General features: G+C 40.0%; 2 protein-coding genes across 7 annotated transcripts; one reads left to right on the top strand and one right to left on the bottom strand.

Moving 5' to 3' along the window:
- Positions 1–30,490: 30,490 nt before the first annotated feature.
- Positions 30,491–122,456, bottom strand: AKAP7 (A-kinase anchoring protein 7). Of its 6 annotated transcripts, none has more exons than XR_012659653.1 (9): positions 121,730–122,456; positions 118,686–118,835; positions 117,538–117,683; positions 112,657–112,793; positions 107,215–107,375; positions 93,121–93,233; positions 81,143–81,287; positions 32,108–32,733; positions 30,491–31,773 (listed from the first exon to the last, which is right to left on the bottom strand). XR_012659653.1 is itself a non-coding variant. In XM_075087637.1 (9 exons), the coding sequence occupies exons 1-9, from the start codon at positions 121,917–121,919 to the stop codon at positions 31,761–31,763; spliced, it is 1,251 nt and encodes a 416-aa protein (XP_074943738.1). In that variant the 5' UTR covers positions 121,920–122,456; the 3' UTR covers positions 30,491–31,760. The 6 variants fall into 6 exon arrangements, 5 of the variants coding, with proteins under 5 accessions (XP_074943738.1, XP_074943740.1, XP_074943739.1 ...); XM_075087637.1 differs by having other exon boundaries at positions 32,538–32,733; XM_075087639.1 differs by lacking the exon at positions 32,108–32,733.
- MSH5 (mutS homolog 5) lies at positions 85,249–93,952 on the top strand. The gene is made up of 2 exons (XM_075087636.1): positions 85,249–85,631; positions 86,228–93,952. Exon 2 carries the CDS (start codon positions 86,229–86,231, stop codon positions 88,662–88,664), a length of 2,436 nt encoding a protein of 811 aa, XP_074943737.1. The 5' UTR covers positions 85,249–85,631; position 86,228; the 3' UTR covers positions 88,665–93,952.
- Positions 122,457–144,179: the final 21,723 nt, after the last annotated feature.

Raw genomic sequence — 144,179 nt, 5'->3', positions numbered from 1 at the left:
CTAACAAGGACTGTTGGTGTTGTAATTGCCACTTCATTAGACATGTAATGTTTTCATGCCTGGAGAATTTGAAGGAACAGCGTAGCAAATACACATGCAAGCACACACTTTCTTTGCTCTCTTCTGCTAAAACTGTATGTTCTGACAGCATTTTGAACAGCTGGAGGATTAATAATCGTTGCTCTAGTTTATTGAAAGAAATTTAACACTTCTGCCACTGAATCTTTTCTCCGCAGCAAACCGCACTTGAAGCTGTGTGGATGAACATGCTCCAGCATTATAACTCCACTGCGATAATTTATAAAAAAGCCTTCTATGTCCACCTGAAAAAAGAAGAGGGCAGGAAATGGAGACCAAAAAAAGATACATATTCTAACTTGCTCAATTCTAATCCTGTTAAAAGAAAAAGCTCTTGAAAGACCTCTTACCACTATTGGAAAATACAGAACTGACTAAAACAGCAAAGGTTTATTTTATTGCCTCCTACAGTGGGAAAAGAAACATCAAACATCTAAGCTGATCATACCTAAAGCTTCAGCACCTGCAAATATCTAAGCTTTTGAGACCACTGATTTTCAGTACTTCTCTTTCCCTTTGGCTGCTCTCAGCCCACCAAGGGCCACCAGCTGGTGACAGTCTTTGTCACCTCTAGCTCCCAGCCCGTGTTCCTCCTCCACCATCCTGTCACAGCCAGTTGCTTCCCCTGAAGTCTGGGCTGGCCAAGCAAGAGGGAAGGGAGCCACACCTGGCCAGTGTGAGCAGAAGAGCTCACTCTGCAAAGCCCAAACAGTATTTTTGCTATATGAATAGGCAGCAAGGCACACATTCAGCAGCCAGCTCTGCACGTCAGCTCACATCTACTTGGAGCAGCAGGACTTGCAATGCAGGGGGGCAAAGGGCGTTCAAGAGATTGAAGGGAATACAGTGTACCGTACAGGGCGCAGCAGCACTTTGATGGCCTTGGATAAAAGCATAAAATACTTTCTGACACATACTGCATAGGTCAAGGTGGGGTTAGTCTCGTTTCTCAAAAAGACAACTTGTTACATTTTGATCTTGTGAAAACAGATTTTTCTGAACACAGTCTGTATCACTGAGTTTTCCTTACTCATTAGTGTTTTCCAGACTGAAACAGGGTCTTATTTTTTGTCTCTGAATGAAACTCAGAATAACCTGCTATGAATGTACTCCTAATAGCTAGGAAAAAAACCAACCACAAAACAATAAAAACAAAACCCAAACAACCAAACCCAACCCAAAGCAGGCTCAGTGACCCCCTGATTGACTTTCTGGGGAAGCTAGCAGGAAAAGGGCGGGGGCAGGAGAGTGGGTACAGGGATGCCTTCCCTGCTCCGGGAGTTAAGAAGCAAGGTTCAATTAGGAAATGCTGAAAGCCTCACAGGCAGCATCTCTGCTGAGGCTGGTGTCAGCACACAGTAAGTCCCTGAGGCTGGAGCAGAGTAAGGGAGATGTGAGCCGGACTGGCTCTTTCTGTCTCCCTGCAACCTAATTGCACGGAAATGTTTTGGGAACACACAGCTGCCATTACACATGGCCCATATTTGAAACAAAGATGCCTGTTTAACGAACCCCAGGATTTCTGTGTGGCTGCAGGAAGATGTGCTTTTTCTAACCCCGACCGACAAACCTTTGGCAATATTTCCATCCGCAGCAGCCATCTTTTCAATAAGGATCATCAGCACCCACGGACAGGTGGGACACTAAATCTGCATGGCAAAGCTAATGTTTCCACTCTGCCTCTTAAGACAGAGCTGCCAAGTGATATGTCTGCCATCATCAGCCTTCTAATGAGGAGCAGTGGTTGCTGGAGGTGCTTTGGGAGCCCAGTTACCATCTGGGCTTTTCTGCCCCCAAAGCTGAACTGTTGTTCATCAGCAAAGCTCTGCTCTCCTGTGTCCTCCACTTGTCCATGTTGCTCCCACCCCAGAAACACCCTCCCTCCATCAGCACTGTGCTGCCTGAAGTGCCAGGCGCCCACCAGCCCTGTGGCCACGCTGGCAGCCCATCCACCCTTGTGTCCAGGACTGGGAGTGAGACCAGGGGCTCCGGGCTATGCCTGAGCCTTGGCATCTCTGGCTCAGCAGTTCGCCTCTTCAGGGAGAGGTTATTTAGCTCACAGTGCTGTTGGGGGGGGTCTGTTTGTACTTAGCTTTGAATTTTCCCCATCAACTTCCCATCAAGGCACTTCAGCTGCAGTCCCCTTTTCCTACAGCCCATCTGGAAAAGACTGAGATTAAGGTGGTGAAAATGTATGTGGCCCTGATTTTCTCCAGAATGCTGTCGGGAGAGACAGAGCAGTCTCTGGCTGCATGGAAATTTAATTGTGAGGCTTTTTAATAGATTTAAATGGGTTTAGCTATTCCAAAGCAGCTTTCATACGTGTCTCTCAGCTGCAGAGTATTTAGATCTCCATGGAGAATTTGACTTCTCACAAACTAGCTTTGTGGGTTTATTTATGCAAGGATCTAGGCATTTTAGGTGTTAAAGAAGCATTAAAACATTATTGGCTGCAAAGCAAAAGGACCTGGTTGTCAGTGCAGGGCAGAGGCAATAGCTGATCTGTCTGATAAGAATGGTTTATTCAAAATTAAACCTGTCACGCTTCAGGCTTACCACAAAAAATGCTCTCCCTGATCATCTCATAAATCCAAAGGAAGGCCTGTGCTCCCAGATAAAAACTCTGCACAGAAATTAAGTACCTGTTACATGGAGGCAGAGAACGATTAGATCACAGCCTGCCTCAACATCTTAAACCAGTGCAGTCCCCTAAAGTTTTCAGCAATGGCACGAGCTGCAAGGAAAATGCCCTTTTTGAATTATGGCCACCGCCTAAGACGTGCCCATGCTGCTTAGCCCCTATAAATTGCTGTTTCACACTGGCTGCTCCATTTTATTCCCCATGAAAGCATCTCACCGGATTTGCCCGAGAGGATCGTGTTATCAGTGTAGAACTCCAATAGTTTTTTTCATACCGGGCTTATCGCTCACGGCCACAGGGAGTCTGGCAGCTGACCTTTGATATGTTTATTATTGCTCACCACTGAGGTAGCCCTATAAATCGGCATAATGTTTTACAAACATACATACATTGTTCCTGTTCCAAGGAAGGACCCTATCAGTTTAAAAAGTGCTGTGCCAGGAGAATAGTTGGATCAAGGTTAATAAGTTATTCAGGTATGGTCAGAGAGAAGCCAAATGTGTAAGAATGACTTTATTGGTCTCAGCCCAGCAGAACTCAAACTAATGCCGCTCTCACCTGGTATCACCAGAAACAAAAGCCAATTCAACACTTGAAATGGCAATGTTGAAACATTAAAGCAGCAGAGTATTGAACACCAGGCAATTTCCACCTCCTTTATCCTTCCTGCAATAAAACCTTGCTTTGCATAAAGGAGGCTGCATGAGAAGTGAAAGCAGCGTGATGCAGAGAAGCACCTTCTACAGCACTTGTAGCTGAGCAAATTGGTCAAAATTCTTGTGTTCTTGTTCATCAGGACACCTGAACACCCGCCCGTTGCTACTACCCGCTCTTCTCACACCACACCCGCTCTCACAGCAGAATAGGTTTCTCCATCACCCACCCGGAGGCTGAGACAGGGGTGGCTGGGGAAGAGGAAGGGTCTCAATAGAAAACCTCTCCAATGTCTCCTGGCTGTATGTGGGAGATGCTGAAACCATGCAACTTAGGCTGAGACAGCCCACAGGTGTGGAAGAGCTGAATCTATTTTGAACTTTGCTGTCTTTGGAATAATCTTGAAGTAAAAAGCTGCTGAGAGCTGCTGGTGCCCATTTGTTCTTCCTCTGCACCTTTTTCTGGAGCAGAACAATGAGTGTCCTGGTCTGAGACCTTTTCATCTTCTATCCAGGATTCTAGAATTTGCAGGGTTCTACCTCAGGTTTCAGAAACATGCATTTTTTCTGTGAATGTTGAACAAACTGTAGTGCACAATTACCTACAAATTGCCATTGGAGGAATGTTGATTACAGTAAATAAGAACTGAAGAAATTGTACAGAAGGAACTTGAAAGCAACAAAAATGAAGCTCATTTATGTTTTCTCAGCCTGCCTTCCGTAGCTTTGTTGCATATACACTACATTTTTTACCCTGATTGAAATTCAAATTACTTTCTATGTGGGAAGGTCTACTGAGAACTAAGGATACCCTTCATCTGCAGATTTGGGAATCTTGTATTTAAAATGTGGTATTTAGCCAAAAGGCAGGTTGTCAAGCCAAGCAGACTGGCCTGAGCAAACAAAGGGGAAGTACTTCACTGAAGGGAAACCTTCACCACAGGGTTTGGGCAGAGTGAGGTCCTTGCCCCCACCCCACCTGTTCCTTCGCAGAAATCTCTGTGTTAGCGCTGCTGGGATGGACTAGACAGGCACTGCAGCAAGGAAGAGTGAGGGAAAAGCACAAGAAGTGAGTCTCATGTTCAGCCTGTATAACTTAGCAGGCCTCCTATCTGCAATTGGCTCTTTTATAGGATTGCTGCTCCAGCATGGCAGAGCCTGCCTATGAACTGAGAGCTGCGAATGTGTTTTTTTCTCAGTTGCTTGCTGTGAAATTGCAGTGACATGGTTTGAGGGAAGGAAAGGGCTGGTGTCACCAACGAAAGCACTGAGATGCATCTTTGAAAGAGGATGAAGTTTTATACTTACAATGGAGAGAAGGCAAGAGATAAATAAGGCAACAGCTCCCACCACCTGCTCCCACTTCGGCAGTAAGGGATGTCTGGAGTAAGTGGATGCTCTTTAATATTTACAGTGCTGTACATGAGAGAAGAGAAAACCCACTAGTGCTTTGCTCTGTGTCACGCTCCCTGTTAGCACCAGGGGAAACATGAAGCTCCCACTGCCTTCTGGAGTGCCGGGATTGTGTTTGAAAAGCCACTCACCCCTGAAGAGTCCTCACACAACACAAGCTGAAGTCACTCCTTCAGAAAGTACTCCCTGTTGTCTGACATCGGGATGGTCTCTGCATGCAGCGACCAACTTTGTGGTTCCGTCTCGAATGTTCATTTGAGAGCAGCTCACTTGACTCTCTCAGCGAAGTATTAGGACTTGCAGTCCATATTTGTGTTTTCAGAACATGGTGGCTGTGTTCTCATTCCAATACAGCACAACTAAAAGCTGTAACGCCTGGCACTGTGGACAAGGATCAAAAAATAATAAAATTTGTCACTGGTACTTGTCCTGTTGTCTTCCTGCCTCTACAAAACACTTCCAGCTAAACCTACACAGCTGATGCAGAAGAGGCAGCACAATTAGATGGTAATGTTGAGAGACTGGGTCTGTTTAATTCAATACTTTCCCACTTGCAGAAAAAAAGTTGTATTTTTTCCCCCTTTTGCCCTTTGATTTTAAATGATTGATGCAATGAATTAGCAGTAATTAGACTCTGTAGGTTTGCATTCCCCAACAGCCTGTAATTAGCAGTGTAGCACACTGCACAACCAGCCCAGCCCCCGAATGTTGTGTGAGATGGCTCTTCTGTGGCGCGCCGCATCCTCACCACGCAGGTTGTGGCAGCCGTGCCTTTCCCGTCAGGAAGAGGGCACACCCCATAGGCTGCCTCTCCAGCACCTGAATGGTTTTTGGGTTGTTCTTTTTTTTCTTGTCAGAGTTTAGTGTTGTGTCTTTTGTTCCTGGCCAGGGGACGGAGCTTTCTGTCTCCCTCGGGCCCTGCTCTCTCCCTCCCTCCTCCTCCTCGTTCACAGCTGTCTACAGCCACCTTGGTGGTGAGAGGAAAAACTGAAAACATGAGGAAATGTAAGACTGTAGCAGGCATCCTTGAGCAAAAAAGCCGCTGAAAGCTGCACATGTGTCTTGACAAATGTTAGTTCTCTTCACTGGTAGTTCCAATTTAAAGTGACAGTTTTTAAAACGGCTTTTGGATCTGATTTTCAAGGTGGCCTGAGTCATATTTTTCCCCCTTTGGGGCATGATGAAGGCTGGAGCAATCTGGTGAACATGAACTTCAATCCTGCCTCAGACTCCAGGGCATGGTCACGGTAGAAATTAACCTATTAACAAAGCTGGAGATGTGTGAGATGCCTGCTTATAGATGTTCCTGCCCCTCTTCTGAAGGTGAACAGAAGATCTTCGTCAATATGAATGAGGGATGTCTTTGTTTATCATCACCTTCCTGGGCCATAAGTGTCCTGGGAACCTGCAGCTTGTGAAGAAAAAACTTTTATGAAGTGCCTTTCAGTAGGATCACTCCTCCCTCTTAGGTTTAGGGGAGAAGACAGCGGAAGTCAAATCACCCTATAGGGGTGGCTCTACACAATATACTTTTGGATTTTATATTTGCCAGCTTGGTATTTATTATTCTTCTATCTTCACACCTGGATTTTATCCTGTGATTATGACCTTTGTCCCACAGGTATGAAGATAATTTTGTCTATCTTGGTTGCAGTTGTGGTTTCTCCCTTGCTACTCCTCCTGTCAGTATACTCCAACACCTCGATGTTCCCAACTTTTGTTCCAAACCCCTGCTCAGACCGTGCCCTTCTGCTCCAGGTGCTTCTGCTGTTTATGAGCGACAAAGATTATACTATCCAGCATCAATAACACTGCAAGTGTTAGGCAGCTGCTGGTGGTCTCTATCACACCTAATACTAGCAAAATAGCAAGTACTGCAGCAAGGGCTTCCCTCATGCCACTGCAGGAGGATGAAGTGGCGCAGTGGCACGAGGGGCTTGCGCAGCCCGCTGAAAGCCCCAGGACCACAGTGTGCAGAGGAACAGGGATAACACAACCAGACAGGTCTCTTCTGGAAAACATAACCTGGGGTTCATCCTCCAGCATTGCAATGGCATGGTGCACTGAAAAAGGTAGAAGAAATATCTAATATAAAAGCAGACTGATTCTGAGCCCGAGGAGGATGAGCAAAGAGAGAGGAAGCTTTGCAAGGAAGGGCAATATGATAGGCAGAATTAGTCTTGAGGTCATAAACATGACCCACATAGCCAACATGTATGAGCAGTGACAATTTCAAGCTGGATGGACAGAGATGTGCAGCAGTGCTTTCTTGTGCTGCATCAGTGAACTGACAAGGCATCAGCTGGAGTCAGAGAGGGGTAGCAAGCCCAGACCTCTCCTGCTACAGCAGCCATCCTTAAGAGGTCTTTTTTCACAATTTTTGTTTAGGGGGTCAGCCATGTAATGCTGCTAATGACTTCATCTGGGTATTGCTTTGTGAATTTCAGTTTTCAGGCATTACAAAAAAAGATCCACCCACTCTGCAGGCTCCATGTGAAAACTCCTAGCATGCTTTAAGAGAGGTATGTATTTGATGCAAATAAATGGTGTATTCAGAACTTAAGAGTTCCACCCAGCATTTGGTTTTGCAAATTATCATGAGCACAGTTAACCCACAGAAAATATTCCTAAGGTGTTGTGACTGATGAGGAAGCTTTAATGTCTTATAATCCCAAGGTCAGAGTACAGATCTGGAGCTTAACTACAAGTATTTGGAAAGCAGTATTTGGAAATGCTCTCCTGACTTGAAAAGCTTAATAGGTGATCAGTAAGCTGTTTACTCATCCACAATTATTTAGGTAAGGATTTCAGAGTACATAATGTTTTCATGCTAGCATCGCTGTCCCACAGCACTGATCTTGTTATTGCTTTCAGAAAATCCAGATGAGGCTTTTTCAGTCTAAAGGCATCATTTCTTTCCCCTGAAAAATATAAGCTTTGAAGACCAAATGGTCTTCACGGTTAAATCCCAAAACCCCAGTGAACACCATGATTATTGTATGTCTGTGTCTTTGCAACATGCAGCATAGAGCTGGAGTGTCCAGGAAAAAGAGCTGGTCAGCAAATCCCAGCCTGGGAGGGGGCCATGGCAGCAGACTTCAGTGTGGTCAAAGGGACTGACCTAACTGGGGTGGGGGAAGACAAACCCAGGGTGCTGAGCAATGCCTCTGTACTCCTCAGGAGTCTGCAGGGTCCCAAAAGCAAGCTCAGCTGAAATTTTTTACTTGGGTAAACAAGCACTTTGCCACCCAAACGTGAGGCCTTGGCCCTGTAGCACCTCTTCCTCTACATCACACCCAGCCACATGCGCTATGCCCAGGACAAAGAGAGATACTCCTTCACTCCTGAGCCGGGGCACCCCACCACACACAACTGCCACAGCCTCCTCAGGGCTACCACCAAGGTGGTTTTGTTTACAGTAGGAGCCATTGAATTAATAACAGCAGGAATCTTGTCAGAGTAAACTCTTAATTAGTATGTTGATATTGTTTATGGCACTGTAGTGATGGCAGTAATGTAGAAATAATCTGGCCGATTCTTGGCCAATTCAATCATCTGGAGCACTTTAGAAAGCTGGCCCAACCCATCTAGTCATGCTGTGGGAGTAGGCTAATGAATCCTTAGAGGTCAACTGGAAAAACAGCAACTGCATCTCTTTCCCAGACTCTCACTGTCTAACAGAGATGCTGTTCCTGGCATCCCCTCTCTGCTTGCCAAGAGATTAGGCATCTCTGCTCGCCTGATGGATATATGGGACTCTGGTGTGTCTCTTCTCCAGCCTTTGAACCTTACACATCTTTCAGAGGGGTAAAAACTGTATCTAGGAGAATGGACAGCATGGGAGGAGGTTTCTAATAATAGCACTGCTCTTAGGAAGTTCTGAGCATTTTCTGTGCCTGTGGCATCACCTGCTCCCAGAGAGCTGGGAGCACTCCCGGCAAAATGTGTTTTCTTTCCACGTTCAGGGTAGAAACCATGTTAGTGAAAGATTACAAAAATCTGGCTGCTGTGTATTTAGACTACATGATACCTGTAACAACTAAACAAGCCTTCCCTTCCTGAATATAGTCTTTATATTACTTGCATGTGCTATTCAACTATACAGTTGTGTAAACATTGGGCAAGCTTTGCACAGCTTTTCCAATGTGTAAAACAGAGTGGGATGGCGGGGGGGTGGGGCAGGGAGGAATCCAAAGGAGGCCATTTGCACAGTGTCCCTGAAACTTACTGTGCTTGTAATATTTTCCTTATGATGCACGAAGCAATGGTTTGGTCTAACAGAGATAGGTGTGTTCAAAGGTCTGCCTCTCCTTTGATGTTGTTACACATGATCTTAAAATACATCAATGAAATTGTTAAAAGCCTGATGAGCTTTCACTGCCACTACGATCTTTTCATTTTATCAGTCCTCACATTGGGTCCAGATTCCTATTATCATCAGAGAAATAGGCTGAATTAACGAATGATGAAATAACACATTCTGGTTTAGAACTTTGACATTAAAGCAAAAAAAAAAAAAGTGCTTCAGTCCAGGTAAGTGACTGAAGCGAAACTGAGACAGCACACTGAAGGTTGGTGTTAATGGACAAATCTATGTGCTTGCTTTATATTCATTTTCTAGACTGGTAGGATACAACCCACCTCCAGGCCTGACGCTGCTGAGCTGTGACTGAAAATGAGGCACAAGACCAAATTTGTTTACATGGTGTCCAGACTGGACCTGCCTCACGATCAGCCAAGCTGGAGTGCTCAGAGTGGGCTGTGTCTATAAGCATACACCTCTCTGCATGCCCTTGTGGATGGGATCCATTAGTTATAAAATAATCTTACTATTTTAAAAGTATTTTTGTTTTAAAAGAAAATTTATTACAAATGGATTCATGGATTCATTTACTAAATTAAAAAAAGTATTACAAACACTATACAGTTATTTATTAAAGTTGGTTTTAGAAACTAGCTCTGCTTGTTGATTCTTGTTAATATCCTTTCTTTCCTCATTTCTTCCATTCTTTCTCTCTTCCTTCCTTTCTTTCAGACTTTCTTCTTTCCCTCCTTCCTGCCTGCTTTCTTTCCTCCCTGTGTCTCTCTGGTTTTTTAATTCTTTTTCTTTTTCAAACATTTTATTCAGACAAGATGGCTCATTTTTTATCCATTCCCCTGCCATGCACTGTAATCGGCTGGCTGGGGCTGTCCAGGGAGGCTGTCTCCTGCAGGGGCACAGCTCCATTGCCAAGCCACAGAAGCCATAGGTGCCTCCTACGGAGCAGCACCCCCTGCTTTGCCGTTGACACACCTGGTAGGGCCAGTGATATGCCCTGAAGTGCATCCCTCAAGGGAGAGTAACTCACACATTCAGGTTTAGTTTCATAAGACCCCAGTTTTGTCCTCAGGGACTTTTTCTTGAGCCATCTGATTGCCACCAACTGCAGTCAGGCTGCACTGCGCCCTCTGGTTTGGTGACCTTGCCTTCCTCTGCTAATGAGATCTCCCCCTCCCCCCACCCCTTTTATGCTGTTCTCAAAACATACTTCCCATAGCAACCACCACATCAATAGCCATGGATATCATCTCACACAGCACTGCTGGCTATGAGATCTCCCAGAGTGTTTTTTCTGCAGCTAAAAACCAGCAGACAGTTCTCACTAACAAATGTTTCTCTTGCCATTCGTAGCTGGCCTCTCCCCATGGATCACCCCTCTGACATCTGATGCATTCATTGCCGCTGTGCCATACTTCATTGTTGCAAACCAGCCGTACGACTGCGATCCACAAGTACCAGTATTTGCTCAGCAGTTACAGCAGGACTCCTTCACTGGCAAGGGATGCTGTCCACAGGTCAGCAACACAAACTCTCCCAGAGGAATGTGACTGTAAATTAGTTTTTTCTCTCTTCTGAGCACATTTTGCTGACAGCCCTTAGGCTCTCCCAGCTGCAGTAGCATCAGTTCTGCTTGGTCTCCCATATACTGGCTCTGTGCTCAAAGTGACACAAACCTATTGATCGTGGTTAATAAAATTAGTGATTTAAACTCTCTGGCTGCTTTTGAAATTTCCACCTAATACCAAAAACTGAGGGACTTAATAGCAAAAGGGGTTGCACATAGTGTGGATCCCATTGATAATCAACCCTTTAATTTCTGTGAATAATTAAAAAATCCTGCATGTTCGGTACAGCTTTTGTTCTGTATTTTGAAAAAGGTTATGCTATCTATAGCCTATTAGGATGTCACTACTAACTCCTAAGGAGGTTAAGCAAATTCAGGGAATAAATTCAAATCAATAGATGTAACCGATCTATTCCCAACTCCTAAAAGGCTTTTTGCCATTAATGGAACAGAAGTTCCAGATGACATAGAAGAGTGATAATGTAGTGCCACTAGTTTTTAAAAGACTATCAGTGTGAACAATGCAATATATATGTATATTTATATATATCTTAGCCTGCCACAAATCCTAGGAAAAATAATGATGGAAAATAAAAAAGGACAATCACTGCTGATAGAATTTGTTCAGTCCATTTCAGTTATCAGGTGAGGAACAGTGGCCTGATTGCAGCCTGTATGTCTCTTTCTAGGTGTAAAATAAGATAAAACGAGCATTCCTTCCTGGAATATAAATGCGGAGAAATTCAATTAGCAATTGGGATCACATTCTTACCATCAAGAGCACTTAGTGGGACAGGTTGCTTACAGAAATGAAGGATTTGCCATGTCTTGATGTTTTCCAGAGAAAGCTGGATACATTTGTAGGGAACAGGGGGTGGGACCCATGGTGGGTGTTGATGATGTGAAATGAGCAGGGTGCCCAGGGCAGGGAGGCAGAATCGATGCAGGCAGCCCTGTCACACCACACAGTTGGGCACAGATAACCCTCCCCTCTGCTCTTCAGAGAGAGTCCTAAAATCTGATCTGTTGCCTTTCAGCTCAGATGCTTTAGTCCAAGCAGTGGCTGAAATGTAAATGCTCTGAGATATCTGCAGGTGGGTATTTTGGTAAGCTGCAGCTTACTTCAGATAAACGATTTCCCCTTTCTCAGGGGCTACGCATCCATGGACATCCTGGCACCCCCTGCAGTAACAAATGCCCATGCAGAATTGCACCAGTTTTGTCTGGGGGACCCTTCCTGTGTGTCAGTGTGCCATGACTCAATGCACTGACTGTTCTGGCTTGGTTCTCATCTTTCTTTTGGGCATGGTCCATTTTCTATGATTTTCTAAGAGTTTCATTTAATGTATTCCCTGCAGCAGTGAACCTAAAACATGAGTAATGCCTACAATCCACTGCTCTCCTCTCCAGCACATTTTTCTTGCTGGTTTTGTCCTTTTGCAGCAGGTTTTAAATTTGCTACAAGGTATTGGGAAAGGCTTCAGTAAATGCTCATTCTAGCCATCCATTACCTGTGCACAAGCTGGTCCCTTTCAGTTCAGCACTCCTACAAAGCCAGTGCTCATGCACAGTAACTGCAGCATCGTGTTTTCACAGTTGTTTCAGTCTGTTAGAAAACAATCAGTTTCCAGGCTGCCTTTTAGCACTGCCTCCCAAAAGGCAATGATTTGGGTTCTTTGTTTGGTTTAGTTCTCGTTTTGTCATCCCACTTCCACAAAATGGTCATGTGGATTGAACAGAAGTGGGAAAACAAAACTCACACCATCTGCGGCCCCTGAGGGTCTAATGACACTTTACCTCAGAGCTCAGGTGTTCATCCCGTGCCAAATGAGCCCTGGCAATTTCTTCTGCTCAGTTAGCTGCTTCCCAAACCAACTGTGTTACACTAAACACTCACTGTGCTTAGCACCAGGTATCTGGCAGGCCAGGAGCCACACTGCTGTGGCTAGCCTTCTTCCACAGGGGCTCTGAGCCCTTTTTTTGTGGAGTTAAATGAGGATGAAAGAAACTAGAGGAGCCCTGAGCAGCCCTGCGACATGGTGCACATAGCCCAGCTCTGGGCCAGGGGGATGAAGGAAAGGGTTTGCACTGCAAAAACCTGAGCATTCACAGAGGTAAAGAGCATGCCATTTTCCCTCTGGGTGCCATTCAAACTTCCTCATTTGTGCAAGCTACAGTAGAGAGAATTGTATTTGTTTTAAGGACTGGCAATCCTCAGGACTGTGTGGCTGTAACCCATCCTGCTTGCAGCCATCACCTGAAAACGTGCATATAAGTATGCCCAAGTGTATCCCCCCGGGGCCCCAGAGACCACCAACCACTTGGTTTCTTGGGGACTACTGGCATGTCATTTTGAATGCAGGGGATGGTGCTAAGGGGCTCCGCAGGGAGGTTTAGGGATGGAAGTGGTAAGTCTGCAACGCAGAGCAGGGCTGGAAGGCCCTCAGCCAGCCTGGGAATGGCCATGGCTCACATGGGATGTGTGACTTCCCTGACGGAAGATGAAGAACTTGTCCCAGGACAAGCTCAGTGACCTTGTTTCCATGGGAAAGGGCTTTGCACAGAATGAAGTAATTTCTGGCAAAGCCCAGAGCTGAAATGAGACGTCCTGGCCAGATTGGAGGTCTGGTGCCCTTGGTCCAGCAGCCACTGCCCTCCCAGCATGGTGGCTGAGAGGCACCGTGTGCTGGCAGGAAGACGAGATGGCCAGCAGCACCAGGTTGAGGGCAAGAAGGTGCCCAGAGCATGTCGGGCTGCTCCCTTGTGTCACTGCAGGCAAAGGTGAGCCAAAAGGTCCAGGTTCTGGGGGCCCTTCCCTGAGCCTCCCACTGTTTCTAACTTTTGTATTTCCTCTTGTATTTTCTCTTTGCCCCCTCTAAGTGCTCAGGCCTCATTACTGTCAGCAATGACCATTAAAATACCGAGATGGAGCAGGACTCTCTCCAGTTGTCTGCCACATGACTTGCACCACAGCTATCGTAGCACAATGTGGACCTTGTTTGCAAAAGTGTTTTGCACAACAGTGGGCACCAGGCAATGGTTTTGTCAATGACAGCAGTGGGAAGAGTTGTTTCTGTCCCGACGGACACTGGCAGACGGGGTGTTCGGTGCCCCAGCACGTGCTCATGGGTTGGCAAAGCACAGCCCTGCCTGCCTGCCTGCCTCACCCTGAACCACAGGTTCAGGAAACTCAGCTGCAGTTTTCCCACTAGCATCAGGAAAGGCCTCTGTAATGGAGAACTTCACTGCCAGAGATTTTTCATGACTGCCTTATTACTTCTCTGATAAAAACTTTGTAATAACATTTTCAATTTCAGCATCTGATCTTTCATATCATAAATCGATGCCAATGCTTATTCATATTTTTTCTTAACATCTGGCTGATGTTGAGTCATCCTGGAGAAGGATTCAGCACTGATGAAGTGTCATGTTGCCACTTCCAATGACTTCCAGTCCTGTTCTGTGCAGGCTGGGGGACATGAGAAAACACAGGCATGGCAGTTTAGCAGAGTTTTCCCTTACCGGCAAGCTCAACTGTCCTCTGTCCCTAAATCTTAGTACACCTTTCAAAGTATATGTTGTAAGTCCCAGTGTTGCTTCTTGCCCAAGAGACATTTAAGGTCACTATGAGAATTATGGGTCTCAGTAATGTATTAAAACCAGTAAATTATTAAACCTGTAAAACAGCCTGAATACCATGATGCTGTCAAACAAATACATCCCTTTTATTTGCTGGCAGTTACCATGCAGTGATATACTACAGCTGCCTGCTGTCTTGTGATCCATCTGTCATATCAGACTGAGGCAACCACCAGTAACCACTGGCTCCACAATGGTGTCCCTGTAAATGTGTGGCCGTCTCACAGTGGAGCATGGCTGTGTCTGGCAGCAGCAGCAGCAGTTGCAGAACACGTTGGCAACATCCCATAAGTCCCAGTTCATCCCCATCTGCAGTACTTGGGGGTAAGCTACCGAACGGGGCACACTGTGTGTACCAAAATATATGTATGTATCTCTAGTCCTTTTAAGGTGGCTTGGTAAAATATATTGCTCTCTTTCCCCACTGTTCTTGTTCTTTCAACACCAGGTCAAGCCTCTCTGGTACTGGTGAGGCCCTTCCTGGGTCCCTCAGCCAGAAGGTGGGGTGGGCACAGGCACTGCCTCCTCCCCTGGGGGAAAGCAGCTCCCCAGGGATACCTGACAGAGGCCTCTGAGGCCACACCACCCCCAGAGACCTCTGTCCTTTGCCACTAACACTGGAGAGAGCATGAGCTGGGAAGGGGATGTGTGTCTGAAAAGTCCAGGCTTTGGGGGATCAGCTGCTCTAAGTTGGTTCCTCAGAAGCTACATGGACTTTGGGACCATGTTCAGCACCTGCCTTACAGCTGGCCACTGCTCCAGTAACTCACCTAAAGATTCTTAAATCGGAGTATGAACAATTTAAAAATAAAGTGCTTAAAAGACATACCATGAACTGGTTGGGGTTTACTGTAAAAAAAAGGTGAAAGATGTTTTTAATTTCTCCCGTGCTAGCAAGCACCTAAACAACATGTTCTTCTAGACCTTTAGTTGTCTAAGCTGTTTCAAAAGCTTAAAACTCAACTAAAATAAAAACCCCAAACCAATCAGAAAAATTGTTGAAGTGAATGAGATTTTTAAGTTGACAACTGAAAACAGAAAGTCCTTCTCTCCAAAGACCACAGAATTGGAGCAAAACACAAAACACATGGTGGAGGCATCCCACCATGGCCATGGGGAGCCAGGGAGCCTGGCGCGGCCCCAGCTGCTGTGAGCACACGGTCTCCAAAGGTGTGGACTTTCTTCACCAAGCTGGATGAGCCCTTTTCCTGGGGGTCAGCAGATGTCCTAGAAGTAGAGAGGAGGCACCAGCTGGAGAAATGGACATAGCTGGATGGGATTGCTTTGTGGCTTTATGCAATGAAAGAAAGCTTAGGTCTGTATAGAAGACTGTATTTTAAATTAATGTCTCATAGTGATTTCATGTAACACCCTCTGGCTGGAACAAGGCAGGTCAGGGTTTTCCTGTGGCTGCTCTCTCACCTGGCTCCAACGAGGTCGCATGGCAATTGCGGATGCTTCTCTGAGATCTCAGAGGCCCCGATGTCCCAGCTAACGACACCCGCCAGTGTGTTAGGGTGCTGTACTTCCCAGCATACCCTACAGAGTAGCCTTAGAGGGCACACTACAATATTAGTTCCTGATTGCCTTCAGCTAGGTGGGGAAAGCTTCCCACTTCCCAGGCCAGTATTTGGTGCTGGGAGGGAGAAGAGATTTACCACAGGTTCAGAGTAAAAGAACCTGCAGGGCCAGGTAAAATTGCTTAAAAGGTTGCTTTAAATAAAATATTAAATAAAGAAGTTGCTTTAAGTACCAAGAGGCAAGATTAGCATAAAATATCACCAAAATGCCAAAGAAAAATAAGATGGTTTTATTAAATAGCAAACAACAAATGGAAATGCACCTTTCTCCGCACAGTAGGGAGGAAAAGGAATTGATCAACAGGGTACTCATGAAAGTATTGAACAACTGAATTACTTCTGGCACTGCAAATGAGAGTTGTAGACAAGTGTACATATAAAACTCGATTTACAAGGTCAGAAGAGGACTCATGCAGCACGCAAAGAAGTGGCATCCAGCCATGCTTAATTGATTAAGAATATTTTAACTGAACAGAGACCCCCAGCTGGAAAAACCTATGGAGAACCTATGTTTGTTTCTTGGCATTTTCAGCATTTCTCCAAGTGAAGAGACATCATTCCAAGAAAAGAAAGATGTAAGCATGTTTTCCTCAAAGGAAGGTTTCTGCTTCAGCTTTTCATTTAAAAATAATATCTATGTCAAGCAAAATTTATGGGCTTTTTAAGACTTTTGCTAATTTTTGGTTTTTAAGGTTTTGTTCTCTGTTTCACAGATGGTTCTAGGACTGGAACTTCTGCATAGTTGTGCTAAACTGTTCCCAAATACTTTCAGCCTGAACTGAAACAGAAAACCCCAGTAATTATAAGGGAAACTTGGTTCTAAACCAGCCACAAAGTTTAGGTGCTTTTTTAGCTGCTTATCTAAACACCTGCTGTTATCTCTAAGGAGATAACTTATCTGGATAAGTTTCTGGATAAGTAATCCTTGATAAGTAATCCAGGATTACTTATCAACGGCAGTTGTGGTATCTGGAGGCGTGAGACTGTTGCATTTGTTTTAAATTTATTTTAAATATTAAGATGACATATCCTGTGAACTGAAGCTCAAATGTTTGTACTTCTGCAAATGAGGAGACTTACAGTCTGGACTAAATATTCATGAAAATTTTTGGCTGGATATATCTGTTTCTCTGTCTCTGTGGAAGATGTAATCCTATAGGTACATTTTCAGGTAGGTTTGTCCTGACATAGAATAAACTCAAGTCAATAAAGCTATACTGACATATGCCAAGGATCTTTTCCAGTGATGAGTTTTGCATTTGAATATGAAGACTTAAACTGGATACTTGCATCTGTTACTCTTGCCACAGCCCTCAGAAGGCTGATGGGAACTTGAGACTTTCAAGTTTGCTTTCCATAGTGCTAAAATAGCAGGCAGCATTGCCACTACTTAGCAGGTTCAGGATCAAGCCATGTGGTAAACCTTGGTTCTGTTTCTAGCACTAGCAGAAGAGAAAGTGCTGTAAGCAGCTCCTTTGCAAGGATGTAACAACTTGCACATCAAAGAAATTGAATCTCTGAAGAGAAAATCACAGAATGGTGGGGGTTGGAAGGGACCTCTGGAGATCACCTTGTCCAACCCCCCTGCTTGAGCAGGCACACCCAGAGCAGGGGGCACAGCACCACGTCCAGGCGGGTTTTGAATGTCTCCAAGGGACTCCACAGCCTCCCTGGGCAGCCTGTGCCACTGCTCTGGCACCCTCACAGGAAAGAGGTTTTTCCTCATAGTCAGGTGGCACTTCCTGTGTTCCAGCTTGTGCCCATTGCCCCTTGTCCTGTCATTGGGCGCTACTGAAAAGAGCCTGGTCCCATTATCCTGACACTCACCCTTTAGATATTTATAGGTAATGATAAGATCCCCCCTCAGTCTTCTCTTCTCCAGGCTGAACAAACCCAAGTCTCTCAGCTTTTCCTCATAAGGCAGATGCTCCAGCCCCCTGATCATCTTCGTAGCTCTCTGCTGGACTTGCTCGAGCAGTTCCCTCTCCTTCTTAAACTGGAGGGCCCAAAACTGGATACAGTACTCCAAATGTGGTCTCACCAGGGAAAATGGTGAGCATCAATTTAGTATTTGATGCTCAATATTTAGTCTAACATGCCATATTATTATTGTAACTGAATTTTAGAGATCACGGCAACTAAGATATGAAGCTTACACAGGATTGAAAATATTCCGTGCCTGAAAACAGGAACAGAAGTCCAGATGGTGCAAAATAGCTTTAGCATGACAGAAAATTGAAAGCAGCTTTCTTTTTGAAGGCCAAAAATAATTTTTCTTGTATGAAACATTATTAACTTCAACATGCAGGTTTTTCTTTTTGTTAAATCACCTCTCTCTCTCTCTCGCTCATCCTTATTTCCTACCCCTCAAATTGCCTAAATCTAAATACAGTCAAGGGGAAATGAGTCTAGACCAAAGCTATTGTAAATGCTTGGAAGATCTCTCATCTTCTCCTTCCTACAATGAACTGCAGTCTGGTTTTGTGTCCTAGTTTCACCTGCATGAGCCTTGGCAGAAGGATGAAAGGAGAGGCCCATGCAATTTGACCTCCACCTGTATCTGTTTTCTCCCCTCAGGTGAGCATGGGCTTACCTTGCTTGGGAGCTTTCATTAGCCAAAACATTCATCTGAAAGGGAAGAAATACAGTTTTTCTGTTTGTTTGCAAGGCCATGTATGGTTATTCTGGTTATTTTTGAATTGAGATGGAGGTAGTGGCACAGGTGCTCAACTATTTGAGCTTCTCATACAGCAAAATTAACTAATCGATGCCAGTTTTGTTAAACTTGTTATTATAAAGGATCTAACCCAGTTTTCACAGCACATTTTCACACAAGGGCCACTGAAACCTTTCTGTTGGAAGTGCACTGTACGCTCAGTTAAGGCCACTGGCAACAGGTGCCTGTTCTTATTACTTTCTGTCAAGTCTTTATAAGTAGTCTAACAAATCCAAAAAATCCTGGAGTTGAAAGGAACTGATACAAATGAAAAGTGTGCTCATCTGCAGGTGGATGAGGTGCTAAGCGTGTAGTGCAGCACTGCTTTTCCTCTGAAATCTCCCATAGCAATGCAGCAAAAGAGACATGGTGAAGTCTGGCTACCAGACCACAAGTAATTTCTGCTTGACTCAGTCCTAGGATGGTTTGAAATGACCAAACTGTTACACTGTTGCTCAAAATTACCTCAGATCCCAAGGTCTGGAAAATGGTACGTGTGGCATCAATATTTAATAAGACCCCTGGGGAAATGTGGAGAATTACAGGGAGATAAATCTGCCATACTAAGCAGATTAGAGGGAAAAAATATTTTGAAATAGATAAATATGTTATACCGGGAATGAATCAACACGGCTTTTAGAGTAAAATCTGTTGGAGTTATTTGAAGATATCAACAAACATACAATTAAGGATGAGCTAATCACCACACCATTTTAACAATGTCCCTCCTCAAAGTGCATTAAAGAAACTAAGCTATTATGAGTATAAAATTAGTAGAGTAATAGGAAATGGAATGGCTGTAGAACTCTCTAAATGTTTGTAAGTGATCATGAAAAGAATGTGAAGAATTAGGAGACACTTTTTGCTGATGATATTGAATTATTCACAGTAGTCAATGCTAAGTCCATCAAGAGCTGTAAAAAGATTTTGTGAGAATATTAAATACTGATAAATACAAAGTAATGCAAAACCTACCCGAATTACACTTTCACAGTAACGGTCTCTATATTAGCTATTACTACCCAGGAAAAAGATCTTGCAATAACTGCTAATATTTCTCTGAAAATTTCAGCTTAGTTCAGGGCAGTGATCAAAAAGCTAAACCAAATGTTAGGAATTACTAGGGAAGAAGCAAGGAATATAAAAGAAAACATATCATGCCAGACTGTATATGCCTCTGGAATGACAACAGCATCTTCAGTTCTAGCCACATTAGCCCAGGGGGCCTGTCCTAGAGCCAGAGAGGTATAGCAATGGCCAGCAACGATAAAAATACAGAAATACAGAATGGTTCCCATATGAGAAGAACACACTCCCAAATAAAAGAGAAATAGCAAGTAGATTATTTGTGTTAGTGAGGAGCTCTACATTGAACTGAGGGGCAAGGGATGAAGTAGGATAATTCTCTGTGCCAGTGGGAAAGACACTGCTGAAGCGTGAAAATCCCCTCGGGCTATAAAAGAGCGATATGCACACCTTGTCACCTCCAGTAGCCTGTCCTGAATTTACCAAGTCTATGACTATATTTTTATTGGTAATCTGATCGCAGCTTGGTAACAATGTTTTTCTTGTATATGATGAAATGTATAGTACAGCAGCTTTCCAAAGCCCAGGGAGTAAGGATAACAAAGCTCACAGCTTTTACAGACTATCTGAATTAAAAACTTACATAATTTTGTATTTTTAAAAATAGTTCTACAGCTGGGGCTTTCCTGAAGTGGATGAGGTTTCCATATCAATCCACAGTGGATTTCCCCTCCAAATACTCATCCAGTCATCCCCCTGAGCCATGTAAAGATTTTCCACTAACAAGATCCTTCTGCAATAGGTTCCACAGGTCAGTTACCTGCTGCATGACAAATCCTTTCTTCTGTATGTTTTGTGTCCTGGCAGCTTTCTCTGATGCCCCTTCCTGCAGCACAGTGTATTAAAAGGATCCTGTCAAAGCACCAAATAATAATACGCACCCAGCCTGTTGCCATGTATTTGAGAAAGACCATAATTTGAAAGAACATAAATAGGAAACGAGCACAGCAGATAGCAGAATAATACTTTCTCTCCAGTTAGCAGGTTTAGTGCATTAAGAACAGACTCTTCTGCTAGATGTGGAAATGCTATTTCACCCTCAAAACAAGTGGAAAAGCAGAAGTGTAATTTCAATTGTAGTTATTATTCTGACAACATTTCTCCTGACCTAGTAGCACAGTAAGAACATTTTCTTTCAAAATATGTCTTTATTTTCTGCAGCCACAAATCTATCATACATTAGCTATTTTGCCTAATGTATTGCATTTGACCCTCCAGTCTAGATGAAATCCATTGGCCCTGGGAGCGTGTAAATTACCCAAATTGCTTACCTGTGAGAAAGAGATCTTGCTAATGGCACTGTGTCCACACCAGGCAGAACCGCATGACTGCTCCCCAGCTGGCGGCCATGGCCTCTGGGCCTCCCAGGTGCGAGGATTTGCAGTGTCTCGTTTGAAAAATAGATATGTCCACCAACTTGCTGGGAACATCCTCCTTACCACAACAGCCAAATGTTTCTGATTCTGCGTGGCAATAAAAGGAGAGCTGTCAGTCCCAGTATTAAAGTGCTTTGGGCAACACTTGCCCCAGGATGCTAAGAACTGTGGTGTAGTATGTGCTTTGCCATCCCACATGTACGCTGTGGGTACAGATTCATAGCTGATAGCAGTAGGGCATACGAGCAACCCATGCAGCTCAGCATTTTGCAGCCCACTTCTATTCCTGTGAGGGCTGGAACTATACCAAATAATACCCAATTCATATTGCTAAATAGAACTGAGTTTCTCTCTAGCTCATTAATCCACTTATGACTTCAGCTGTCTTTTATTGTCGTCTTCTTATGTCTCTTCTCTGCTCTTTGGAAATAATTTTCATTTTTGGTAATCAGCCTAGTAATCAAAGCCTCCAGTTCCAGACACAAGCTCCCACTCACAAAATCCCTGAAGGGTTGATTGCTGGGAACTGGGAGGATCTGCCAGGGAGAGAAACACTCAGCTGCCCCTGTTTAAGCAGCCACTTCTGGTTGCTCTTACAAGCCGGCAATATGGATCTTCGCTCTAACTCAGTTCTTATGTTCACGAGTAAAACGGGGAAAATTTCTGGTCTGAAATAATATGTTTATTCATGTAAACTACAGTTCAATATGTGTAATACCTGTTAAGACAGGGATAGATTTCCTATTCTCATTTGGCTCTGAAACATTATAGGAAGGGAAACAGTCAAAAACAGACAAAAAATGTTGAGTTTCTCTAATTTTTTTTTTGTCATAAAATTGGGCTGATTTTTCTTGCATAATCTTATTCATAATTATTTTTGAGCCCATAAAAAGCAACAATGTGACCTGTTGAATGAACAGATTTACTTTGCCATTATTCAACTGTTTTTATCCCAAAGGGTCAGAACAAGAGTTTTAAAAGTATTCATTGTTGGCCTAAGTCTACTTTCATTTCTGTTAACGTAAATGTCCCATCCTGGGCATGTTTCTCCTGTAGACTGTTAGGTGAATTTATCTCAGCTGGGTAGCAATGGCGTTTCAGGTTTTAAACACACTCTAAAGTAGTTTCATTAAAAATAGGGCTATTTTACACAACATGCCAGCAGCCCAGTCTATAAACAACTGCCTAATAAATATTTACTGGTTCAGGTTTGGCATTCTACTTCTACATCTGTCCTCCCAATACAGAAATCTGGGTGATGAAAGACCCTTCTGAAGGTTACTTTGGTTTGAAATCAGTTTCTCTAACTTTGGTGTCTCCTAGCCCAGGTTTGCTCAGCTTCTGGGTGTGCTGCCCCTCTGAGCTTCTTTTTCTCCCCAGTAAAGCACCTTACGGTGCTCACATGTATGGGCATAACCCTTCTTGTCATACAGGCAACTTATGTGACATGCTGCAGCTGCAGTAGAAAGTGGAGGGAATGCAAGTGAATCTGTGAACCTGTGACCACACAGGAGCTTTGGCTCTGGCCACCAGGCAAGACTCTGGCCTGTGCTTTGTGCATAACTTCGCATGCCCACTTGTATAATTAATAAAATGTTGGGACAGCAGCTAACCCATTGGTAATCTGTTCTCTCTCTGGTTTAAGAAAAGGCTTCCTTTGAAAGCTTCTTAATTTATATATATGATTTCCAGGGTAAGTGGTGGTAGGGTACGAAGTTTCTTTACTATCGGGGGAGTGTCAGCTGCTGCAACATGTTCACACCGGACTGTGCTAGGTCTCTGCTGGGCTCGTGTTTATTTTTAAACTGGTCTTATACAAAACTACAGATATAAATAGCATGGACAGTGAAAGATGAATTACCCAAAACAGGAGAAGATGAGCATTTATTTCCACATGGCGTAGCCCCCACCAGCAGGTGACAGCAAGATGACTCCCAGGCAAAGCAGAGAAAGGAATACTACATGCAATATGGAGATTTTATCTGTGTGTTCAGTGTCCATCTCCCTAGGTTTCCATTTGATTATGGCCATATGCCTCCTGTGCCTCTGTGACTAACCCTCTGGGGTCAGCCATGGCTAAAGCAATCGTCTCTTTGAATTTTTCTACAGTAAGAAAAGGAGACGGGGTAAGAAAATGCCAAACATTTTGGTGGAGCCAAGTGCTGTGGGATTTCTTTCAAGAATAATGATTAACAAATGTTAGCTAACACCTTTCTGAAACTTCATTTTTCTAATTCTTGCAAGGACCAGCTTGAGCCTAGAATATTAATAGTAACATTAATCCACTCATGCATAAGTAAATGTAGTATTTGGATGGAAATGTCTGCTGGTATGGGAACAACTCACATAACAACTGTGGACCCAGCCAGGTGGCCAGTTGTATTGCGGCTGTGGGGGTGATGTGGTGCAGGAAGGGCCAGATGAGGCCATGTGTAGCGTGCTGCGACCCACACATCGGCGCTGCCCCTGCCTGCCTGGGGTTCTGGCCGAACACGCACTGAGGCATGGCTGGCCTTCCTCAGCACCAGTGCTTGCCCCTGCTCCTCCAGGGCAGAACAATGCAGGTGTCCAGCCAGGACTTGACTCTCCTGCCTGGTACAGGTCACCTACAACCATGTCTTAGCTCCTCCTAACTTTCGGAGGCTTCGCCTTTGGCTCACTGCAAAGCTAGGCCAGCCCTTGGAATGAGTCTCCCTCCATCGGCGGTGTTAGCTGCTCACCTACCCCGGGGCCAAGGTCCTGCTCTGACACGGCCCTGCTACGCAACTCTGATTCAGGCTGCTGAGCAAGAGCTGTGAGCCACCGTGGCAAGAGGTCAGCAATGCAAAATTACCGTGCCAGGAATTGTTGGGTCACACGGTCGGTGGACTGGCATTGGTGGGGGGGTGGCAGGCAGCAGCTCAGCACTGGGGAGGCTCTGGTCCAGGGGACAGCAGAGGCTGACCCCTCTCCTCCTGTCCGATGATCGCCTGGCCAGCAGAGAGACTTTGGGGTGGGGAGCATGCTAATGCTTATCTTCATAGTTTGTCAAATCCCACTTTGTAATGTGTGTTACGTAATAAATTATCACTTTATGCGTTGAGTTGTACATGTCCTGTTTGCAGTCTCTTTGCATCTGGTTAGATACCCAAGCAAACTGACCTGAAAGAGAGGCCATAACACATTTTGAGCTGGGACCTGCTTGCGTTCACCTTCCCAGCTCAACTCTTCCTGTGCTGGTGGGGAAGACTGTTCACGCAGCTTGGTATTGCTCTTCTCCACAAAGACAGGAGGCCCCCATACGTGGTCTTTTAGTCTCTCTTCATGGCCCTGGTGACTCCATTGACTACAGAGAAGATCATTCTTCCCTTTGATCCCATGGCCTCCAGCCTCTGTTACCCCATCAGACTCCCTAGTGTAAATTATTAATGTAGATAAATTATTAATTCACACTGATGGTCCAGAAATGCTACACTAGTAAAAAACCCAGAAGCTTAATAAATAATTATGAAGGAGCACGTCCGCAGTCACCACAGATGAACATGGTCTTCCAATAGTCTGAAGTTACAGGATAGCAACAAGCCAAAATGATGCAAATTGATATGTGGACTCTCTGTGCATATCTTTTGTGTGAATCACTAAGTCCTGTGATATCTCTAACATGTGTTTGATCTGTGATATTCTGAAAGTAAAAAACCCTCATACACTGAAAATGCAAAAAGTGCCCGGTACCTAACTGATTAAGCTGATTTCTAGACTCTCAAAAAAGTGCATAACTTCATTTCCTTTTTTATAATCTTCTTTTAAGGTACAAATTAAGTGGATGTCCTCTTTATTTCAGTGCTTTTCCTGTATTTCTAGAAAAATTATTACTGTGTCTGCACAGAAAATTATATAATACATATGTAACAAAAATGCCAGGTAATTTAAAATAAATGTTAGCTTGATAAGCAATGAAAGCTATTTCTGTATGTCTGCTACATCTAATACTGAAAGCAGTTTCAGTTATGTGTTTCCTTGATTGACACATTAGAGATTTTTTTATGGTTTAAGTGTAATGAAGCTATACATTTGAGAGACCTGTCCTGCACTTGAGGTTTTGCCAGGAAGGGTGAAGTTGTGAATATCTGGATTTACTACAAAATTAATCTGCTTTTTCCTTTTTGCACCTTCACTTTTGAAATGTTTTGCTTACTGTTGCAATATTATTCATGTAGGATGTTGGTTTAGCAGTTCTTTACATATTCTCCTTGTTAGCAATTATTCCACCACCAAGAGTATCCACCCCAGTGCTGTCATACATCTTATTTTAGAGCATAATGGTAAAGCAGCTTTTAATTTATCTAATTATCATATTTGCTTGATGATTCTGCCTGGATTTGCAGTGGATCCTTTTTGGTAATTAACCTAAATAAGTTTACTGAGATTACCTCTACAAAGAACAGACATTTCACTTCCTCTTACGCATGATTTGTATTCCGATTTCCTGTGCTTCACAAGCATAAAAGTAACACAGCCAGCAGCTTGGTGCTGCAGCCATCGCATTCAGCCATTTACAAGCATCAGTCATCCATTTGTTTCTGGAGGAGGGAGGTTTATTTCCCACTCTGCTCTGCTGGCTGGCAGCATGCATACCCCAGAATTTAAGATTATTTGCGATTAATTTCTGTTGCTCTCTGTGCACATTTAAGGATTTGACCACTTAGTCCACCTTGAACTCTAGACACAGAAGATCAGTGGACCTACACAATGATAAAATGCGTTAGTAAAAGGAGCTTCAAATGCACGCTCTGTTCCTTTGCTTCTTCCTGCTCCTCTAGAGATGGTCTCCCTGAGCTTTGCCTTGACTTAGCCTCTATCCTGCCTCTATTTCTTGAAACCCTTCAATTCAGCGCTCTGCCGGAGCGGTATTTCACAGCCACAAGCTCGTTCAGCCTTCCCTCTCAGATGTATTTGATTGGAAAATGTGACTGGGAAAGGGGACATTTGCCTGTACAGTGCAGCTGAGTGACAAACACAGGTGGGCACCATTTGACTGACCAGATGCAAAGAACGCTGCCGTTTTGCTTCATTTCAGTCCTTATTATTCTAAACATTTTGACTTATTACATCTTTCTTATACTGGCAGCTACATTCAAATTTTATCAGTAGCTGCTGGCGCTTTTTCTTGGCTTTGTTTTTCTGTTACATCTTGGTTGTCTGAGTTATGACTGAAGTTAAATCATATCAGCATGTTTTCTTCTTCTTCCCTTCTGACTGTTTCAGTGCCTAAAGTTCTCTGTATGGCTGGGGAACAAAAAGAATTAACAAGGATTCTGAAAGCGTAATGCTTTCTGTGACTTTTAATTTAAATTGTAATTTTGCTAAAAAAACCCACATCAGAATCTCCAGAGTCAATCCTGACCTCAAACCATCTCTGCCTTTCTTATCTGAAAGGAAAACTCCTTTTATTTCAAATAAGCTTCTGCTGAAGTCCTCATGTGTTGTTTCTTAATCAACTCCTTTTAACCACCCTAATTCTGCATTTTTTGATTGGTTTAGTCCTTAATCACCAAGAGCAAAAGGGAGCTATATTTTCCAGCAAAGAGAAGAGTCCCTTGCAAGAAACAGTCCCACGTCCCTGTCTCTGCTAGTGCATTTTCCATCCAAGAGTCACTAAACAAAGCACGTAAACAACAGTGGGAGCGGAGACCGGCACCCAGGAGTCAAACTGTAGCCTCTTGCTGCAGGAGTATTTGCTTATCAATGCCAGAGTGCCCTTTTTGCTATGCCAGGAATGGCAGGCATATCACTTTTTGTTTTCCTATGTACTGTTCTAATTATTGCTCCACTGTGAGTGTGTTTTATTTCTCAGCCCAGCCGTCTCTCAGGACTGATTTTCATTCAGTACAAATGTTCTCATTAGAAAGACTTAACATGAGGAGAATATAAATGAGAAGATGAGTGCACACTAAGAACTTGCTTATACAGAAACTGTATTTATCAAAGGAACAGCAGAATAAAACACGTTAGCATTAGCATGCTCCTATTCCCACGGTTCAAACAGTTTCCTCTCCTGTAAGAACGGTGTGACTCCTTGCCTCTGAAACCAGGCCAACGTAATGATTTTGTTTAACTGAAATAAAAAGTGCAAAGCATTTATGTAGAACATTATGGCACAGCACTCATGAGCTCTCTGAAAGCAAATGCACCTTCACCAGTTTCAGAGATTACTCCTTATCACTATGTGAAAACTTATTGAAGAATCAAAATTCCTAAAGGTTTTAATGAATTAAGTTACTACATGACTATGACTTAGAACAATTTTCATAAAGCTAAAACAACGCTTATTTTATCCGACTGCCCACTAACCACGGAGCTGACCCAGTCACCATCTCGGTTCTGGGAGGGTGCACCCCACGGGGGCTGCTTTTGTCTGGTGGTTTTGGGCCATTTGTGCTGCCTCAGGATCAGACAGCAGTCATCTCTAGGTGAAGACTTCAGCAAACAGCCATGCAGGCCCTCCTCTGACCTCTGGCAGCGCGAGCGAGACGAGGTGTCTCTGCAAAGACATCAACCCCTTTGGGATTTCAGTGACAACTTCTCCCCTCCTCCAAAGGGATGGAAACAGCTGAAAGCTACGGTACCCTCATTTTCTAAGGGTATGCCATTAACAGTTGAACAGAGGCAGAGGGCATTCACAGATAAAAGACTGCTTTGAAAAGATTGTGCAAGACAAAGTGCCAGGCTAGAAGCAGAGTGAAGCAACCCTCAGGTGCCCAGCTACCAGGCTCTACCTGAGGCAGCCAGATTCCCTCCTGCCTCCCATGGGGCTGCAGCTGGCTCCACAGGTAGCGTTTCATCTGCAGTGAAAAAGTTTCAGTTTACCCTTCATTTTACGAGCATATTTTTGGACATAACTGAATTTTAAAAGTAAATGTGCTTTTACTGAACTCCAACTTACGAGCTCTACTTGGCGTAGTGGCTTTGCTCTTCTATTTTTCCTGGTTGCTCATGACATAAATGTGTAGGATATCTCTCAAGACTTTTATAAAATCAGAATTCTAACAAGAATACATGAGTCTAGACTGACATAAAAATGAAACAGTATCATTCTTGTTGCCAGGATGAAGCATGGATGACACTTCTTGATCCATGACACATTCACATGGCCTTTAGCCTCAAATAGCACACACGAAAGTGTGCAGTTGTAATCAGAAACTTCTATAAACATAGGACATGAAGCCTCTTGAATCCTAACTTCCAGACTGTATAACCTTGCCATAAAGTAGTATTTTACCACTCAAAGCATCATACTTATTTCAGTGGGACCATTAGTGGACCCAGGGCATTATCCAGTGTGGGTCCCAATATCTGTATATCTGGATACAGTGTCTGACCTTAAGCTCCAACAGAGCTTAACAGAGACACACTGTTTAGTTTCCTTTTCACAAAGATCTTGATGCACATTCATCTGCCCCATTACGATTTAGCATCCTGATGCCATGTTCATCTGTGCCTGGAGCCATCAGTGTCTACAACAGTCTCTCTTCCCACATTAGGGAATTGGTGTCTGTTGGTCAGGACTTACATGGATTTACTGATCTCTCTAGTTACTCTGTCAACTCTTAAACACCTCTGATGCACAGCTCAACAGTGCAGACAATTTATGGCAAGGCCTGCTCAGGTAATCAAATGTACGGCTTCTGCAACTTCTGTGCTCTACGCCTAGACCAAACATAGATGTCAGAAACAGTTTCTCAGTGGGTCACTGCAGTCCAAAGACTTCCAGCTAGACCAGTTCTGGAAGCTGAGCTACCGCTTTTAAACCTGTCACAGACATCTCTACAATCAGCAGTGTAGAAATACTCGAGTATGGCAAGCTAGAAGGTGGAACTGAAAACAAAACATGGACAAACTTGCAGCATCTGTTTTGAAATGCCAACTCCTTCCTGCAATCCCCTGTGCATCACTACCTCAAGACATTCCCCAGAAGAAGCACTTAATTAAAAAACAGACTGTTGTATGAAAATGATTTATGAGTATGAGGAAGGCAACATATCTGTTCTGGTGTGCACGGCTCAGAGCTTCACACCTGGAAGTATTAGGTTCAGTCTTGATGCATCTGCCTTCTTCAGTGCTCATCCTCCAACAGCTACCTACAAGAGATTTATGCTTTAATTTGGCAGCTAGGCTTCACTACCAGTGGGGAAAGAAAAACAGAGAAAGCAAGAAAGGTTGTTGTAAGAGAATGAATCCAGATCAAAGATTTTTTTTCTACCTTATTTTGTTTTCAATTTTGTATAAATTAATAGTGGTGTCTTGTCAAAAGCTGAAACAAAGGCTATGGTTAGCATCTTAAAAGAATATGAATGGTTTAGAGACAAAAGCCCTGTTGACCTTCATGGGCCAAAACATCTGAAAATCAAATATGGGTTTTAATTGCTTAAACATAGTTATCTTGTATCTTTTTAGAGGCTCTGGGGTATCCTCTGGCCCACAGTTCCTGATCTGGAAGAACACATGTCTCCTGTAGGGCCTGTGTCATATTTGCCAGACCATGCCAGGCCCACTCTAGGGCATCTCAAATGATACTAGCCACCTATGCTCAGGCCACTAAAAGCCCCCTATACCTTATTTTTTCAGAGCTGCTATTCTTGATGCCATCTGTAAGAACTGTGAATGAGCCTCTAATAACAGGGTCATCTATCAAAGTGTCTGGACGTAATTTCAGTCATTGTTTTCTAAAGTTTTACTTGAAACTTGAGAACAATGACTGTTACAAGCTGAATGATACAAAAAGGCACTTAATCATGGTAATGACCTGTATGGAGGAGGAATGGGAGATGATAACCCGAGATTTAGAGAGAATAACAATAAACTGTCTTCCTGTTTTCCTAGCCGATAGTCTGGTTTTGTGTTGTCAGCTGCAGGTTGGATTTATACCATATTAAATAACTATTTCTGAATGAACTAGTACTCAGTAACGTTTCATATGACAAAGAAACTTCTCAGAAGCTTCTCTCCTCAGCCTGTGGAATAAGGGAACAAGCTGGGCTCAAGAGTCACTGTGCAGGGACGTACAGATCCACTTGTGAAAGTCTGGGGTTTTTTTTTGCAGATTTTTTTTTTTACTCTAGAGCAAATTTGAGACTACTTACTAAACTCAAACTCAACTTTTCCTATTGAAGAGTGGATATGGACCTCTACAAAGCTGTATCAGTACTTCATTCTAAACCCTGCCATTCTAACACTGCCCAGAATATAAATTAATCCCTAGAGATTCAAAGTTTTGCAATTTAAAACAATCATGACTTGGGACTAGCTTATCTGCATTAATTTCTAGATCAGTATCTTGGCACAACACCTGTAGTCAGCTTAATGGTGTTATTCATACCAGCACCGTTTCTGTCAATCCCATTACTTGCCAGTACTTCATTTTATTAAAGTCCATCTGGAGACGGGTAAAAACATACATACTTTATTGTGAACATGGCATGTATGAGATGTATTTCAGAATATACTGTTATATATCAAATGAGAAAAAAAGCTCTGACGCATGAGAAATGACCAGTGCTTGAGACCAATGAATATGCACACAGCTGTTCTAACAGCGTGATTCTGATACCAGTTACAACATATATTATACAGCTTTTATGAGCAGAGGCAGTTTTAAACAATGTTTATAAAAAATGCAAATATTGGACCTACTCTTGCATTGTTGTACATCCAAAGCTTCAGTGAATCTTGTAGGTGTGTGGAGGGAACAATGACAGCAAACTGACACCCCACCTCACTCAGCAGAAGGTAGAGATGGAGGAATCATCAAAAAGAACAGACAAAAACCACTGTTCTACAAAAGTAAAAAGGTAACTATTATCCCAAGGAATATTGTTTTCACAAGAAATCTTAATTGCAGCATCCTGACTCCATTAAAGCCAATGAAAGTCTCCCATTGAGATCAGTGGAGCCTGAATCTCATTCTGAAATTTAAAACATTCTTGCATTAGTGTAAACATCAGCAGAAACAACATGTCAGCATCTATACAAGTATTCAAGTGCTGTTAAAAAAAAAAAAAAATAAAAACAAGACAGTGCTAACCCAAAATGCCAGTACATATCCAAAAGGCAGGTAATTAAAAGAGTTTTTTTCAAATATACATTTTACAGTATTTAAAAGCATCCATTTTTTAATATTTGTATATCATTGTGAGGGAAACGATGTACGAGAAAAAACAGTATTATTTGCAGTAATAAAGGAAGGGCACAGTGTTTGCTCAGACTTATTTGAAACCAGTATTTTTCCACTTTGGAGTCATGACATATATCTGCACATTCAAGCATGTTTCAAAGCAGTGCTGAGGAGTGGCTGTACTTCATCATTATGAAATATACTCCTCCTGTGCAAGTATTTCAGCATGATTCCTCATGAGCCATTTATACCCATTCATATTTTCAAGAAATTTTCCTTTCTGGTTATTTTTTACTGAAGAAACATTTTTTTGTCTTTAAAAACAACCCGATGACATTTTACATCATGGCAATTTACAGTCATGCATTTGGAGACCCAGAGTCAATACTTTTCCATTTACTGTGAGAGTTGTGACTGTCTTCAAACAGTTCTTTCCTAATTTTCACGCGGATATCAGAACTGGATAACAGCTCCTTTATCTGAGTCAGTCTAGATAACAGGGCGTGTGTTTCTCTGTGCAAAGCTTCCTTTACTAAGTCTGCTTCATGGCTCTTTCCTAGAGGAAAAGAACAATATAACATTTTATAAAAACCACTGTCATTTAAAGTTATTAATGTACGGAGATAAAGAGATCGTATCTGGTTTGGACAGTATTAATTGCTCAGCCTTTTGCCCATATTGATTTTTTTATAAAAAGGTACTTCGTCAAAAAAAAAACCAATTTGCATCAACAAATGCTACCAAAAAGTAAAGAACAGTACAGCGTCACAGTTAAGAGAAACTCCTGCCGTATTACATACTGTGTAACAGTATCTGCGATGAATATCTGCAGTGGTAATTTTTAGCTTGGGGTTGACCGCTGTTGACTAGGAAACAGCATGTGCTCTCACATGGAGTAAGCAGGCCTGCGGCAGTGCCAAATCCTCGGGCGGAGGGCATTGCTTCCACTTATGGCAAGGCCTCTTCCACGGCCATTCGTGACAATCCGAAAGGCAAACGCAAAGGGTTCAGTTTCTCTTCAAAAGCAAGGAAGGGACTCTTGGTATCAAGAGCCAGTGAAGACTGGAGCCACCTGCTTCACCATTCTTGTCTTTTCTCCACCGTCCATCCCTCCCAGCATTCAACAGATTTTCAGCAGTGCTAGCACTTAAACGGGTAGACAGTGTCCTTCGATTCAGAACAAACTTTTGATAAGAGACTCACAAAGCAGAGTGCCTGTCACCCAGAACCACTTAGCAAATTTCAGCAGGGAGCTGGGACATGTTTTTGTGGTTATTCTTGGTGGGATATTTGCTCCCGGGCTTTTTGCACGGTGCTCACTTGCTGTTATTGTCGCTCTCATTCTTACTGCTGCTTGCTGCTTCTTCAGTTTTCACGGGGCTTCCATCAGTCTGTCTCGTTTTGTTTTGTGTTTCTTCTAAATATTGCTGTACAGCCTTCAGCACCGCGTTCTCCACCAGCCTTTTGCTGAGGCTCACCAGCTCTGCATCATCTGGCTCTGCTGCATGTTTTTCACCTATGTGTCACAACAGACAAGAGAAGGAATTCATTGCCACGGAAAGATAGTAGCCGTAATTTTAGCAGGAGCCTCCGGCTGAGCTGGATTTTAAGTTACAAGCTGCCTCTTCCTGATTGTAAAATGTGATTTCCCCCTCCTCAAGCTCTGAATCAGAAGTGTTTCATGAAGATGTATACAGTATATCGGATCAAAAATATCTCACTGCTCATCTTTATTGTAACACTCCAGCAAAAGCCACTGGCTAACACTATGAGCACCCACTCAGCTTAGAAGGGCAAGCGTGCAAATTTAATTTCTCCTGGACAACCATCACCTGTGCCATCTGAGCAAAGATGAAGAATATGGCACATGAGGAATCTACATTTTAGCAGCGTTCTTAAATTTAGCTGCCCCTGTTTTGTGATTTTGCTTAATAAAGCTGAAGTCTTCTACCTATTTATTCATTGCTTGTAATTCAAGAGTTTCTCATGGAAAAAAAAAAATGACTGAAATACTCTAAGCACAGGTTAGAAAGTTTTTTCTAAACAAAGCGTAAAACTTGGAAAAAACATATACGCCCTCCCTGTCTCTCTTCTGTCTTCTAACTTAAAGCACTGACACTGAAGGAGTGCAAGTTCCAGCAGTCTATTCTTAGGTATCTGCTGATTAAAGCAAGAAGCTGGCATCAACCTACTTTGTTAAAGAGTTCACATGAATAAACACATACAATGAAGTAACTGTACACATAGTGAGGATTCTCATACATCACTACATGGATATTGAAATTTTACTTTTCCACAAATCATATTCCTAGCAAGCTAGGTAGCCTACTACAGCATCCTCCTGTTATGAATAATGCAATCCAGGAAAAGCAGATTTTATTGTCTGATTTCCACTGGCCATGTAATTTGCCACTCTGCAATTTCTTGTACTAGGTAAATAACTGTTTCCCTCCATCTCTATTTAAAGGCTGTATTTTTAACGTCCTTTTCTGGAGTTTGCATTCTGCAACCAGTAATAAGAGGCTGCTTAGTCACATACATCTGGTGAGAGAGATACTATTGTATAGTCTCAGCACAAAGCTCCGTACTGTTCAATTACCTAAATTTGCTCTTTTTCATATATGTAAATTTATTCAAGTTTCCTACCACATATAGATTATAGTTATAAAATACTTCTATTAGTCGTCTTAGTGGATTGCACAACCCAGGAGTGATTTCACTGATGAAACATAATTCATATGGGGATTTGAGGGGGAGAGGGAGAGGTAAACAAAACTCTTCATTTTCAGAGGCAGTGCCTTTATTAGCTGTTATTATAAGCATCCCACTCTGGAACAGCAACACAGACCAAACTCTTCCAGTTCTGGGCCTCCACAGCACTGTTTCTGTTGGGAAGGAAAACTGCACCCTCCAGCTGAGGAGTCATCAGACTAGACCCAGGTAAAGCATTTCATTACATTTTGGAAAAATACTCTAAAACAATGTTAAAAAAAGGCAGGTATGGGAATAGTTTTGGTCAAAACAGAATTAAAAATATAAGAGAAAACATTAAAAACAGGTTTAGCATTTCCAAGAAGAAACATTTGAGGTTAATATGTGAGTCTGAGGGAGGCACAGGCACTATTCCCAAAACCACTCAAACAGCTACATAGTCCATGTTGTCTGGCCCACTGCTTACAATGTCCCTTCGCTTCTGTAAATCCTGGGTTTAAGTCTATCCTTTAACTTACTTAGAAGGGGGACTTAATTCAGGCTTTTATCTCTCAGGAGACTCAAGATACATATGAGCAGCATCTCCTCCCAGCTTTTATGAATTGATCCCACATGCTCCTTTGAATGCAGCCCTTTGATTCCAAATTTCCCTTGCCTTTAATGAAGATGCTCAACAAAATTTATTCACTAGAAAAAAAAACCCAACACTGTGGTTTCCAGTTGGAGAGCTTCTTATTTTTCAGAATTGCTAGTGAATCACAGAAATCGTTACTCATACAGCTCTAATGATTTGTCTGTGCAACTCTGAACAAAATCAATGGGAAATATGGTGCCCAGCCACTCTGACACTTGACCCTATAGTACTTAATATGCATAATATGAGTAATCAGTCACAGAGGCCTCTAGATACCACAAACCAATAGTGGTTATATTTACTCAGAATGTAATTTTACTTGTAGTACATTAGGTACTATTCTTACAGTCTAAAAAAGGACAGCGCTCCTCTCAAATATTTTCTGCACAACAGTTCTCATTTAAATATATACGTATAAAATCCATATATCTACTATTGCATTTAAAACTTCAAACTAAGTAGATAGCTCACTGCGTAAGTAATTTCTCAAGCACAACAAAAGTTATGCTACTTAAAATGAGCCTTTTAAAAGTACAGTTTATATAGCTACAGAAAAATGTTTTGTGGGGGCTTTTTTGTTGTTTATTTGCTTGTAATATTTTGAGACATTCATGGCTCAGCAACAGCCTGGAGTCAAGCCTATAATACCTCCTAAGTAAGGTCTGCATTCCTACTGGGAAGACGTACACAGGATCTGACTGACATGTGAATGCGAATATGTGCACATCCCTGTACGAAGAGTGCCCTTGATTTATCCAGCCAGCCACCTTGGAGGATGGGCACCTGGGGCTATACGATTCACTTACGCTCTGTTTATATTCTCAGACTCCCTAATAGTAGCTCTATGACTGTCTGTGCAATGCTGAGGTTCACTGGCAAGGCAGTTGTATATTATTGTATCACTCCTATTCATGACTGTTGACAAAAAGAAATAGGTCACCTAATAATAACAAGTATTGATCATCTATATTTACTTGAATATTTAACACACATATCTGTTTATATCTCTCTCCATGCTGTATCTGCTGCTTGCCTGCTTCTTAGATGTATACAATTCCTTTGCAGTAGGCAAATGCTTCTTTGTGTAGACTGTCTTATGTTATAGGAATTATCAGAATATCAGTAAAAAGCCATTGTAGATATGACTGTTTCAGATTTAAAAGGGAGGTTTAAATATTCAGAATTGCTTTGGTTGTAAACTCTGAAAAGGGAGCAGATATACCACGCCCACTGTATTTGCATCTATGCTATGCCTCTCAGTATGGCCCGTGCCCCTACTTTATTTCTGTGCCTGTGAATAAAAAACTTCAACTGTTTTCTCCTGCATGTGGCTCGGAATAAGAATGGAAAAAAAAAAACCAAAACACCACCTTTCACTTTGTTTATTCCATAACTCTCTTCTATAATTTTCAAAAGATGAAAACAAATTCATACTCGGTGAACGTATTCCATTGCATCCATGCTAAGCAGTGCTTTTTATTACTGAAGCATAGCTATTGTCCCGAAATGACCACTATTTTTTACAAACAGGAACTATCAACTGCACAAATTATTCAAAAAGGGCTTTATGATCCTACAGCATGCTGCTAGCAGTTATGGACATGCAACCAAATCCAAGTTTGGATTCAAATTCACCGCTGAATCTCTCTACTGGACTCTGTATATACACTCTCCAACTCTACGCCCCCTTACGCTTTACAAGACTGTGATCTGGATTTTGAAATACTGCATTGGGACAAATCAGATTTCATGGTCCTGGTATAGCATTTTCATGGTCTTGACATAGCCTGTTTTAGAGCCCACATGGATATCTCAGATTTGGAGAGACAAAGGACAGTTACTTGGATCCCTCTTTTGCTTATAACAGTCGTCCATTTTTTGTGAGATATTTAATTGAAGGAACCAACAGTGGACCCCTTGTACAGAAAAAGCCAGTTTTACAACCTTTTACCAGCTACACTCCAAGACAATGTTCTGCAATCCTTGCCTCATGGCCTCAACACACTGGGTTTTGTTTTTCCTTCCAACAATCTTTCATCACAACAAGATGACGACAACATGGTGCAAATTATAAAGCAGACTCTTGGTATTTTGAATAGGTGACTGAGACCAGCTGGGAAGCCCGTACAAAGCAGAGGTTACAGTCTGCGCCCTGGGGAGGGCCATGGTAATGTACATGCCTCTGTTTACCCTTTGGTTCATCAGTTTTCTAATATTGTTTTTACAAAATCTAGAAACAAAAAAAAAAACCACAAGGGACTCAGGCAATCTTCCAAAAACTAATCATTAAGAAATTCCTTCTGAATGCTGGAAAGCTTCATTTTTCTACTTACACTGTGCCTCCGGCTGACACCAAGAGGGTGAGCCAAGTCATTGTTGCAAACACTTGAAGCTTTCACCACAAGACTCCCTTTCTATGGTGACTCCTCAGTGGCTCCAACTCATAATAATCCCTCACTATACGATAATTGATTATTTCCCCCCTCTGTACAGGGGCAAAAAGCTTTGGTGGTGTGCAGTATGGCAGGACTGGAAGGAAGGAGACAACTACCCTAAGTATTGGCGGACTAAGAAACCTTCATCAGATGACTACCAATTATTTCTGCAAATGGTAGGGTTACAGAAAGCAAAGAAAGGCCAATAAAACAAATGCCTGACAGATTTCAGCATGTGACTTCATGCAGTTTGCAATGTCAGTGGTTGTGTCTTTATCATGGTTCACTATCTCTATGTTATCAGAAAAAGACCTAAGAGTGAAGACATCATTTATACTCACAAGGCTCAGGCAGACGTAGAGTATTGCAAGGCTGCCATGCCCAGCTGCAGCCTGTGGAAACATCTAGTCTTTGCTACACTAGACCTTTGCCTCTGCAAAATCTGATTCAAAATTAAATTAAATCTCATTGACTTCCATGGGAATTGGATGAGGTTCCCACACACTGAACTACAATGTCCTATGCATCAGACCAATGTGCTGAACATTTTCTTTTACTGAGGAATTTGAGATACATTTGGGAGGCCATATATAAGCAGAACTATAGCATTAGAGAAATACCATCCCCCCTTGCCCTGCAAAGACAGTGACTCCACAGTCCGTAACAGAGTAACAAGCTATAACCAGCCACCAAACTATGCTTCCCACCCTTGCAACAGACTGTGAATGAGCCAGCACATTCAAGATCATGGCTTTGAAGTAATGAACACAAACACGAGCATGTGCCCATATCTAATCAACACAATAAGCACAGACAAGAAAGTCACGACTCTGAACATTTCCTCATTAATTAGGAAGGACTTCGACGAAATGTCTCGAGTGGTCACTTAAGGAATTGGCACAAACAAGGCACTGAGAAGAAGGGTAAACCTATAATCTTATTATGGCATGATGGTGATGAGATTTGTGTTGTTGGATGTTCCCACCTGATGTGAAATAATGTGTGCAGTTTAGCTCCACTGGAAATCTGACAAACTTCTTTAGTTTTACATATATTGCTCTGTAAGTACAGGACTGTAACAAGGCAATACCAATCTGTCCTTTGTGCCTAATACATAGATTTCTAGTTTGCTAGAAAGATTTTTTTTTAAAAATTTGCTTTGACAATTACCATGGAATAAACCAAACAAAGACAGGAATTTCTAAGTGAAGAGGAAATTAAGGGTGTTACAGCTATTCAGGGAAAACGGTGCTCTTGCCAGTTTCAGTGGTGACCGCAGGAACACCTGTACCTCCCTCGGAGCTGGAGCCTTGGCAAACATGGCAAAAGTTTGTTTTGTTTCAGACAAAACCCTTTGAAGCTCAGTGATCTAAAATTTCTGACCACCTCTGACTATAAGTGGAGAAACAGGATGTCCTCTGCTAAACATAGTCTTCCTTCTACGAGCACTGAAGGATGCAATCCCACAGACATAAGCCTTCAAAAGAAAAAAAAAAAAACAAAACAAAAACAAAAACCAACCAAACCTGAAAAGCCCTAACTAAAGTAACAGAGACTGCACTCCTGGCAGTTCTGTTAAGTATCTTGGGCTTATTTTCCTATTAAAAGAGACCGGCTGACAGAGAAGCTTCCTGACTCCCTTAATGTAGTTTAATGCTTAAACTTAATGAATTTAAGAAGCCTAGTGTAGCCAGAAACACAGATAACATAATGGCTGGAGGAAAGAAATGGGTCAAAAAGCTGTGAGTTTTACTCAATTTTTCTCACCGATACTCAGGCAGAGAGAACAGCCCAAGTCACAAAAGTGGTTTTACATAACCACAGGAACAGCTACCGTGCACACTGACCATGGGAGGACAAAAACATCCAGGCAGATAGTGATAGCAAACACCCAGGCACAATTATTCACCCCCCTTCACCACCCACAGCACTGCCTGGTGCTAGCAGCTCAAGGGAAATGGTGAAGAGGAGCTGCCTGGGCCAGGAGCGAGAGCAGGAGAGTTCCTTCTCCCCACAGGACGCGGCCGAGGGGGACCCTCCTCCTGTTTTCAGTGCCTTAGACACCAGGCTTCCCAGCTTCCCATGGAAAAGCTGAAGTCTGGAACAGGTCAGACCCAGCAGTCCCTCATCTTCAGTGGCTCTCCAGAAATCATACTAGGAATGTAACGCATGATGGGAGACAGCGTACGTTGCTCCCCCATCAACCTGGGTCGCCAGGGACCACAGACGGAGCTGGATGGTCTTGAAGGCAGAAAATGACCCCACTAGGTTGCTAAGCTGAAGGGGGCTGTAGGCCCAAGAAATGCAGCAACTAACCAAAATAGGATATACACAGATTTTAATTGCCAAAGTCCAAATATGCTGCCAAATCCTAAAAGTTCCTGCTTATGGACCAGTCAACTGTGAGAATCAAATGTTCACTCACATGTGTGATGAGTGCAGTCATTTAATATACATTCACCTCTTGTTACTGTTTCCTATCCTTCTTACATTCTCTGTGAACTTCAATTCCATTTCTTTAGGATTCATCTGTTACTATACAGCTTCCAATGGGATACTATCTTGGCAGAGACTTCTTCATGCTACTAGCAAGTAGACTAAAAAGGCAACTTTTTTAGACTAAGACAGATGTTAAACAAGCGCTAATAAGTGAATCTTAACAAGCTGATCCTGCATTGTTGCTCCTCCTGAGCTCAGAAAGACTCCATACAAACCCACACTTTCAAATAGTCTCTCACACAATATGTGCCTTTCCTCGGGGAAAGCAATTTTGAATATATTTGTAAATTATGGAAAGAAAAGCCAAATTTTAATCAACATGCATTTTCATTTAATTATTTCAGCTAAAGTAACATGAGTTGTGAAACACAGCTGCATACTGCTTGAACTGTAAGGAAGACGAAACCTTGTCCAAAAAAGATTAAGATGTAAATATAATTGCAATTAAAGAGGATGTCCAACAGTGTCCATAACATACTGAAATAAGGTGCAATTTTTATGGAAAAATGTAGCTTGCAAGGTGTTTTTAACATTTTTGTAATCGCACTTAATTAGACCCTAAATCTAATGGAAGAAGGCTACAGTCACCTCTTTTGGCAGGAGCATCTTACATAGTCTTGAACTGGTAGTGTAACTACATGCTAGCATTGTCAGAACAGATGGGTCTAAACCCTTTCCCCCAGGACCTTGCATAAAGGAACTGAATTGCCTTCATCAGCATCTTGGGCAAACCATGAAGTTATGTATTCTTGAACATGAGAGTAGTATTGTTGCTGTCTTTCATTTCATGGATCAAGCCTACAGAATCTGACCCAATTTGTTGATAGCTTTGGGAAAACTAACATAACACTCTTAAATCAACCTGAATGTCATTTTAAAAAAATATCATTAAGTACTTATGGCATTTCCTACCTTAATCCCCTTTATCTATTATATGTTTTGCCTTCAGTAATGTATTAAACATTATTCTTTCTTCCCTCCCTTCTGTTTGCCATATAACCTCCACTTTGGTTTTTTTTTAAAGCAAGTTTGACATGTTTTAACTCTGATTTTGTGAGATATAGCTATATAAGTGTTCACTGCTCTAACACATATAGGTTTATGAAAGGTTTATGAATATGAAATTTATTTTTGACTCTTGGAAAGATTAGTTCATAAAAATTTAGACCTCTCTTTAAATGCTATGGTTCTGAACTCAAAAAACTACTGCTCAGAATCATCTTCAGGCCAATGTCTTCCTCAACTTTAATCTCTCTCTAAAAGCCCAAATATACTTACTTGCAAGAACATTGAATCTTGATGTCCAAAGAAAAATATTCAGGTCAAATAAGCAACAAATTCAGACACGTGTTTGGGCATAATAAATTGCTCTGTGTCATGGGGTTTTTGGTCACCTGAGCCACATGAAATCAGAGTAGCTGTAGGTAAAAAGTTAAGAATGCTGAAGGTATGACTACAGTTCACTTCATCTAATTCACAGGAATCTAAGAATCGTTGCTAAAGCATAGCATAAAAGGGGATCACTTAACGAAATCTGCGGATGAAAAAACCTGAAACATCACCATGCCATAAAACTAAATTTAATACAATCAATCCTTCACATCAAATAAGCAGACTTTATAATCTAGGACAAGAAAAAATTGCAGAATAAGAATACTAGAGGACAACTTTTTTCCCCATCCCATTTTCTTTATGAATAGTGCATATATCTTAAGTTGAAAAACAAGCACCTAGTAATCAAAATAACATTATTCTTGAGTCTGCTTCACCATTAGAAATCAAGAATAATTGAGTCCTGATTATTTGTTTAAACCAGTAGACCTTAATTCCACACCCTTGCTATGCTAAATATCAAATAGTTGTAAAAGCATTTTCTTTGTCAAACAAAACTCCTTAAGAACATAACCAACATTTCCTTGCCTAATAGCAACACATGAGAGTAGTTCCCTACAGCTCTTACACTGCACTCTAGCAAAATAATCACTCACTCTCTCTCTTCCCCCATATTTCTACTTCCTCAAACTCAGTGAGTCAAAGCCTATTCTAGGTGCACTTCAATGAAATCAATCCACAAAAATACATCTGCTATGCCAAAAACTGAACTAATCCTCACAACTTTTAGCAACTTACACTCTGTACCGCAATGGATTGCTCATTCCCATGCCTTAAAATTGATGGTTCTCTTTTCACTCCTTTTTCCATTTGCAAATTCTGTTAACTCTACCTACACAGTATTCACATTTCCATGCCTTCCTCTTCAGCATCTTAATAATTCTAATTCTACCCCATTAACATCAATGGAGGACTGTTTATTTATGCCATCTGGTCTTCTGGTCTTTCATTTCTATCAGGCTAAACAGTTCTAATTTGGAGTTTCATCTTTGTTTCTTCATCTCCTCTTATTTTAATATTTTTCTCAGTCTTTTGCCAACTCAGAGTAAAGGAATAAAGGTTGGATATACATACTGAAACCAGTTTTTGCATTTCTTTTCACTACATTCAGAACCAACTGTGAAATCAAAAGCAGGTATTTTTTATTCACTCCAGCTAAACAACAATGCATTTTTTTTTTTTTCATAGTTGCCTTTGCCTTTATGCTTTCCACATAGTAAAGTTCTGCCACTTTTATGTTTGGCTACAGGGGCCAAGAAAAGTTCATTAAGGATGAGAAGAAGGAAGGAGACGGGTGATGGTTCCCCTTAAGAACAATTTTATTATTCATGATTTTGAGATTTCCCAAGATGGGTAAACACATGATAGTTGCATGGCATATGTAATATGGTTTTAACTCCAAGAATGCAGGTATAACTATACATCAGAGGGTTATGTGCTGTTAGCACGCGGGGCACCAGAAGCAGTAACCTAGAGCTGTTGAGAATTAGCCTGCCCTCACAGTGTGGGTACAGCAGCACGTTGATCCAGCTGTTCTGCTGCTCATGTAGGAACTTATACTTGGACACATCTTACCACATAATGTGTTTTTATCCAAAGTCTAATCCTGTAATCTCTTATTTTATGCCTTCTATAGAGATTATGGCTAAAGAAGTATCAATTGAATGAAATTAATCTTTCAAAGCAAAATTATGTGCTTCATTTGAAATGGAGTTAGTATTATTATTCACTTGTGCGGAAGTAGGCGTTACAGGCAATGCCTCCATGATCTGGGCTGTGTTATACCAAGCCTCTGTCCTTGTTACACCTGGCCCTCCTTCCAAATGTTTCATTCTAGTTACAACACAGAACACACACAATATGTGAATTGGGCACACAGGTGGGATCAACTGAAAGTAACATTGATTTCATTAAATCAGAGCATCAACAGTGTTTTGAAACAGGCAACCACTACACCAAATTTCATTTTAACAAGAGAAAAGTAATCCCAGACTTTAGGAGGGTGTTCAGTTACTACAACTCACCTTAGTCACTGGTTATATTTTGTAGAACTACAAGAATAAACATTTCATTTTGTGCTGGAAAAACCTCTCACATCCTATTAACGATGTGTATCTGAAATGTAACGGGAACTGAGAGAAGACAGGAAGAAAGGAAAACCTTTTTGAGTGCATAAGGCTATACTGGATGGTAATGGATTTTTAGGACAGCAAAAAATGTTACTCATTTGCTGGTTCTCCTCAGCCACAGTAAGTGCTGCAGAAAACATGCCCGGTACTTAATATGCTTTTGTTCAATCCTTGTGCTTTAGTACTAAAGTGGAAAATTGCATAAAATGCCATTTAAAGAGTTATTGCTGTGATGTGAAACTGAACAAGTAACACAATACTAGACCATGGCATAAGACATTTCTCCTCAGAGCAAAAGGATACAAGTTCTCTAGCAAGAGCAAATGAATTATCGATGCCTGAGGATTTTAACTCACAGGACACTCAGCAAGTGCCCAGTTGAAGTTCACCTGAGACTGGCAGATAGTCAAAAGGATTAAGTCACCAGCAGAAATAAAGTTAATTGTGGATTTTGAGATTGTGGGGAATTGGCATCCAGGGGAGATATCTATTAAGGAGTGAGTTTTCTCTATACCAATTTAGGGCACCAATTCCTAAGGTTCACGAGAGTTATAGGCAGGGTCAGAAGACTGACAGAAGTTCAGCTGTGTATTCTAACATCAGAATTACAAGTCTAAAAGCACCAACTAGCGTATGAGTTGGGCAGCGCTGAATCTATCACTGGTACAGCGCACTTCTAGCTATTTAAGGCCCAGGGGCTTAGTCTGTAGTCAAATGTTTTTCAGTGGAAGGCTCCTAAATTTTAAACAATGCTTGTGGCTTCCAGTCCATTTTCCTTTTGTTAAGGCAGGCTAACTTCCTAGCCCTTCCTCCTTGCTAAATTTCATAGCATATACAACCCTTCTCCTATACCCCAAATTCTTCTAAATCTCAGTCTCTTCTGCCAGTTTTACAGTTCAAGCTTATGGAAATGGAATCACTCAAACTAGCAAAAATGATTAGGTATGAAATATTACTAAACCAGCAATGAACAGCAGCTGAACAAGGTGCCAGTATGCCTTATTACGATACTTTTCAAGATATCTTATTTTCCACTTTGCCTGTAATATTTCTACAAATAACAACAGACCAGGGTCATCTAAAGAACAACCCCTGACTGGACCAAGGACCTTTGTTTGCCTTGTTTTCTTTGTTTGCCTGCATTCATCTGAAGATCTTGGTCACAACATTGCAAAACATACTCTCTGCAGTCCAGCGTGTCACTGACAGGAAGCTTTCCCTGAAATCTCTTGTTCTTATTTCACATGATGCAAAAGAAGTAATCCCATTCTATCTTAACAGTTGCTTGATCATGTTAACCAGTTCCTCCTCCTGCCTTCTGGCTTTGTAGCTTCTTTTCAAAACTAGCTAGTTCCTACTCTCAGAGCACATGGGCTGTGCGCAGGATGGAGCTCTGCAGTTCCCCAGGCATTATTTGGAAGCGCAGCCAGCCTGGGCTCCTACTTTGTGTTTGGAGCATTATCTTCTTTTGAAAACTTAATCCTTCCCTCAAACCTCTTCCTCTGCTCCATGCTCGTGCCTCTTGAGTTTCTAGGACAAAAGTTACACTGACCTTTCCAGTGCAGATTAGCTAGCACTGCATGCATGCCATTTCTGCCAAAACGCTGTAGATCTGGTAGCACATTATTTTGCTGGAGGGGAAAAGAAATAGGGTTAATAGGGTTTGGGTTTTTTTTTTTCCTTGCTTCCCAGAGGTGAAGGTTTTCCATAGATGAAACCCATGTTCCACCCTTTTTCAGTGAGGGCTGAGTACTGATCAGGGCTGAGCCTCCTGATCATTCCAGGTCAGTATAGAAATGTCAAATTTGAGAGTCTGGTTATTTGTCCAGATTCTGGTTTCTAGAGACCTTTAATGAAACAAAATAAAATAAATTATTTTCTCTTTCTTAATTATATGGTATCTTTAAGAGAGGCTGTGAAGACTAATTTTATAATTTTTTTTTTTATTTTAGTATTTTAATGGTTTCTGGAATAAAGGTTAAAACATGCCTGCCTGCTTCCAGACATACTACTGTCCATTAGAAAACAAAGCACTCAATTAGCTAGCGTGAAGAATCATAAATAAGACAGTATAAGAGAGAAAAAAAAGCACATTTAAAATATCAGGTTAGGAAGAAGTAGACAAGCACCACGTGTTGGTTGTATATCACTTTGCCACTCCTAAGAGTGGCTATTCTATTTCTGTAATAGATATTTCTTCCACATGTTACAATTCCTACATTGTAAGTGGCTCCACTCTAAGATCACAGGGATTAGGTTACTGTAGGACTTGTCATACAACAATACAATAGGTTGAGGTAGAAATAAGTATCTAAATTGGGGTAGCTGTTCATACATAGTAACAAAGAAAGGTAACTCATGTTTAGCATGTCACGCTGCTTATTTGGCTGTAATATGGATTTGTTCACCCATCGCTTCTGAGCGGAGAAGGAAAATTCAGCTTAGGTTCTACGTTGACATTAGACATAGTGCCTGTCCTCACAGTAACATGAAAAGCATCTCTGAAACCCAGTGTTTCATTTGGAGGTACCTGGCTATATTTACACAGGTGAGCTCCACAATGCCAGTACCTGTTCTTTGGATAGGAGGCCAATTAGCACAGAGCAGCTCAGGTCCTTCTTATCCAGCTCTGCTAGCCTCGGAAATGGCATGACTGCACCCAAACTGCCTGCTGGGACTGGTCTTGGGGTCATAGCATGGGCAAGGCAGTCCCAGCACCCAGGCACATCCTCAGACATCTCTTCATGCAGTACACAGGAGTCCAAGACATGCAGAGTGGTCTGCAGAGCCGGGGTGTGTCTGTAGCTAGCAAAGCTGAGAAATACATTGAGCCAAATTCTGCATTCACAAAAGAGCTACTTCTGTGGATTTCTACTGGCAGAGGTTTTGGCTTGTAACTCCAAAGCAGCCCAGCACAAATGAAAACAGAAATAAAAACTAAGAACAGTTTCAGAGAGTAATACAGTAGTAGCTAGAGTAATACATGTGCCAGAGTACAGGATTTGGCTCGTGACTCCAACAAAGCTGTGGAAACAACACAGCTTCCATTTCCTCTTCTACTGCAATGAAATCCTGCTGCTGTAGTGCTGATTTCATCTCCAGAAGTAAGGAAATGGAAAGGTAAAATTCATAAGTCTAAATACTTAGACTTTCCAATGCTTTCTACCTTTCAGGGCAGGTCTTACAGCACTTCAGAAAACCATGTTGCTCCTTCTACTGTCTGGCGAGTAACAAGTGGCACAAATTGTATAGTGAGTTGAGAGGCACCATGCCAGAGTACACATAAAACTGAGTAAACTGAGAAAGGAGTATATAATAACGAATATGAGAAACAGTACAAGGGGGTTTCTGTTACACACAATAAGGTACTTGGATATTGTTCACTGGGAACATAGGGCAGGTTTTAATATTATCTGCTAGCAGTGGCCTGTAATTTACCCTTTGGAAATCAATGAAAATATAATGTTGTAGCCTTTGCCTTATTCAATAATATGCTAGGGTAAAGCAAGCAGAGTTCATCTGAGAACCCAGTCTTCCTTTTGCCATGGCAATGGTGTTATTAAGAAAGAGAATCTTTAAATATCTTAACAGCTTAAAGGACAGAATACCTCCTGTCTAGGTGTATATGGGGGAATACAAAACATATTTTCCATTAATTAGCAATAATGTTGAACCTGCATACTTACAGAAGTATGAGAGCTCCGGTACAACACTTCCTCTTCTTAAGTGAAATATCTGCATACAGCACATCAATTAAGTTACTCTCTTCAGTTCACCCAAGACGTGTTTATGTATGTTTGTCTGTTGCCCTTTATTCTCCCTTTCAAACCCAAAAGGATATGGGATAGCAGCAGACACACTGCTTAAGCAAACCAGTGTAAATGCAGAAAACTTAAAAGTGACCTTATTTTCCTTCTAGGCTCACTCTCGTTTTAAGAAATCATGTTGGAAGTCTCTTGCAAGAGCCATGGGAGCAGACTATGAGCCTGATTTATAATGCCCAGGGCTGCAAGAACAGTGTTTTACCCAGGATCCTTCCCTTGCTGTGTACATACCTACAAAGAGGATTCCAGATGGAGTTGGCAATTTGTTGGCTTTCCATCTGAACCAATCTCTGATATTATTTATAGAAGGTCTGCTTTTAAATGGGCTAGCTGATGTTCTCATCCATGTCTCTGCAGCCCTTGACTCCGGGGACTGCCAGCAGACTGTCACAGCCATGGCACTTGGCAAGCCGGGTCCTCGGTTTGTATAAATCAGCACTATTCTTGCTTACTGCTGCCAAGGGTTTCATTTGACATTTTCACCACTGCTTGATTCATGCCCCAGATAATCTGTCTCACTTTCATGGCTTTACTTGCATGTTTAGCAAAAATCCTGAAACACTGTTAGCTTGCTTCTAATTGAATTTTCCAACTGAACTGTTCTTTTTGACAGCTTCCAAGCACTCCAGTACTAAATGTTATATTATTATTGAAATTATTTTTAATGAATGTAGCCATTATTAAAATTACCAGTTCAGTTACTGTATATTACAAATTTTCTCCAATATTTTCTCACTACCAGAAAAGTATAATTTTTATTACATGGAAATAAATTTATGGGCAAAAGCACCATGTATACTTATTTATGTTATACTGCAAATTGATAGACAATAGTTAACTATCAATTATTTCCCCTTTACAAAAGATGAAAAGCTATTACCCATTACAGTATATTAAAAAAGTTATTCATTTCTATTCAAGTTTTTGTTCTAACTTTATGCTGGAGATTTACAAAACAAGCTAACTGCATTTGAAAGATTTGGCCCCACGAACAATGGTATTCACCATTCTTTGGTCTGCACTGCTGTCTGGGTGTTTTTTTTGAACCAAGCAGCAGCACAATTTGGAATATTAAATGCAGTTTTCAGCTGTAATCTGGCACTGCAGCTGGCGGCCCACAGAAATGCCATGGGCTATTTGAATGCTATTGCAGCAGAACTCGCTCATATTCCAAATCATTGTAAAGCTTCCTTTTTCCTAGGCTGCCATATGGAGTGGTTTGGATATATTCCTGGGCCTTCCCCCTGCCCCCCGAACAGGGCAAGGAAATGACCTACGGTGGATGGAATTTAAACTGATATCTATATAACGTAAGAAATACAGGGCTCGATTCTGTATCTACTGAAGCTTCCTGTCTCCCGAAACATTTGCCACTCAACTTAATTGAATGAACATCAGTGTGCTTAGTAAGGAGATCAAGAAAATACTACTTTTTTTTCTGGAATCTGCTCTTTTATTCATGTGGTTCTTTGAATGCAGTACCTTCTGGAAACAATGAATAAAATGTCTGGCTAATGTCACGGTTAGAAACTTCACATAAGCAAGTTTCCAGTGCATTACTTCTCCATGTGGACTGCCCTTCCTTGCAGCAAAGTTTACTAACATGTTACTTGGCCTTAAATTTTAGAATAGAGAGCAAAAGCAAGAAAACAAATCATGGAAGTAATTCATTGCATCAACGTGCAGTAAAAGAAATATTTTAAGGAAGGTCCCTCTTCCTGACAGAGGATTATTTTTTTGATTCCTTTGCAGTGCTATACATATAATAGCAGCAATAGTGCGTGGTACTGATCATCATCTCTTACTGTGTTTTATTTCCACCCAGAAAGAACTGCATAACCATAGTATAACTAATAGTACATTTTTCACAGCCCCCTCAACCAGAACCTCTGATAGTCTGACAAGCGTGCTGACTAGTTGCAGCAGTGGTGACCTTTGTATGGGCTCACTGAGATCGCAGGCTCAGTACCCATAATCTGCAAAGAAGCCTTCAGCTGTAAACAAAACAATTTTAATGTTGTCTCTCATCTTTGCTCAATGAAAAATTGCATAACAGAGTTACCCACTGTTATGACTAAACAGTGAAGAATCTGCTCTGGTATAACTAAATAGATTATTTTGCCTAAAAATCCACAAATGGCTCATACAATGCCCTTCACAGCAGAAATGAGGTATAAACTTGCATCAGTTGTTTAATTTTCTTCCATGGCTCTTAACATTCACAGACTGGCATTAACTAACTATCACTTCTTTGTCAATAAACTGATTTCTAGAATTCAGAGACAATTATGGTTTTGCAGATTAGAAGAAGATGAGGAAGCACACAAATACAAAGATAACCTTCTCGTGAAATATAAGCATGATAAATGCTACAGGACCTTGGAAGTTAGCCAACCAATGAGAAGTACAGCACTTTATCCTGTGGGGCAGCAGCCACATGAGGCAATACAACTGGGAAGGATGGCAAAAGGGAGATACATACTTCATATACCTCTCAGAGATTCACCCAACCGTTCTTGCTGCAGTTCCTGAAAAGCCTTGGACTACAATCAGGCACGTCCTCCTTGTTCTCTCCATCTGAGTCCAGGGTAGGTACAGACACATCATTTCACTGTCCAGAGAATGGTAGACATAACAGGAAGGCTGACCCATCTGATGTCTAAACAATTTAATGTTTGATCCACAAGTATCAGTGGATCAATCAGCACAGAAACAGAGCTTACTGCTTTAGACACAGTAAAATCCCTTTCCTTGCACTGAGTAGTACAGTTTTACTTCAGCTCAATATAAATGTTAGAAACAGAGTCTGCTGAGAAATACACCATCAGCAACCTATTCTGCTCAATGTCCCCTGCACCGCTAATCCTTCCCATGTGCTAGGAAGGCTTCAGCTCCTTGCCACCCTAGCATCCTCTGCCAGCAGCAGGAAGGCAGCATCACATGTGCATATGTTCACAAGCTATCAAGGCTGCTCAGGACTTTGCAAGACTGAGGCCGTGTATTTTTGAAGCAACAGATATTCTTTACCAGATCAGTCATACAGTGGAAGCTACTGGGGCTGGGTGATGCTTACAGTCATCTGCCCCAGGGTTTTTGAGGATTCCTTAATTTGCTTCGGGCAAAATTAGCCAGGTTAGTCAGCCAACAACAGAGAAGTGTTTAACCTCACTGGGGTGATTTTCCCTTAAAGGATTACTCACATAACCTGCTCTGCTGTGGATCAGTGTACACAGCAAAGATCACCAGCACACGGTGTATATGACCGGGTGTGGTGGCAGCAATGACTACGTGGGATCAGCAACCTCTTCTGTCAGCACTTCTGAATCCAGAAAAGGATGGATTTTTAGGGCCGTAGAGCCATTATTGTCCTGTTCATCTAACAACTGCCAGCATAGTAACTTTGTTTCTATCACCATTTCAGTAACAAGTGAGGTTAATTAGTCCTGTGTAGGATCACATATTTCTTGCTAGAACTCACTACGAAAGAAGGCAGCTTGTAGCAGCCCACCACAAAGTGCAGGCAGGGTTACCAAAAGCGTGTCCAGTTTCCACCTCGATAGTCTTATCAGGGAAGCAGGTGTGCCAACGATCACACAGCTCCCACATCAGGGGTAAAGAGGACTGTGATCATAGCGAAGGTGAAAGCAGAAGACAAGAGTTATCTTATGCCCCCTCTGACAGTCATTCAAACAGATATAAAAGATATATATATTAGGTCCCAAACACATTGGGAGAGAGAGAAATACAGTTGCAGAGGTACTGACAGTAATAATACTGTGCAAATAATGGATGGTGCACTTGGCCTCAATATGGAAAATAAATGCAATTTCAACAATATAGGAAGAATCTATGCAAACATTTCTGCAAAATATTACGTGCCATCTGATAGCTGAAAAGGTCCTTATTTTTTCTACCTATGAAAACTGATGGTTTGGCAATTACGTTGACCATAAGATGGACATTAAGCTATTTACTCCTGAATACTTACGCTAATGGACAGTCTATATACCACAGACAGGAACAAACTGTCCACAAAAATATCCAGGAGGGAAGTTTTAAGAGGGTCTTAACCATCAGCGCAGACATTTTCTGCAACTGGCTCATGATGGCATCAGTGGAAGACAGAAAACCAATATATTGCAGTAACAGCAGGCTGCACTCGGGGACCTGGGCAGTTGCATCTTGCTACAGAGTCATAAATCACTGGAGAATGGCTCTCCACCAACACACTTTTTGAAAAGTGATGATTAAGTTTATTAAAATTCCAACTCCATCAACAATTTTAGCAAACTCATCTCTATTTCAGTTTCTCAGAGTCTTCTGAACTTTTTCATCGCTCTTTTTCTTTCTCGTCTTCCCTTAGTGCAATCAAGAAGTGTTGGTCACCTGACCCATGATGAAACTAGTCACCTATACCAACTAGCTAGTCCTGGCCTTCTGCTTGCTACAACTGAAATGAAATCTCTTCCTAACTGCTGATGGGTCTTCAAGTCCTTTAATACAAACAGGTTTGGTTAAGGGGTTTGCTTGAGTTCCTCAGTGTACAGTAGTTATGGACCATTGTGGTCCAAAGTACTCCCAAATAAGGCCTTCAGCACCACATACCCCTTCATTTCATACACAAGCACATGTTATGTAAAGATTAGACTTTTAACTGAATTTACAATTTTTACCAATTTAGAACAGTTACAAAATAACCTGGACATTTTTTTATTATGAACCAAAGAACTCCCTGTCTTTGTTCATGTTTCCTTTCAGGAAAAGAGCAGTTCTGCCATATCTCTAGATAAATTATATAATAAACACTGCCACTTTTCCCCCGCATCAGAAACATAACTTAATAGCAAGGCAATCACATTTGACTTGATTCATCTCCAGAATTTCTAGTTGCAGTTCATTTTACATAAAACATCCTGCCAGGAAGGTGGAAGGGAACCTTAGATCTGCAATCTAATAGATTATTGAGCAAGACAGTCTGCTATATATTTGTGAAATAGTAAAATGTAGCCTAGTTTTAAAAATGATATAATTCTGTACTTCAAAATTCCTTTTACCCAAATAAAAACTGGTACAAAAAATTAAATTCAATAAGCTAATACAACTTCTTGATACAGGCCATATATACTGATGGGATTTAAATTTGGATTTACGTATGTTTGTATTAAACAAAGGGAGAAAAAAAATTGAATTTCACTTCTCAATTAAAAGTCAAATGCCACCTGAAAGGACTATAGGTCAGACACTGGAGGAAATTTAGCAATATGTGTTCATACCGTGTTGGACTATTTTCTGAAAGCAGTTATTAATTAAAAAAACAAACAAACAAAACCACAAAAACCAAAACCCCACCCCCAACCAAACCACAAACCCAAAAATGTAGAGACATTTTAATTCCAGGGAGGATTGCCTACAGCATATGGATCCATATAACACCATTTTAAAAACTCCCTAATTTCAGGGTCACCATTATTTTTATTCTCTTTACTTCAAGACAACTATATTTCTCCATTTTTTGACATCACAAATAGGAGGAAGAAGATTTTTAAAAGCCTTCAGCAGTAGATGCCTATTTAAAAGCCTGTTCTTCTGTCATCCCCTCCTGGATATCCTGCAATGAAGCTGAACTTAACAGTTCATCTAAACCCCCTATTTTCCCTCCCAGATTTTCCTTAAATCTCTGCTTTCTCTTTGTCTTCACTGGTGTGTTCAATTCTTCTAGCAGTCTAGCTTTCATTACTGAGGGATTATTTTCGACAGCCAACATCAGTCCCAAGAATGGACATACAAGTCGAGATACTCATGATTCACAAACACTAATGACAGTCTTGGCTCTTATCAGGCCTTGGTTAGGTTTATTGCTTTGGTCATCAAACCTAACGTTGTTGGTTGCAAGAGGAAAAAGACTTGTATAACTTTCAACTTTTACGTGGTAAGTACTGAACATTTAGTTTTGGTTGGGAACATGAAACTTTTTCTTCCCGTAGGGAATGGCAGCAATGTTAGCAACCTAATCATGGGCACTCTGAAGTTCTATGAAGGAAAAAGACAAATAACACCTAGTTGTTATTCAAAGTGTCATTTCAAGGAATGTACCTTTCCATCAAACTATTTGTTTTTTTCATCCACATCACGCACCTCTTTGTCTGCGTATATCTTGTGTGTATGAGTGAACGCACAGGTAGGAGTGAAGAAACAACATTACGCCAGGAGATTGGCAAGACAGAAAAGAATATAACCTCACTAAGCTCAGCTGAAGTGTGTGTGTTTTCACATTTAGGGAAGAAGAAGGGAAAGGGATAGTGTCTTTATAATACCAGAGCAGGTATCACTTTGAGCAACCAGGAGCTAAAACCTCACAAAACAGAAGTGAAAAGGACGCACAACCTGCCGGACAGGGAGCTATCAGTATTGGAAACTAGGCAGACAGCCTGGAAAACGTACAAAGGCTGTTTAACAACAGGGACTGACTTACTATTTGTGGTAGGCAAACCTGTCCTGTCTTTCATGACAGAAAGCCAGACAACGCATCTTTTATGTGGCTATAGTACAAATGCAAAATAATTCATGATAACTTACAACAAACTACAAATTTGACCAAGTCATTGATTTGCAAATGTAACTTCCAGGATTTTCAAAATCCTTTTAAGACCTAAATAAAATAGCTCCATTTCATTCACTGAACTTTCCTTTACCCTCAAAAGCCAACCCCTAGTTTGATACCGTTGGGCAATTTTAGGTCAAGAGCAAGATCTGGACTGAATGTCACTGGCCTGGCAGTGCGTTGGAGCTTGCCTGCTTGCCTGGTTCCTGTGCACAGAATACGTGGCTCCAGGCCCTGTGTTCATTTACTTATTTCCACATTACATTCAATATGCACCATAAGTAATAGTGTATAATAGCTATCAATCAACAAATTAAGTGCCTAATCTCATTAAATCAAAACACATAAGAGTGCTCACATTGCTATGCTCCACCTGCTCAGGTTGTGAAACACATCTTCTAGAATGTAAAAAAGTTTCATTTTCTGTTTTGATGTGACCATCCTTATTTCACATCAGTAACTGTCTGACATGGGAATTTTGTATGCTTTCAGTATTTAGCAGCCTCTTTTCACAATTTCTGGCCAGTAGGAAAAAGACTCTAATGCTTGGTTTCCTATCAGGTAGCAAGTGGGCTAACACACAAACAGCTAAAATTAAACGTAACAATGTTTATTTTGTAAAATGGTTTTTTTTAATGCCACATTAAAAAGTGTCATGCTATGAAGTTAGAATAAACACACAACTTTAGACCAGAAGTAAGCTACCAATGAGATCACTTGAAAAAGCAGTTAAAGACCATTTGAGGTAAGTGCTTTTTCATTTTGGAAATTATTTAGCAGTGGCATAAGCAAATCAATACAAGGTCTAAGTCCAGGATTACCATACAGGGAATTCCTTCATGATCTCAGAAATATGAAGAATTAATTGTTACACCATACACTAATCTTTTTTTGGAATATATACTTTTTCAAAAGCCCCTCTTTAGATACAGCAAGCCAAATTTTGAAACCCCCACCAACTTCACTGGAATTTATTGTTGCTGAATGAGAGAAGAAATCAAGTTGGTGTTTTTCTGTTTTCTATTTTTTTTAAAATACAGAGATTTCCACCCTAAGACTTTTAATTTAGAAAAAAGTCTTTTTAGATCAAAAATTTCATAAATTTTATCAAAATTTATATAACATCTAAAACTATTATTTCCATTCATGAGCATAACTTCCTTCAAATGTATGGGAACCCGAGGAATCTCTTATGCAAGACCAGGATAATACCAATATGGCTTCATTTTATGTACCTAAAACCAAAGAAAAAAACTAGTTAAGTCACTGGTTATTTGAAAATAGTTGTCTGGTAAAGGACTCAGCATAGGATGCATAGATGAATATACATAAAGGCAGCATTTGGAGATGCTGAATCAGGTGTCTACATCCCTGTAGAAAGCTCCCCAGTCTTAGCGTGGTTACATCATCGTTCACTGAGACAAGGGAAAGAACAGGTTGTGAAGCTCCTAAATGCCTAACAGCTTCTACTCATGCCTTACTTGTATCTCTGTTCCACAAGCAGTGGTGAGGACAGACACTTCTTTCCTTCCTTTCTCTGTAGAATACACTAGCTCTTAATTCCCAGAATGTACTCTAGGGAACAGAGTTCTACCAGTTGGGCAGAAAAACTCTTTAGATAGTACTTAGTAAATCAAGTTGTATTTGTTGGCATACCTAATAAGGTTCTTCACAAAACACGTATTTAAACTGTAAAGCTCCCTTCTAGAAGACAGAACGGATGCTAAAAGTTTACACAGATTCAAGAAGTGACTGGAAAAATTCTTGGAAGAAAAATTTATTAGAAGACTTAATTATCAAGGATGCCACCCTGCTTCACAAAGTCCACAAGACTTGAACTGCTGCAGCATTGGAGCTGTATTTTGAGGAAACGCCTTCTTACACTTGCCCTTTTTTAATGGTTTTATTAAACAACCTGTACGTACGATGCTCGGGAGGGGGATCTTAAATCTGGTCCAGAACAACCACTCGTATGATTTTAGCACAACAATAAACCTTGGCTAAATATCTTCCAAGGTTATACTTGTATTTGTAGAGAATAGAGAGGGATGTGAAGCACATTCTGTGTGTGTATGCAAGATGTAAGCAAGTGGCTGTTCAAACTTAATAACATGACTCAGCTTTCACTGGTCAGTACTTTGGTGCGGTTCAGTCACAGGCATCTCTTAATTTCTAAGGTTAAATTCCCCCCCCTTTTTTTTTTTAATATACAATGCAGATTAGGCAATGGATTGAAGCTAAATTCAAATCAGACTTTATGTGAAATAGATTTAAACTCAAATTTTAAAATGCACATCAAAGCAGCGAGCTTTCACCTCACTCAACACAAATACGTGCTATCTAACAGTACCAGATAATATAAGCTACATCACCTTTTGAAAGTACGCTATATATGAAATGGAAATATTTCCTTACCAGTAAGTAATGAACTCTCAGCAATTCAATGACTAGCAGTAATCAACTGTGTTTAACTTGAGGTACCTCAACTGAAACAAAACTTACAGGAAGACCATAATGAAGTTCGGACTTTTTCATCTTCACTGTGACTGAAGCATGGTGAACTGCTTTTTACTGAAAATGCCTGCCTTTATTTAATGTACTTTTTGTTTCTTATATACAACAATCACATGATCACGATTTGCACCTGCATGTCTGCTAACCAGGATAATTTAGTGGAAATAAAAAGGCCAGGTTAATTTACCAACACAATTAGTTTAAAGGCCATCACAATAACACGTTAGGAAGATGAAAAGTGGATGTGAAAGTCATTCCCTTCTGCCTGTTCCATGCACCCAGCATCAAACCATCCATCTAGTTGGAGCACAGCCATGCTAGATACGTGGCCATGCATGGCAGCGCTTGCTCCCACCACCCAGAAGAACCAGGTGTGGCAGAAGAGAGGGTGGGAGGCCAAGGAGCCAGCTGAAAGGAACGCCCTTTCTCTTCTCTCTCTTTTCTCCAGACTGTGCTGGACTGAGGGAAAAGCTGATCATATCCACCATCCTTGTCACATACTTCTTCTGTCTGTCCCTTTTAAGATGTCTCAGCCTATCTTACTCACCCACAAACATTAGTAAAACAGTGCCACATCTATTTTTTCTCCTCATTTCAGACACTGTCCTCTTACCCCACCCATAGTCAGACTTCCTTGCTTCAGATTCCTGTCATCCTGTAACTATCCTTTTTGCCCCTTCCTCATTCTCAGGTGTTTGTGCTGCACCTTTTAGTTGCTACATGCCAAAAGCCCACCTTGTTCTAAAGCCTTTGAGACTTTGCATGCAATGACAGCTCCTGAATGATTTGTTCAACTACAAGCAGTCCGAGGTCGTGCTATGCTAAATACATGTTCAGCGTATGTTGCATTCACTCACAGGAGCACATACAAAGAAAGCTGGTGCACGACAGGTAATGCCAAAAGAAAAATTGAAAAGCACTGAAGTGAGGGGACCGAGAGAAGATATTGCTCTTTTGTATATTGTATTCTGTGTCAGCAGAACAATCTTAAAAACAATTTGTATTTGCTGTCTGTCTTCACCTATTCTGTATATTAAAAGTGAGATGCACTAGTTACTTGCTTTTCACATAAAGACGTTCTGTACTGGCTATATGATAAAAAAGTTTTGAAATATAAAACATTCCTAGCCATTTTCCCCATGCAACATTTACAACATTTACCCTCATACCGTGACCTGTGACTGAAGAACATTTCAAAACAGCCAAATCATCTTCTTGAGGCTGTCTTCTTGATTTCTTGCACTATTGGTAAACACATTTATTTTTTAATTGATGGCCTAAACTTTTGTTTTATTTATGCCTAGACAGCTTCTTGAGTAACAAGAATGAAATACAAACCAGATCAGAAAACTGGATTTTCTAGCCTACAACTAATGAATTATGTGAATTTAGTTAAAACCGATTTCAGACACAGCATGACAGAAATTTGGCTGCATCTTCTAGAAGAAAGGTTGAAAATATTTCAGAGTGAAAAGTCAAGAGTAAATATTTTATTGTGTAACCAAACTTAGGACAAACATCATTTTCAGCACATAATTTAACAGAAAAAACATTCCAGGCTTAGCGAGTTTGCCTCAGTTCACTAAAGGATGAGGCAATCAGAACTGCTTCCTCTAACTCAACTTACATTTACCCAGCTAAAAGCAAAACCAGAGATACATACTTGACAGTCACTCCAGACACCACCAGATGAGTATGTGGAGATAAACTGCAACTGTTCCCTCTCTGGGTCTGCTTAAAACTACATATCCAACCAGCACTCAAATGGAAGATGAACTGATGGTTTCCTTCATCATATGTCAACACTGCCTTCAACAAAATCTCCATTCTTTCTATCTGTTGGTAATGAGCATTACCATCAACGTGCATATGCCATCAGCGTCAAAGCCTTCTAATATCTTACGTGAAATCATACTTGTTAAAATCACACTTGCTTTTCATCCTTTTCGTCTCTTACTCTAAATCACACTTGCTAAAAAGGAAAATTACAATACTTACTTTGGCTACATTTGCATAGAGAAATGGACTGCCAGAAAGCTCATAAACAAAATCAGACATAATTACTTACCTCTATTACAAAGAAATCTGAACCTACTCAATGGAAATCTTGCTCGATTTGACCCCACTTATCCCCATCCTTTCTCTAAAGCAATCAGCTGATTTTCCAAAAGGGAAAAAAAACCCAAGCCCCAAGGAACCCCAGGGAAAGCCTGCTCCCCGCAGCCCCCCCCACCCCCCCGAGGCGGCGGCAGCCCAGCCCGCAGCACCGCTGCCACTTACTGATTTTTTCCTCCCCTCGGGAGAAAGGAAAGCAGCAGAGCTGGCCCATGGCATCTGCCGCTTTATCTTCCCCCTCGTCCTCTCTGCGTGCACCTCAAGCGAAAGCTCTAAATTATGCTGTACTCCGTGCAGAAATTGGGTGTTCTGCTCGGGTAGCAAGCGGGAGACCGGGGGTGAGCGGCAGCCCCGCCCCGCTCCGCCCCGCCCCGCCCCGCCTCTCGGCCCGCCCCGCCTCTCGGCCCGGCCCGGCTCGGCTCGGCTCGGCTCGGCTCGGCTCGGCTCGGCTCCGGCCCGGCCCGGCTCGGCTCCGGCCCAGCTCGGCTCCGGCCCGGCCCGGCTAGGCTCCGGCCCAGCTCGGCTCCGGCCCGGCCCGGCTAGGCTCCGGCGGACGCTCCTGCGCTTTCCTTCCAGCGCTGCAATTTGTCTCAAAGAAAACTACTCGATCTCCCCTTTCTTGTCCTTCTGTTAAAGGAGGGATGGGGACTTAAGAAAATAAGCACAATTTGGCCACCTTAAATAAGGCACCCGTCCTTTAATAAGTGAAAGCGTGGTTGTGTGCCCTCCGGCCCCACAGCTCCCCTCCGCTTCACAAAAGTGCGCTGAGAAAGGGGAGAAAATGTGGTTAAGTATATATTAAGTATATACATACTTAATAAATGGGCTGCCCTTCTTTCCTTCAGAAGCAAAAATGAGGTTATAAGACTAAGCAAGGGGAAAAACTGGTCGAGCTGCTGGAGGAGCGGCAGCCGTAGCAAGAGGTGTTGAGACACAAACTGGGATTATTGCGCTCGGTTCGGCGGGGATTCGCTACCAACATGAGCAGGAACAGAGCTGGTCGCCTGGCTCTACTCCAGGCCGCCAGCCTTGCTCCCCAACAGGGTGCGAACTGCACGTGCGGCTGGTGAAGGTCACCTGGTGGACGCAATGAACGGGCTTTTCTAAGGTAATAAAAAAGTACTGAGATGCAACATCAGTAAAGAGTGAGTTGGTGATTAAAGATGAAAAATGATCAAAGGCAGTCCTACAGAGAGAGATTAGTACTGGTCCCAACACTACTCAACACAGTCATTAATTATTTGAAAGTAAATAACTAATAACACACCCAAGAGTGGAAGTTCAGCATACAGAGTGAGGCACGATAGCAGATGAGCACAGCCTGCATAGCTTTGACAAACTGAGAGCATTCATCCAAATGTAAAGACGTACATTTTGTTTAAGTATTCTTGTGTTCACCAGAATCAAAACCGCCCTGCTACCTACCCGCTTTGTCTTGTGGTTCCTTGAATTTTTAAAGGAATTACACAAACGCTATCGGGGTGCTCACACGCTGTTAGCTATCAAAGCATCCTGGCAGCGGAAGTGTACTGTGAATATCCCAGCTTTCACTGCAAATAGCTGTCATCACAAACCGTTCCGTTAGACAATAAAGAATGTACATCAGCTACGTGGCTGAGAAGCAGCTCTTTGGTGTCCAATGAATTAATGTTGAAGACTGACCCACGGTAAGCCATTCACAAGGACAACAGTCCCTGGATGCCACGTGTCTCTTAGAAGTTGAGGTCATGCTACATTTTTCCTTCATTGTGGGACTTAAAATATCTCTCGTCTATCTGCATGTGTGTTTCTGCTAGCATGTAGATATTTGATATTTTGAGACTTCTACAGCTGTTTAATTTACCAGAAATTTGCCAACAGCTTCTAAAGTTATTGTAACTGACAGGTAACACACACACATACACATACACAAAGCATCATCCCACAAGACTTCTATCATTAGGCTAATAATGAAGGAACACAGGCATACATAGAAATTGTGGGATTACAGTCTAGAAAGTCTGCACAAAATGTCCTCTCCAGGAGATCCAGGGAAACCATGGTGCTTCACTGAAAGATCATCTTTGCTTTTGAAAGGAATTTTTTTACATTCAGAACATAACAAGAAAATCAGAAGAAACCAAATTCACAAATACTTTCTGCTACAAGATCTAATCTTGCAGACCTTTTCTAGTAATACCTGCAGTCACTAACATATTTCCAACACCCATGGAATATAACAGAGAGCTGTGATAACAAAGGTTCTTAACATTTAATATTAATGTGAAGGATGGATAAAGCATGCTCTTGTTCTCCTTATCACACCGATAAAATAAATGATAAGGATAAGCTGACATTTTTAAAATATTCTTGTTTATAATCTAAAGACTAGTATTTACAGTTGAAAAAATAATCCATTTACCACAAAATGAGGGTATGAATTCTGCTACTATTGACCTCCACTTTGTAAGTGTTCTAGTTAGTATGACACGCTTTCCAGAAAACCGCTAATTTAATCAGTGGCAGAAATTCTCCAGAAAAATGCCTAATGCTTCATTTCAAACTACTATTTGATTCACAAAATTATATGTTTGTTTTCCTAGATGTGAGAATCTCAGACTGGAGAATCCTATGAATATTTCATATTTCTTACACAGATAAGTCAGCTTATCTGTGAAGAACAGGTGTAATATATTTAACATATTTGTAAGGCATTGTTCCGTAGAAAAATAGAATTGTCTTTAAGCTAAGTAGTATTCCAAAATTAACATGCATTAAAATAAGGTTGCCAGGTTGTAATTTTTTTATTCTTGTCCATCACTACTCTGTTATTAACAATAATCAAATCATGTACTGTTTTAAGAATTCTTATCTTCCAGTAGCAGAAACAAAAAATCAAGATAGTATACAAGTTTTTAAATAACTGTAACAGTTATTAAGTTTTAAATTCATAGAAATTTATTTCAGCTGTGCAGTTACCTCACTTGAGGAGATGCTGTCAGCCTAACCAAGAGAGAAAAAGAAAAAAACGTGACCCATATTCTACAACATAAGTGAATAAAACATGAATACTACCGGGCATAAGTGAAGCCAGTCATCAAAGCACAGAGACACTATTTCTAAGAGTGAGCAGGATCTTCCATTCTGCTCAGGTTCAAAACAAGAACACAGGCAACATTTTAGGCAAGAAAACAAATATTCTCCACCAAGAAAAGTTTAAAAAAAAATCAGAAAAGTTCAAGTAATACACCAAACAATAACATGTATTTTTCAGTTTTATGTAGGCATAATCTCCTTCTATATGGACAGATCACACCTATGTGGCACCTAAATGAATACAAAACTCTGGGTGCCATCATATTTTGACAAGCATGTTTTACAAAGCAGCATATAAAGCACGAAGTCCTCTTGTACTTGAACCCAAGCATCCTTGTGTTAAAACATGCAATACCCATAGCTCTTTTTACTGATTGCTTTCTAAGCAGTCCTAGCAATCCATGGATGTCAGGCTGACAATACTCTATTAAGCAATTCTGGACTAGTCACAACCAGTGACAGACCTCTTTCATCCATCTACAAGCCATCTTTTAGCTAAAACTAACAAAGCACATAAGCACAAATGTGGATACAGAGAAGAAAGAGATGATTCAAGGACCCTGGCCTTTTAACACTGGCCAGGTCAGTGTACATGCTCTAACTTGCAAGATGAGGGTAGGGACCATGAAATCAACTGAAACCTCCCCAGCTGGATATGGTCCATCTTAAATATTTGGGCATATATTCTTTGACAAAGGCGGGCCTGATCACATTTTCAGTGCTTTGCTAGCTCAAGGCCTGTAGTTTGTTCTGTTTTGACATCTCTTGAAATTTTGGTGAGATAGCCAAACTACCTTCTGACACGTTATAGCACAGCAGCAAAGCTTTCAGACATTTCAGGCAAGTAAGTGTGACCAGATATGGAATTATAACAACTCTAGCCATACAAGGCCTAAACAGCCAAAGTATTATTAAAAATCAACAAACCCCAAGAGACACTGGTATGTATTTTTACGGAGGCAGGGAAGCTGGAGAGCACCTTGGGACTGAAGCTGGGGGGTGGAATTTTTCCTGGTAAAGGACATCAAGGTGCTGTGCTTTATCAAGGATGGTTGCCTTGACTAGCCAAAACAAACTGGTGCAAAACCATCAAGCATAACCACTGGCCTCCACCAAGCAGAAATTACAATTTTGAGTCTTGGAAAGTGTCTCTCTTCAGAGAAGATAAAGTCTAAGAGAAGCGAAGAAGTATTCCTTCTAAGCAGAGGCAATTTCAGCCTTCGTGCTCCTGAATACTGTTCAGCTGATCCAGAAGGAACCTAGCAAAGCTTTTTTTAGATGATGCTTGTGGTGCAAATTATGTAAAAAGTGGGTGAGGAAGAAAAGCTGATCTGCATTTCAACTTAAAAGTATTTCTGCACTCAGAACCTAAGCTGTTCCCAAGCCTATGTATATGAACACACATACACACACACACACAGAGTGCAGCAGACAGTGTATCACTGTAAGTGTTGTTTTGGGAGCACCGACCAAACCAGTATTACAATCCTCACCTAAAAAAAAAAAAAAACCACAGGTGAACAAATTATCTGTTGGACTTACCAAATGCAAACATCTTCCTACTGTGTTTGACAGTGCAGACTATGCTCCCATTTCTTTCTGATACTTGGTTTGTAATGCAATGTGTAATTCTATCAAACTTTCAATTGTGTCATTTTGAAAACACTTGCAATTCGATTTTTCTGGAGAAAAAACAATTAAGTGACTAGACTAAATTAAATCTTAAGTATTTGATTTTCTTATTCTTCCATGGCTTAAGAATATTCCTAGAAACATGTACTATAAAGAAAAAAATGGTACTGAGTTGGCATTTGCATTCTAAAATAGAAGTGCCTATTTTAGCTATACTTTTTTAAACCACATTAAAATACTTCCAGGGAAATCTTGCCACTAATATGTACTTTACAACACTGCCTTCTAGAGAGAGAATCTTGCTGCTGTCACTGTAAACCACTATTTCTGTGAGTTCCATTTGCTGAACGCACCGTACCTTTTCAGCAAAGGCTGGGACGCCAGCCACCGATACACCCACCTTCTATTTTAAGTGCAGCCTCAGGGCTAGGCTTAAGACCAAATCTGCCAACTGTCCAGATTGTTTACCCTCAGGAATGCATTCAGAGCTGTGTTTAGAATAAGCCATACAGCACCTCTGGGTGAAAACCCCAAATATATTCAAGCTCTGCTGAGTACTCATGGCACCCTCCTTTGCAGAGTGGATGTGTCTGACTGTGGTGTGGATATCCCAAGGCACCCCATCTATCCCTACAGTGATTTTGCCTGAGAGCGGGTGTATGAGGCGGACTTCATAGTGGATGCTGGCATACAAGAATGTGTCACCCTTGACATACAAGACTTGTAGACAAGCCCCAAGACAATGACAATGTGAAAAGCTGGGGCAAGGTACAGCTCCGGGTCTTCCCAAGGCTCACCTTACAAGCCTAAGCCTCTGAGACCTATCAAGCATTCATTTAATTCAGTATTCAGCTAGTTCCTGCTATTATGGAGAAGAAAGATTAAGGAATGTATAAAAGTGGGGAGACCAGAAACTGAAGAATACCTTAGTTATTGTGGGGGAAATCCCTTCCAAAATCACAAAAAGAAATCAAAACTCTTAGCTTAATACAAATTATTAAATGCCACATGTGAAAAAACAGTGTAATTTAAGTCAGGGCAAAATTTTAGCACTTATATACTTTTTCCTTCCAAAATTTCAAAGGTGAAGTGAACAGTTGAGACAATGAAGCTTGAAAAGAGTTATGTTCATAGCCCGGCAATCTCTCAAAAGATTTTGCCAAGCAGTAAGTGGCTAGAGGCAGCTATTGTAAACCAATGATGGTTTACGGAGAGTTAACCTGGCTGTGAGGACACCAAAAAAGTTTTAAGGAGAATATAACAACCTTCCCTTACTTTCAACTTATTTACTATAATAAAGAGATTTTTTTTTTCTTATGTGTATATAAATTAAACAAGAGAAAGATGTGACAGTGGCAGGGCTCTGATGACTATGTTCTGATACCTAAATTGGCAGACCTTAATTCCCAATGAATTATCACTACACTTTTTGCCTTAAGAGGACTTTCATTTTTTGCCCAAATGTTGTTTTGAATATTTTCTTTACTTTCCTGATTACGTTTAGTATTTTTAAATGCTTATTTTGATGAACAGAAAAAAATGGCTACCAAGAAAAAGAAGTTTGAGGTCTGTTCTTGTACTTTCTTCCCTTGTTCTCCCTTCAAACATGACAATTTTTTACATTTACAATAAAATGCAATATGAACACAGCACAGTGAGTTTTTTTTGCAATGTACATATATTATCAATCACATTATGTTACAACTTGCTTTCTGGAACGTTTAGTATTGTGCACAGCCTAGAACAACTCTTTAAAAAACAAAACCACACAAAATTAATTTTCCACTAGAACAAGCAAATTGAATAAACTTTTTTTAAAAAGCAAAAAAACCCTTAAAATAAATGGTGACTACTAATATTCTTTCCCTCCAAAGTTTGTCAAGAAAGTCAGTGAAATGCACTATCATTGTACCACAGTCTTGTGTATCATATCTGCTAATGCCGCTGACCCCAGCCAGTATTTTATTGCTGATGGATTGCTCTTCATTATCATTCTGCACTAGAATTCTTCTGGGATATATAAACAGGCTCATTGAATGTGCCCAAAATATAGCTGACATAAGGTTGCACAGGAGGACTTGATTACAGCCCCTTTTCCATTCCTGTTGCAACACTCCTCAGTATTGTAACTTTTCCCCAGTCGTCTATATTTGGAGCTCCAGGGCCCAGATTTGTTAACTTTCTGAGAATATTTTAAAGTTCTTTTTCTCCTGCTTGTTAAAGCTGCTGGTAAGAATGTATGTCACGACAGAGTTGAGATTTAAATTAGTCCTTTCTGTAAAATTTTCATTTATTTAAGAGGTACTTGACAGTACAACAGGAGAACGCTCCTTAAATATGTATTTTTACACGCTGAAGAAAACATAAATGTTGAATAGACAGATGTCTTATGCTCTTTGAAGTTCTGGAAATCAGCAGTAATAGATTATTTCTGTTCTAGTGAGAACAAAACCCCAGCATTTCAGGTAATTTTTCAGTCTTCTGCCATATTATTCCGGTATGCCAGTGAAAGCGCAGTATTTGGTGCTGTGCAAATAAATACTTAGCACTAAAGAACAGAAATGAAGGGTCCAGTGCTAGTTACTGCGCATTACAGCTATGTTTTTAAGATTGTATCAAAGGCTTTTCATGATTCATGGGAGGAAAAAAGGCAAGTAGCATGAAGTCAGCAAAGGAATCCATGTAAAACTTATATTTAAAAAGACACAGTTAATAAGGTTTTAATGTTGTCAGCTGACAGCATTTGCTAGATGGCTGCACCTTACTATGGTTCACTGAAATCTGCCTGTGAGCTGTCATTTGCTTTAGTAAACTGCATAGCTAACCAAGGAACACACCTTAGCCAATCTGTTTGTTCAGATTATAAAGAAAAAAACATGTTCTGAAAGAAAAGGATTAACCCTTGACTCCCTTTCCTTTGAAATAACACATTTCACCTCAAAGCTTTCCAGAAGAGGAATCTCTAGATTTGAATATATCCTTCAATACATCATTCTCTTTCACAGCCAACAATCCTTCGAAAAGGCCAGCCATAGCGGGAAGAAGGTCTGTGAGCAGCACAGGAAGAGAGACGGATGCGCTGACCAGTTACCAGGTTCAGTATGGAGAATCCTCAATTTTAAGTGCTTGAGGGGCTGGGCACGCACATACGAAACGCGCAGGAAGTCAGACCAGTGACCAAGACTGATGCCCAGAGGAATTCTAGCTTCTTCTACACCAACGAAATGACAAAGCTTAGTGCTCCAAGCAGTTAATTCTCCGCCATTGCCAGGGCTTTGACCACTGACAGAAGCCAAAACGTCCTCTTTCCACACCTGCACCATGCACCTGCAAGACTCCATAGCAGCACCATCTTTTCAGCCTACCTAAATTCATTCATCTCAGTGAACGGCCAGGTGGGCTGACAGCCCACGCTATAGCAGAGATCAGCTGGACTATGGAACCATCTCCAGCTTTGTACTCCATGCAGCTTCAATAGCTATTTTCAGAAATTCAGCCGTCTCTCCCTTGAGTTTCAAACAGAAATCAAGTATGGACCCTTCAGGCTTCCCTCTTCTTTGAATTGTTTTATCTGATCTATGTGCAGCACCCTAGCTTTCATCTGAGATGCACTATGTATTTTAAAGCAGTATGCACCATATCTACACCAGATAAAACTGATACACAGAGTACAATCTTTTGCAGGTAGCAAATGCGCTGAGCTCTTAAGCTCTACTCCGAGTACACCGACAAACAAACTTATTTCAGGAACAACTTTGCTCTCAGTCCTTCCTAAGAAGACAGAAATGGGGCAATGGAAAATATTGCAGGATCTAGCCCACATATTCTAATATATTGTAATATTTAGTCTAGCACTCACTTATTGACTGTAATTTTAAAAAGCTGTTTCTTTCTGTGATTCTGTGATTTCCTTTTACAATTATTCTTTTTTCTGTTTTAATTTAAACTCTGAAAGGAAGGGGAAAACAGCATGGAATTTGAAATGTTCAGTTTCACAAACAGGCACCAAAAATGCATTCATTATTGATATATCTTTGCAGCAAGTGTACTGAATAATCTGCATTTATCACTTGCAGGTGACCCCTTAGCATATGGTCTACCAACACATCATAAATGCATTGCCGAAGGATCGAAAGTTGGACAAATGTTGGTGTAATTTTAACTAATAGATATTACACTGCCACGGCTGCCTGTATGTGTGAATGTCAGATTCATCATCATGAGAAGTGCCAGATAGCCTCTACGAAAAGATCAGGACAGACAGTAAAACACTGACTCATTTCTTATGGTATTCTGCCCCAAGGTTTTGTTGAGACCAAAGCAGAAAACTAATTCTAAATGGAAAGGAAAAGAGAACTGGGAATGTCAGCCAGCTTTTGCTTTCTCAGATGACTGTGAACTAAAATCCTTTTGGTGAGTCATGCACAGATTCTTGTTATTCACTTCATACATTCTTCTCAGAAAAACCTAAGTAACACAAAAATTATGTTCTGCCCCAATGTTACCAAAAACTTCTGCTGGAAATCACCCATTCCTTTGCCACAGACTGACAGCCTCCTAATTTTATATTGATTTAAACAAATCGTTCTGCCAGTTTTCCATTGGCCTTCCATTACAGATGAGATAAAATATTAGAGTTCATTAAAATAATGTAAACCTAATTATACTACTTACCCAAGACACTCAGACATTAACAGAATATACTTACAGATTGAAAATTAAAATACATACGTTTTCAAATAAATCAATAAGTTATTTTGTAAGTCATTATATATAAGAGTATTGAAACAATTAATCTGAACGTGTTCCTTGACGAAGTAAAAAGTCAAGTAAGAACAAGTGAAGCAAAGCTTGTACATTATGATTTTCTATCACATCTCTACAAAAAGTTGTTGAAGTGACATCTATTTAAGATAAAGTTGGTAATACTGAAAGTGCATAATCTGAAAGTCCTCCTAGAAATCTATGGAATCAAAAGTGAGCTAACAGCTAGGAGTGATTTACTGGAAGGTTTTCAAAAAAAGCCAGCTAACGCTACACCTAGAAAACTTCCTTGTATCTTCACCCAGATGCATGCTTATGGCCTTTCAATCTCAGGTTTTAAGATTTATAACTAGGAGGGAAGTGTGTTCTGGAATTTTAGTTTCATAGGTGAACACCCATTCTATTTGTACAAAAATGATATCATTTTGATCAAAATATTTGGATTCTTAAAAAGGAATTCAAGAATTGGGAGCTTTGACTGAGATGCCTATATTAACTGAGTACAACATACGTAACTGAGCGGGCATTCCTACCTATTTCTTTACTCAAAGGACACAATGATATTTATAAGGGTCAAAAAAGGGAATGTGATTCTGCATTTGCTGTCAGAACAAGGAGAAGATAAAATATCTACTAAATCAAATAAGAAATTCTTTCCCCCTTCCTCAACGTATCAAAAAATATTTCTTTACCAAATGTACTCATGTATAAACAGGCTTTAAAAGAAGTAAAATGGTTTCCTTTGTTTGGCCTAAATTCTGTTTATTTCCATAGATCTTCTGTGTACTGTACAGACTACAACTGTTTTTCCCTCCTAGAGAAGGGAGAGAGACATGAGTTTTCATCCTTAGCAATGATAAATACATTTTGGAGATAGGAGAAATCACTGGTTACACCTTCAGTATCTGCTCTAATTTTTAAATTGCTGTTTTATACTAATTGATAAAATAGGATTTATCTATTTAATTACAATGTTAAACATGAACATTTTATTTCAGTGCTAATGAAACTTTTATGTATGAGTGCAAAAGGTAGCACAGCTTGAAAAATGGGTTCACGTACAAAAGATAACAACGTGCAACAATACAGAAAGATGCTCCTTTAAATGGACATTCATAAACATGTTTGTATGAGACTCTCTGAACTGCTTCCAAAGAAAAGGAACATTTCAATGAATCAGGTATTAACAATACATGTGAAAATGAACATCTGGGCTGTACTCAGTCCAAGACCTATCATGGGAAGCCTACTGTGCAACTTACATATATGTCAAGGTGCCATAGAAGTCCCACAGTCAAAGGCTGTCCAAAACACATTTATTCAATGCTTTTCTGGTGTGCTTTTTCTTGACCTCCTCCATGCAAACACCACCCACTTCTGTGGCTAAATTGATTAAAAGGTTTCCAGCAAGAAAAGAGCTGCTTAAAAGGAACATTTTGCATTACCTCACGGTAAAGTAAATACTAGGAGTTATGCTATGTGGACTTGCATGCATGTGCAGACTCACAAACAGGAAAACACACACAGAGACATTTATATGTTTATCTATGTATCACCCCTATATACTGATAATTTGTCTCTAATGAACAGTAAAAAAAAGACAAGCACTAGAGCACTTAGACAGGAATGGTGTGTCTGCATCCAAAACCTGAATAAAAACTGGATATTTTACCATTGCCCAGCAGTAGAAACAGTCATGTTCAGAATTGGCTCAGTTTGAACAGCCTGGGCTCCATCTGCTTACGATCCAGAAACCGGGCACTCCTTTTCCCACGTCAGCCACGAGATTAAGAGTGCAGCGGACATTTTAACATTGTGTCTGTGACCTCCGTAAAACTAGGTGCTCCAAGACATAATCACAGGATTACAGAGTCTGACTTGGGGCAGTGGGGGCCCATTCTTTGGCCCTATGAGATCTGAATTCTTTGCTACTCTGGAGAAGATCCTTGAAGAACACAGGTGCATCATTTGGCTTCCATGCTAAGCTGCCCGTTGTGGCTTTTCCAGCCTTTGGGAGCTTGATTTCCCTTGAGCTGGGGGAAGAAAAAAGCCCTGATGTCCAATCTGAGCGGGAATTGTAACCAAACTATATATGTAGTAAGAATTTCCTCTTTAAAATTAAAAATTTTTTAAAAAGTGAAACCTGATTTAAGTACCCATGTATCATCAGCAGAGGATACTGGGCTTTGGATCCCAGTAGGGTGAGATGCCTAACTCAAAAATCAACGAAAGACAGAGGTGTTGACACAGATCTTTGTTGGGTGTTTCCCACTGGCTGGTTTAATTCAGCACTCAGTTCAGCCTGCAATTTCTTGACTCTGCTCTGAGACACTGGATTGGCAGATAAACAATCAGAAAAAATTCAATTTTTAAAACCTCTTAGCCCTTATACCTGATAAGTAACCCGAATAATTACAGCATCATGGTGAAAATTGGTAATATAAACCAAGAAAGGCTCTAAAATACTGAGAAGCAGTAAAAATATAGATGATTCTTTATCAGGAAATTATTTACAATAGTTTATAAATAACTAAGGCATTAGGATTTACACATCTGTATTTCAAATTATGGATTTAGGTTTACTTTGAAATACGTGCTTGTTATGCCTATATAGAAGTAATTGTACTATAATATTTTAAACTCCATTTGGAGAAAGAGTATGCCTTCATGTGTTTTGTGTTCTTCAAAATTAAGAAAAGCTACCCCAACCACTAAGTACATTCAAACCAATCCAGGTAATGAATTATGAAGAAAGATAAACCAGATGCTCTGTATATTTCTGAAAAGAGAAAATATATATGAGAAGCTCTGACTAGATAATTAGATAACTACAAGACAAATGGAAGGTGTAAATGACTGAGGTAGTAGCTAATCCAGATTATGGATGGTAATTAAGATATTTGGAGATCAGCATCTCCACATTTTGGGTAATATGTCAGGAAAGGAAATTACAATGTATAGAAAATTGAATTAACCAATAATAACGATCACAAAGAATTCAACATATGCTTCTAAAAGAGTACATCCATAAGTAGGTATATTTGCCATGTAAAATAATGATTGCTTTTACATGCTTTCATGTGAAGATAACACTTCTAATATTAAAGATACACTAACAAGTCTCCTCTTCTGCCAAAACCTAATCAAGTGATAAAAATTTTTAACATCCAATGTGTTTTGTGTTTGTAATACGATAGATAGGAACAGGGAAGGAAAACTATAGGGCTTGCCTGCATTTGGAAGATAAGACAGATTAACACTGGCTGGGAATTTTAAAGTACTAAGAGCTGTTTCTGAATAATTCCATATGTGAACGCTCTTATTTTGGAATAAGAGTGCTTTGTTCTTATTCGGCTTGACCCACTTTCTAAGTGTATTTAATTAGGAACAGTTTTATGTGTAAGAAAGCCTTTTGTTTATTCTCTTGATTAAAGCAATAAAGTTCAGTGCCTGGGGTTTCTGATTCAAAGCACTTTAGACATTTTTTTTAAATAAGCAAGCTATGGAAAAAGTGCCTAAGTATTAAAATGTAATTGTGGCATTTTCACTGTTTCCCTAAATAAGTGATTTCAAAGGTAAAAGGTTTTTTAAAATGTCTTCAGTCAGCAGCAATTACTTTCTGCTGTAATCGTAGGCTGTGAATGGTTACTCAGAATTCTTTAAGACAAATCTGCTCTTTGCAAAACATGAAGTTACAACAGAGGTTTTTAAAAGTATATGCCAGAGGGTCAACTGTAGTGTCTCAGCGCTTCAGAAATCAAGCTATTTACCTAAAGTAAAGCCATGGAGCACAAGAGAGGCTCGCTCTTCCCATAGTCACAGCTGACCCGAATCCAGGTGAACAGAATCTGGTGCCAACTCAAGCTGTCAAGCTCAGCACTGTGCTGACCACGTGCACCCAGGTATCTGCTCAGAATGGAAGTGGTGTGAATCCACACTGACTCAGCAAATCCAGTGTAGATATGTTTAGAAACTTAAAAAATTGGAAGCCTAACTTTAGATGTCTTTAAGTATGTCTAATAAGTATGAGTATGTATGCATGTTTTTCTTATGTTTGGTACCACAGCTTTGGCTGCATAAGACTCCTGACCTACTGATGCTTGCACAGAAACACTATAGCATCAGCCTAGAGATGACAGCCAACATTTGAGAAGCAGGAAGAAAATCTTTATTAAGCATTGTCATCTCCAGGCGATCCTTAGAATTCCTTGTCTATTCCATAGCAGAAGTAAGTGGGGGACCTTAAACCACTAAAGTAATATCAGGTAGCTTATGTAATGAGGGGTAACACTTTTAATCTTGCAATAGAACAGCAGAGGAATGTTCACATAGCATGAAAGGCAGCGTAAAAAAATTATTTCTTATGCATTTCTCAGCCATTTATTGGCAGCTGTAAATGGCAAGGTTTGGCACCATTCTGCCTACAGTGGTTCTGTTCTAACCCATATCTTCTGGTCAATTTTCAAGCTGTGGGGCAGGGGGATTAAGCCCAATGCTGGACTGTCCACAGCTGGACAGGTGACAGATAAGGGCCCACATGCAGACACAGGCATACTTCACTAAGAAGAAATAGAAACTATTCACTCGTGATAAAGGAACATGTTTATGAATTGTATGTTGGACCTTCCCAGAAAGTTCTCTATACTGCACGAGTGATACCCTCCAACCGTCCATACCGAACAGATCTGTGTAACTGTCCTATAAACAAAAAGGTGTTTCAGGTTTCTCTCCCGTCATTAAATATGAATTCAGATTATAAAGGTTCAATCTTCATTTGAAAAATAGAAGATCACATACTATGTATTCAGCAGGTACTGTGATGGCCCTTTCTGATGTGTTTGAGAATAGTTTAAAACTTCAAGTAGTTTGGCAGTCTACTGTTAAGACAATAATGGCATGGTTTAGCTTGTGGTTGATGTAATCTTGCTCTTACATTCTACTGCTTCCATAAGAAACAGTGCATTGCTGCTTTCTAGGAAACAAGAAATGACACTATATGCCACATTAACGATGTTTTCTTTAAAATCTGTCACATTTTATCTTGAAATTATTTCCACTAAAAAGAAACCACTTTTAGAAATAGTAGGGGCTTCAAAAATATTTTATATACAGTCTAGAATAAGAAAACTACTGGAAATGAAATTACCGCCTGTTTCTGTTCATTGCTGAGTACTGTTCTAAAAAAGAGAAACGTAAGTTGTGGTATTAAGCAGAACAAAGCCCTGTTCCTCAACAACTAAATTTTTATGTCAGTGTTTGTATTATTCCTGAAGTACTGATCTCTATGGATCTGCATCCATGTCTTATTTTAGAATACCTCACAGGGGTTAGGTAGGAAGCTCAGTAGACTCTTGGTGTAAACATGTAGCACGCTGGATAAGCTCTTCAGATCTGCACTAACCATCAACAATTTAAAAATGCTGACATCTGAACAATGGAAAACTGGTTTTCCTTTCACTCCACGTCCTTCAAACTACTGAAAACACTCCTCACAGGAACTGCAGAAGAACTTAATCCAATTATGATAAATCAAACATACCTTCCTTTTGATATTAAGACTATATAATAAATATGTATCAACAAAAGCAACATCCTATCTAGGAAAATGTTAAGAATAAAAAGTAATTATCTTTTGCTGATCTATTCAATGAAAGAATATTATATATTTAATTTACTCCTCACCTCGTAGGTGGTCTGTTTACTTTTTGCAATTAACATATCTTGAAAATAATGTTTTCCATCTTTTTGATGTATTTTTAATATATTAAATTTAGGAATAAATTAATTGTTTGGACATCAAAGTCTGCCTGAGGAAAAATGTCTTTAAAGCAGAAATACTTAAGATACAAAAAAGCTGCTGGACATTCTTAAATTGTATTTTATAGCATACTATGCTATGTCATGAAAAATCAATTCTGCCTTTTTTATATCATCAATTAAATTTTCAGTCATGAATCACATTCTTACTGATGTCAAATATGCTTTTGTGTTCTCCTGTCAGATTTACTTCATCAGTTTTATCCCATTGTCTGCACATATTTTTCAGTTTCATCTATGGAAAATCTTGTTTTCACTTATTTTCAACTACTGATAACAGCTCTGGCATGAAAACACATCACTACTTCAGACACCTTTTTGTTAAAAAATAAAAGGACAATAGCATTCAGAATAGAATTACATTATGGTATTTTTAAAGAAGATTGTAAAAATTACTCTGTACAATAAAGCAAGTACTACATACCTCATAATCACAGAGTCACAAATTACAGAATCACGGAAAGTTATGAGAAAGTTTTACTTACTTTCAGTATTAGGAGACACATGATTGCATACTAAATATCATGTTCCTGTCTTTAAAGCTCCCTGCCACTTTGTAATGAAAAGTTTGTCAAACATTTGCCAACATTAAAGCTCAAAGTCAGGGACATTAGAATTTGCCCTCAAAACAATTAAATATCATTCCAAAATAAAAATTTGCACTTTTAAACCAAATATAGCTGTTAACATACAACTGGTACTACAAAATTAATATAAAAATTCTATCTCATTATGCAAAATGCTATACTAATGGTCAACTTTTCAACAGAAGAAAGTTATAAAATACAGAAGAAACCGCCCAATGTAATGACACAAGATGAGATATGTTGCTAGAACTGAAGAGAATATCCATCAAGTTTTAATGTAAGACTAGCAAAAAGGAATCCATAGGGGACTACCACTCTGCTCCCAGTAGTGAACTGAAAATATTTTATGTGTGTAAGAAACCACTGGATTGCTACTTTCTAGTCATGTCCATGAAGAGCCTGCCTTCTAGGTTATTACCTAAAATGTGAGTGTTTCTCTGCCATATTTAAAAGAATAATTTTTATAAGTCAATATTCTACCATATTACTCTGCTAAGAAATAGTGCTTTAGGGAAAGACTTTACTGATTAGCACACAATACCTATTGCTTTTTACATAGGCAAAGAGTTATTTAGCGTACTGCATGCACAAAATTGCAGCAGCTGTGGATAAACTCATCACAAACTATGAATTAATTACTCATTTCAAATGTTAAGAAATAGCCCCAGGGAAGCTGCCCAAGACAATTTTATCCGACAGCAGTATGACTGCCATATTATTAATTAAAATTTAGGAAGACTTCCATAGATATGCAAAAAACTCAAGAGTGGTTACTTGCAACTTAATAGAGTAGAAGGTAGAAGCTAGCCTGCAAATTGACTATCAAGGAAAGAATAATTAAGGAACAAAAGAAACAGACCTAGGGGTATTTTGAAATTATAGGGAAAGAAGAAAGAAGGACCGATAACAGATAAAATCCAAGAATGATTCATTACTTTAGAAAAAATGATTCACTGTCATGAGAGTAAGAGAGAGGGTAAAAGAAACCAAGATATGATATGCGTAATTTTGGAGGATGTACAATCTGGACAATCAAAACAGCATTTACTTGGTTACCATTGCCATTTCCAATGTGAGAAAATGTTCAATTGCTGTATGAATAAAATCGACCACATTTAGGTCAAACCACCTGTAGACAGAGAATCGGGAGAGTATCTAAAGGAGACAAATGGCAGTCTTTCTCTTCATTTAAGCCAGTGCCACTTTAAACAGTGTTCAGACAAACTGGGCAAACTTCATATCGCAGACGGTATTTGAACCCTCTTATTCCTTGATGATGAAGGTGAAATATTACTGTATGTTTTGCTTGACATTGGCAGTGCATTTTTTAAAAAGAGCAAACCGAGAGATGTTGACAATCTATCCAGCTACCAACTGGTTTCCAGTTCTTCTATCTTCAGTCTTCTGTTTCTTCTTAGTATTATTTTGAGTTCAAAAAGTGATGTTATCATACCTATTTTCTGCTTCAGGTACAGATGAGTCTCTTCTTCCATTCTTCTTTCTTCTGATTCTTTCTTCTTGGTAGGTACCCCCAAAACCTACTGCTGACCAACTGATCTTCAGTCTGCAGAGCTCTTACACGAGGCACCACCAGGAGCATCTTGTTCTTTGAGACACGGGTGTTGAGCAGCTGCCTGGCTAACATCGTAAAATGTAATGTGGAAGCATAAAATGCACCACTGAATCCTAACTCAAGGTTATTAAACTTAAGTAATTAAAAAGTTACTTAATGATTCGACTAGCCTAACAGCAGCAATCTGCAAGAATAAATTTTGTTTGTAACATGTTCCATTCATAATGTTATTGATCTCCCTCAGAAACGTGAAGCTTGCAAATATAATGCATCTTTTTGACATTTAGTTGGAAAATTGTATCTTTATCTATACATATATGAAATTAACAAGCAAGCTAATTAACAAATATTAACTGTTCAAGTAGCATATCTTAGACTCACATCTTGCCTATCTTAGACACCTCTTAGATCTTGCCTGTCTTACATACACATTTTAGGATGGGATGAATGACTTTCTGTAGGTGTCTCCTATTTCAGAGAGACTGCAGAAGGTACCTTGCTGACAAGGTCAGACTAGACACCAAACTTGTACGTAGTTCCATTGAAATGTAAATCGACCTATTAATGTTCTGCTACTTAAAAAGGCATCTGTTTGAGGAATTACTTAAGCAGCAAAGAGCATTATCTTTTACCATATTATTATGCTTTTATTCAGATAAAATAGATGTTTGTAGCCTGATATTTTGATTTCCATATTGCTATTTCTAGATTGCAAGGGTTAAGGGGAACTGTAAGCCCTTTAACCTCCAACCTGGGAGACATTCCAGATATATGAGTTCTGGCTATGCAGAAAGTCAGAGAAACCTGCTGGGTGGTTTACACCACAGAACAGACTTCTTGAAGTTTCTCCACCTCAGAGATAGCACAGGGGAAGTCTAGTATATAAACTTCTCCTTACTAGCTACTCAGGGGAACCTTACCACAGTTTACAGGCTGAATACAGCTTGACATTTTCTTTGCAACAAGTCTAGAAAAGTCTTCATGAATGTATCCCGAAAATATTTAAGTGAGATACTTAATGCTAAAGGCATATTTAACATAAGAAGATTTACATAATGCTCCCTTTGAATGTCAGGGTCTGTTGAACATCTTCACCATGATGTACAGAACTGACCAATCATTCAGGTGAAGGAGTATATACTTGAGAAGCTCAACTCATTCCAACATTCACTGGTCTTCTTTGGGATTTGAGGTGGCACATAACAGCTGCCGTAAGGTGGGCGGTCTGAAGGACACTTTGTTGGCTTGCTGTTTTGTTTGCTTTAAAGAATAAAATGAACTCTTACTTTGAGGATGAAACTTCAACATTACTGTCACTGTCACATCAAATTTTAACTCCTGAATACACACCCTGTGGCACTGGCATGCAGATGCAGATAAATCTTCTGGTGCAGATATTGGTGGGCTCTGCTGAAGATAGTAGATGCTGCTCTGTAGCATATTGTCAAAGCCTGTTCACCTGCTGCGCATATCACTGAGCTCAGCAGGTGTTTCACCGCTGCCTTTATTCATATCAAGCTTTTATGCTCTCATATTTTTAAACATGCTTTTAAAATGCACAGCTACCAAGCTGATATGTGATGTGGCACTTAGTAGCTATGGTAGTACGCAGTTCTTTGTTGTGTATGGACTTCTGTTTCTAACATTAGTTCTGATCCCTTTTTAGATCTTTTCATCTTATTAAATGCATAACGCTCAAGTATGGCCCAAACTCTAGGTAACAAAAAGTAAACACTGTTTTTGTATTTTCTGTGCACTTCAAGGAAAGAAGATGTTTGAGTATACATACACGTAGAAAGAACTAGAGCTACAGTGTTTTGTCTGTATTAAGTAATTTTCAAATTTCACTATTTCTGATGTATTAACAGAACTGCAATAGGTCCCTCCTGTGTTTAATATCCGAGCTACCTATAGTTACTAAAAGCCCTATTCAAATCACATTTTAAAACATTTTAAAATTAGTTTTTCAAAATTCATTAAAATATAGTTTCTTCTCCAAAATTAAAAGATAAACATTTAAACCCTGCTCCCATATAGCTGTTTTCTGTCTCCTATTGGCTTTAGATAAATAGATATTAATGTGTACAAAACCAGAAAAATTAAATGTATGTTTTTAGGCAAGATTCACTCTGTATAGGACTGAAAAAAGTGGGGCTAATAATACTATACTTTCTCAATGTGGTATTAGTGAAGAGCATCTGTTCAAATACCATGGCTAGAGAAAGCCAGATGTAGTATTCATGTAAAAATAATTCAGAGGAAAATTCTGTTCGGCCTGTGAAAACGACACTTCCCATAAAGTCTTTACGCATTGTCACACCAGCATTGAGTTAAAGCCAAACAAGCATCCGGTTCTTGCTTTGAATACCAGTTGATTGACTGCTGTTATAAGCCATTTAATGGGACTCATATTTGAAAGACAGCTGAAAGACTGACTGTCTAATTTTAGCATTCTGAGATGTTAGTAACAAGACAAGTTCAAGAAGAGACATTTATAAAAATGTTTCAGAAAACACTGTAAATATCTGCCAAATATACCACTAAACAGCTTTTATTTGTAATGAGTTATTTACCAAATTCCTTAACCAGATACATATTCCAAAATATTCTGAAGTATATTTGTGAATAGTGGAGCTTCAATTTCACCCAAATGAAAAAATTTTATACCATGTTAAATAATCTGGTAATTTCTATTTCTCTAAGCATTTGGATGCACATAGACACATATTTGAATGGACAAATGTGTACAGAAGACATTAGATATACAGTTATATACACAGATATAAACATAACTATGAGATATGAATAACAAGGTAATAAATATGATATATTTAGAGGGATAGATATGTATAAATATATCTCACTTTAATTTTGACTGGTTTGATTTTGCAATCGTGTTGTCACTAATTTAAACAGACATCCTACACTTCTTTTTCCCCTGTCCTACTTTCGATTTGTTTTGTAACAGTCTACCTAAGCTAAAAAAAGGCAGCCCTAAGTGCAAACAAAAACATTAACAGGAAATAATACTGAGCATTTGTAAAGTGCCTGACATGTTCAAAGTATTGTTTAAGTATTTAATCATAAGTTCTCAAAACAGTCCTCAAGACCAGTGAGCTCTTCCACTATCAATGCTGCAGCATAGGGAAGCAGGTTACCACAAGGCAGAAACCAAGTTGCCACCACAGCCCTACATGGAGTCCTGAAACAAGCACTAACTTTTAATAACAGTATTTATGTAAAGCTGGTCCAAACAACAGGAAGTAGTAATAACTGATCACGAACACCCTTTGTCTCCAACACAGTATCGGTTTTGATAGCATTAAGAATGAAACAATCCAGACCTTGAAAAGCAGCTGATAAACAGCAGATGAGGCACCAGGTATAATCAGGTATAACTTGCCTATTAACCAGGTATAGTTTCTATATAGATGAAAAAAGTAATATGTGCTTAGGAAAAATGAAGTATAATGCATTATTCACATGTATTTCTGTCAATTATAAGCCTCTGAAAGTTGGATCTTTCCATCAAAACTAGCTCAACTAGAAGAGGTGCCCGGATCAGAAATTTTCCGCTTGTTTATGCTCATCATACCTTTAAAGGTTTTGCAGAATTTGAGGATGGACACGGTACCTTCATAAAGTTTTTGTCTTCCTGAGATTTCTTAGTCCTTAACAATGTATCTTCATAACATACAGAAGTTTTCATGTTTAGAGATTTCTTACTCCTTAAGGATGTATCTTCGTAACGAATAGAAGTTTTCATCTTTTTGAGTTTCCTTATTACTGAAGGATGAAGACAGGGCTTTCCTTTAGAACTGTCTGCATGAGAAAAGTTTCCAGTGAAGACACTGCTATTCAGCTAGTTGGGATGGCAATGATCTTGGAAAACTTCCCTGATGTTGCATGTTTTGTTCTTTCTTTCTGAGGATATGATCATTCCTTGGTCATGAATATTTTCATTACTAAGGCTAGTAGGCTAGTATGCTTTGGAGTGGGATATGTTAGATCCACTGAATAATTTGCTTGATGGATTGATTTCTGGTCAATTTCTTTTTTTTTTTTTTTTCTTTTAATATATTTCTGCTTATTACCAGAAATCTGGAAAACATTGCAAGGTATATGAGGAAAAACTTACCATAGTCTTTAAGTAAGCATTTTATTGTTGGGGCTCCTTGTAAAACATTTTTCATATTTCTTTCCTATTATTAGATGATCCATACAAGAACAGATGTACTCTTTTCCTTAAGCAGGTCAAAGTCAAGACTTTGCTTTATTAAGATTTATTAAGACTGTCCATATTCTTGTTGAGATGGAGCTATTGCTCATTGACAATATGCCAAATAGTTTTTCTCTATTTCTTAATTTCTATTTCTGAAGAGAAAAGACAAAGTTAAGTCTTCACATGAACTTTTGGTATGAATTTCAGTATGCCATGTCTTCCAACACCACTACATTCAACCTTTGATGTGACTGCAGAAAAAAAAAGTCCCAAAACCACAAAAACCAAGCTGTACCAGTACAAAGAAGAAAAAATATAAACTGACCTCCAAAGACCATGACCTGTTCCCTGCTATAAATCTGTCTTCTGAGATTCATGTCTAATATGGCATATATAAAGAATAAGCCTAATTAGATCAGATGAAAAAAGCAGTTAATATAAAAAACTTCGTATTTTGCTGTATTACTACTTGATGGTCTTCCCACGTCATCTGATTTCTTAAAGATCTGCAGGTGCAGTAGTGGTATTTTTAAAGATATTCCCAATACATCATATAATATACTCCTAGATTTAAAGGAGTGTCTGCATTTAAGAAAAAATCCTCAACATTCTCTAGTTATTCTCCTTAGATTTAACTCATGTTATTAATATGACTAATAGCAGCCCCAAGATCCACTATCAGCTACTGAGAGCTAACCATAACAAGAGTTTTATTGTACAAGCCATTATTCCATAGTCTCTCAGTCCACAGACCTTCCATGTGTACCACCTGAAGTTCCTGCTAGACATGACTTGTGGTAGAAATGAGAAGACAAGCCTAGAATATTAATCATAGGGATGTGAAGCTTCTGTTCAGATAAAGCAGGAGGACACAACTGTGATTTCTAGCATTGTGATGATCTAGGCAAGGTGTCTGTACAATGTTTAAAGTCTTGATGGTATTCTGAACAGTTATGAAAGCTGCTGTACCACTGAAATCCTCTCTGTCTATGAGTATGGTCCAAGTAAGGTCACACCTCTGCCAAACCAAAGACATTTCACTTAGCTTTAATCATCTATAATTACTGCAACTAATCTAACTTAGTCACACAGGCTGTCTTTATAGTCAACAGACAGATGCGCAGCTCCAGAGAGTGATATATCTCACTTATCTTAAACACCCATTTTAGGATGAGAAATGGAACAGGATTATGGGGATGGATAGTTGAGCATAAACTGTAGCTGTCAGCAAGAAGCACTGCACAGTGTTCCTGGAGAGCCAGGATGAAAGGACGGACTTCTGTCAGGCTCCATGGATATTGTTACAAGAATCACCTAACATACACTGCAGAAAAAATGGCTTTTCAGGCATATAACTTGTAGATACAATTGATATAAGAGGAAAATGAAGACATACTTACCAAAAACAATAGAGGACTCACAGTAGTAGTAACCATTTGGTTGCTTTTTTTTCAACATGGAGCAAAGATCTAGGCGGTGCAGGATTTCATCTCCAAAATAATGGCTTTTAAAATCTTCATACAGGCTTGAGTCAATTTTTTTCACCTTTAAATAGCAACATAAAATTCAATTGGGCATTCTACTAAGAGACTGAATTTTCATATTTAATTCCTAGAGTTTTCATTTTAACCAGAGGTTAGGATGGAACACTACAACATACAAAAAGAATACTGAAACAATAATGTGACAGATCATCTGTTTTAGTTAAGCACTGTCTCCTACAGAACTTAAACAAGGAAATAAGTGTCATGACACCTCCTTTCTACCCCTCGCTCTTCAGTCCTGTAGGAAACAAATCCACGTACACATTGCTACAACTGCTTTACCTTCCAATGGTTTGCAACAGTCTTCATGGAACATGTCACTGAAGTTATTCTTGCTGTCACCACTGGGCATGCTACTACAAGGAAGAATCTCAGATGTTTGTTAAGGGCAGTGTTCTGGGTCTTTAAAATCACCAAACAGGAAAATGTGGTTGTATTTAATGAGCACTAGGCTTTTTATCTCAGCAAATCTAAAAAACTTGCAGTGATCTAGAATATCAGTATCATCATGTAGTTTTGCATGCACAAAGTGAAACATAACAAATATTCTATTGGGCTGTTTTCAGAAGACGTCATTACAGTAGCTATTTTAAGAGTTTAGGGCTCCTCATTCCGTCAAATTTTCAATAGATTATCTCTGTAGAAATTAGATCTCTGCAGAATTTTCTCATGCTGTTTTCTTTTAAAAAATCATTACTATATGATAAAGGATGTTAGGAGTGACCCCTGCCTCCAGCAGGTCCAGCCCAGAGCTCCCTGCCACCCGGCTGCTTTCATGTCCCAGAGGCACATAAACATGCTCAGAGGACATGGACACGGCCAGTTACACAGGCTGCCACAGACAAGGCACTGCCTTCAACAGCACCCATATTCATGGCTCACACGAGACACAGGTGTTGACAGCCCCCAGACAGAAGGTCACTAGTGCAGGCGCACACATGACTGTCTCCAGGTTCACAAGCACATGCACATTTGTGCATCCCCCAAGCACTGGCATGGCCCCTCTGTCTGCCGAGCACCCCTGACCAGATCCCAGGCCCCCTTACCCACCCCACAGGTCCCCCATTTGCTGGCTGGTTTAGCTTGAGGTTTGGTAGCGAACACCCACACCCCTCACACACATGCAGGTTGGAAAAGATGCAGACGTTTTCCCCCAGCACCCAGTGGTCAGCATCCCAGCTCGGTCAGGCAAGCGTACCCACCAGCCCCGTTTTACACAAGACTGGCCCCTTTTACACCCCATTCTGTCCACTCCTCCTTTGTTCCTCCCCATCGCCTTCCCCTGAACATGCCCACCTGTTTCACTGTCCCACAATCCCGCCCCCCAACATCCTGGACCCTCAGCTTTACATCCCCAACAGCTGCAAAGTCCCAGTTTGCCTGAGGTTTCTTGATAGCCCTTCAATTAGTGTGACTGACAAGGTTTGTTTCTTGGTTTTGTCTGTTATGTTTGACAGGTTTGTGTCTCTCTATATTTTGTTTATGGCTTCTGCCTTTCCTTTACCATCCCATTTGACAAGGTCCTCAACCAGACAATGCTACTGAAATAAACATCCCCACACTCCACATACTGACCAGCTTTGGCTCTTGCTGCTGCCTCCCTTATCCTATGCTGGTCAGGTTTGTGTCTGTAAGTGTTGTTTAGGGCTTTCTCCTTTTCTTATTATCCCCTTCTGCACTGAAAAGGTCCTTTACCAGACACCCTAAAGGGGACAGATGCTGTCTCCTTCCTCACAGCCTTACACTATATCTGTTCACCTGAGCATCACACTCATGCACTTCCTGTGATGCTTCATTTACAATTACTCATACGCAAGATGGGCTCACTATTGGTATGTCTACTGAGCTTTTACTTACATACAAAATTATTGACTTCAGAAGCACTTTGCTTAAGTACCTGCACCTTTGGTTCTCTAAAGTCTTATTTATAGACTTTTGCTCCTGTTTACTAAATTAGACTTTTGGTCCCCTAAAGTCTAATTTAGTGAAGGTCAGAAATGTCTTTCCACTTCCTTAACCTCTGAAACGATGACATCTAGTGGTGAATGCTTTTCATTTCAGGTACATGACCTCCTTGGAAGTTACATTTATTCCAGCCTCACTGATATTATTTAAAATCTGATATTCTGTGGCTAGATTAGTCCTTATGTACTAAGATTATTTTGAAATTAAACCATCCTGCTTTTCTTTTTGGCTGGCAGTTCTTTCAAATACATTTAGACATCAATCAGTAATTTAAAAAGACCTTTTCATCCAGGAGAACACTTGTCAAAATCTGAAGCCTTGAGTACTCATGGAATGAAATAAGGAAAAAATCAAAATCACCACTTCATGCTCCAATGAAAAAATATCATTTACAAAAGGTTGGGATGTTGCTTGTCAAAAACAGATTGGTAAGGTGTGAATCAAATGTTGAATGCTCAGGAATTGAATTATACTTCTGATGCACTACTGAAAGATATTTGGAAAAACAGCCATGGGAAAACTATGATATTTTTAGTAAATTGGAGCAATTTCTGGAGCACTGTTTGTATGGAGATGTGAAAGGATGAAACAATACAGGTGTTTCAATTAATTTCTTAATTGAAAGGGTCTGGACCAGTAGAGACGAAAGAGAGCAGTTGTTACCACAAGGGAAAGTTATAGATGCTGACTACAGAGATGATAGGCTATAATTTGAGGAGGGTGAGAAACAAGAGTATTTGAGAGGCCATTTTGAAGTGTTTGGTGCTGAAAGGGGAGGAGGAAGACACCTGCCTCTTGAGGAAGCACTGTAATGAATGGATGCCTATAAAAAGACATGGCTGTGTAATGTGGGCCTGGAGAGGCGTTGCACATGGAGCTCTTGCAAGACTGGCAGGGCACCAAGAAGACAGCATTTGGTAGGCCTGTCATGTCTGTTAACTCTCTGTGCTTCCTTCGTATGAAGGCGAGGACGGTGCAGCCTGCCATCCCAGCCTGCAGTTAAATCCTCCAGCTACACAAAGTCACCACGGCTGCTGTCAGCAGGTGGCCAGGCAGCGTTTGCCCCTTCATGGGACCAGGGGCAGGAAGGCTTAAGTGGTGACAGGTCTTAGCACAGCTGCGAAGTGAGATGCCCAACACTCTCCCACAAGCATAGAATCATAGAATAGTCTGGGTTGGAAGGGACCTTTAAAGGTCATCTAGTCCAACCCCCCTGCAGTGAGCAGGGACATTATCAACTAGATCAGGTTGCTCAGAGCCCCATCCAACCTGACCTTGAATGTTTCCAGGGATGGGGCATCCACCACCTCTCTGGGCAACCTGTGCCAGTGTTTCACCACCTTCATTGTAAAAAAATTTCTTCCTTATATCTGGTCTACATCTACTCTCCTTTAGTTGAAAACCATTACCCCTTGTCCTATCACAACAGGCCCTGCTAAAGAGGTTGCCCCCATCTTTTTATAGTCTCCTTTTAAGTACTGAAAGGCCGCAATAAGGTCTCCGCGCAGCCTTCTCTTCTCCAGGCTGGACAACCCCAACTCTCTCAGCCTGTCCTCGTAGGTGAGGTGCTCCAGCCCTCGGGTCATTTTTGTGGCCTCCTCTGGACCCACTCAAACAGGTCCACACCTTTCAGACCCAACAGCCAAAATGCCTGGCAAACAGCACCACACACCCAGCTCTCTGAAGGTGAGGGCTGCATGTGAAGATTTATTTACAGTTGCTCAAAGTAGCTTGTTACGTGAACCACGGAAGCCACAATGAGCTGAAAGAGGCAAGCAGTGGGGAGCTGGGCAGCGGGTAAGGCCAGCTGTGGCTTCTCCTGGAGTGCTGGCAGGTGGTGCAGGGGCAGACTATGGAGATGATCGGTGGAGCAGAGGCTTGGCACCCCTTTGCCGGCCGGCTGCTCAGGCGGCTTCCTCCAGCCGCCTCCTCTCCGCGCCCCAGTGCCGGGCCCCGAGCAGGCCGGGGAGGAAGGTGTAAGGAGCCGTTCCCGAGGACAGGCTGGGGCTGGCGGGAGGAGCTGGAGCCCCGAGGAGAGGGGCACTCCCACCCAGCCGGGAGGCCGCACGGGAGGCTGAGGGTCCTTCCCCCGCAGGACGGCAGGGATTTGCTGCCGGGAGAGGGCTGCTGCAGGCCGCCGGCAGCGGGGGGTGACCGGCGACTGAGGGAAGCGCGGCGGGGGCAGGATGGCGGCGGCGGCCTGGCCGCGGGGACAAGGCTCCGCGACACCGCCTAGCACCTTCCTGAGAGGAGCCGGCGGCGGGGACGCCTGAGCGCGGGGAGCGCCAAGCGCCGGCCCGGAGAGGGAGGGGAAGGGGGGAAAGATAAGACTTTTGAGCTGCAAGGAGGCGCAGCAAGCGGCCCGTCTGTGGTGAGGAGGGTGAGTGAGAGGGGAGGTGGGGGAGAGGGTTGGAAGTGGGTTGTGGCCAGTGACTGTGGGCTCTGCAGGGGAAAGGGTTTGGTGTGGTTGATCCCTGCAGCAGTACTTTACGTACTGGTATAGAGATGGGTCCTGTGCGATGGTGCTGCGTAAGTACGGGGGCAGGACCCTGAGACAGTGACCAGCTTATGTGGCTGCCCTGTTGTGAGGAGCTGTGCTCAGCACATGTGGGTGTCCCATACCTCTGAGGGAGGATGATTTTGTATGTGTGTATACATGTGCGTATACGTTACTGTATTTATGGGTATTTGAGCATACGTATATACTTACTAAAATAAAGGATACAAAGAAAAACTGTCGAACTATTCCAACACTGCTAGTAGTTAGCTCAGTCACACCTTGCTTGGAAGCAAGATGGCAGCTGTAGTTACTGGCTCTGTCTTTTTAGTTGAAGAGGTTACATTTGTCTTTAATTGCTGGTAGCATCTTAGTTTCTCCAGGGTTGGAAGAATGAGTGTTAACCTGCTGTTGTCAATTACAGTTAATTCTCAGGACTTTTTGGATGAGTTGTGAATAAAAATGTCTTTCTCCAACAGAATGAGTGCCACACCAGTTACAAGCTGTGGCTTGCCACCACCACCAGGGCCTGAACAAGAGGACCAAGAGTGCTCTGAGACACACATGTCTGTTTTGTGGTATGCAGGGCAGCTTGCAGTTGCTTACTATGACACAGAAGATTGCTCAGCCTATTTCATGCCTGACACACCTGATAATGAAGACCTCAGGCTACTGCATAAAGTGATTGCGGAAGTTAATCCTCAAAGCATAGTGACCAGTGCAAAACAGGATCAGAATATTGCCAAATTCCTTACCAACCTAACAGCTACTGCTGGTGATAAGGATACAGGAAAACCAGAAATCGTTCTGTTTCCTAACATAGATTTTGGCCTAGAAGTCAGCAAGCAACGGATCCTATCTAGGCAATTTCCATTTATCCCATCTCATATGACTACAACAGAGAAAATTCTCTACTTGTCCTCAATCATCCCTTTTGAGAGCCCACTCGTGATACGAGCCCTAGGGGGACTCCTTAAGTTTCTAGACAGGAGAAGGGTTGGAGTTGAGCTTGAAGAAAGCGCTATTGCAGTCCCTATTTTGGCCTTTAAAAAGTTTGTACTATCAGATATTGTGAACATGGACCAAGACACTTACTGTGTCCTGCAGATATTTAAAAGTGACATCCATCCTTCTGTGTACAAGCTGTCCAGTGGATTAAAAGAAGGATTCAGTTTATATGGAATTTTAAACCGTTGCAGGTGCAAATGGGGAGAAAAACTGCTGAGGCTGTGGCTCACACGACCTACTCGGAACTTGACAGAGCTGAACAAACGGCTAGATGTTATCCACTTCTTCCTGATGGCTCAGAACCACGAAACAGTCCTCACTCTTCAAGGTTGCCTCAAGAATATTAAAAACGTGCCTCTTATTCTAAAGAGAATGACTCTTGCCCACACAAAAGTTAGCGACTGGCAAGCACTCTATAAGACAGTGTACAGTGCAGTGTGCCTTAGAGACACATGTCGTTCTCTGCCCAACACTATTGAACTCTTCCAGACTATTTCGCGTGTCTTCACTGATGATCTGCACTACATTGCTAGTCTAATCAGCAAAGTGGTGGACTTTGAAGGCAGCATCTCAGAGAACCGCTTCACTGTTAGACCCAATGTGGACCCCACCATCGATGAGAAGAAACGAAAGCTGATGGGACTGTCAGACTTCCTTACAGAAGTGGCACGAAAAGAACTGGAGAACTTGGACAATCAAATTCCCTCCTGTTGTGTGATCTACATTCCTTTGATAGGGTTCCTCCTCTCTATTCCACGGCTACCAACTATGGTGGATAAGAGTGACTTCGAAATCAAAGGCTTGGACTTCATGTTCTTGTCGGAGGATAAGCTGCACTACAGAAGTGCTAGGACTAAGGAGTTAGACAGCCTGCTGGGTGACTTACACTGTGAGATCAGAGACCAGGAAACACTTATTATGCACCAGCTGCAGACAAAGATCTTGGAGAAGTCTGAAGTGCTTAACAGTGTGATCGAGTATACTGCACACCTAGATGTGCTGCTAGCTTTGGCAGTGATGGCCCGGGAGAATGCCTACTGCCGGCCACACTTTACTCACCGCCATGGCTTCCATATCAAGGATGGAAGACATCCACTCATGGAACTATGTGCAAAGACTTTTGTGGCCAATCCTGTGAACAGTGGCGAGGCTACCAGACGAATAAAGATCATCACGGGGCCCAACTCATCAGGAAAGAGCGTCTACTTAAAGCAAGTAGGTCTTATAGTATTCATGGCTCTAATCGGCAGTTACGTCCCTGCAGCAGAGGCAGAGATTGGAGTAATTGATGGGATTTACACACGAATCCACAGCAGGGAATCAGTTTCTGTAGGGCTGTCCACTTTCATGATTGATCTTAACCAGGTTGCCAAGGCAGTAAACAATGCCACAGAGAGGTCCTTGGTACTTATTGATGAGTTTGGTAAAGGGACCAACACACTGGATGGCCTGTCCCTTCTGGCTGCTGTCCTGAGGTACTGGATCAGTCAAGGAACACAGTGTCCGCAGATCTTTGTCTCCACTAATTTTCACAGTTTAATGCAGCTAGAACTCCTGCCTGACACACCTCTTCTGGAGTACCTGACCATGGAGACCCACCAAGATGGAGATGAGTTGATATTTTTCTATCAGCTCAAACAGGGCATGTCCACTGTTAGTCATGCTGCCAACATTGCTGCATTAGCAGGAATGCCAGCCAAAATTATTGAAAGAGGGGTGGAAGTGTCAGAACTGATTCGCAGTGGAAAAGCTATCAAACGTATTGATCATCCTTCAAAAGGAGATCGGATGGAGAACTGCAGGTCTGTTGTGGAAAAGTTTCTTCACCTAGACCTTGATGATCCCCAGGTAGACTTAGAAGAGTTCATGCGTAAAGAGGTGCTGCCTTCTGCAGCCTCAGTCCTGTAATGGGTATGTGTAAAAGCACAGTTTACATCATATCTACCATGTTCAGTAGGAAAGTTTGGTAATTTGGAGAACAATCACTATGACTAACACCTCACACTACATTTAGCTTGTAGCAAACTGTCTATAGTTATGTCATTTCTCTTTCTTTTTTGAAGTAAGTACTGTAGTTACATATCTCTGCAATGCAGTGAATGATATGAAAGCAGGAAGACTGAAAGAAGATAATTCAAGAACCTCTTCCAGCTGTTGGGTCATCCAGTTTGTGCATATTCTGCTCCTGTTGTTAGATCTTCAGATTAAAAAAATACTGTAGAAAAATCACAAACCATTGCTTTCACAGTCTTAAGAGACCAGCAGAAAAGTGTGTATTGTCTTGTATTGTGCCGAAGTGATCATTTCAGACATTTTAGGATCAGCATCAAAGTTTCCAAATAAGTATATGCCTCAGGCTTGCATATCAGCAAGTAACAGTGGTCACAATACAAACCACTGACATAGAGCTGATAAATGGAAATACAGAGGGATTTAATGAGCTCTGCCTCTTTTCTTATACCAGCATTTCTGTCCAAAATGCTAGAGGTCAACAGGACTTCTATAAAAAGAATGCTGGAGGTCAGAATCAGTGGGGACTGATAAACAGGGGAAGTGCTTTAGTTTTACTGAGAATTACTCTCTTCTCATAAGGTTATATATGGTACGACTATGTATCTATGCCATATGGGTATAAATAAAAGCAAAATTACAAATCTAGGAAACTGAAAACACTAGGGATGTAAGACAGAAATTCACATATTATATTCTATTCTTGAGTATTGAGTAAAACTTAACACTAAAGGAATAATACCAGAGGGGGAGGATTCCCATTCACTTCTCTTGTTATGCAGAGGATCTTTCCTGAACACAGTATTTGATATATGCATATGCAACAAAAACTCATTAACAGATTAATGAAGCAGGAGACATAATACATAAGTATTATAGAAGTAACAACCTTTCCTGCAACAAGATAAGTGCCTGAGATTCCTTATCTAAATTAGACAGAAGAGACATGGGATAGCTTATTGTCTGACTGCCAAAACTTGCTGTAACTGCTTCAGGATGGCTAATAAAAGACATCAACAGATATACTACATCTGTCTTCAGTTATATTTTATTTCAAGAAGCCAAAAATATTAGTCACATAAATTAAGAGAAAGTTTACATGAGAAAATGTAATTACCTTCATAATTATCAGTATTAAACATCTTATCTGTTACGTCTAGCTGAAGATAGCAAAAAGATGAATGTGAGCACACATCAAAAAGATTTTAATTTGGAGGCACTGCTTTGGGTTTGACTCAGTGTGGAATTTCCTCCTTTATGATAGAAGAATTATCATTACTATTATTACAAAATAAGTACCTTATGTTATCTCTATAGGAAACCAGGATAGTGGCAAAAGTTTAACATTATTTACATTAAAAAATACAAGAATAAATTACTGAATCATGCAGTTACTGCTATTTCCAGTGCAATCATAATAATACTGTCTGCAAAATAATATCTAGCATCTTGACGATGTTACCATTGAAGTTGAATGGTAACAGTGAATCAGGCATTGTACAACACTTGCAAGTGTTCCAAGTAAAATGGATTTTTCTCATTAATATATTCTCCTCTACTGATGATAAATGCAGCATTCTAAAGATACACTGTACAGAAGAATAAAATGTATTAAATATTCATAAATTATATTTCTGGCATTTAATCTTATCAACCACTGTCTAGGCTAAGGGTATATTCCTTACTAATTAAGCCGATGCCATCAGAGCAATTTAGCTGTCAGTCATCTTCTACTTATGAAATCCATTTCACAGTATTTGCAGTTCTGGCAGCACCAGGTATAAAAGGATCTCCAGATGCCATACAGCATTTATCAAGTGTGCCTCACAACAGGCTGTGAAACAAACAGCAGTCTGGACGAATGAAAAGCAGAGGGGTTGTAACTGACCTGCGGCAACGTAGAGGGCTAGCGAGGGAAGCAGGAATAGAAATGTTATCTTCAAGTACAAAACTCCAGTTGCTCTTTCATTGTGTTTCATTAGGCTCTTTGTATAGGAGATAGCGATACTGACTCAAGATTCTTACCATTCAAACAATCAGTTGTGGAAATAACTAAACACGTGCAAGTAAATTATATCTATCTCCTTCCCCAAGGACACATAGAGCCCCGCTGCACCTCCTCTTTTGGAGAAGTTTTCAGTGGCACATTTGAACTCAGAATTGTCCAACTAACCACGAAGAATAAGTTGCTCCCACTTCTCAGTAGGTAAATAAATTCTTTAACCTGAGAAGCTGAAGGAGGTGCAGCAACCCAGATAGCTCTTTTCTAATGCGCTTTATCTCACATTTTTATCCTTTATTAATGTCTGTTTCCAAGTTTTCTGTATTTACCATTTTTATCTTAATGCTGTGCCTTCAAAATGGAAAGCTGATTTCTTGAGCTCTTTATTAATTTTGAATTCTCAAACTCTTTGCTTTGTAATTATCAGCAACAATTTGGGAAAGTTAAAATCTTTTCAGAATATGTGCATTTCAAAAATGCCTGGAGCTATATTAAGGTCTGAAAAACAGATTGTTTTTTTCTGCCCCCAAAAGATAACTTTGGTGGAACTTAGATGTCATTATGATGAGAGTGGCTTAACAGAGTATTGCTTCCAGTACGGAAACTTACATTTAAAAAAATATTAATATAGTTACAAAGCTATAGCTGTGAACTATACTCAACTACTTTAATTCTATTTGGTCTTTTTTATGCTTTTTCATGTAATTTTAATCCACTCCCCCCTTCTTGTTTTTCATACTGTTGTATTATCTGAAAATGCAATTAAATGTTATATTAAAACATACTACAAAATAGTTATTCCTTTTATGTTTCATGTTTTTATTTATTGTTTTCAGTAAATGCATGAAACTATGTCACTAAATACATGGACACAATGAAAGAAAAAATGATAGTAAAGACTGATGCTTATAAAAATTCCTGATAAAATAATTTACAGATTTTTAATACGTAGTGTCTTTCTATATAGTGTATCTTTAGAATACCATATGCATTATCCAACATTATAGAGGACTAAGGAAGAAGGAAGATGATTTGGAATGACATTGACCTGGTTCTGTCAGCAGCAGTGAATATCAGAACACAGAAAGTATGCATCCTGGCTAATAGTTCATGCAAGGTAGATCAATGTAAACAAGACAATCAGCAAAAAAAACCCAACCAAAAAAACAGAATGGCAAAAACCCCACCCTGATTGTCTCAGGTGTTTTAACCAAACAGTTAAATTACTGAACAGCTGGTAGTCCGGAAGAGCTGTGGGTTCTTAAAATGAGTGTTTTAAAAAACAGCTGTTACTACAAGCAAAAGCTTATGTGAGCTTACAAATTTCATAGCTATACCACCTACAATCTGTGCACAAGCCCTTATTTCTGTTCCAGAGCGAGTAAGAGTGCCCTTGAAATTTCTTGATGTATCTCAAATCTCACTGCCTTCTTTGAACTGATTTCACAATACTACTTTATTAAAATGTGCACCTTCAGCATTTTTAGAGTTATTTCTAATTACATTTTAAAGTGTTTTTCTTTAATGCTTACTATTAAGGAGAAATCAACTTAAAATATTTATATTATGTATTTTCATTCATATTTAAAAATGTATTGTTTCTGAAAGTTATTTTCCTGGTCAATTTTAAAGGATCACGTAAAACATTCTGTACAATGTCATCAAAAAAAAAATTTATGGAGACATACCTTATGTTAAATAATACTACTGTTAAATTAGTATGAAATAAAAAACTAGAGGTACCAGTATTGCTTCTATATATTTATCATTACAGTTATAACCTACTTTTATGCATTTGTGTATTTTGACAAAAAAGCTGATAAATAGGCAAGAAATAACTGCCTGCAAAAGAGAATATAGAAGATGTGTTTCATTGCTACTCTGAAATTCACCAAAGTATATTCAATAGAGGGATCTAACAGTCTGCATATTATGCATAATCCAAATAAAAATTCCACTGTTTATTTGCTTATTTTCTCCTATATGGTAGCAAACCAAAGCTATCCAAACAAACTGCATACATATAATTTACATCCTAATAATAATTCTGTAATTTTGAACAAGTACTTTCATCATTTGGTCTTGCACAATTTTCCTGAAAGAAAACAGACAACGATAGTGGTCCATTGAAAATATCAAGAGTGGTAACTTAAAGTACAGTACAGGACTGCTGACTATGTGGACGATGTACTCATTATCTTTTCTAAAAAAAAAAAAACAGTATTATCAAGTCTTACCTCTTCAGCTGGTTACAGAGGAGAAAGTATGATGCTATAGCATAAGCAACTGCTTTGTTCATCTCCAGATTAAACTTTCTATATTGCTGCTGAGCTATGTGAAATGTGAGCTCACCTGCTTACGTAGCTGTGTTGATTTTGACAACTTCATGAAGGTCAGATGTGGTTTAAAAGCTCTTTCTTCTCCTGCCAAGATGCCCTTTTCTTGAAATATCTTCTTTATAGTCTCTGAGTGCGGAGAAAAATGCAGGGGTACAAAGGCATTACATGACAGAATGCTTAAAAATGTGCTTTCTACTGTAATATGAGTCACAGCCACGCCACATGGAAAAAACAAGATGATAAAGCAAGTACTAAAAGGCAGAGATTTCTAGTTAACTTCAAAGGTACATATTACTTCATGTGAAAACAGTCTTATATTTGCAGGTAATATGGGTCACAAATTTGGCTTTACTAAAATAATGGCAATTAGAAAGCTATCCATGCTGTCTGCTTTTGCTATCAAAATAGGAACTTGACATTAGAACTGCTCAGGAGTTACTTCCACTGGAAGAGTTTTGGAAACTTCAGGAAAACTCGGAGTATGAACAGAATTGTCTTTCCTCAAAAACACTATTCTGTGGTGAGTTCTATTATTTGTGTTTGGGAAATCTCCCACTCAGACCAAAGGAAATTTGAAATTGAAAGCTGTGTTCTGGCACTGGATTTACACAGCAGAATTAGAGAATGTATCAGGAATGCTGATGATTTTTGTTGGGTTTGGGGTTTTTTTTTTAAGCTTCACTGTTGCCTTCCAAACTGCTTTCCTATTTTTAATGTACACTTTTATCTGTCTACAGCCCAGGCCAAAGCAACTCTACTACACTGACCTAGTTTACTGTTTCCCAACTCATCCGTCCAGTGTAATGTTTCATTTCTTGGAAATAAATCTCTGTACAACTTTTGAATTATGTTCCACATTTCTTTTAGCTCAAATACTTTAAATGAAAAATTTCTGTTGTAATTTTGAAAAAAATAAAATAAAATTGCTAAAACCTGTGGCAAAAATAATACCAGTAAGTAGAATATTAGAATATTTCTATTAACTGAAAAACAGAACGAATGCAATAGCTTTTTTTTTCTTTGCAAATACAACTTCCAATTTTTCACTAACTGTAGGCCTAGCTGACTCATGCTGTCCTTGAACTAAAATCAAAATGGGGGGGAGAAATTGATCCTATCACATTAATTTAATCAACACTTACCATAACAATGTATTTACATTTATGTTTATTGGGTTTTGACTTGATAGTTCAGCTGTAAACAGTGCTTTACTTTCCCACCTGGAAGAAAATGCATTACACTGGGAAGTGAACAGCACCACTGGCTAAAAAATATCAGGAAGGCCCAAGGAAGAGGAATATAGGTATATAAAACTAGGTAGCCTAAGTCTGCCAGTCCACGCTCCTGTAACATGCCATTCTAGAGTCCTTACTCTTACCATTTTTTGTTTTCTAGAGTAACTATTTAAGTGAGCTACTTTGAAATCCCACTTAAGAGGAGATTTTATAAGTTTGTGCGCTACTTTGCAACAGAAATGTTCTAGAAGCAGCTCAGTATTCCCTAGGCACCTGGAGATCAAAAATCACTTCTCTTTCTCTGCTGCGTATGATTTATAACCTTAGGCTCCACAGCCTATGCAAATAAAGTTGGGGTTGTGAAAGAAGCCAAGGAAATCAAAGACCCAGATGCCATCTCTTAAACAGGCCCACTTGAAAATTATCTTCCAATGTTCACTCCCCACTTATAAGATGCTGATGCATTTTACAAAAAAGAATTGGCCCAACCTCTTATTCTAACTCAGAATGTTGAAAGGACAGGCAGATTAAAACTTGTGAAACATTGACACAACGGTAATGGCAGTCATATTACTACGGCAGATGCTGAAAATAACCTACCAGAACGGCTGAGGTGGGAAGGGACCTCTGGAGGTCATCTGGTCCAACCTCCCTGCTCAAGCAGGGTCAACTACAGCCAGTTGCCCAGGACTATGTCCGGACACGTTTTGCCTGTCTCCACGGACAGAGACCCCACAACCTCCCTGGGCAACCTGTGCAAGTGCTTGGTCACCCTCACAGTAAAAAAGTGTTCCCTGATATTCAGAGGGAACATCCTGTGTTTCAGTTTGTGCCCAGTCTCTCTCTCTCCCCCCACTGCCCTACGTGTATACATATATATATACAGGCATAACTAATATATAGAGATATATATATCTATATCTATGTATCTAGATCTATAGGCCTACTATATAGCTATAGCTATTTATTTTTACACAAGTACCACTTAGCGACTTGTAGTATTTTAAATTGTGTCTGCAGGAAACATTTTTAAATTTACACTGAATCCCCACTAAGCTATTGTGCAGCTGTGCACACAAAATGCTGCTGAACAACAGATTAACATGTCACAACAGACGGCTACAAATAAATGTTTGCTGCTTCTTCGAACTGAGATGTGGAAGTCAAATTAAGTCCTTTAGTTACGGTGTGCATGTATTTCCATGCATGCAACAGCCTGCTTATTTTCTGATGTCAGTAAGCTAATAAAATGTTACATTTATTTGAAACTGAGATTATCTGTAACAAAGCCATTTTCTGGTTCCTTTGTTTGGTTCCTTGAACTGCATCATTTGGGGACTCAATGACTTTGATGTTCCAGCAAAGGATTAGTCTTATCAAAACCAGGTTTAAGCTACCCTGTGATACTCTGACTCAGTCTTGTGGACTGTAGCCTTTTTTCTCCCCTAAAAGCTCAGTGTCTTTATGCCACCATGTCTTATGCAAAGCGGTGTCTTACCTCCCACTCTGCAATAAAGATCTGTGCTGATCTTTGCGCCTCTAAGGGTGTCCCCCTGACTCCAGTGTCAGACCAGCGGTTTGCCAATGTGCATCTGATCACAGGATTTTAAGCCCCGTCTTTTCAACAAGATCGACTGATTGTATGGCACTATAAATGTGTGCTACAGTGGGACAGCAGGGCACCCACACTTGACACTGCTGAACAGCAACCACCTGGCCTGTGTGTCTCTATTTTGCACTAAGTATCCTTGTTCAATATCTGCTTTTTTGTCTCTTTCTAAATTCATCTTTTTTTTAATACCTGGCAACTCTAATCAGGAAAAAACACCATGAAAAACTAGGCCAGAGGAAAGCAAGCATAACTTCAGAGAGAGGTTGCAGTTTTAAATTTCATAGATTTACACGTGTGTGTGTGCATGTGTCCACAACTGTTCTCATGGTGACCAGATTTCTCACACAGCGTTGTCATGGCATAGACTGTTATTAAACCTTCAGGCTCAAGAGACTGGCCACACTTGCTGGTAGTATAGATAGTAGTGCAGTATTTGACACTTAGGGAAAGCGTGACATTTTACTAGTTAAGATGACTTATGAACATAATTAGCACAATATGTTCTTCTTCAAACATCGTGAAAAGAGAAAGAAACCTGAGTAGATGGAGGAAAAAAAAAAGAAACTAAAGGAAATGTTTTCTTGAGAGCACAGGAAGGTTAAAAGATAATGGAAAGCTATTAATATCCATGCAGCTCTCTGAACAAGTTGCCACAAGAAGGGTTTTAAAAGAAATAGGAAAGGAAGCATGGATGCTGTGGGCAAGAGAAAGTTCCAGGCTTATGGGACAGCATGCATGTGGATTTGAAGATGGAGCAAATACATGAGGGTTAAAGTTTATGATGGGGATTGCCTGAAATGAAAGAAATTAGAGACTAGTAACAAGAATGGTAGACAGGCAATGCCCATCAGTCTTAATAAATGAAGGTTTGCCATCTTTCCCCCAGACACCAACATTACTAGCTACACTGAAAAATCAAACAAGATCTGTGTTTTCCCTTATTAGAATCATAGAATGGTTTGGGTTGGAAGGGACATTTAGAAGTCATCTAGTCCAACCCCCCTGCAGTGAGCAGGGACACCTTCAAATAGATCAAGGTGGTCAGAGCCCCATCCAACCTGACCTTGAATGTTTCCAGGGATGGGGCATCCACCACCACTCTGGGCAACCTGTGCCAGTGTTTCACCACCTTCATTGTAAAAAAATTTCTTCCTTATATCTGGTCTACATCTACTCTCCTTTAGTTGAAAACCATTACCCCTTGTCCTATCACAACAGGCCCTGCTAAAGAGGTTGCCCCATCTTTCTATAGTCCCCATTTAAGTACTGGAAGGTCACAATAAGGTCTCCGCGCAGCCTTCTCTTCTCCAGGCTGGACAACCCCAACTCTCTCAGCCTTTCCTTATAGGAGACGTGCTCCAGCCCTCAGATCATTTTTGTGGCTGAAAAAAGTCAGCCAGTCTCAGGCTGACCAATGTTTGCAGGTTCAGAGTACACCCTAGAAAAGTTAAGGCAATTTTTACAAGCTCAATGACTTCCTGGAACAAATTTTTGGACATCTTTCAGACCGTCTTTCATGCAATTTGAAGAACTCTACCATACCATTTTGTACCTTACCTTTATAATGTCAAAATTACTGAATATCATCTGCCTCTCTTACATTGGATGTGGCTGAATCCATTAGACAACTGTTTCCCCATAATTAGACTTGAAATGTGATATATGAAACTTATTTAGAACTGCTGTATACTGGAAAGGCTCAAAAATTGAACAGCTAGATCAATACAAAATGATTCATAGAAAAACTGCACATTAAGCCATATTCCATAGTACAAATTACTATCTTCTTCTTTTCCAAGATTTCATTAGATAGGGAAAACTGCTATGTATGTACATTTTCTTCCAGTCTGTTAATTTCTGCTTGTCTCTAATCCATGTCATCTCAATTAAAGGGTTTAGAATTTAGAAACAGTATTGTCTCTTTATTGACAAATTTTTTTACTTTACACTTGGAGCTGAGGAAAAACTAATTATAGATAACTTACAATTATATCTATCATGTTAAGTCATGTTAAAATTTTTAAGTTCTTAGCTGTTTTTTAAGACTATTCTGTTGGCTGTCAGTCAGCAGAAGTTTGGGTTTTACAAAGAAGCTCTTCTGGTCATCTTTCCTGATAGCACCAAGCATAATGCACTTGCAAAGCCTCACAAGACCCGATTTCCAAGCCAATGAAGAACTCAAAACTATTTCAGATGCTAATATTTATCATAATCTCAATTATATGTCACCAGATGTGAGCACCACAAATTTAAAAACATTATTTTAGATATCCTGTTATGCTTGGAATATACAAGCAAAGGCTGCAAACACCAAACTCTATACCATTCTATCGTTAAGACCATTATAAATGATAGTATCAGCCTGAGGAGCATCCCTGGATGCTGCCTGACAAAAACTACTGGCTCTTGAATGCCTCAGAAATCCCCAATCTCTAATTAAAAAAAATGGTGACTAAACCAGGTTCAGTCCCTATCTCATGTGCTGGGGACTTCTATCTCCAGGATGCAAGAAAAGGAGAGCCCTTGCTTCTCATCTCTCCATATGAAAAGTGGCTATTTTTTCTGCCCATCATTACTATCATTTCTGTGCAAATAGTCAGCTTTACACTGTGTCAAAAGGTAAACCAGAGTCAGGCCAACTTCCCAATGGTTCTTCCAGTGCTACTTGGTTATATATTACTTTGGCTTTTCTACAGTGAATTGTCACTGTACCATACCACTGTCATATCAGTGAGCTATACGGTGATTTCAAACATGTATCAGCAGTATGCATAGCTTGTTCTGTTTCTCTCCATTGCCATCCACGTATATAGAAGATAGATGTGCTCTTTCATAAAGTAGGACCCAAAGAACAGCTGGACCAAGCTATCCCCACTTTGTGCACAGGTGCCAATATGTGAGGTAAGCCTTAGAAAACAATGATAATGTGAAGGCTTGGAGTGCTAGACTGAAATAGAAACTTAGGTAGGACTTCTTGATGAAACTCGGTTCTTCTACTGTCTTTAATCCATTCCAATTCTTCCTAAGAGTTTGTCACACTCATAAAAAGAAGTGGGTAAGAGTACCTTCTTTTAAACCACAAAAAAACCCCATATCTTATTGCTTCATTTTAATGAGGTATTTTTCAGAGTAATTGTTATTCAGTGTTTGGCAGCACAATATGAAGAAGAAAGTAAATTAAAATCAAAAAGCATTTGCTGTCCTTGCTTCCAGAGAACCATACTTTACATTTTTAGCATTAAGGAACAAATGTGGAGATCACTAATGGGTGTTTTAGAGTAACAGAGGCAATGAACATAGAGAACAGTATGTCCAGTTTCATTAAATAATACAGCAGTGCTCAGTGGCCTTTAACCAGATCATCATATCTGTTCTGTACAGAGGGATGTTAACAATCAAAAACATCTCATAAAAAACAATCAAGGAGAAATTAAATGGCACATTCAGAGCCAGTCATGCACATGGTTAGTTTGTTTTATATATTTCACTTACAAAACTACAGTGAGAATAAAAACTGTAATAAACATCAAGGTGCAAAGATAAAATACTATGACAAACTGAAGATATTTCAATCTCCCTACTAACTGAATAAATTCCATGCAACAATTTAGAACTTTACTTCCAATCTCACCTGACTACACAACAGCAAATTAGAGATGTCTAAATGCCAAAATCCTCTTGTAAGATTTACTTTCTCCTTTTCTTACAAACAGATCCTCTACTTATTCCTGACTTACTTTCTATTAAACCCTTATTCTTCCCCTTAGTATCTGCCCTCTCTGTACCTAGCTGAAAATGCCATTATACAGCCCAATCACATTCTTCTTAGCAAATTGAAAAGATTTTTTCCATTCTTTTTGATTCCTTCCACACAGTTCATCAGAATGTTAAGACCCTGTGTGAAGAGTAGTGCAGTCAAAGGGCAGGAGAGGCACTGCAATACAGTGCTCCAAAGCCAGTCCCCTGTCCCAGCCTATTGTTCTTACATATCTACTTAAGCCTCTTCTACTTCTCATGTGACACACAAAAAAAGCTGAGCTAAGAGATCTGGCAATAGCACAGCATTTAATACTCCCACGCAATAAATGTTGAGCTCTAGAGCAAACTGTTTTTAATAACTATGACCTGTTGGAAGCACAAATATATAAAACTAACTGGTGTTATACTAGACCTCAATAGTAAATAAAATGTTTGCGCCTGTTCACAGAATCACACAGAATCACAGAATCCCAGGTTGGAAGGGACCTCAGGGATCATCTAGTCCAACCTTTCTGGGAAGAGCACAGTCTAGACAAGATGGCCCAGCACCCTGTCCAGACGAATCTTGAAAGTGTCCAATGTGGCCGAGTCAACCACTTCCCTGGGGAGATTTTTCCAATGGGTGACTGTCCTCACTGTGGAAAATTCCCTCTCGTGTCCAATCGGAATCTCCCCAGGAGCAATTTGTGTCCATTCCCCCTTGTCCTCTCCATGTGACTCCGTGTAAAAAGGGAGTCTCCATCTTTGTAGTACCCCTTAAGTACTGGTACGTGGTGATGAGATCCCCTCTAAGCCTCCTTTTCTCAAGGCTGAAAAGGCTGTTGTCAGCATTTGTCTAGTCAAGGCACCTAAAATGAAGAAAACTGTCACGTAGCACAAAGCTAAATTAGAAAAGGTTGCATGCAGAAGACTACGTAATATCAAAAGGCATGAACCTGAATGCTCAGTCTAGTGGAATCAGTCCTTGATATAAGTACTATCAGCAGGTAGGTGTCTTGGCTTTTGTAATTAAATCAGCAAAAAAAAATTGTCAGGTTTTTTTTTTTTTCTCCTAGTTGTATTAATCACGTAATACAGTATACATATATTTGATGACATAGATATATTCTTGAGACAGCAGAACACTGCTACTTTCAACTTTAGAGCACACTTCTCTGCTTGCTGTGGATGAGTCAAGTTCCTACACATGCCAGTAAAGTTTTGCTACACACATTAGTAGGAACTGTAACTAATGGCACCTGGATTAGAAGAAAATCTAATGTCACAGGAGTAAGTTTTCAATGCAACTGTTGAAGATTTGGACCGGTAGCTTTTTGTTCACTTTGTACAAATCAGTTGTTTTACAACAGTTTTGAGTTACCGATTTTTCCATTCTGTGAAACGACTTAAGAATAACTGACAAGAGGCAAAATTCATTTCTCTTAGCTCCAGCCAACTGAAACGAAAATGAACTAAATTAACTGAATTAAACTATTTCTCTAGGCTCTCTGAAGTCAGGGCAATTTACCTCACCCTAAAATAGATGCTAAATGTGTGGTTTCATAATCTTTAAAGCAGCTCATTAACCACCATCCTTGCCAAAACAGACTGTTCCTCTCCAGCCCCACACCTGCCACTGCTCCTATCTTTTGCGCCAACAGCCATGCAGCTATACAGTAAACTGCACTGACAAACAGAATAGATTAAAAATTAGCTGGCAGAGGTAAAAACATTAATTTAACCACAGCTGAATTCACCATGTGGCTGCACAAATCACCAGCACAACAAAAAGGGACAGACTCCTTTGGTATGGTGGCAATGCCAGCTTATGCTCTAGTAAAGCTGTAATGTACCTAGAGAAGAAGATGGGCAGCATGACACGCTTTCCATTTCTCTCTAGTATGGACTGTTAAGAAAATTAATTTAGTGAGATTAGACTAAATGTCATTTTTAGAAAACTGAAGTTAAAGAAAATGACTAGGTAGGTGTACTATGTGTCTGTCTAGTGCAGTCCTAACTGCATTAAAATATTTAACCCAACAAATCAACATTTCTTAAAAGCAAAGGACCAAAAGCAAATGAAATAATTATCTGCATAAACAGAAGAGTAACTTTTTTGTTCATGAAGTACAAGCTCCCTCTGACGGTCAGACCATAACATGCATCATTCATCCATAAAACAAAAATCTGCAAATCCTTTGGGTAAAAGCCAGGATTCACTTATTCACTTTTATCAGCTTCAAATAGCACATACAATATAATTACCAAAGTGAAAATCGAAGCCAAACGATTTATTACCTTTTCCAAATTCACTTGGTACTTCAAATATTCTGTAGTATAGCAAAGCACGTGAAATGAAGAGTTTTTTGAAAATCACTCTAAGTGTATACATCGCTTCTAGCTCAGGATTTCTAAGAAGACTTGGACAAAGAGTGATTAAAATACTCAAATTTCTCACATAACAGTTTAGCACTATTCCTGGTAGATAAATGTATGATGATAGTGTCTTTTAATGGATTGTTGGGAAATATCTAGCAAATCACAACAAACGGAAGATCCATATTAGCCCTGCTTTTCCTAAACTTTTGTCTCTGGCAAGCTTACATTTACATCGGCATTAGCAGACACGCACTTACCATTATAATGCTGTACCACATTCAGATGTTATTGGTATCAAACAAATTTCCATATAATTTATGGAACTAAATGGGCTCTTACAAGAAGCTAATTTAACTTTATATATTTTCTATTGCTTGTGTTACCAATATTTCTCCTTCAACATTCATGTAGGTCACAAAATAACACATGAAGTCAAAATTCACCTTAGAGCATAGCAGAAACCAAACATAATCTTGAAATAGCAAAACAGTAATTCTGTAATATGCTAAACTCAGGTCTTGCCAAAAATCAAACCAGCTACAGAAGTGTTCTCTCTTTACTGTTCCATGGACAACAACAGAATGATTAACATCCTGCAGGCAATACTGTTTGGTTTTTTTTTTTTTCTTTCTACCAGCCTCAGTTTTAAAACTGCAGTTTTCTAGGGACACAGGTTATATCACAGGCAAGCTGTACTAGGAGCCAGAATGAACAACTTCACAGCAGTATATATATGAAGAGCTGACAGCAATCTTTACACACACCCTGACAATAGCAGCCCAGCAGGAAAGAGTTTCCAGTATTTTCTTTTGCTGCTTTCTCTCTAAAATTGTGTATTCAAGATACTATCCACAGGGCAGGAATACTAGCCATAATTTTTACATACAGCCTGTTTTGAATTAATATATGAAAAGTATTACAGAAAATAAACTCAATGGCACATTTCTGCTAATATGATTCATTACATTAGAAGGTATATTTATTGTGTGGTCTTTTCCCCAAAATGCAACACCTTCAGTAGGAGGTTTGGCACTTAGAGGACTGTTTGCTAATGTTTTGTAAAAACTGCATGCATATGAAACAGTGTTCCAATTAACTCTGTAAGTGTACTCTTACATTAAAGGAATTATACATTAAAGGAATTAAATGCTTGGGGAAGAGGCGAGAATCCTCATGGATCTCTTGTTTACCTCATCAGTTCTGAAGAGTTCACATGGATTCTTTTATGTAACATTATTTCACATTTCAAATTGCACTGCCCTGAAGGACATCTGTGTAATAAGGAATTATCTATTTTTATCAGGTTACTTATATGAAATTCTTTGCAATTTAATCTAATGAAGACATACATAGAAACTACTTAGTGTATTAATTTTCTTCCTGCTCATACCTGGCCTTTCTACTAATTTAATATGTAACTAAGCTAACTTTTGAAACATACTTGTATAATCTTCAGTGTTACATAATTACAGACTGAAAAACCTTTTTTCTGGCACATGCATCAATACAAAAACTGAATTTGCTTTCATGAATTATAGGTTATGCATTATGAAATAATGCTAGCACTTCCAAGAAGGCACAAAAAGATAATCTGAAATCAGCAGCAATTCATGAGTTATGGTTATGACAGTCACAGAGAAATGTTAAGATGGCATACCCTGAAGTCATACCCATTAAACATTTTAAACATTTTCAGTCATTTTACCATTTTCTTCTGGTAATGCTCAGTTCCCTACCCTGTGTCAGAACTAAATCCAGATGAAACAAACATTACTGTCTAAGTCTAGAGACTGAACGACAGGCCTAAGGCCAAGAAAAGATCCATTCAGTTGATGAAAGTAAGAACTGAAGAAATATTTTTACTGAAGTAAAAATCAATTACTTTAGTGAAAATAATAATATACAGCTATAGTTCTAATATAAGCAAAGAATGCTTACCAGTCAGTATCAGCAGTTATGCTTTGCAAAGAAAACATAGGTTTGCTTGTTTGCTAAATTTGACTGTACTGAGTTTGTCTAATATAAAGGAGTGTCAGACTTAAAAACAAAGGCTGAAAACTGATCCCATCATTTACTTGCCTAATTCTGATCAAAATCTGGTTCACTAGTCTAAGGTGTTGTGGCGGGTTGACCCTGGCTGGATGCCAGGTGTCCACCAACGCCGCGCTATCACTCCTCCTCCTCGGCTGGACAGGGGGGAGAGAAAATATAACAAAGGCTCATGGGTCGAGATAAGGACAGGGAGAGCGCTCACCCGTTACTGTCACTGCCAAAACAGACCCAACTTGGGGAAAATTAATTTAATTTATTACCAATCAACTCAGAGTAGGGTAATGAGAAATAAAAACTAAATCTTAAAAAACACTTTCCCCCCACCCATCCCTTCTTCCTGGGCTCAACTTCATTCCTGAATTCTCTACCTCCTCCCCGCTATGGAGGTTGCAGTCAGTTCATCACATATTGTCTCTGCCGCTCCTTCCTTCTCATGGGGAGGACTCCTCACACTCTTCCTCTGCTCCAGCATGGGGTCCCTCCCATGGGAGACAGTCCTCCATGAACTTCTCCAACACGGGCCCTTCCCACAGGGTGCAGTTCTTCACAAACTGCTCCAGCGTGGGTCCCCTGTGGGGTCACAAGTCCTGCCAACAAACCTGTTCCAGAGTGGGCTCCTCTCTCCATGGGGCCACAGGTCCTGCAAGGAACCTGCTCCAGCGTAGGCTTCCCATGGGGTCACAGCCTCCTTCGGGCATCCACCTGCTCTGGTGTGGGGTCCTCCGTGGGCTGCAGGTGGATATCTGCTGCACCGTTAACCTCCGTGGGCTGCAGGGGGACAGCCTGCCTCGTCTTTATCATAGGCTGCAGGGGAATCTCTGCTCCACTGCCTGGAAAACCTCCTGCCCCTCCTTCTTCAGTGACCTGGGTGTCTGAAGGGCTGTTCCTCTCACATATTGTCACTCCCCTCTCCAGCTGCTGTTTTTGCACAGCAGGTTTTTTTCCCCTTCTTAAATATGTTATAACCCAGAGGCACTTCGGGCTCAGCCTTGGCCAGCGGCAAGTCCTTCTTGGAGCCAGCTGGCATTGGCTCTCTCAGACACCGGGGAACCTTCTGGCAGCTTCTCACAGAAGCCACCCCAGTAGCCTCCCTGCTACCAAAACCTTGCCACCCAAACCCAATACAGATGTGTAGAAAATCACTCATAACAAACTCCTTTATTTCCTGTAGTTAAAAGATATTTGACTCTCCATGTCTAGCAACTTCAATTATTTTGGAGTTTTAAATAATTAACTATAAATGTCTCAAAATTACTATCACTAACAGAAACCATTCGTCTCCTTTCACAAGACGTATTGAAAGCTTACATATTTATGAATTATCTCACTATTTCTAAAACAGCATACATACAATACTGACTCACCTTTAAAAGAAACGCAAAGACAAACTCAGAGACAAGGATGAGGAAACGTATCATCCAAAGGACTGAAGGAATGCTTGGCAGACCCAGTCTTTGAAATAATTATGGGATTATTTGACAACTGAAGCCTCTCTGGAACTCTAAGTACTGTTCAATTTCTACCATACTGAATATTAGAAATACTTCTCTATCGAGTGTTGCTTAGAATAATAAAGCATTGCCCAATAACAGCATAAGCAAACTGAAAAGCTCACAGTCTTCTATTCAACCTTTCTTTAAAAGATAAGTTCTAAAATACTAAATATTTTCTACAGGCACTTCAGAAATTCATGTCAGAAATCAGAAATTAAACCAATTAATTGCTAGACAAAGCACTGTATTAATAAGACTTTTTCCATTTCCTCTCTGTACTGAACTGCAAAGAGGTAGCGTGAGAGCAGCAGTCTTTGCTACTCTGTAAAATGTCCTATATGGGCTATTGCACTATTAAAAAATGGTGTGACCCCACATTCCTCAGAGGACAAAAGATAATTCATCAATACTGAAAAACTCTTTTAAAGAGCCTTTCCAAGGAATAGTTGGAATTGCCGGGATAGTTTTAAAGGACACCAATGAATTACAGACAGTACTGGTTTCTGAGAATTCTTATTTAATATCTGTAAACAACATAGTTTAAGAATAGACCCACAGACAGATAAAAAAACTCCAGTCTACCTTGTTTTCGTCTAGGTAGTGACTGCTGTTTCTCAGCTGATATTTACACTCCTTTTAATTTATATACTCCTGCTGACTTGAACTGTATCTTTGGATGCATTTTATCTGACTGGCAAAGGTAGCAGCCTAGCTCCACTGTTAAGACAGAACTGAAAGTTTCGCTCTTGAAGTGAACATGTGGGTGCACATGCATAGTAGCATCTACCTGCCATATCTTTCAGGAACTTCCAAAATGCTTAAGGAAGGCAACTAACATTGAACAAGCCACAGACTGGTTCCAGAACTGTTCCAAAAAAAAAATTTCAGGCTAAAGCAGCATGGAATCTGGCTCCATACCTCTGGCAGATGAGCCATGTCCTTCTCCCAAATTCCCCTTATCCTCCAGGAGTGTAGAAGCAGTCCAGATTTTACTTTATACATAAATGGAAGTATATCTATAAAGTACATATATATACACATATACACACATATATATATCTCTATGTGCGCGTGTGTGAGATTTAAGACTGATATATATAACATACAGGAAACACAAAACTCAAAGACTCCCCAAGACCATGGAAGAGGAAAGAACATCACTGTCTGTCAGTGCTCTACTCAGCATGAACACAAAGGAGAGAACTATGTAACTTTGCAAGCCAGGTAAGATGCACCAAAGATACAGTTCTTAAAGTCAGTAAGTATGAATATACAAATCGAAAGGGGTATAAATATCAGCTGAGAAACAGCAGACAGTACTTGGACCAAAACAAGGTAGAATGGAGTTTTTATATCCATCTACAAACCTGCACTACTTTTTTTACATAGACTAAATAAAAAGTTATCAGAGAACAGTACTGCCTGTAAATTCATTAATATCATTTTGAACTATGCTGGGAAATTCATCGCGTACTCTTTGCAGTTGTTAAGGGTAAATTAACACTGACTAAATTAGCACCAACTTATCTTTGTGCTCCACTCTTATCTAGGCTGTTAAAACCTCTTTAAAGCACTTAAGCTAGGATGACAAGTTGTACCTGCAATTTCCGTAAGTGTAGTTGTATTATCATTTTCTGCCAACTTCACAAATCCAACTTGATTTTTGAAGTGATCAATTCCTTGAAAAGACAAATCCACGGTTTTTCCTTTCAGGAGGTCTTCTACAAAATCCTTGCTGTCTGAAAGAGCACCAACTGCTCTGTCAAGAGGAAAGAAAATACCTATGTGAAAGTCAAATATTTTAATTCTGTTTACATTGCTATTAGTCGTTCTATCAAAAAATCTCACCAAGCTTTATTAGTATCAATTTATTATGTACTCAGGTACTTTTGCACTACTTCCTATCAATGCAGTCAATACTGTTATTACCATTTGATAAACTGGTTCATACACCCTGCTGTAAAACCACAGAAATAATAAGGCAGACCTAGAAGCAGGTGTAATTCCTCAAAAGAGTTTATCTCAGTCCTTAAGGTGACTAGATATTAACAAGATAGTGTCTCTCTTACTCTGTGCATCCCATTTAAATGAGATGCTTACTTGGAGGCATTTTGTTTACCATTCTTAATTTACTTCTTTCATCTCCTGATGGCTCAACTGAAACTCTAAGATTCTGCTTCGTTCAAAGCTACTACAGAGTGTTACTTAATGTTATCAATAAAGGTTAGTGACATTATACATATTAAACATGATAAAATTATATGTAAATTACTATTAAGCTCACTGAGATCCGTTATGAAAAGAAGTACTATCTAAATTGATGCCTACTTTCTTTAAGAGATAAGTAGCATGCACACATAATCTACACGTAACTTAAAAAACAGGAGCAAATATGGTAACCTTTTAATAATCATATTAATTAGCCATATTAAGTGCACATTCTATTACATTAAATAGTTACTTTGACCTGCACTTGAAGTGATTCACATGCTAAACAGAAACTATATAAACATTCTCAGTGTCTTCTAAAAGATTTCTCACATGCTTAACAGTTTTTAATTCTATACAACAAAACTGAATTTCAACTTTTCACTAAACTGATGTTGACTTTATGAACACTAGGTGGCAGTGACAGGTTAAAAACTTTCAAGAGAGTTTATTTTACTTTTTCTGTCTCGCGGGATGAAAGCCATCACCATGATTTCTAAAGTTGGCTAAATTATATTCTTTAAGCCTGTACAATTACAAACAACTCTACACACGTTTCCATTGTGTTTAACAAGATGGACTCTCAGTGAGAACTATGCATTTAATTGAAAGGTAGGCCAGGTTAAGAAAGACGTTAAGGTTGATTACAAGACAAAATATCCTTGATTGATATAGCCCTCCTGTGTTTTTTTTTAATAGGAGTTTATGACCCAGGAGTACTTTAGCTCCTATATAACCACTTTAAACAACAATGCCATTACTCGTTCCTTGGCAAAGATATTTTCCTTTGAGCATAGTCTCTGCCACTTACCTACCCTTTTATCATCATTAGACAAGCCTGTTCCTGTGTCTTCTGTATGTGCTATATTTCAAGACCTTTCAAAAACACCATCCAATACTGATTATACCTGTCAGATTACTTCACAGGCAATCATGTGTAGCTTTATTTACTGACATGAACCTGAAAACTGTTCCAAAACAAGTACAGATATTTGAAATACACTGTGTCAAAGACTGCAGCGGGCTTTCAAGTAGTGAATCACACACATACCTAAAATCCATCTCTGGACTTTTGCATTTGAGAATTGGTACACAGAGAGTCATGGAAAGCTCTGTTCCCCAGCTGAACAAAGACTTATATTTCCATACTCTAGGGTGTGCTGCAGAACTCACTGACCAGCTCAACTCTACCTCATAAGGTCTATGAAAGGTCAATTCAAGCAGTGCAGTGTGTTTTCAGTTTAGCGCTGTGTCCCTGAAGATTTAGTTCTGCTTTTTCTTTCATATATAATCTTGTAAACACTAAAGTATTTACGAAAAATAATTGTCATCTCACTCTAGCATATTTTTTATTTTCGTATTCTATCCATGACTTTATAATGTCTAACAATTGCTTTGTAAGAATAATGCACAATGACAAACATTTCCACTGAAGTCAATAGCAACAAACACAACAGCAGTATTTCTTGTTATTCCATACCAAATAATATTTACGATGCCAAATAGTAGTAACACTCAGTGCATCTAACCCACAGGGATAGCAAAAATGTTTACAAGCATTTTGCTCCAAAGTGAAGAAAGGAAATAAAAAAAGCATTAAGCAGCATATTCTGAGCAAATACAAACTAGGATTATTGAAGCAGTGCCTGCTTTTTTCTATATTGACGTAATGTAAACATTACAGCACTTAAAATTGATGTAGTTTCTTTTTAGACATTTCAGAATTGTTGATTTTGATTACATGTTAGAAAAAGCAGCCTTGCAAAAAATGCCAGACTGAACCCTTTCAGCACTCATATTTATAATGAAAAGGTTAGATTCACAGAGCCTTTGACAAACAACAAGCAAGAACTTCACACTATAGTCTGGTAATGAAGGCATTTACTGCCAAGGCAGGTGTCCTGATTTCTAGTACCTGATCCCATGACTGCGCATACAGTTAGCACGGACTAGAACTCCTTTGCTTGAAGGGAGTGCTGCCATTACTCTTTCTTGCTTGCTTTCTTTATGGTTTTTAAAATCTCACATTCATGATTTCATATAGTCCTACAAAAAGAGATATAAAGTACATTCATGAAGGCTAGATCATGGCCAATCGTGAGATCGGAAACTCGCAGGGGAACTGCGGGTCTGGATTCCCTTAGAAAGAGCGGCCTAGAATACAGATCTTCCATTTTCAGGGCAAAAGCTGTATGTACTAAAATACCATACAAAGGGCTTTGTGCTGAATTGAATGTTAGGTTTAGCACATTCTTATCACGTGTTTAGACTTCAAATAGCGTTCAACACATTTCATTTCTGTATAGACAGAGGCACTATTGTGCAAACACAGTAGAAAAACTGTAGATATGTGAGTAACTTAATGGATCCAAACCTAAGGATCTATGAACTCTCAGATGCCCAGCTGACAAGCTGCACGTTCTTTGAGGGATGACTCTCACCCTATGTTACACAGAGGTTCTTTTGCCAGCCTGGATCTTGGTTTCTTTCCATTCACCTGGTATCAAAAATTGGTGAAGCAAAGAAAGGAAAAATCAACTTTTTACTCTTCAAACTCTCCCAAGAGATTAAACAGAAAACATCAGTTATGAAAAAAAAAGAATCCTATATAATAGAAAATGCAATCTAGAATACCTGAGGATAGCTGAGCTAGATACCTGTAGGAGGCATCTGGCCAGGGAAGGGGTGAATTACTGGGGAAGCTGCTGCTGACTGGAGGACAGCTCCTGGGTGCCTGGACTGTGGAGTTCTGCTGGGAGAGGCAGAGAAGAACTCCGTAAATAAGTGCTTGATGGCAGTCAGACAGTGAGAGCTGAGAAGGATCTCAAGGAGTAGCAGAAGATACTGAATTTGGGAATATTTGTTTTGATATACAGTTTAGGACTCTAAAAATGTTCATGAGGAGGCATACTTGCCTTTGAGATATCCTCTCGCATTCCTTTTTTAAAAGGTTCATACTTCAAACCTTTTAAAAGAACAACCACACAGTTAGTGGTTGTTCTCACTGATTTTCAGGTGCTACCACAGTTTGCTCATCAACCAAGGCAGGAGGAAGCTGGTGTGCGTACTCCAGGAGACAAAAGGTACATGGGGAGGAGAGGGAGTCCAGCAGATTTAGGATCCTTTGCTTTCCTTTCTGTTCTCTGTTCCTGGTTATCCGTTCCTCTCCCTTTAGATCAGACTGTTGGAGATGAGGATACTGACACATTCGCATCCTCACAGGAGAAGTAAGAGTGTAGAGGCCTCAAGGATATAGCTTTCAAGGAAACAAGTGTGAAAAACCAGCAGGGCAATTGATTTAGATATACTGATACCTCATTATTTTTGAGTGTGTTTAATGTTTTTAGCCATGATACTTCCACTTGACCACCAAGTGGTTCCTACATTCTATCTTGGATTCTTGCTTTCTTATGAGCAACCTGCACTTTAACAGCCAGACCTTCTGGGGCAAAAAAATTACTCAATTCTGGGGCAAAAAAATTACTTAACATACTCTTATTAGACACATTGTTTTGTAACTGTATTACCATAACCAAAGCAATGTCTCACTGCACTTATTCATTACTTGATCTAGATAATTCAGTACATGGACCGCATGCCTGCTAACACCGCAGAGAAAACCAGTAAGATGTATATATATATGACAGAGGGCTTCTGAAAGAACTCATCTGCGGGAGATGAAACCGTGAGGCTTCTCTTTCACACAATTATAAGGATCTGATTAATTTGGATTCACTAGCAGTTCTGTACAAAATAGACACATAAGCAATGGAGGATTCCCAGATGTTCATATAATGACAGCTGGCCATTTATCAGCATTCTACATAATACTCTATTATAGTTACCAAAGTGTTTACAATCTCAATTCTGCAATTATAATGTGTGAATATAGAGACATCGCATATGCAGGCCACTGGGCACCACATCTAAATAGGAACTGTTGAGAAAGTCTGTGTAAAGTAGGACTATAAAATACAACGTGTGTTTTCATTTCAAGTCAAAATTACAGCTAGACACACAAATTATTATTCTGAACATTCATAAATTACAGCTGTATAGACTTAAAAGTCTGAACATCTTTGTATTAACCATTGAACTTGTGCATTAAAGTAGGCTTGTCAAGACAGCAGTACAACATGAGGTAAACAGTAAAAAAACACCAGAGAACTGCACTTTTATAAAGCAAGTGGTCACATCTAACACTTAGATACATGACATCATTTTATAATACATACACCTTTGCACAACTTTTCTACCTTTATATGATCAAAAAAAATCAGCTATATCACTGAAGCAACATCAAAATTATACTTTTGATAAGGCCTAAAAGCCACCTCTCTTTTAGTGTACTTAAATTTTGAGTGTAAAAAATTTATTTAGGAACATAAAAAAAACCCTATGACTGCATGAGGCATTAGCTTGTAGCTAAGGTTTACTTTATTGAAGTCTTTCAGTGACAATTACTAATTTGACTTATAATATTTGCTAAGCTATGAAATTCTGAAAATTCCCATTAATCTGTTCAGTGTCCCTTTAGCAAAACATTGTTTTAAAATAATTACTTTAGCAAACATGCATTTGTGCATGCAAGTTCAGCACACAGTATGAAAAATGCAAGGGAAAAAACGCGTACTTTGTTCGGAGCTCATGACATACCATGTTATGGAAATGGCTTATTTTAAGATTAGCATTTTAAGAACATGAATTACACATTCGGTAACCCTAGTAATTTAGGGCTGCCATAAATAAGCATCAGTTACCCCTTCTAGTCTTTTTATGAACTCCTCCAGCAAAAATACTTGTATATACTTAATTTAACAGCAAATACCTACATGCTAATTTCTTCTTCATTGGATAAATGCATCACTAACATGGTGACGTGCAACGAGCCAGTGTGAACCATTGCTTTGGAAAGCCTTTGATCCTTTTGTGTTATTGCATCTTGGACAGCCTGAATGCCACCAGTAATCTGGGAAGAGAGAGACACAGTTAGCCATTACAATTACTGTATCCCATCATGCAAGTGAACAAGAAAGCAAACAAACAGAAATCAAACGTTTATATAAAAACCATTCTAGCAGAAGAAAGTTTTATCCTCTGTGCTAACTGACCCGAGTAAACTGAAAGTGGGCACAAATGGAGTGATTAATAAATCACTGGACACTCCCTAACACATCTTAATAGGAGTCTGCTTCCGTAAGTATGATAAATTCCTGGAGCAGATTAAGATCGTCCAGTTCTACACTGCCAGTAATCCAAATAAAAGGCTGCTTCAGGTATTTTCTCTGCCCACTTTGCTAAACTTGTATGTTGCTATGTGCAGACAACTGTCTGGAAAGAGATCTTTGCAGTATTGGGCACACGCGAAACAGGAATATTCAGTAAATAATTTGCAGAGATATCCAATTTACAATTCTGATTATACTGTCCAATAGACAGATATAATTTTTATACTCTCATCAAACACATTTTATTGAATCTCCACACAACATGTATGATCTAACTTCATCAGTCTTTTTCTTTAAAATTATTTGGATTACATTTTCTTCATTGAAAAATATTTTTATGGTTACACATGCTTTATAAATTGTGTCCAAATATGTTTACTGTGCTTGCCATTATGATAGTTGTATTGTAGTGATTTTTAAAAAAAACAACAAACAAACCCTGCAACAATTCTTGAATATATTAGTGGAAATTAAATCAAATCGAGTAACCTCGACCATCTGACAAAGTGAGTTATTTCTTAAAGCATGGTAAGCAAAGACACTACACACAAAGCAGCATGTAGAAAACCTCAGTCTGATTATTTTATTTATTTGAAATTCAGTGGTGAATGCTTCACAAATATACTGTACATATTGACTTTTATAATATAAGCACAATTAGCTCAGGTTAAAAAAGAAAAATAAAGCCTTGATATATTTTGGTAGCTCTGTTAATCATAAGTAACATATAAGTTTCCTGAAAAAAACAATCTAATGGCAGTGGTCAGTATTTTTCTGACCTAATTTCCTAAGATGAGTTTTGCAATGCAGGAGTTTTACCTAATGTGCCATAGACATCTAGTGGTGTCATATAAATAAAACGAAATTATAACTTAAAGGAACCAACTCTAGGGAGGGTGGGAAATAGGAAGGAAGGTAAAAGCCACTTGCCAGAAAAAGGTGATATGACATCTACAAAAATCACAGGTGCCTTAGTTGTATAAGACATATGAAGAAAATTGCACCAACATTTTGATCATAGATCATGTTGTAACAAGACCATCTTCTTCTATAAGTCAGAGCTGATCTTATCCTGGATAAGTAACAGCTTCATTGCCTCAGATGTAGGAGAAATTTAACCCACATTTAAGCAAAAAAACAGTAAGCATAATCCCTGATAATTACGATGTATTGACTGCATAATTACTTACGTTTATAAACTAAAGCAAATGGAGTTATCCCCATACATAAAAGAAAAATCCACCAAACCTCAAAAATTAAATGACCTATCATATGAATTACAATTTTATTCCATTTTCAACTACTGCTTCTAAATTCAATTTGCACCTGAGAGCTGTGTATGGACAAGCCCTTCAGAATACAGAAGACAGGTGTGGAATTGTGTTATCACAGCAGTAAGACCATCCTAGCTCTGAAAAAGATCAAAGTTATTCAGCATTCAAATTAGCAGCCAATACCCCACATCCCCTTACCCATATAGTTTCCTTTAGTAGTACTTCTGAGTCCCTTCCTGCTCACGCCCTAAACTACCTCCAGCTCCCTCATATTGTTCAGTTCTGGCTTGGGCAAGAAGCAACACCTGCTGTGGCAGATTTTCAGCTTAAGGAGTTGACTAGCTAACAAACACACAGATATTCATTTGTCAGCTGGCAGGTCTAGAAGAATAGGTAATTGCCACACTCAGTCTTTTCAACACAAGCATGTTTTTTCAAGGCTCTCTTTTATGCAAGTACCAATTCCACAAAAATTGTAGGAAATTAGTACTTCAGATATGTCAATTTTTAACCCAAATTTGAACAACAGGTTGAAAACCCACAGCAGGTTCAAAACCCACAAAAACCCAATGGGGTTCTAACGAGGCAAATAGATAGGCAGGCTCACACCTGTATGAACTCCATCAGGAAACCAAGCTAAAAACCTAACAATTAACATACCTTTGGAACAGGATTAATTCCAAAAGATGGCTAGTTAGCAGTTCCAGAGACAAGCTGTTACTGAGCCCACCAGGAAAGTATGAAATTAGCTGCCTTTTTGACAAAGGCAAAATAGAAAGATGACTGAGCACATTCTCTCCCTCTGCCTAAGGGAATGAGAACATTCTACACAATCTTCACCATTTGGAAAGAAGAAAAAAAGTTCTCAAGTACATTTTTGTGAATTTCAGGGATTTATTTTTAATGTTTTCCCAGACTTTATGTGACCAAAACATAATGCAATAGCTGTAGCATAGCTGTGCCATCGCAATGCATGATATAACTTCACATTGGTTCTGCTTTCTTCAATAAATCTAAGGTGCAATTAACAGTTGGGTGCCATGAATATTAATTAAGTGAACCAGGACTCTTCCTTTATCTCTGTGTAACTAGTTATGATCCATTGCATAAATAAGAACTTTAAATTGCTATTTAACCTGCTATTTACATTACCTTACAAAGTTTTATCACATTTCAACTGCTATCATGGTATTTCTTTTAACTTGAGATTTCCTAAATTAACTAAAAGAAATGTCTGAAGGCAGATCATACTCAACAACTCCTCTGTCAGATTATTTTAAAAAGTTCTCCAAAATAAGGCCTCAAATACTGATTTTAAAGTCCTTTCTCCCATTACTTGAAATATGTTATTCTGAAGAGTAATAAAATAACTTAGTTTTGCTTATTGCAAGGATACTACTAGTAAGTAGATCTTTAGCTTACAGTCTTAATATTCAACAGATCAATTATAATCAAGACTGGAGGACCCTGAAAGACTAACCTACTAAGCAGTGACACATCAGATTAAACATAACTTTAAAAAGTTACCAGAAAAGGATACAACGATAATCATACATTTAACTATTTTTGCACAAGCAATAAAGGTCAATATAAATTAAAAATTAATGGAACACGACATTTTATTGCTGAAGATTCAAAACATAATTAAAATGAAAACAAGGAAACTGTTTAGTTTCCAAGAGGAACAGTTCGTTAAATGTTCCACAAATATCCCTTATTACAAAATGGCTCCCTGCATAAAGCTTAAAATATTATATAAAATAAGAAGAAAGAGTACTAATGCCCGAAACACTTCACTGCTATGAAATCAGATCCTCCAAAAAAGAAAGGTCTCTCATTACTAACTTAAATACTACAAGTAATTACCAGATTCCTCTGGCTATCAAGAAACCAGGTGTCTTAAGTCTAAATTTTGGCTAATGTTGCCTATACAAATTCCAGTGTGCATTTTCTACTTTCAGAACAACTCTACATCTAAGGCAAGTATAAACAAAACTGTCTAGCAAAGTCCTGGAATTCCCAAACGCCCTGCGATTTATATAGTTGTTCCTTTACCTCTGTAAGTGATATAAGACTAAATACCTGACATATAAAAAAGCATGCATAGTTAAGACTTTTCCACTCAACCAGCCATTCAACATAATAACAAATGTGAGCAGGAATTCTCAGTTATGAGATTACATAACCCCTGCATTATTCTTGCTCTTGTTAAGTCATGGAACAGGCAGGAAGAAAAGATATTTCCCACAGTATTTGTGTCAGGCTATCCTGGATCTTACAAAATCAGCCCCTACAATCTCTTCTTCACATAGTATGTTTTGAAGAAGCAAAGATTGCATTGTAATTTTCAAACCTACTTTGGTTTATTTTAATTTTGGATTCACTTAACCTTTGACTTTCTCTGAGAACAGACAGTACAGATGTAGGATGACTTAAAATTCACCTGAGATGGTGCCTGGTATTAAAAAATAAACCTAAATTTGGAAATGGTGATAAACTGTTGCATTTAATTTTTTAAACATAATGCACATACTTTCCCTGTTTCCAGACACAAAAGGTATCGAAGCCGTATCAGACGTCCCACAGCGTGTAAGAAATCATTCCCATTCACTGTTTAAATGAGACAACACATGCTAACTATAAGAAAATACATGTTCTTACAGAGCTCTCTGCACTTCTTGAATCCCTTTGAACAACATTTCACCAAAACAATAGGTTGTTTGAATTTTAAATAAGGTGATCAATTTTACTGGGAAATGTTAAACTACAAACTGCCTTGTTAAAACAGCAACAGATCCAAATTTAAATTCCTATCTATAAGGAGAGCTAAAAATATTGCTAGGGATTTTCTTATTAAATTAAATAAGAATGTCTCTCTTCCTTAAAATAAGTAAATGACAAAATAAGCAATACTGGAAGAATACAGAGGGGAAATTTAATCCAGCTTCAGTCGAAATAATGTGAAGTCCATAAGACTGACAAACTGCATAAAAGGATAAATATTTTTCCCCTCGTCTTTTCCAGATAACCATTTTTTTCCACAAAAATGCTACATAAAATAAAGTTACTCCTTGAATAGGCTGCTAATGTTCCTTTAAATATACCTGAAAAAAAATATTTTGCTCAAGGTAAGACACTGTTCATCTTATAAATACATGCAGCTGTTGAAGTAAATCTGCTTATACCAAATTAGTATAATAAAGAACATCACCTTTGGATTAGTAATTGGAAGAGAAATGAAATAATTCGGCTGATATGTTTTTTTCCTTTTCTTCTTTCTCTCACTGCCTTCTTCAATTTCTTTTCCAGTAACCCTCTTTCTTTTCTTTTTCATATTTATTTCAGAGGTTGCATGCACTGAAGAGAAAAAAAAGTTACTTTCAGCATAGTGATAAATCAAAACAAAAGTACACTAATATCATGCCAAGAGGAGCTGGACTTCAGTCAACTGACTGGAGGATGTCTGCCCAGTCATCTGACTGCCCATGCTATGAAACGTCTGATTGGGATCCTACTCCGACCTGAATGACACAAGTGGAGTACCATAATCAAACTAACAGCCTATACCTCTAAGCAGGATTTATAAGCCGCTAACACAGGCCGGTTCCAAAATGCTGCATTTCATTTAGCCAACTCATGCTGCAGTGGAATAGGCCTGCAAAATGTCCGCACTTGAACACGGATGTGACTTTAGAGCAAAAGCGCCAATATTAAGTATCAAAAATCCCATGCACGCTGCATTTCTGAAATATAAAACAAGATAACACATAGGATTTTAAAGGTTGTATTAGACTAGGACTGGCCAACCTATAGCTGAAAGACCAAACCCAACCCAGAAGAAAATTTAATCCAAGCCAGATCTACTCTCTATCGCGTCCTTTCCCAAGACCCCTTCCAACATGGATAGCACTATAAATTATTTTTCTCACAGCTTATTTCCTCAAGACTTTGCAGACCCTCTCCCACCATGTGGCCTGACACATGCCCAAAAGCTAACCAGGCTGCAGACATCCACTGTCCAACTAGAGGTGCACTTATAGCCATGTGCTGGGAATACACATATCGGAAGATAGCTCATAGAATTCACCATGTGAGAAGGTCATATACAGTAATGTGAACTGATGTTCGAGATGTCTTTATTCTGTGACTCATTGCTGCAATGAATCACAATATGGTAAATTTTCAATATAGTCAAGTATTTGCTAGACTGAGTACTAATAAGAGAGGCTCTGGACTGGCTCCAGTTCACAGGGAGACTCTGTTCCATGTGCACAGCCCACCTGTACACGCCAACAGGCAGGACCAAGAACTGAACGCATGTGTCTATGCTTTCACATTACTTCTGTTTAATATACTTACTAACAAATTCATCTTCAATATCTGTGTCGACAAATGGCATTTCTGCCATCAGAGATTCTACCAAATCAGCAGGACATGGCTCTTTTCTCTGTTGTGTCCATTTCTTATTCTCTTCAGAGATTTTCTTTTGCTGTACATTTTCCAGCCCATCTGTAATATATTTAAAACAACACACTGGATCTTAGTTTTTGATATAAACAACTAAAAGACATTATACACAAGCAATATACCAGTATACGTTTCTCTAATTATCAGCAACTGAGTATTGACCTATAACCCCTTTAAGAATGCTGATCTTCTTCCTTGTCAACATATCAGCATAAATACTTCAATGCTTTATGTGGAATAACAAAAAAACCCCAAAGTGTTCAGTTCAGCCCTCTGTATTTAATAACTTATGGCCTTGTTTGGTTCTAAGAAAATGCAATTATGTGCAAAAAAATAAAAAGGATACATATAACCAAGCTTAAAAAAATAAAGTCTTCGGACAACACATAAAGTTCACTTTAGATAACAGTAATGGCATATAAAATTCAGTGCAGGCAATCATTGGCAAATGAATTCCCATGTAAACAGACTGAAAATGAGGCATGAAGGAGCAGGAAGGGAATCCTACCGTTCCACATATAACAGAGTTCTCAGCTGACTATATCATTCAGGAATGAGATGATTATTCTACTCCTGCATCCCACACACAGAGTACCATGTTATAGGTGGCAATGATCGGAACTTCTGGTTCTAAATACTGACTTTTAGTATTTAAGCTAAAAAAGAAATCAATACAAATCAAAACTCATCTTGCATGTATAAAGATACACATGAAGTTCTATTTCAGAGTAATACCACAATGACAATAATCTCCCCTAACAAGTTTTTTTAAAATGTCTTTTACCCCATGAGTGCTAAGCATGAGCCACTTCGTTATGTCTGCTTCATGCTTCTGCTTCAGTAAACTCTAATATTTGCGCACTAGCTTATACCTTAGAAAATGAAAAAATAAAAAACCTCTCTAGCAGCAGAAATGGTGCACATAACCAGGCATCCAGCAATATTCTTTTGGGACAACTCCACAATGGGATTACTGTAGTGGAAGAAGCCTTATGTCAGAATTGCAGTTTATCCTAGGACAGCTCATTACTACAGACAACACACTTTCAAAGCTCTTCCTGTGACCAGTGCAGATAGTCCAAATCTGGCCCAAGGGGAAAATTTGGCAGCAAAAGTGTGTATTATATTCTTGTTGCATGCAAAACTACGACATGTGTAAAATCCGTATTACAGACCCAATCTGGGTTATTATCACCCTATGGAGTGCTTTTTGCATATATCACATTATGCTAAGGAAGAAAGTAAAAGAACAACCTGATTCAGCATTAATTTACTCCAGTCTAAAGCAGGGGGGCATAAATCGCTCTGTGGTTGTAGTCTGACACCTAACTTTATCCCAGAGGCTATTAAAAAGAAACAAAGTATTTAGATTTGTTGCTTGATCCCCCTGTAGACATTAAAGAACTATGTACAACAAACAGGTGTTAAAGCAATAATAAAATTATTACTTAACATTTAGATTAAAGTAAAGCTCACAAAAAACAGTTTGTTGCTGGTGATCCACAAGTGTAAAGAAAACAACAATCCTTCCTTGAAAGAGATTGCAAAGCAAAGGACAAGACAGAAATCCATGAAACTGACAAACAAGTAGGTCAGTCTGGGGCAGAAAAGTTATCAAGATTCAGAAATTGTAACAGAATTATAACCAGCAGGAGCAAAAGGGAGTTGTTAAGGTAGCATCAGCTGCAGAAGAAAGGCTCACATAAATCTGAGGGGTGTATATTGCAGATTACGCACTTCCTTTGCTCTGTCTGCTCAAGACGCAACACACTTGAGCCACTTTGAGAAATTCAATCTGGTCACAATATCGGCTGGGCATAGCAAAGGCACAGCTAGTGGTTAACAGTGTCCCTTCTCTAGTCAATTAGCTGAACCAAACAGGCACTGCTTCTAAATTCTACAAGTCATACCCCAAGCAAAAAAACCTCCATCCCTCATTCCTGACATAATGTTGATAATCTGAGACCAAAGTAACAAAATCAGCTTTGATAGGAAGTCCTTGACCATCAAGCTGTTATAGGATAAACTTGTTTTTCTTAATTGCATGTTTAATTATATTAGCCTGAGTTTCGTATATGAACAGGTATATACATTATTCCTATACTTGTATTTGTTTAAGAGGCTGCTCTTCTTCACTAGTATTTAAGTAATCTGACCTAGCAGAAACTAAATTATAAACCTCATTCACAAAGGGGAGAATACAAAAATAAGGTGCAATAAAACATACTTGATTGCACTCCTGTCCCAGCCATCTTCTCTCCATACTGATTGTAGTTTCAGATAGAACAATCTATTATTTGACACCCACACATCAGAGATCACAGTGAGATTAGGCCTCCAGGCACTGTTCCCTGTTTAATATGTTTATCTTAATGTTTAATGTGTTTATGTTCATATGTTTAGTAACAAATTAATCCTTTGGACACAATTTAACTGAAAGCTGCTGTAGAAATAAATGGTCTTGCTCTCCAGGTGTTTTGAACTCAGCGCTAGCAACAAGTGTTCACATAGAGAACTGAAAAAGCTTAAAGCCCCAAAACCAAACTTTGGGGAAAAGAATGGTAGGCTTAGTGTTCAGCCAGGTCGGATGCTCACAGGCAGGGAAAATAAAAGCAGAACACTTCTTAGCAACAGTCCACAATTAAGTTGAATCGTTTCCCCCTACGGTCTCCACAACCCCCGCTGCGAACTCCGCCTCTTCCCGTTCGCTACGTGCGCACTAGCCGTTTGGCCCAACGTGACCGTTTAACGGCCAAGGGACATCAGCAACGTCGGGTCTCCCTCCCTCCCTCACAGCGCGACCCACAGGCAGCCACTCGGTTGCGGAGGCCGCCCGGACGGAGCTGAGGCGGCTCCGAGGACCGGCGCCCGTCTACCCCCACAGTGGCCGCCAGTCCTCTTCCCCTCGCTCAACGGCCGCCGCGCCTCCTCCTCACCGTCCTCCGGGATCGCGCCGACTCCGCGGGAGGCCTCCCCGCCGCTACCGACCCCTCCCGCCGCTGCCGCCGGCCGCAGCGCCATGAGGCGGGGGGGCGCGGGCACAACCCGCCGTGCGAGGAGGACGCGGGCCGCCGCCGCCCGCGGTGGGGAGAACGTGGGGAGAAGCCGCCGCAGCAGCCGCTGCATGCCCGGTTAGGGACCGAGCGCAGCCGCCGCGTTCCTCGGGCAAAGGACGGCGGCGGGAGAATGGAGAGAGCCGGGCCCTGCGGCCTCCGGACTACAGCTCCCAGCGTGCTCCGCGCCGGGCATGGCGGGAGGCGGCCCCACGTCCCGCACGTCCCCGCCCGCCACCTTCCTCCACTCTAATGCCGTTTTTTCGGCTGAGCCGTCCAGTTCACAGCGGCGATATTGAGATAGTGCGTCGTGAAGCGTGAGATCCGCATTTGCAAGCGTTGCTTTCCCTCACTATTTTACCAAAATGTGGCTGCCCGAGCGCTTGTCCCACAGAAGGGCTGTGACTAACTGGAGTGGTTTGGGCCGCTGTCTCCCAAAAATAACCAGTTGTAGCTTAGGGCTGCCAGAAGAACCGTATGCAATCCAGAGCAATAATTTCCCTCCATTCAGCTGCGGTCTGGGGGAGACCAGATGATCTTGCTCTAAACGCCTGCCTTTGTGCAGCCCCGGACCCCTGTGGCTGTGGTCACCAACGCCTCTGCTGTGGCCATATAGACTCTCGTTGGGAAACAGCCCCTGGGGCGTATGGGAGAGGCGGCCTCTCTGAGGCAAGGAGTGGGCTCCTTCCTGTTAAATAAAGACTTGGTGCCTCCTAGAAGCCAAATCCTGTTGCTGCGTTCTGTGGGAGAAGCTGTCACCTCTGTTTTTGCAGATCAGCCTGTGCATATAGACTAGATCTGAGGGACCCGATTGTTGTATGTAGATGAAGATTCCCACTTTCGTTTCTAAAGAGAGTAGGGATGGCAAAAGCAAATAAATAAAACAGGATGTTCATGATAGGGAGGAAGCTGCATGGCTGCTGGATGTTAGAAGCTGAGAGACGAGTGAAAAATGAGGCCAGATTCTGTGTTTGGCTCATCTGTGCCTTCCCTTTCTGGGAGATAAAATCTGATTGGAAATATTTTACCACTGTGTTGACCCATTTCATGCTGTGTTTGTCTTCACTGTCTTTCACACATTATTTTCATTTGGTCTGCATAGTCCTCTGTAGACAAGACTGGATGTGACACAGAATTCCATGGTCTGTGGGATTCAGGAGAAGCTTTAGGATGAGGCTGCTGGCAGTTTTTTTTACAATACGCATGTCATCTGAATATCAGCTATCGTTAGAAGACTAAATACATAAGTGGTCACTATTAGCACTGGCAAGTAAGATAGTTCCAGAAGAATTAGATTCCATATAATTATAGATCACATACTGGGAGAAAATCTTTTGGTATCAAGTGTCTTTTTAAAAATATGAATTTAAAACACAGTTTTGGATCTGAAACTCCTCCAGATCAACTCATTAGGTGTTTTACAGAAATCTTCAGCAAGCAAACTCCAGAAAGAACATTTCTGTCTGCACAGTTGACAGGGGAGTCCAATGCAACATTTAGATAAGTTAGCATTTAATAGTCTTCTTAAAAATTGAGAACACAATGCGTTTTTAGTGGAGCTAAAATTGCATCTAACCTAACCCACTAGCCTAGCACTAATATGTAGATCTGTTCTTTGGGTTCATGACATGCCTGAATATACCATGTCCGGGATGAGGGGAAGTGAGAAATTAAAAGCACCTTAGCTGGAGCTGCTAAGAGTTACCATGAATTGTCCCTACAAGTCATAAAAGTGGTGTTGGAGGGAAATGTTCAACTGAGGACTAGAAAGCTGAAGTAACAAGTTGTGGTTTTTCTGCCTGCCCAAATACTGCACACATTTCATAGAGGTCACTGACCTGGTGCCTGGCAGAAACTGGTTTTCACTACTGCTTAGGTTTGGGCTAAAGCCAGCACTTTATCAATTTTCTGTGGCCTTGCCTTTATTAAAAAGAGTTTCTGATTAACCTCTCAGCAGTACAGTTGTCCCTTTGAGGAAAAAGAACCAACATCATGACAGCTGAGTGACACTAACAGAAAGAGGAAGCACAGTCAGCTCTACAAATGTATTTGCTTACATAACCACACTGCCCGTGCCTGCTAGCCTCTCAGCCTCCTTACTGTCTCTTAATGCACCACCTAACTTCAGTCAAATTTAGTAGAGAGCAAGAGGATTCAGAGATATGATATTCCTACAACTTTCCTGGAAATGAGTGGCCTGGGAGAAAAGAGAGACTTATTTACCTCCCAAATGAGGGAAAGAAGAAACAATGCTGTGCATATGTTTTTCCATGAAACAGTGGCTGGCCATGAGTACTGGTCAGCTCCTTACATGATAGGTCACGGTACATATTATCAATACATATTATGTCTTATCTTAGTCAAGCAAGAGATATGGGGGAGCTATGAGTAGCTGCGACATGACTGACTGGGAGATTAGGAAATAAAGGGGCAGGAATGGGATGTGTTGCAGGGAGGCCCGAATGTTGGAAGGGGACACTGGGATATTGTGTAGGTTGTGGGAGGGAGTTGAAGGTATTGTAATGGGAGGGTATGGGGGCTATAGGGGAAGCTTGGGTTATTATGATAAGAAGGGAGGACATAACTGATACAAAATAAGGCTTCATTACTGACACTGCTGATACAGCGACTTGTCTTCTGAGAAGCGAAACAGAATAGACCATGATCTGATAGTAATAAGAGATTTGATAGAGAAACAAAGAGAAGTATGAGTTGCAGAACTGCAGATAATAGAAAATGAGAGGTAGAGGAGTGCCTGGGATAAAGTAATTTAATGCAAAGAACAAAAAGCAAATAGGCTAGGTTGTCTGCAATAACCGGTATAAACGGAAGAAGCGCATGAAGATGCTATCAGTTGTACTTAATGAATACAAACTACCTTTGACTGACATCTAACACGAATATGAAGATTAATGTGAAAAGTATTAACATAAATAGATATTTTCATGATCTGTTGGTCACAGGCATTCATTTACATTGCAGAAGGAGGGAACAGAACGGTGGGAATCAGCTGAAAATTTAACCGATTACCCAGAGCACCAATTCTTCACTTGCTACCCTCTGGATAGCGACCTATTATGAGGAACTCTGGCTAAAGACTGGCGTAGACACTCAAATGCGACTAATGTCAAGGTATTGTTTCAGACACTTCCAGGTTCCTCCTGGCTTTTATGCTGATAGGACTCTTTTTGAGGAATGATGACTGTTGGGTAGAGAGAGGATTCACCTAATAAAGTGGGGCAGGAATGTCTTTTCCAACAGGCTTGTCAGCCTCATAAGGAGGGCTTTATACTACGTTACTGAAGGACAGAGAAGTAGTTCCATCAGACCTAAGCTGGAAGAGAACTGGAAGAGCTGGAAGAGATGTGCTGGCAGAGGGGTAGTGGTAGATGATGGGAAAGCAGATATAGGATAGCACGATGGCAGAGGCTGTCCCTCTTTGCCTGAGAAAGCAGCCTGCATGGGGACCTATCCCATTTCCTGCACGCAAACTAGCATTTAGGGGAACCTCAACAGGCTGGAGAAGTGGGACAACAGATGCTTGCTTCATGAAGTTAACAAAGACAAATGTAAAATCTTGCATCTAGGGCAGATGGGTTTTGGCAAAAGCAGCTGGATGCATATCTGCACTAACTTACAGTCCATGACATTTTTTACTAACTTGGACTCTGAACTGGGCATTATCAGTCTCTAGACCTTGCACACTGAAAAAAGCAATTATTAGAACTATTTCCTTTAACCATTTGCCCTGAAAATTTTATCTCATTGGCTAGTTTTAATACTTCCTCTTAAATACTTGAAGAAGGGGTAGAATATACTTTCCTAATCTAATTTTTCTTTCACTTGTCAGCATAGAAAATGCACCGGAAGTTATCTAGGTAAATCCTCATTCTGCACTGGAGTTAAATCATCCTTCTATAGCCAACAAAACCAGTTTTTCCCATGTTGTTCCACCATCAGGTTAAAAGAAGCTCTTAATTTTTTTTACCTTTGTCTCAGAAGCACAAATTCCATCAAAAATGTGATATGCATAACTTCAGTTTCCAAAACACAGGGTAACTAGATTACAAATAGTATTATGAAATACTTCTACTACTACATATTTTGTGATATGAGTAGATGGATTCCTTTTTACTAAATATTTATACACGCACAAACAAAACTAAAATAGAAAATAAATTTACGTGATTTTGATTAAGTGATTTTGATGGCCACAATGTTGTTTCTCTTATTCCTGTTACAAATAATTTGGATTTAAGCAAAAAGTTGCATGTTCTGGACACCACTAAGAATGGTAGTCTGCGGAGTGAAGACACCATCCAGTTTCAGAATCATAGAATCGCAGATGGTGGGGGTTGGAAGGGACCTCTGGAGATCATCTTGTCCAACCCCCTGCTTGAGCAGGCACACCCAGAGCAGGGGGCACAGGAACGCATCCAGGCAGGTTTTGAATGTCTCCAGGGAAGGAGACTCCACAGCCTCCCTGGGCAGCCTGTTCCACTGCTCTGTCGCCCTCACAGGAAAGAAGTTTTTTCTCATATTCAGGTGGAACTTCCTGTGTTCCAGCTTGTGCCTGTTGCCCCTTGTCCTGTCGTTGGGCACCACTGAAAAAAAGTCCAGTTCCATCCTCTTGACACCCACCCTTCAGATATTTATAAGCATTGACAAGATCCCCCCTCAGTCTTCTCTTCTCCAGGCTGAACAAACACAAGTCTCTCAGCTTTTCCTCATAAGGGGGATGCTCCAGCCCCCTGATCATCTTTGTAGCTCTCTGGTGGACTTGCTCAAGCAGTTCCCTCTCCTTCTTAAACTGGGGGGCCCAAAACTGAACACAGTACTCCAATTGTGGCCTCACTAGGCCAGAGTAGAGGGGGAGGACAACCTCCCTGAACATGTTGGCCACACTCCTTTTAATGCAGCCCAGGGTACTGTTGGCTGCAGTTTGATAGGAAACCTTCACAGATCTGCAATATTAGAGATTGTACCTTGAAATAAAAGCACATCTCCCTCTTACTAAACCTGCTGGACTTTTTAGCTCCAAGGACCAAGTTAAGGTGATCTGAAATCTCCATCTACCTGGAGCTGATCTTATTTTCTGACTGAAATAGAGATTTAAAAAAAAGTATGTACAGGGGAAGGGTGGAGGGAAAGTGTTTTCTTTAAGAAGACGACACTGCCTGCAATTAAAAAACAGTTTGATTTTGAAGGCAGTGAATATTGCCAACTACATGTGGAAGTCGTACAGCTGAGATACTAGATCCTGCATTCCTTGAGTGAAAGACACTTTACTGGGAGTCTTAAGCAAATAAAGAATGCAGTTCTGAATCCAAAATTCATATTATTCCAGATGTGGGTGGGGGAAATACCTATTTACTGACTAAACTGAAAAATCTTCATTCTCAGCTGCCTATCTGTTGTGCTTCTTGCTCTTCTGTCTGTCTCTTTCTTCAGCCACAAACTGCTTTTTTAGCTCTGGCTTCCTTACCTTCCTAAGCTCCAGGTATTGCACAAACAGGCTATGTGTTTGTCATTGCCATGCAGGTTTTGCATGTGGCCTTGCATCTTTTTTCCTCTTTTATCTATGTTTTTTTTTTGTAACATTAGGATGTCTGAGGAATAAGGACAGTATCTTTCAAGCACATTTACAGAGCACAAAGACCAATTAAAAAAACCCCAAGTCTTAGCTTCTTATTCCCTGAATATAGTACAGCCCTTCTTGAAGTTCAGATCATCACTCTTACCTCTGCACGCATTTCTGGTGTGCCTGCCTTTCTTCCTAACAGCAGCTGACACATTAGTTCACAAGCACTACCAAAGCGTCAGCCAGTTGCTCATTTAGCCTAAGATGTGAATGTACCTGCCCTGGGACTCTTCACCAGTCAATAAAGACAGAAGCTTTTCCAGAGGGGAATTGTAATTCATAAAGAATTAAGTAAGAGTTGTTCTAGAGATGCTCTTGTCTCTCCATGGACAACAGAGATGGCCAGAACAACTAGGCTTGTGTCCTGCTTAGGCACACCAGTTAGAAGGTGCAAGTGGGATGACTTGAATCAAGGCCTGAATTTTGTGATTGCCTGGTTCAGAATTAAGAACAAAGCTTTGTGCTCTGGTCCATTATTTCAGGCTCTGGCAAAGCCTCTTGGAACCCAGACAATTAAAAACAATATCTACTCTCTAACAGGAAACACTTGTGTCAAAACAGCGTTTCTCAAATGTTATACTAACCTTCATCCTGTTGGAAGAACATGATGATGGCTATGGCTAATGCTGCAAAGCTCAAGTGCTCAGAAAACTTCACGCAGTGTAGGTTTTGGGACTCTGCCAAGTTAGAGCCTACCTAGGAAGAAATAATTAAGCAGTGTTGTTTTATGTTTCAGATGAATTTTGAAATTGATTTACCCCTGGTGTTGCTGGGCCTAACTGTGCAAAAAATCCCACCCACTGCTTTCACATCAGCAGTCTCTTAAGATGTCTGTTTATATTTAACCAGAAGTGTAAAACAAAAAAACCAGTGATGTTCAAAATACCTTTCCTACAAGCTATTCAGGGAAACAGTAACTTATTTTTTTAAGGAGAAGGGGGTCCCTGACCTAAGCAGAAATGAGAGATTTCAGTTCTAATGTCATTTAAGCTGCCACTCACAGGAGCATCTAGTCTGACAGTCTGGCATCTAGTTCTGGTCACTGAAATCTCATAGAGTTATTGGATCAGTCCATATGTATTGCTCTGAGAGTATTCACCATCTCTTTGCTGACAGTGGAGTTTCCTGATCCTCTTTTTGAGGCTCAAGGTTTTAATGTATCAAGTCACAAGGGCGAACCAATTTAAAGCTCCCTTATTTACAATCATTATTTTAATTTACATTGTTAAGTGAAAGACTTAACTTGTGTCCACTTTCTAGTATTACAACAGAGCATGAAAAAGGAAACAAATGCAATTAAACAAAACCACCTAAACACATTCTGGCTAATGGGGAAAGAGACAGGTTTTAATTCGTCAGCTTAGCACATTGGTATGTCTTTAATAGTTGATCTCTTACAGTTCTTATTCAATCCTGCAGGCTTTTGCTGAGCTGCTTTCAATTCACATTCACTCATACAGTAGCACTAAATATGCTGCAGTAACTGAAAGGGAGGAAAACATTTACATTTCCACTGGTAAATCTGACTTTCAGTCCAGGTTAGAACAGCGTTTTCAGTACTCCTATTGAAAGGACCAGATCTGGGACATTTTTTCAGGAATCTAGTCTGTCTCCATAAGCCAGCATGTGCCCATTACCGTGTGTCTGTGAAAATGGACTAATGGCTGTCTAATACAGTTAGTATAAAGAGAAGAGAGGGTGGGGAAAAGCATCTCCCCAGGGCTGCAGAAGAACTGTCGTTCATTTGGTCTGATCACAACAGCTATTTGGTCTTACCACAAGAACTTGTACCCATGTAGGAGAGAAAAAAAGTCTTATTTTTAATCAGTTTCTGGGTGATTTTCATTTTAAGTGTAGAATTTGCCAGACTCACTTCTATGTAAGACAATCACTCTACACCTTAAAAGTCGTGAAAGGTGGCTTACACATGTTTTGAAACACTGAAAGGAAGGACCTCAGGCACACATTAAATGCGCTCTGTCAAGAACTGTACTTTTGGTGGGCAGCCAGAGAATCAATGAATTTTTTTGACATGTATTTCATACTCAGTTCAAAATACTTCAGTATCTGATATACTTGCATTCAGTTTTGACCAAATGGTCAAATACAGGATCCCTCACTTGAGGGGCATTCAATGAAAGAAGTCATGTTTTCCTGCAGTGGTATAATATGGCCAGGACCTGTTCCCTTAATTGAAGAGGAGCAGGACCAGAAGAATGAGGGGAAAAAAAAGCAGACTGAATTGCCAAAGGGAATGTTGAGTTGCACTTCTGTCAAATCTATGTGTGGATCTACAGCATATGTTACCAATTATGTACTGTATTTGGAGGACTCCAGAGACTCATGGGAAGTACCACTAATGTCAGTTCCCTTGTCATATCCATACCATTAGAATGATAATTAGGTAGATTTCAGAGCAAGCGAGAATGATTAGATAGAGCTCACCCACTTCCCATGAGAACTGGCAACCTAAGGGGCCTTTGTCCCTTTGATAATAAGTCTGTACGTACTTGCTTTTCTAGATGTTACATGTCTTACCCATTCAACTACAGGCTCAGTCAATACACTGTTTACATTTGCTGTCTAAATTTTTCTAAAATTGCACGTTCTACAGTCCAGTTTCTGCCCTACAGCTGAAACTGTTTTCACCCAAGTCTCAAATGACCCAAGTTCCAGAAACAAGACTCCAACATTATTCTTAGTGGCTAGTTGACATCTTTCAAATCATATGGTCAGGTTTCTCTCACTGAAATCTTGTCCCATTTGCTTTTTTATGACAACATTAACTCATGATTCATTTTTCAGCATTGCCTTTGGAGGGTTTGTCTTACTCCTTCACCCCTTTCTGTATATCCTTCTCTTCTTAATGGTCTTCCATCTAAAGCACAAGTTACCAGCTTTATCAAAATTACTCCCAGGTCTTTCTCTCCGTCATATGTGTTTCCTTCTTTTCAAATTAAGATCTCAGCCTGTCTTTGACTGTAAGCCTGCCTGTGGATGTCCAGCTTTCAGCCCATGTGCAATATCGTTAAACACAGCTCATCCTCTCTCTCCATACTCCTTGAGTCACCAGGAGCCACAGCTTCCTGCCCGTCAGTTAGTACCCATCACATAGGCATTATGTTTGTCTCAACCTTCTAAAGCTTTTCTCTCAATCTGTCGTAAGATATGTTATGCAGAGGTTAACCTTTTAATTCGCCTATGCAGCAATTTAGAAAATCTTTAGAAAGGTAATTTCTTCTAGAATTTAAGTTTTGGCAATGTCACCTATCTTTAAATTCCCCCACAGCTTCTGTATTTTAGCTAACAACTTAGGTGTCATGACTTTCATTCTTTATGGTTGCTACCTGCCTTAATTATCTTTTGTTTAAGACCAAGAAGGTTGATTTCTTTTTCTGAAAGATTTGTAACTTAATTTCTAAACAGGAGTTATCAGTTGTGCCTGCATAGCTCAGGGGAAACACAGTCCAGATCTTAACAACCAGTCATAGGTACTGGAAACTGGATGGCTGTGTTACTGTGGCTGTACATCTGGATGAATATATTGTGCTTCTTAGCTGGTTAAATAGCCCAGAGAGAATACTGCACTAATTAATTTGTTCTGCTTCCAGTGCCATGTTAACTCATTCAGAAGCAGCTCAAATATCTGTGCACATCATTACATTAGTACTGTGCAGACACAGAATCCATGTTTCTTCCTATACTCACTCTTCTGTTTAGAAAAACTTTGCTATTAGCACCAGCAAAACTACTTTGTTATTCTCCTTTAAACTGTTACATGCTAGGGTATTGCCAAAGAAGAATCCCAAACAACAACAACAATAATCCCTACAACTGCTGAGCTAGTAATGCACTAAGATGATCTTCTAAGCCGTTTAACACTGGTCTCACGGCTCCCTTGTATATATCCCAGTCTATCTATCTCAGATGGAGCTTGTCTGCTCTAAAACTAAAGAAAAAACAACCAACAACAAAAATCTGTCCAATGAAAACTGGACCAGAAAATTTCTTGTTTGTGTGATATGTACCATCCATTCAAGCCTTGACAAAGGTGCTGATATCCCTTTGTAAACCTTTATTTTAAAATCTAATTTTAAATTACTAGTAGATCACTTCAGAAAGAACCCATAAGAATTCCAGTAAATCGTATGTCATAAAAGACACATCCTCCTGCCAATACCTATTCCTGAATCTTCTAAGTATTATCATTACTTGAAAAGTTTACTTCCTCCAACTATATTTCCTAATGTTGATTTCTGAGTGACTCATTGCATCCAATACTGTTGAAACTGATCCAGTTTAATTACATGAGATGACATCTATGTTGGTGGAAATCCAGGATGTAAAGCTGTAACAAGATTTACCAGAAGGAATTATCTAAAGAATGATAGTCTTTTATATTTTATTTCAAAAGTGGCATTTTTATATTCTTTCCCTGCTTTACACCATAAAAAAGGAAAGGAAATGTGTATATTGCTTCTCTACAATGAGGACACTAGAATACTTAATAAGTCCTTTGCAGACAAAAGGGATGTATCCTTACTGCGATTATGCTGGCCACAGATTTTTTTTGTGTGGTTCTCCTCTTGCTGCCAAAGGGTGGTTAAATACCCCTGCTTCTTGCTAACGAGTTACTACGCGACTAGTAGCACACTGAAAGGAGACAGTAGCTTTTGGGACACCAGGACAATTTCTGTCAAAAATACTGTCTCCTTAGGATCAGGAAAAAACCACACCGTTGCTGTTGTGTTCCTGCTTTCAGCCATAGACTGTACATGCCTAACAATGAGGAAAATTTGAGCACAAATACATTTAAATGAGTTATCTTACTACAGTTTCTTGACTATATTGAAATACCTGGGTATAAACCAGAAGATAAAATATCAAAATAAGTTGTTTGGAAAATATATTCAATGTATTTTTCCTTGCCAAAAACTATCTTCTGCTAGTTTTTACATGCCTTGTAACTGAGTGTTCACTGTAAGAGTTGCTCTACTTACTCAGGGAAAAGAAATTTTTGCCAGAATTAGGACTTCATGAGCAGGTCTTGTACATTATGAAACAGCACATGGAAGGTCATTAGGAGCTAGTTGAACACTGTGCAAAGAGGCTGACAATTCTTCTGTCTCCTTGTGTATCCTGCCAGCACCTGACTTTTTTTCTTACTTACATGAAAACCATATTTTTAATACTGCCAAACTGTTTATATTTCTGGTGTTCATATCTCTGTCTCACCATTAATGCCAATGAAAACAGGTCACAATCTGTACTAATTGACATTGGTTTAAAAAAAAAAAATCCTACCAGGAAAGCTTAAACATTTGCATAAAATATTTGCCTAAACTATGAACGTAAATGTAGGAACAGCAGAATTAAAAGGGTTTTGTATCTTAACTAATTTCTGAAAAGATCAGTACAGTTAAGTCTGGAGCAATATTAATTTTATCTTCTGGTCCTTTACTAATTCTTTTTCCATAGTTATGATTGGAATTTGTAATAGCAGGGGAGATTCTCGCCACAGATAATGTTTCATAGGTTTTACTGCTACCCTAGCACAGAGTCACAACTATTGGAGTTTATTCAGTGCCAAGATGTTGAATTCATGGGATATTTTACTCCTGATGTTGGTATGGCCTGGATTCTTGCCCTTTCCCTGTGGCTGCACAAGATGAAATTCTATCCACTCTGCAGTAAAACACAAACTTTCTAGTATCTTCAGTCAGGACAGAATTTCACACTTCAGGAGTAACTCAAAATTAATTCCCCTTTGGTAGCAGAACCAGTTTAAGACTCATCTCCTAGCTCCTTTTCCCTACTGCAGTTGTGCTCATTTTCCCCTGTGCCCCTAAGTGGAAGAGGTGCGAAACAGAACATGGGAAAAAATTTGAATTAACAATACCTAAAAAAAAATTAATTTGGGGTTTTTTTCAGTCCCGGTGATTTTAGCAAACTACCTACCCTAGGGTCCACAGACAGCTCTGTTCACACAACTGATGTGGATGCAAAGCACAATGCAAATTTGATGAGATCGGGAGCAGTAGAACAGAGCCCATCAACTTGACTTGACTTGAGCTGGCTTTGCTGCCAAAAGCGGTGTGACGTGGATCCGCAGCCTTCATGTGTAAAGTAGCTTGTACACAATGGGAAAACATGCTCTGTTCTTTTCACGATATATGGAGAAGAAGAAGTTGAAATTTAGGGTAACAAGATGGTACTTGCTGGGTTTTTACTTATTACACTCCTTGGCTATCATGGACAACATATCCAGTGGTCAGGAACTGTGGTCAAAAGTACCGAGAATATAAAATGTAAAAAACAATATTGGAAGTGATTTGATAGCCTAGTTTCCTAAGGTGTATGTGACTCTGCTGTCAGCTATTGCCCTCTGTCTTTTGAAGTCAGTGACCAATTTCAGCCATATGTGAAGCTAATAGTCATCTTAAAGATGATGAAAGTTGTACAAGCTCTGTAAAAAAAAAACAGTTGGCTAGAGGAGAAAGGAAAATAATTCTTCAGCAGAGGTAAAGGTAGGCTCAGCTACATTCATATCTTTTATCCAGGTTAGCCACAGTCCATGCTCTCTTTTGTGTAGGGCAGGTGCTGCAGAAGACAAAGGAGGACCTGAAGTCATTGCAGTGGGGAAGGAGATTTCAGGAGCAAAAGGCACAGATCTTTACCAAACCAGGATCTATTAGTTGTGCTGATCAGTGAAGCATTTGTTGTTTTCTCATTAATGGCTACTGAACTTTTCTGACATGAGCTCAGTTGAAAGCCCACTAGCTCAGGATTCTCTGACTGTTTGATTTTCATTATGAGGTAAAAATAAAACCATTAAAAAAGAAGTAAAGAAATAACTTCCTAAACAGCTTGAAGGAAACAGGAGAAAAGACCTCCCTTTTTTCTACTTCCCTCTTTACCGGATACAGGGCTCCCAATACCCGGGAGCATAATACCTATGAATGAGTGGAGTCTGATAGCCCATTTTTAATTTGCACCTCGGCAAAACAAACAAATTAAAAAGCCTAAAGCTGGGCTTGTGCAGGAAAAACCTAGGTGTTCGTAGGACTGAATTCACCACACTTCTCCTCTCTGCACTGTTTCTCTTTTCTTCATTCTGACTTTTGAATCTGCCCTGATGCCCTCATCTGACACAGCAGCTACACCAGGGAGAGAAAACAGGATAGGCTTTCACTTTTGTCTGGCAGCACAAGCTTGCATTCTGTGCTTTGGAGGTTTTCAGAGGCTCTTTATTCTATGTAATGTTCCTGGAGTGGAGAAGCGTATCTTTTGTTCTTCCTTATAAAGGGATATTTTTATACACAAAGATATACAGTACACCGAATTACAAGAGTTTTTATGTATTGGATTGTGAGGCTTTAACACAGAAATTTCTGATGATTCTTTAACTCCGCCTGATCCAAAGCATTTAACTTCAAAACCTTTAAAGCATAGATGAATCAAAGCCTCAGAATCCATCCAACATATCAACTAATTGTAGTGACATCAAAACCAGAATGAGACTCTTAATTTAAACAGATTTCACTCCTAGCATGCCAAACATACAGCCCTTGTATATATGCTAAGCTGTATTATCTCAGCATACATATGTATGGCTTTATATACTTGCAAGTAATTAAAACGAGGGAGGACAGATGTATATCTTCTCTGCAAACAGAAATAATTCTTTTACATTTAAGCATATCTCTTGCTGTTTTAAACGTAGCTTCCACATTTTTGCTGCAAAACACTGCATGTCCAAAGTGTTGAAGCCTGTATAGGTCTTCTGATTCCTTTAATATTGTTTCCATATTAGATAGCCAGATGGTGGAGAGCGATAATACTCTATACTAATCACTTAGGAAGTCTACAGAGTGGTGCTTTGAGATTTAGACCCACAGCTACTGCCATCACTCTTTTGATGGGAAGCTGCAGATACTCTTCCAACCAATTGAATGTTTTTAAATATAACAACACTGAACAAATTATCTAAACAGGAAAAAGACTGATAAATACCATTCAGTGCTAATGAACAGAGGGGTTTGTCCAAAGGAAATAATTGCTTTTACAATGATCAGAGATCAACATGACATTATGCAGTAGTATGTATACACATCTACAAGAATATTTTTGATTCTTTATAGTCATTACAATTAGGAGAGAGATGTGCATTGCTAAGTTACTTCACAAAGGAAAAAAAAAGCCCAAGCAGCAGAATAATTATCTCAATGAGTTCCTTAGTGCTTGATTTTTAATTCCATGCCGATCTTTGGTTCTGCCAATTTTAAGATTTTCTCATTCTGACAGATTAATCAGCAGAAACCTTCTTCCTATAGCAATATCCATTTATATACAGGAACACTTTTTTTTGTGTTTATACCTTGAAAGTACTTTGTTTCCTTTCTGAACAAAGCATTGTTAAACTGTGGGACGCATTTTATAGGAATGAAATGTCAGATGTGCCCATTCCTAATGTCATAGATCTTTTCATATGCTTGATCGCTGTGATTTCTACATAAAAAAGGGAAAATATTTCTCTGTGAATTTTGCTTTTATTGTTAAGCCTTTTATAAAAACCCACACTGCAGGCTCCACTCCAGGCTGGCAACCAGAGGCTCTGGAAAAAGAGACTAATCAGCACTCAAATATGATAAGCAAGCAGACTAAACATGTAAACAAGTCCTGTGCTGAGTGCCCTGTTTTGGTAGCACCGACTGTCATTTCAGTAGAGGAACAAACAACCCTCTTCAGTCTATCAGGCTTATTAATTGGAGAACATTTTAAATAGTAAAAAGAAAACAGAGTAATGTAAAGCAGAAAGGTTTGTAATCCACTTCTCAGAACTGGGCTGCTCTAGCAACAATTTTCAAACAGCAGCAATGTTTTACTGCCTCCTTAGGGTAAAATGAGCATCTTTGTTGTCCTAATATTTGTACAGCATTGTACTAATGTTGCAAAGATGGTGGACTTCATAGAATCTACCTATTCAGCATTATTTTTTAAGCACTACGGAAGAAATACTTGCTCAACATTTCTGAAAATCAGGCTGTTTAACACCTGAGAACAGGAAACTGAAATAAAAAAAAATAATGTGTCTTCTTAATTCAGTGTGTATTTTTTCCTCTTATTATACTTAGTAAAAATAAATTACTGTTTTGAATGCCACTATTAAGTTGCTAATTTTAATTAGATGTTTTCTCCTATCCTAAATCCCTTACTTTCTGTTATAGGTTGTATCATTGTAGATTCATTAGTTACATTACCATGCAATGTGGTATTTCACGATGCTGCCCAGTCCGCCTGGAGCCAGAAAGACTGATTTTAACCTTAAATTACTTCATGAAGTTATTCTTAATACATGCTAATATATTAAAAAACAAACACTGGGTCGTAAATTGTATAAAACCAGCACTGGGCGCATACTACTGTTACTGCATGCAGTTGTGAAATAAACGTGAGAAATAAACAAAGCATTAAGGAATGTCTTTGAAATGACCATGGTGCAGGCACATGGAGAGGAAGAACATGTAAACAAGTGGTGGAAAAGAACAGATGTGTGCTGTTCAGACACTCAGACAACTCGCCTGAGGGAAGTTTGGATTATTGAGCTAAGATGGCAAAGGTACGCAGTCTGTTCACATTTAAATCATGAGAGGTTTTGTGTGTGTGATGTGAAGACTGTTCCTACTACTTCTCTAAAGTATGTGATTTGTTAGAGTATGCCACAGTTTGCCTAGAAATTTCCTCAGAAACACTGGTAAATGCTGCATCTAGTCCAAAATTCAACAGAGATGCATGTTACAGAAGCCCCTCCAAGACTGCTTCAATTAAACAGAAAAAAATGTTTCAGTAAGGATAGTAACTTCAATAGGTGTTACTGGTTTTGTTCCCACAGGTACAGCACCCCCATACTAAACCTTTACATTTTCAGAGAATAGGGAATACAGTTCAGTGCTGCCATTACTATATGCACGTGGTCCTGGATATACTTTTCATTTGTGACACCAGCTTCCCATGACAGCTGTGCACCATAAAAAAAAACCAAGGGAAAGGGTAGAAGAGAGAGACAGGTAACATCTCCAGACACTCTGATGGAAGTAGTCCAGAGATTCACACACCACAAAACTCATCTAACTTAGTTTTCCTGCCTTCACAGTTGTTACGATCCTAGTAAAAAATGAAATAAACCAGAAGGGAAACTTAAGATTTCATCCATATTAGGAGAGAAGAAGGACATTTTTTGTTGTTCTATTTTAAATCTGTTCATGAAAAATAGTACATAAAGTATGGAAAGCCACCAGAGTACCTAGAAAAGGAGGGAATCTATTAGATAGGAATAGCAGCAGTTTGTCCATAATGAAATTAGTGTTAGAGCTGAAAACTGTACAGCAATACTCAGTAGTTTATTGTCACAAAAATTACTCTTCCACACAACTCAGGCTTGCGCATTCTCACCAGCATCAGAATCTTCCCTGCCCCTTGTCCCTGCCACATTTTTCACTCTGCTGAAGCTTTAAAAGAGAGTAGGGATTGAATACAGGGTCCTGCAGCAAGGCAGACACAGGAAGAGAGGGAAGAGGCTGCAGATGAGATAGGTAATGCTGAGTGAGGTGCAAGTTTTAAAAGAAAAAGTGTTTCATGTGGGTTGCCCTGGCAGGGCCCTGAAGGAGTGGAGGGGCATGACTTTCCCCAGCAACTCCAGCTATAGTATTTTCTCCTCTTAAAGAAGGAGAACTTAAGAGGATTTGTAATGTAAGTGTGAGGTATGCAGGACTGTGTGTGTGCATCTCCACGTGCTGTTAGAGACTCTTAGGAAGGCATTTGGTTACCCTTTCTCCCTGCATGGTCACCCCTCTACCCTTCTGCAGCACCCTGTTACTCCTCTCTGGGTCTTCCACTTCACACCCCACTGCTGGGCTCCAGCCCTTCTTACTGAACAAGAGGAAACTGTTCAGTGCGGCCATCCTTCTGCGGGGCCCACGGGCATATTTTTGCATTTGCGATGGCAGCTTCCCCTGGCAGCTACGCACAGTAAGACTGCAGACTGATGGAGTGCAAGGGGGAGGAGAGGGACCACCACCACCCCGGATGCCAGGCTCCTGGTGCAGTAAGACCAGAAGAAGCTTGAGGAGCTTGGCAAGGGACTCTCCCAATTCCCCTGATCTTGCCTGTGGCAACTTGCCCTCTGGCTCACCACAGAAAAGTGGAGGAAAAGAGACAATATGATGGTGATGGGTAGAGAAGAGAGACAATAAACTGTGAGATTAAAGGAACTCAGTGTGCCTTGTAAATTGCTCCTCCTTTTCAATTAGTCAGGACCACTTTTCAACACTTGCCACAGGACTATTAGTAGACCTTACAAAAACAGGGTGACTGAAGCCTGCAGGAGCAGGAAGGCTAAGACTGTCAGGCTTCCTGTAGGATAGAGGCTTTATAATTTCTTTTTTTTTTTGAGAGGGGGAGAATAAGTAATGCTGCTAGGATGGAAGCCAAGCCACTAGAAAAGAGTTATGGAGTAAAGGGGAATCCAGGCGAAGTCCCTGGAGTCCACCGCCTCCTGGCAGATTTGTGAGAGGCTGCCATTGTGCGAAGGAATGGCTGAACACACTGAGAGATATTTAACCTCCCTTTGCAAGGCTGTGAAAAACTGTTCGGCTATAAGAGAAGCGTGCAGCATGCTGTATAAACCTCCACCATAAAGTAAGCATAACGTTATTTATACATCTTTTTTATGCCTATTTTTTTATACCTCTACTAAACGCAGTTGACAGTACACAAGATCACAGACCCATGCTTGACATGAGTTAAATTGCATAGGGTCTGCAAACAGTGCATAAATACGCTATATGATACAGCAGAACGTCACTAATCCACAATAATGCAGGGAAGTCCCAGTGCAGATTAGTGGGGTTTGTGGATTACGGACTGGGAGGGCATTCGAGGGGAAGTCAGCCACGTCTCACTCCAGACTCCCCTTCCCTCTCAGTAGCGTGGTGAGTCAGTGGAAGGAGCTGCGAGGGGCACCGCCGCTCAGCTCGTCTCCAAAGGATGGTACAAGCAATGTTGATGCCACTATAACTTCTTTTTCAAAAGTTGTAGTAGGCCTACTCCAAACAGAGAATCGCACTCCTGGTCTCCCTTGAATCCGTTTAAACACTTAGCACACACCTGCTGTTCAGACACATTAAATCAATTTAAAGTGAGGTTACTTTGTGCATATGGAATCAGCAGGAACTCTGACCTGCTCTGAGCAGAGCTTGCATGAATATACATTGGTGTGTGTGCAAGGCAAACCTTGAATGCAAAAGTTAGTTTCTGAGACTTTCTGGGTAGAACAGTAGTGATGTAAACAAATACGTTGTGTTACTATTAGTCTTTGATTTGATATATATAATGGCTGTTTCCACTCACTCAAAGGACAACAACGCTGCCTAGTTCACATTAATTTAAAATTGCATACGGAATAACCATGTTTCTTACTAATGGTACAACCAATCACATAAATTTTTAACAGTGAAGGATGTTTTTACTTGTATAAAACTGAAATACTGCTAAATGTCATATGGATAATGATCAAAGTTAGTATCATGATAAAATATCAGTACAGTAACCATTTTGATTAAAACTTTTATAAATACATGCAATATTAAAGAATTTTAAATTTAATAACTGGGCCCAATATTGATATTTGTTGTCATTTCTTCCTTTCAAGAAACAAAATGAATAATCTGTATTGAAAAAAGAAGAGTATGAAGCTTTTGTCTCTGCTTCAGGCAAATTTTAACTTATCTGAAAATCAGGATATTCATTATTTTTGATACAAGACACCACAGATGCCTTGGCAAGGTCGTGGCTATATATGGTATGCTTTTTTTATGCTAAAAAATGACCTGAGGCAAACACTTGAGATATAGACTATTTTAAAGAGGTTAGCTCTTTGTGATGCACATTTTCCCCTCAGCTCTCTGTAGGCTCAAACAATGAGTCTGTGCATTTTAGGTTTATTGACCTTTGTGAATATGGTACTTGAAAACTCGTAACAGATTTCTTTGAAAATCAATGCCAGTTGTGAAGCTGTTTGTTATCCACTGTTTTTTCTTGAGTGTGATTAATTAAAAAAAATTAAGTGACGTTTTAAACCCTGATTAAAAACTAAACATTAATTCCATTCTTCCTGGGAAAAGCAAAATGTAAAAAAGATGGATGTTTTATCTGGATATCTCTCAGATATACATACTAATGTAATTCATCACGGACCAGCAAAACTTCTCATAGTCAATCCTGATCTTTCCATGAGAAAAGAAAACACTGTGTCGAAGTTTAATGTTATGGACAAATGCCCACATAGTAGTAGGGAACAACCAGCAAACTAATTTGCTTCTTCAACTTATTTTGAGCTAAGCTGTCAAACGTAAAAGAGTTGATTCACACTGCTGGGCCATATTTCAGTGTAAAACATAGAGGATAAAATTCATGCCCTGTTGCTGTCAAGAGAGGTTGTTTTCTAGTGATGTGGTGAAGCCACGATTTTACCTTTGTTTCTCTTATCACCGTTAAAGTCTTACATGGTATAATGAGAATTAGAGACATCGACGTAAGTACCAATTTTTCTTCAAAATATATTTTTCTGTCACATTTTCTGACAGCAGCTCACATGGCCTTTTCTCAAGGAATTTCCTATACAGGTAATCTAAGCCTAACCGGCTGCAAGGGAAATCTCTTGTGGGCAAAACTACTTTCTAGCTCTGCAAACAGACAAAAAACATGAACTATGTACCTAAAGGTCTGCGGGACTGAGGTCTTAGCAACCCTGGGCCAATCAATACAAACGTTAAAACCCACTCGTAGGGTAATGTGTCAATAGCCAGGTTCCCCGAATCAGCTGTGGCTGTTATACAGATGGGGCCCCACAAGCTATTCAAAGAAAACATTGCAAAAGCTGCTTGCCATTTGATGATTGCATTAACACCATTATCTGCCGCCTAATCAATGCTGTGATTGACAACTTTGCAAATCAGATTAGCTTTCCAACTGCATATGAGAGTAGCGTGGCTAGGAATGGAAAATTGCGTGGGGCCCAATTTATGGCAGATGAACAACAGTCAAAGGTATAAACCAGAAATTCTTTGATATTGCAGATTAGTTGTAACAACTAAACCCCAGAATATATTAAAATCACCCCTGTGATTTTATTCACAACTTGCGTCCCATCGCTCCAATGCTGCTCACATACAGTGAGAGGAAGTTCCCACCCAATGACATCATAGTTTGTCTTTGGCTACAGCCAGCTACATATTTTTAAAGAGGTCGTGTTTGTTCCATAACTGAACTCTTCACCTTTTGATTATATGTTTTGGGGGGACGGTTAAAGGGGAAAAGCCTGCTAGTAAATTTACTTAAGCTTGGCACTCACAGGCTCAGCCTTGGGTGGGCTGCATTCCCTCCTCCGGTTACACCCTACCTGAAATCCTTGTATGTTAAATCACTTGACTAGTTCACCCTTAATGATTGGGTCATACTCTGGGAAGCAAGTTCAGAGATGCTGGAAATGTGTGCTTACAAAAACACACATAATTGTAGAAAAATATGTGGATCAACTAAGAGAGGAACATTGGGATTGTACTGAGAAAAAAACAGTTATTTGGAAGAAAAAGTTATCTCTTAGTTGGAATGAAGTGTCTCAAAATACACAGAACATGCTACACTTGGAGTGACACATTTCTATGAATAAAAATAAAACCCATGATAATCAGGAAACTTTACATTATTTTTTAATACTAACACCAACCTGATTATTCCTTTCTTCTTCAGCTGCTGCAAATGCATTCCCTGTTAATGATATTTTCTTTGCTCTGTGAAAGACTTACACAAATGTCACACATGCACAGTCACATCCTGAGAGCTAGAATGGAGGAGGAGTTGGGTTGCCACACAAGTACTGGTGTGAGAAAAAGATATTTCTGTAAATATCTGGATCCTCGTAGCAGTGGAGTGAGCTATCGATAAGCTTGAGCTATTGGACAAATTTTATGTCACGATCAAGTGAAACGAGTTTATTATTACAGACACACAACTTCTTTGTGTTTTCCACAGTAGCGATTTCCAAGATGGGATCAACAGGCAATTTTTTAATGGTCTGTAGATAATTGACAGTATGCTAGTGCTGCTTCCTTGCTTCCAGATCCTTGGAGGAATAGCCAGGAAAAGAAAAGTCAGGAATCCTATTTAAGGACTTGGAATGGGACAGAAATAAGTATCTTAACTGCCTCTTGTATCCGTTGTCCTCGCAGAGAAAGTGGAGGCCAGAACCACAGCTGGAAGAGTTAGGACTGACTAAATATTTTCTTAATGTTACTTTTCCATTGGAGCAGTTGCTGTGGTTGTCCTTGTTTGTTCCACAAATGAAATGGGAGGTGTCCCACACCACCAGTATTCTGTGGTCCTCTCTACGGCCTGGGAAAGCCTGCTTAAGAGGATCTACAGCATATACTCTGAAGAAGAGAAGCACAGCGGATGCTGGATATGCTTTTAAAAGTTTTAGCTTTCAGGAAACAGGTAAGTGGCTGGATATGGCATCAAATTTGTGTTTTTCCCTCTTCACAATTTTCACTTTTTGCCATTGGAAGGTTTCAAAACTTAGCAGGAAAATAAAGACAGTGAGTGACAGTGAGTGGTAGAAACTTAAAACATTTTAGAAATCACTAGGGAAACTAAAGAAATATTCTGTTCAAAGCTCTTGCAGGATGTGACTTTGTTTCTTTGCAAGTGTTCTCATACATATTCTGATTTGTCTTTGTTGGAGTAATGAGGCCAAGACTCCCACATAGAGTTGTGGGGTTAACACGTAACTCATCTAAATTAACCAATGCCATCTTCTCTCACTGTGTGAACTGTCACATTGCGATATGCTCTTTCCAAAGCATTCTTAGTGAATGGTTTGGCTTCCTACCACAGGACACTCTGACACAAGAACTTGGTTAAAGAACCCTGGTAAATCTGTTCCTATGTGGTGTTAAGTGATTTATACTGAATTACAGTCAGCCTCTTTGAATTTAGTTGAGCAGTAAAGTGACCCATAGCTTGGTCTTAGGTTCTTTAGCTGGATGATTCCAAGAATATGTATGATAGATACTACGCTGGTGACAAAAATATCCATTTTACCATTGAGGATAATGGGACCAGGGTGGGACCTTAGCCTATTTGGCACAGCTCTCATGGGACTCCAATATAAATAAAAAACATCCCTCCCAGCCTACATTTTTTCCAAGATTCTATTTAGCCCCATGAAAATGCCTTTCAAATGTGATTATTATCTATAGCTTTTGTCATCTAAGTGAGAGCCCTCTCTCACACAACCCCATCCGCTCACTCTGAAACTGCAAACTAAAAGTCAAAACAAGAAAATCTTTACCCTCAGGAGGAAACCAGATCAGCATAGTCCACAGGCGTTTTATAGCAAAAGTTCTTAACGCAGGAGTAGATATCAGAGCTTATAGAGGCACACAGGAATCTCCTGATGAGGCAATAGCACCTGTGCACATCCCTGCACAAAGAACATGTAAGCTACTTCCTTGAATTATCTTAACGGGATAGCTACAGGATATGCCTTTGCAAGTTAGATTATTATTATTACTATTATTATGATGATGATGAATGCACATGTATCCATTTTATCTAATCCCTTCCTCACTAACA

Source organism: Phalacrocorax aristotelis, chromosome 3, assembly GCF_949628215.1.
Source record: "Phalacrocorax aristotelis chromosome 3, bGulAri2.1, whole genome shotgun sequence".
In the NCBI taxonomy this organism is placed as follows: Eukaryota; Metazoa; Chordata; class Aves; order Suliformes; family Phalacrocoracidae; genus Phalacrocorax; species Phalacrocorax aristotelis.
This window is presented reverse-complemented; position numbering and strand designations above follow the sequence as displayed.

Coding starts and splice junctions, on each gene's coding strand:
- MSH5 (XM_075087636.1), top strand. CDS start 86,229: ATGAGTGCCACACCAGTTACAAGCTGTGGCTTGCCACCACCACCAGGG.
- AKAP7 (XM_075087637.1), bottom strand. CDS start 121,919: ATGCAGCGGCTGCTGCGGCGGCTTCTCCCCACGTTCTCCCCACCGCGG. Junction 112,794..117,537: donor TTCCAATTACTAATCCAAAG/GTGATGTTCTTT, acceptor CTCTCTTCCCAG/ATTACTGGTGGCATTCAGGC. Junction 93,234..107,214: donor TACACTTACGGAAATTGCAG/GTACAACTTGTC, acceptor CTCCGCACTCAG/AGACTATAAAGAAGATATTT.